This window comes from Mesoplodon densirostris, chromosome 18 (genome assembly GCF_025265405.1).
Source record: "Mesoplodon densirostris isolate mMesDen1 chromosome 18, mMesDen1 primary haplotype, whole genome shotgun sequence".
Taxonomy (NCBI): domain Eukaryota; kingdom Metazoa; phylum Chordata; class Mammalia; order Artiodactyla; family Ziphiidae; genus Mesoplodon; species Mesoplodon densirostris.
The window spans coordinates 4,401,320-4,511,798 of NC_082678.1; the positions used below are offsets into that span (position 1 = coordinate 4,401,320).

The 110,479-nt window shown below is 51.0% G+C and overlaps 5 protein-coding genes and 1 non-coding gene across 15 annotated transcripts; 2 read left to right on the forward strand and 4 right to left on the reverse strand.

Moving 5' to 3' along the window:
• Positions 1–251: 251 nt before the first annotated feature.
• Positions 252–26,234, forward strand: LOC132478094 (protein AF-17). 9 transcript variants are annotated; one of them, XM_060080893.1, is made up of 22 exons: positions 258–591; positions 1,807–1,886; positions 2,374–2,428; positions 2,679–2,788; positions 3,779–3,882; positions 4,130–4,223; positions 6,437–6,592; positions 7,245–7,343; positions 9,862–10,081; positions 10,620–11,234; positions 11,692–11,873; positions 12,107–12,215; positions 13,428–13,494; positions 13,700–13,839; positions 14,330–14,527; positions 14,632–14,720; positions 15,846–16,195; positions 16,627–16,717; positions 17,749–18,105; positions 23,651–23,686; positions 24,256–24,375; positions 25,881–26,234. In XM_060080893.1, the coding sequence occupies exons 1-22, from the start codon at positions 483–485 to the stop codon at positions 26,058–26,060; spliced, it is 3,561 nt and encodes a 1,186-aa protein (XP_059936876.1). In that variant the 5' UTR covers positions 258–482; the 3' UTR covers positions 26,061–26,234. The 9 variants fall into 9 exon arrangements, with proteins under 9 accessions (XP_059936882.1, XP_059936880.1, XP_059936883.1 ...); XM_060080895.1 differs by having other exon boundaries at positions 9,862–10,000; XM_060080894.1 differs by having other exon boundaries at positions 6,440–6,592.
• A 1,333-nt stretch (positions 26,235–27,567) lies between these two features.
• Positions 27,568–38,125, reverse strand: PCGF2 (polycomb group ring finger 2). Its single transcript, XM_060082244.1, has 10 exons — positions 37,953–38,125; positions 31,790–31,940; positions 31,193–31,289; positions 30,841–30,896; positions 30,702–30,752; positions 30,398–30,506; positions 30,171–30,225; positions 29,987–30,082; positions 28,660–28,740; positions 27,568–28,143 (listed from the first exon to the last, which is right to left on the reverse strand). The coding sequence occupies exons 2-10, from the start codon at positions 31,899–31,901 to the stop codon at positions 27,766–27,768; spliced, it is 1,035 nt and encodes a 344-aa protein (XP_059938227.1). The 5' UTR covers positions 31,902–31,940; positions 37,953–38,125; the 3' UTR covers positions 27,568–27,765.
• Positions 38,126–41,620: 3,495 nt separating this feature from the next.
• TRNAN-GUU (transfer RNA asparagine (anticodon GUU)) lies at positions 41,621–41,694 on the reverse strand. The gene has a single exon. It is a non-coding gene; the product is annotated as a tRNA-Asn (tRNA).
• Positions 41,695–42,528: 834 nt separating this feature from the next.
• On the forward strand, positions 42,529–52,503 carry PSMB3 (proteasome 20S subunit beta 3). The gene is made up of 6 exons (XM_060082386.1): positions 42,529–42,631; positions 42,954–43,138; positions 45,241–45,348; positions 49,006–49,183; positions 51,376–51,470; positions 52,391–52,503. Exons 1-6 carry the CDS (start codon positions 42,629–42,631, stop codon positions 52,437–52,439), a joined length of 618 nt encoding a protein of 205 aa, XP_059938369.1. The 5' UTR covers positions 42,529–42,628; the 3' UTR covers positions 52,440–52,503.
• Positions 52,504–53,310: 807 nt separating this feature from the next.
• PIP4K2B (phosphatidylinositol-5-phosphate 4-kinase type 2 beta) lies at positions 53,311–80,473 on the reverse strand. Its single transcript, XM_060081395.1, has 10 exons — positions 80,200–80,473; positions 70,407–70,504; positions 67,242–67,338; positions 64,956–65,108; positions 63,904–64,050; positions 62,810–62,848; positions 62,158–62,271; positions 59,023–59,281; positions 58,469–58,572; positions 53,311–57,862 (listed from the first exon to the last, which is right to left on the reverse strand). Exons 1-10 carry the CDS (start codon positions 80,356–80,358, stop codon positions 57,782–57,784), a joined length of 1,251 nt encoding a protein of 416 aa, XP_059937378.1. The 5' UTR covers positions 80,359–80,473; the 3' UTR covers positions 53,311–57,781.
• A 944-nt stretch (positions 80,474–81,417) lies between these two features.
• On the reverse strand, positions 81,418–108,267 carry CWC25 (CWC25 spliceosome associated protein homolog). Of its 2 annotated transcripts, XM_060081222.1 has the most exons (10): positions 108,089–108,267; positions 105,662–105,834; positions 97,919–98,155; positions 94,857–94,926; positions 94,034–94,161; positions 93,311–93,374; positions 92,477–92,688; positions 91,999–92,097; positions 83,354–83,515; positions 81,418–82,871 (listed from the first exon to the last, which is right to left on the reverse strand). In XM_060081222.1, exons 1-10 carry the CDS (start codon positions 108,104–108,106, stop codon positions 82,757–82,759), a joined length of 1,278 nt encoding a protein of 425 aa, XP_059937205.1. In that variant the 5' UTR covers positions 108,107–108,267; the 3' UTR covers positions 81,418–82,756. The 2 variants fall into 2 exon arrangements, with proteins under 2 accessions (XP_059937205.1, XP_059937206.1); XM_060081223.1 differs by lacking the exon at positions 91,999–92,097.
• Positions 108,268–110,479: the final 2,212 nt, after the last annotated feature.

The window sequence follows — 110,479 nt, forward strand, 5'->3', positions numbered from 1 at the left end:
GCGGCGGGCGGGCCGGGAGCGAGCGAGCGGAGGCGCGCGGCCATGGCTGCCGCGGCCGGGCAGGGGGGCCGGGGAGGCGGCGCGTGAGCGGGCGGCGCGGGGCGGGCGGGCGCCCGCGATGTGCCACTCGGCACCTCCCCCGCCGGGCCCGGGCTGCGCGGCGGCCGGGCGGCCCTGGTAGCTGGGCGTGCGGCGCGGAGGGGGCGAGCCCGGCGCGCGGGTCTCATTGTTGGGGGGGGGCCCGTCGGGGCATGAGGGCGAGAGCACGGCGTGGGGGGCGGCCAGACAGAGCGAGCGAGGAGGAGGAGGAGGAGGACGCCGAGGAGGAGGAAGGAGGAGGCAAAGAAAAGAAGCGGCGGCGGCGGAGGAGGAGGAGGAGGGAGCGAGGAGGCGCGCGGCCCCCCGCTCCCTCCCTCCCCCCCTGACCCCCGACCCCCGCCGGCCGGCCCCCCGCCCCAGCCCCGGAGGGAGCTCATGGGAGTATGAAGGAGATGGTAGGAGGCTGCTGCGTATGTTCGGACGAGAGGGGCTGGGCCGAGAATCCGCTGGTCTACTGTGATGGGCACGCGTGCAGCGTGGCTGTCCACCAAGGTATGGGGGTGGCCCGCGAGGGGGCGGAGGGACCCAGGGGGCGGCGTGGGCAGGGAGCCCCCGGCCGCGCCCTCTGGAGACCTCCCGGGGCTCGGGCGCCCCTCCCCCACCCCACCTGAAGAGAAGGGAGGAGTCGGGGGGCTGCCCCCGCCCGGTCCTGGAGGACCGGGTCAGGCATTGTTTTCTTGCCTATTGTTCCAGTCCCGCGCCCCCCACCCCAAGTTGAGGGAGTTTGGGGACAGTCTAGGGGCCAATGAGTGCACTCTCCGCGCCCCACACCGCCAGTGTCGGGGCTGCTTGGAGAATGTTTACCTGCGAGGTGTCCCCTCCCGCCCGGTTATTTTGGTCCCGGCTCTCGGAGGGAGAGGTCAAGGGGGGGCGGTCATCCTCCCCTCCTGCTTCCGGATACTTGGAGGAGCGGAATTGGGAAGGGAGGAGAAGGGTCCCAGGGGAGAGGGGACTCCTAAAATCCTCCGGGGAAGAGTTGCGGATAGGAGAGAGGTTGCGCAGGGGGCCGGGAATCGGAGAAGAGGGAGGTTTGGAGTTTCCCCCAGCAGCACATGGTTCGGGAGTTAACTCCTTGAGGAATCTTGCCGAGGGCGCAGACTGGCATCTCCCGCCTGTCTGGCACAGCCAGCTGCCCCCCCCCCTTCCTGGGACAGCCCTTAATCCTGTCGCTGTCGGGTCTTCCCGCCACTCTCCTATTGGTTACCTGCACTGCACCTGCTCTCGGCCTTGACTTTTGAGCTGTACCTATTATAGTTAGTGGCAGAAGATGAGCTCCCTAGACCCCCGACTTCCCCGCCTCTTCCATTACTGGCCCTTTAAGAAATGCCCCCCCCCAATAACAACAAAACGCGTTTGTCTATCGTAAATGTTGTTCCGCTGATTTTCTCTTCCTGATGAGGAGGACTGGTCCTGGCAGGAGCTGGGAAACAGAAAGCTGGGTACAGAAAGGGCATGAGGGGAGGATCTTCTAGAAGTTTAAGGCCAAGGACTCAGACTTCCCACCTCTGCTGGGAGGACTTGGTTGTGTGGTTGAAAGCTGGCTGCGTGCTGTTGGGCATTCCTTGTGGTCCTGCTGTCTAGTGAGTGCCCCCCAGGCTGGCAACAGCCCCCTGGCCTAGTTCCTTAGAGTCACCCCCTTCCCCCAGTTATTCTGGGAACAGCCACTGGTGACAGATTTGCTTGGTGATTCTCCTCCCTCATCCCCAGCTTGCTATGGCATCGTCCAGGTGCCAACAGGACCCTGGTTCTGCAGGAAATGTGAATCTCAGGAGCGAGCAGCCAGGGTGGTGAGTTTGAGACTCCGCTCTCCCCTCCTGTACACCTGAGCATCCCCCCCCTCCCCACCGAGCTAGGGGACTCTGAGGCTGAAGCTGGGGTGGGACTGTCACACAGGATTTCCTGTTTCCTGCACACCTATCACCAACCCCATCTCTCCCTCAGCTTATCCCTCCCTCTGCGTCACCTCAGGCACAGGGCCTTTTATTTTTGTTTGCTTGTTTGTTTGAGCTTTTTATTATGGAAAGTTTCCAACCTGTACAGAAGTAGAGGGAATGCTGTAATGAACCTCATGTTGATGTGGATCACCCGTCTTCAACAATGATCACTCGTGGTCAATCCTGTTTTCTCTGTACCCCCACCAGTTCCTCCTGAGACATCTTATCATGACATCCTGGGGCCCTCTGAATGTGTTCAGGGAGGGCCCAGCTCAGCAGATCCCCCACCCCCTTTGGGAAAGCCCACCCCCCAAACCCCTGTGCCCCCTTTTATTGGCAGAGGTGTGAGCTGTGCCCACACAAAGATGGGGCATTGAAGAGGACTGACAATGGAGGTGAGGGGGTTGCTGAGCCCCGGGGCTCATCTGCTGAGGCCAGCAAGGCCCCCTGAGTGGGGTCTGGGAAGGCAGGAGTGGTCTGTGGGTGGGGGTGGGATGCAGAGGCTGGTTTCCCTTCCCTTCCCTGCCTGGCAGTGGAGACTGATGGGGAGGCCATGGAGGAGGGGACCATCTGCAGTATGGGGTTGTGAGAGGTGGGGGTCTTGGGCTCGCCATCGCAGCTGAGGCCAGCCCCACACTGCCCCAGGCTGGGCCCACGTGGTGTGTGCCCTCTACATCCCTGAGGTGCAGTTTGCCAACGTGCTCACCATGGAGCCCATCGTGCTGCAGTACGTGCCTCATGATCGCTTCAACAAGGTCAGCGGCCCCTACCATGCCCCGTACCAGTCCCTTCCCTAGCCAACCATTCTTGGGTCCGTTCCTCCAGCCCTTTCTTCATCCAGTGTAATTTGATTCTGTCCAACCTACCCTTTCGGGGAACTCAGGAGGTGGGTAGGCACCCTCCAGTGATAGATTCAAGCTCGTGCTCTGGAACTCAAGTGAAATAGTAGGCTCCCTTGCAGAAGTACTGCCTGAAGGTAGACCTTAGCGAGCAGTTCACTTATTCATTCACTGAGTACATTTTACTGAGTGCCTGCTACGTGCCAAAACTGGGGCAAGATGCTAGACACACAGTGTTTAGTTTGATCAAGACAGGTGTGCTCCCTGCCCCACGGAACTCACACTTCTGTGTGGGAAGACTATAGATATCAATAAACAGGCAAATAAAGTAAATGCAACTTGTGTTAAGTGCTGTAAAGAAAACAAACAAGGTACTGAAATAAAGGATACCCTGCGGGGGGCGGGGGGGGCTTACTTTAGATAAAGTAGTCAAGGAAAGAGACATTTTGGTTGAGACCTGGGAGATGAGAAGGAGCCATCCTTGATGAGGGGGGAGAGTTCCAGGTACCAGGCAGAAGGAATAGCATGTGCAAAGGCCCAGAGGTGGGGATGAGCTCACCGGTGAGGAAGGCAGACACAGTCCCTGGCCTTATAGGGCTCACCGTCCAAGGACTGCACTGTCCAGTACAGTAGCCACTGGCCACATGTGGTTATGTAAATTAATTAAAATTAAATAGAATTTAAAATTCAGTTCCTCAGTCACACTAGCCACATTTCCAGCGCTCAGTAGCCTGTGCGGTTCGTGACTGCTGTATCAGATAGTGCAGTATAGAACAGTTCCATCATCCCCAAAAGTGCTATTGGAGAGCCCTGACTTAGGATCATGGGGAGAGGATGGAATTGAGGGGGGACCAAAGGATCCCTCGGGTGGAAAGGAGGAGGGCATGATTGTACTGTGTCCTGCAGACATGTTACATCTGTGAGGAGCAGGGCCGGGAGAGCAAGGCAGCCTCAGGAGCTTGCATGACCTGTAACCGCCACGGATGTCGACAAGCTTTCCATGTCACCTGGTGAGAGCCCCAGCCTGCGCTGCACCCACCCCGAAGAGTTCTCTAGCCAGCTGTACCAACCCCCTCTGAGGTTTGCCACGGGTGGCTGCCAAATAGGTTCATCCTAGCTGCTGTGTCTTTGGAGATGATGGCAGTGCTTTCCTTGGGTGGTCTTGGCTTCACCCCAGCAGGGACCTAGGAGGGTGCAAGGGAGGTGGCGGGTCTGGTTTGTGGCCACACCCTTCTCAGGCTGACCTCTCTTGGTTAGTGCCCAAATGGCAGGCCTGCTGTGTGAGGAGGAAGTGCTGGAGGTCGACAATGTCAAGTACTGTGGCTATTGCAAATACCACTTCAGCAAAATGGTGAGTTTCATCTGGGCATGAGTGGGTCAGTCAGCTGTGGTTTAGAGGGTATGGGCTGCAGGGCAGGCCAGTGCCTGGTGCTGGGAGGACAGACGTGGAAGGAACTATGTCCCTGCCCTTGAGGAGCTCACCACTGGATGAGGAATAATTGAAGCACAGTTGAGGGGTGTGAATCAGAGCCGAACCAGCCTCCATCCAGAGGACGGAGCTCAGGCCCTGCCTGTCAGAGTCTGGGAGGCTTCAAGGAAGAGGCAGCATTTAAGCTGAGCCAACATCTGTGGGGCTTGCTGTGTCCCAGCCTCTGTACTAATCTCTTTATGTGTGTTTTTTTGTGTGATCTTCCCCAAAACCCTAAGAACTAGGTGTACTGCATTTCCCCGTTTTTATGGATGAGTAAGCTAAGACGCACCAAGATTATGTTATTTATCTCACAGCTGGTGTGTGGGATTCAAAACAGACAGTCTGAAGCTCCTCAGGAGCCTGCTAAGCAAAGACAGAGAGAAAGGAATCCCAGGCAGAGGGACTGGCGTGGATAAAGTCCCGAGATGAGAAAGAGCATTCATAAGCAGCAGAACAGGGTGTGTGGTAGGGACAGGGCAGGAGATGAGGTGAAAACACTCAAGCAGGGCCAGAGCTGGACTTGCTTCTGCCCCGGGTTCAGGGGCCCAAGGAGAGGTGGGAGAAGGGGTGCTAATCCATGTTTGTGGAGAGGCATGCATTTCCAGAAGCTGTGGGGTGTCCTGGAGAGGTATGCTGTGGCCTGACTGGGAAGGCAGCTTGGACCTCACCCCCAGGCCACAGGCTTGTAACGCTGCTTGAAAGCAAGAGGGTAACATGATCAGATTTGTGTTTTAGGAAGATTACCCTGGCAGCCACTGTGAAGCCAGATTTGAAGGGCCAGGACGGCTGCTGGGAGACAGCTGCGAGAAGCAGGGGGGATGGAGGGATGGAGCTGGGTTCTAGAACCATTTCTAGATAGACTCGCCTACATGTCGGGGTAGCTGAGAAGGAGGAGTTGAGGGTGGCACGTAGGATCCAGGCTCTCAGTGCTGGGTGGATGGGGCTTGAGCACCTGAGGGTACTGTGAACAGGTGGTGCAGTACGCTTCTGTAGGGCTAGCATATGTCCTGGTCTGCCCCAGAGAGTCCCAGTGCCTCTTGCCCTGGTATAATTATTAATAGCTCCCCCTTTCATTTTCAGAAGTGTCCTCCTTTGGGTCATAAGTCATAGGGTCATCTAGGTGCAGGGTTTGATATCCACTTAAGACAAGGTAGGGCGCTCGGTTTGGTTCATAGGAGGTGCCAAGTGGGGATGTTCAGATTTGGTGGCTGTGAGGCCCCCGTGCAGGGTGGTGGTAGCAGATCCAGGTATATAAGCCTGGGGCCGGAATCCCCGGGTGCCCATCGGGTAGGGGGCTCAGGTGTGAAGAGAACCATGAGGTGGGGAGTTTAGGGCTCAACAGAGCAGGAGCAGTGCCCACCGCTGGGGAGGGATGGGGTCAGACAAGGCCTGAAATTGGTCCTTGCATTTGACAGTTGGGAGGTAGTGGGTGGCCTTAGAGGGAACAGCTATAAGTCTAGGACAGGTGAAGCCATCAGCCCAGGCAGTGGGGAGCCCAGGGCCCTGGCTGGGGGGAATGGCAGCACAAGGGTTGTTTGGGGTTTTCTTGTGGATGTTTACTCCACCCCGCTTCTTAAGGGCAGCAGGTCCTTTGGGACAAAAGGAACCACTGTGTTTGGTGGAGGGCCGGGAACAAAGGAGAAGGGGTGATGGCTGGAGCAAAGTGTCTGGAGGAGAGGATGGGGCATGGAGTACAGGGGACCAGGGGCTCCCATGAGGGCTGTCCTGTGTGTCCTCCACCCCAGGGAAGGAGGTGGTGGTGGGCCGTGGCCCAGGGCCTGAGAGGGGCCAGGAGGGCACCATGAAAAGAGGTGGGCGGAGAGTGAGAGGCCTACCTCCGTCTGTGCCTTGCTGGGCCGAGATGCCCCACCTCTTCTGGGCCTCCGTTGCTGCTGAATCTTGTGCACTGGACAAGCAGGCGGGGGAACTCGGATTCCAGGCTAGGGAACGCGCTTCCATTGAGCAGGGTATCATTAAGGACACAGGGTCCTCTTAGTGACAGGCAGGGTGGGGGTGGGGTCCCTGATCTTCAGGAACCTTTCCCTGGGCTAGTGAGAGGAGGGTATGGCAGTTCCTCTCGGTTCTCTCCCCAGAAGACATCCCGGCACACGAGCGGGGGAGGCAGCGGAGGAGGGGGAGGCACAGGGGGAGGCGGGAGCGGCTTCATCGCGGGCCGGAGGAGCAGGTCGGCCTCACCATCCACGCAGCAGGAGAAGCACCCTTCCCACCACGAGCGGGGCCAGAAGAAGGTAAAAGTCTTCTCCCTGTACCCCTCCTGCCCACTCACAAACACCTGTTTCTTTCACGAAGCCACCACAGGTATCCGGAGGCCCTAGGGCCTAACCCCTTCCTTCCTCTGAGGCCACTGAGGGCAGAGAGGGGACTGAGGAAGTGACATGTGAGGGTCACGGAGGGTGAGGTGAAGGCTTGGCTTCCCTGGGGCTCTTTGTACCTGTGTGGTTCCTCCGGGTCCTCCCCATGACACGACAGTGTCCCCAACATTTGCACACACGCCACAGTCTAGCCACGTGTCGGTCCAGTTTGTAAGTGCACATGCCTGCGTCCCAGCCACACGTCACAGTGTGCCTGGCTCCCGTCCCTCCGCTCAGCTCCGTGTCCCGGGTGTGTGCTCACATGAGTGGTGCTCTGTGTCACTGGCATGATAATGGGACAGGCTATTTTTAGCAGGCAGTGAGGAGGAGGGGGAAGGGCTGTCGGCTCTCAGAGGAACCTGCCTGGGCCACTCCTGTCCCGCCAAAGTCCCCCAGTCCCTCCGTAGGGGGAGATGGTGCCCACAAAGTCTCGTCCTTGAGAGGACCCCAGTCCCCACATGCATGTGCTGTGTTTATCCTGACCCCGACTGTTCCCCAGCATCAGTTCCGGTCCCTTCTCCCTCCCCAGAGTCGAAAGGACAAAGAACGCCTTAAACAGAAGCACAAGAAGCGGCCTGAGTCACCCCCCAGCATCCTCACCCCACCTGTGGTCCCCACTGCTGACAAGGTACTGCTGCCTGCACCCAGGAGGGACGGCCACAGCAGCGGGAGGGAGGCACAGGGGGAGGGGTCAGGGTGAGCACCCCGGGCACCTCCGCAGCTTCAGGTTAATACGCCTCTGCCCCCGCCCCCGCCCCCCTCTACCCCTGTTCTAGCCCAGGAGGGGCCTCGGCTCCTCAGCCCCACCACTCACTGACCAACCAGGAGAGTAGGGGTGGGGTGGGGGGCACCACCCTGCCTGCTGGCTGCCAGATGTTCACATCTGCCTCTGTCCAGACAGAGGGCTTCAGCACTGGGCTCCTGTCTGCAGGTACAGTACTCACGGGGTTTCTCTGATTTTCTGGGGCCCATTTTCCCAAAGAGAGGCAGGGAGGACCCCTTCACTCTCATCCCTCCTCCACATCAGGAGGCTGCCCAGAGCCTCTCGCCTAACCAAAAGCCCGCTCCATGCAAGCCGCAGGGACTGAAAGTGTGGCCCTTGATGGCTTGCGAGGCAGGCCTGTGGACCACACCCTGAAACCCCCACTGATCCCACCTTCCCGGTAGGGGCATGGCATGTCAGGCCTGACTCCAGAAACTGGCAACATCTGGATAAGCAACCAGCAGGCCCTACCCGAGGCCAGGGAATGGCTAATCCGAGCCAGAGCAGCACCCCCCCCCCGCCCCTCCTTCCAGCCCGTCCTCCCCGTGGAGGGAGAACCGGGGCCTGGAGACGCTGCCTCCTCCTGTCACCATTATTGCCCCATTCACCTCCACTGGCCTCAGGAGGTTGGCAGAGCTCTGGGCATCTTAGCAGGAGGCTCAGGTATCAGGTTTCCAGGGTGATGTTGCTGTGGCAACTGTCCCAGTAACGCTCTCCCCTCCCTGCTGCCCAGGGCTCACCTGGAAAAGCTTGATGTCTGCGCCCTCTGGTCTTTCCCTGGGGTTTGCAGGCAGGGGGAAAGAGAGGGCCAGAGATCTAGGAGTTATCCCAGTGGCCGGGCATCCCTTTGGATGTGTTGGAGCGGCCTGCCCCTCCCCCTCCACCCACCCCAGCATTTCAGCCACCCCTCCCCCTGGGCCCTCTCCTCCCTTGCTCTCATAACCACATCTGGCTCCCTTCAGAACTCCAGCTGTTGAAAAGAACAAAGAAAAAGACAAGAGACCAGGGCTCCGCCCAGGAAGGGACAGCACAGGGTGGCTCTCACTCTCCCATCCGTCCTCCCTCTGGCATTTGTTCATTTACTGAGTACCTGGTCTCCACGAGGAGGAAGAGCCATCCCTGGTAGTAATACAAAGCCCTGACTCACTCACCACATGCCAGGCTCCCTTCTGGAACAGGGGGATGGAGGGGATGCCTGGGGGATTTGCTCATTTAATCCTCAAAATAATCCAATGAAGTAGGTATTTTATTAACCCCATTTAATAAATGAAGAAACTGAGGCACAGAGAAGTTAAGTAATTTGCCTAAAAGCACACAGCTAGGGAGTGGTGGAGTCAAGATTTGAACCCGGGCAGTCGGGCTTGAAGGCCTGTTCTCTTCACCACCACAGGACACTGTTTCTGCAGTGTATCACTGGCAGCCATGCCATCAGAATCATCATCATTATCGGCCCCATACTATGTACCTGGCATTGTGGTCCTCGTAATCCTCCCAACAGGCATAATTAGCCCCATAAGGACACTGAGGCTCGGTGAGGTTGAGAGACCACACAGCGTAACACGGTGGTAAACGGCAGAGCCCACCAGGCTCACAGACCCCAGAGAGCCCGCTCTTCCAGCCACTGCTGCCGCCCTCAGACATGGGGGACCGTATCTTGCAGTAGTGGGGGACCTGATGGCTGATGTGGGTGGGTACACGATACCCGGGAAATAAGAGGACAGAAAGATTTGTTCCACCCCAGGTAGCTATAGGGTGACTTCACGGAAGAGGGGTCTCCCGAGCTGGATTTGGAAGGAGAAGATGTTTCCCGGGAAGAGGAAGGCTAGGCTCTGCGGGCAGAGGGCTGGGCATGGAAGCTCAGGTTGTCTAGGAAGGGCGTGGAGTGGCCAGGGAGCGGGCTGTCGGCCAGGTGGCTGCATCTGGGGGTGAGCATGGAGGAAGTGGTGGGGACTGGAGGGCCCAGGAATGGGGCCAGGGCAGCCCATTCTCCTTGGAGTTCCTCTTCCCTGCGTACACCACTTGCCAACACAAGTCCAGCCCTCTTAGGCCTAAGTATTTCTTAAATGAGTGACTAAGAAGGTACGTGCATCAGTACAGGCTCTGGGACTGTTTTCATCTCTCGCCTGCCCGAGGTGAAGGACAGACAGTCTCTTGGGTTCAGAGCTCCCAACCCTTCACACCCAGAAGTTACAGAACTGCCTCCCCATCTCCCTGGCCTAGGAGCTCCTGCCACTATCCATCTGCTTGCCCGAAAACCCTTCCTGAAGCTGACTCTGGGCTCCCCCAGTGGAGCCCTAGGTCCTGTGTCCTGCTCCGCTCCCAAGCCAGGGTGAGCCCAGACCCCAGGAGCCGGCCTCCAGCCTTCCTCTCCTCCTCCCCTCAGGTCTCCTCCTCAGCTTCCTCCTCCTCCCACCACGAGGCCAGCACTCAGGAGACTTCTGAAAGCAGCAGGGACTCAAAGGGGAAAAAGTCTTCCAGCCATGGCCTGAGTCACAAGGGGAAGAAGCTGAGCAGTGGGAAAGGTGTGAGCAGCTTTACCTCCGCCTCCTCCTCCTCTTCTTCCTCCTCTTCCTCCTCCTCTGGGGGGCCCTTCCAGCCTGCAGGTGAGTGTGGGCGTCCCGGAGGAGGCTGGGAGCGGGACAGTCTTTGGCCCTGAGCTTTTCTACCAGGGGCCTTTTTATGTTGGTTTGCGTCTCATTTGCTTCCTAAAGTGGTCGGGGTGGGGGGGATCCCCACCAAGTGACTCCTGTCCACACCCTCCCCTCAGCCCTCTCCTCTCGAGGTGGAACTCCCCTCCGGTCTCCCTCAGGGCCCACCTCTCCAACCCCCATAACCATATTCATTATCCCCTGCGCTTATGCTGTCAGGTACCATTTTTAAAGCACCAGCTCTAATCTCCTGTAATCTCTGTAGTCGTCAGTGAGCTCACTAGGGTGGGAGTTCTCCTCCTCCTACTTTATCACAGGTGGGAAAGCTGGTGGGTGGGGACACTCGTCCCAGGACACAGAGACAGTGGCAGAGCTGGGACAGGAAACTCAGCTTCCCCGTCCCCTGACCAGAGCTCGCTCTCCTAGTGCACGCTGAGCGGGAGGCGGGCAGGGGATCTGGGGTCCAGCTGTAATTCCGTTTCCCCCTCTGCAGTTTCGTCCCTGCAGAGCTCCCCTGACTTCTCTGCATTCCCCAAGTTGGAGCAGCCAGAGGAGGACAAGTACTCCAAGCCCGCAGCGCGCCCCCCTTCAGCTCCTCCCTCTCCCTCAGCCCCCGAGCCCCCCAAGGCTGACCTCTTTGAGCAGAAGGTGGTCTTCTCTGGCTTTGGGCCCATCATGCGCTTCTCCACCACCACCTCCAGCTCGGGCCGGGCCCGGGCCCCGTCCCCCGGGGACTATAAGTCACCCCACGTCTCGGGGTCCGGGGCCTCAGCAGGCACCCACAAGCGGATGCCCACACTGAGCGCCGCCCCTGTGCCTGCTGAGGAGGCCCCTGAGACAGGCCTGAAGGAGAAGAAGCACAAAGCCAGCAAGAGGAGCCGACACGGGCCAGGCCGTCCCAAGGGCAGCCGCAGCAAGGAGGGCACCGGGGGCCCGGCCCTTCCCCCCCTGCCCGGTGCCCAGCGGGCTGGCTTCACCGCCACTGCTGCCTCACCCTTCTCCGGAGGTTCCCTTGTCAGCTCTGGCCTGGGAGGTCTGGCCTCCCGTACCTTTGGGCCTTCCGGGAGCCTGCCCAGCCTGAGCCTGGAGTCCCCACTGCTGGGGGCAGGTTAGTGACCCTTGGGGATGGAGGGTATCTCAGGGCCCAGCCAGTCTAGTGAGGGGACAAAGGCACACACATGCAGTTAGAAGGAAATGCGATAGAAACTGCTCCAGAAGACAAAGGATGCAGATGACGGTCACCTCTGAGACACTCCCCCAGACCCATTTTCTGCATGGTTGTAGCGGGAGAGATTGCCAACAGGACTTAACCAAGTTTGGGTTGGGGAATTAGAAAAACTGGGAATCCTCCAGGCTTTAGCAGGGCAGTGGAATAAGCAGGCATGGCAAGCAGATGTCACCCGAGCAAGAAGTGACATCTTTGCAGCAAGAGGGTGAGACGGGTGTGTGGCCAGATCCAGGGGGGTGTTCTCCTTGGGGAGAGGCTGCTCCAGCCACCTGACTAAGGTGGGGCGTGGGGGAGTGGTGACTCTAAGCTTCCCTCTGTGTCTGTCCTGTGCCTGTAGGCATCTACACCAGTAATAAGGACCCCATCTCCCACGGTGGTGGAATGCTGCGGGCTGTCTGCAGCACCCCCCTCTCCTCCAGCCTTCTGGGGCCCCCAGGGACCTCGGCCTTGCCCCGCCTCAGCCGCTCCCCATTCACCAGCACCCTCCCTTCCTCCTCTGCTTCTATCTCCACCACTCAGGTGAGGCCTTACTCCTGGGCTCCGCCATCCCTGGGCAGGTGGGGGACAGCCTGCTGAGGACCCCAGCTTTCCATGGGAATTTGAGAGATTGGGCTTGATCACCACCAGAACTTCTCCCTCTCTCTGGTCCTCTCTCCTCCCCAGCACACCTGGTCCCCTCCACCCCGGTGCACACAGTTGTGCTCTAGATCCGAGAATAACCACCAGGCTGGACTGTACCTCCTTTCCCTCAGGTGTTTTCTCTGGCTGGCTCCACCTTTAGTCTCCCTTCTACCCACATCTTTGGAACCCCCATGGGTGCCGTTAACCCCCTCCTCACCCAAGCCGAGAGCAGCCACACAGGTATGTGAGCCTCTGACCCCATTCCCCTTTCTTCCCAAAGGCCTGAGGGGCACCTGTCACCTGCTTGTCACCCCAGAAAGGATGGGAGGGCTTTCTGGCGGCCCCCACACTCTGGCCATTGCCCACCCTGCAAAAAAACATTCCACACACAACAAACCTACACTTTCACATTAAAACCCCCGTGAAGAGGCGGGACAGGACAGGGCAGAATAAATACTGCTCCATCTTACAAAAGAAAAAGGCAGAGAGATGAATGACTTGCTCAAGGCGGTTGGGGTAGGGAAAGGCAGAGCAGCAGCTGAAATTCTGGTACCCTGGCTCCAAGCCTAGTTCTCCTCCTACCGCTGTAGCCTAGCTCCCTGCTGGCCTCTTAGTGAGTTCTTGGGATCAGAGTTTACAGAGATCCCACCAGCTGGACAACAGCCTCTCTGGGTATTTAGGAGTTAAGGGGGCGGATCACAAGTGCCCCTCCCTCTCCCTGGAGAGTCAACCCAGCCCCAGAGAGCTGATTGGTGCAGAGGTACCACCTGGCTGGCTGGGGGGCGGGGCTTACCAGTTCAGGTAAGCCTTAAGGGGGCCGAATCTGATTCCAGAACTAAGAACCCTACAGAGTAGCTGACTGTATTTTTCCAAAACGCAAAGTGGAATTCAGTGGTCCAACAGAGTGTTTTGACGTCTAATTTTTTAGTTTATTAATATAAAAGTCATATAAAACTGATTATAATAGCTACAATAATTAAGGCCTTGTTGCATGGCAGCTAAACCGTTCAGATTAACGCTTCACATTTACTACCTTATTTTAATCCTCGTAACAATCACTTCAGAGAGGTTAGTTTCAAACACAGCAAGTAAGTATCATATCCAAGTTCAACTCAGGACTGTGTAGGCCCCAAGTTTCTATGACTCTGAAGTTGTAAGTTTTCCAGGAAAAAAATTAGGAGGTGGATCTGAAAGTAGCCAGGCTGCAGGAGCCTTTCTGCCTAGAGAAGGAGGAAGGGACGAGACCTCATGGCTTTGCCTCCCACGACGCTGGGTTTCCAAGCCAGGGCTCCCAGCGCCTTAAGAACTAGGACTGGCTATCTGGGGTTGGGAGAGCCTGGGGGAAAGGGGTCTGCGGTAAGGTCCCAGATCCCGCACCCACTTCCCAGGCGGGGACTGTGAGGCCGACGGCACCTCTTCCTCGCTGATCCCCGCCCCCCTTCTCCTTCCAAGAGCCAGACCTGGAGGACTGCAGCTTCCGATGTCGGGGGACCTCCCCCCAGGAGAGTCTGTCTTCCATGTGAGGGAGAGAGTGGCGGCTTGGGGGAGGGGCTGGGAGCGGGGTGGAGGGACTGTCAGGGAGGAGAGGGCGGAGAGGCGGGCGCGGGGAAGAGGGTGGGATCCAGAGGGGATGACTGAAGCCCCTGAGGCGGGAGGAGGAGGGCAGGGAGACTGGAGTGGGGGAGTGAGGTAAGCCTGAGCTCGGTTCTCCCTTCTGACCCCAGGTCCCCCATCAGCAGTCTCCCGGCACTCTTCGACCAGACAGCACCCTGCGGGGGCGGCCAGTTGGACCCAGCGGCCCCCGGAACGACTAACATGGAGCAGCTGCTGGAGAAGCAGGGCGATGGCGAGGCCGGAGTCAACAGTGAGAAGGGGTGACGTCGGGCTGGGTGACCTGTCCTAGGACACCCCCAGACTCGGTCACCTTTCTCTCCCAGGTCCCCAAACGTCTTTAAGGTTCCGCCTGCGGCCCCGCCCCTGCCTTAACTCTGGCCAACCGCGGGCCTTGCCTTTAACCCTCGCTGGGTCCTGCTCCTGGGCCCGCCCCCTCTTCGCAGGGCTTTTGGCCCTCACGACCTCCTGGCCCTTATTTTACTAAGCCCCAACTTCCGCCCGCCCCTTCCCTCCCAAGCACTTGGCCTCCACCCCAAGCCTCAGGCCCCACCCGTGGTCCTCACACCTCCGGCTCCCCAGGACTCACCTGAGTCCCTCGCTAGCCGGCGCCGTCTCTGCTAGGTCTCAGTCCGATTTCCTCCGCCAGGCCCCGCCCTTCCAGCCCCGCCCCCGGTCACCTGGCCCCGCCCCCAGCCTTTCCAGGCCCGCGGGGCTCAGGCGCTCTCGCCTTCTGTCTGCAGTCGTGGAGATGCTGAAGGCGCTGCATGCACTGCAGAAGGAAAACCAGAGGCTTCAGGAGCAGATCCTGAGCCTTACTGCCAAGAAGGAGCGACTGCAGATTCTCAACGTGCAGCTCTCTGTGCCCTTTGCCGCCCTGCCTGCCGCCCTGCCTGCCACCAACGGCCCTGTCCCTGGGCCCTATGGCCTGCCTCCCCAAGGTAAGGGGAGTCCCACCCAGCCCGGGGATGGGGGCCTCTGCTGTGCGGTCGGAACTGGCCCTGACTCCAACCCCTGACCTCCTTCCGTGATCCCCCTCCATCAGCCGGCAGCAGCGATTCCTTGAGCACCAGCAAGAGCCCTCCGGGGAAGAACAGTCTGGGCCTGGACAACTCGCTGTCCACGTCTTCCGAGGTGGGCGCCACGGGGAGGGGCACCAGGGACGGGCAGGAGTGGGGAGGTGCAAGGGCCCTCTAGTTGCATCTCTACCTTGCGGCTATTGGAGGCTGGACAATGGAGTGATTGGCTGAGTAACTGGTTGACTGACCCATTCATTCCTTCGTTAAATAAGTAATAATTATGAGGTGCTTACTTAGCTCCAGGCACTGGCTAAGCAATGAGTGAGCAAATCGGACAGTCTTGCTCCTGGAGACAGGCTCGATCCAAGAAAATCAATAATTACAAATCAGGAAAAGTGCGAAGATGGAAATAATTTGAGGGCTATGAGAAAGAATGGAGGGTGGGATTCTTCTCTGAATATAAGGGTGGTTAGGGAGGGCCTCTTTGAGAAGTGTTTGTGAAGAGTTTATTAGAGTTTGTTGTAGCTGCACACAAAATAATCCCCGTGTAATTGCTGGCGGTTGGGGGAGCCGTTGCTATTGTTCCATTGTGGTGGTTCTGGAAATCAAACAAAGTGGGTTCTTGTTCTCCCTGCTACTTTGTAAATGTGTGACTTGGGCAACAATAGTCATAATAGTAACCGACATTAATTGCATACTTGCTCTTTGTCATGTCCTGTGCTGAGACTTTTAAAGGCTTTGTGTGTTTCGTCTTTACAATAGTTTTATAGAATAGGTTCTTCTCTTACCCCCATGTTATGAGTGAGGAAACCAAAACAGAGAAGCCACTCAAGCCATTAAATTGTGGACATGGGATGTGAGCCTGAATCTTTCACTCCAGCTGCCTGCAGAGTTGTTTAGCCTGTCTAAGAATCAGTGGTTTCACCCATAAAAAGGCAGTAACGAGTTAGTACAGGTCAGGCACTGAATCCTGGGTCTGGTTCACCAGGTGGTCACTACCGTCATCACTGTTCAGTGTTAAACAAGCATCATGAGGGGTGCTGGACCCCTAGGAAGTGACTTGTGAAGACTGGATTCTTATCCTTTATCCCGGGCCTTGCTTCTTCCTGGGTGGCTCTGCCTGGGGGAAGTGGGGGGTGGCTGTGCTCTGTGAGAATGCTGGTGGGTGCCGGGCCGGGGGCCAGAAAGGTCATGCTGGCCCCCTGCCCCTCTGACCCCTCCCTTCCCCCTCCCTCCCCAGGACCCACACTCAGGCTGCCCAAGCCGCAGCAGCTCGTCGCTGTCCTTCCACAGCACGCCCCCACCGCTGCCCCTGCTCCAGCAGAGCCCTGCTACTCTGCCCCTGGCCCTGCCTGGGGGCCCTGCCCCGCTCCCGCCCCAGCCACAGAATGGGCTAGGCCGGGCACCCGGGGCAGCGGGGCTGGGGGCTATGCCCCTGGCTGAGGGGCTGCTGGGGGGGCTGGCGGGCAGCGGGGCCCTGCCCCTCAATGGGCTCCTGGGGGGGTTGAATGGGGCTGCCGCCCCCAACCCCGCGGGCTTGAGCCAGGCTGGCGGGGCCCCTGCGCTGCAGCTGCCAGGTTGTCTCAACAGGTGAGGGAGAGCTCAGTCTGGGGAAGGGAAGGGGGAGGCTGGCTCTGGGAGGGAATCCCCCCAAACACCCACCGTTCCTCAGAAGGAAAGCTGTCCTCTGATCTTACAGGGTCTAGAATCTAGTCACCCCAGGTTCTCCTTAGATGTTAGATGTGAGAGCCCTCTGGATGGTAGCTCTCCAGGGACAAAGTCGTCTGTGTATGCCTTGTACCCTAGCTAGCCTAGGTTTTCCTTCTGGGAAAGTTCTTCCCTCTGATGTGCCTCCCTCCCACTGTCCTCTCTGAGCTCAGTCCGTTTCGCTCTAGTCCTCTAATATCGCACATCCCTGCCTCTCCCCACCTGGGTCTGAGGGAGTCTGGGAAGTTAGGGGAGCAGGCGAGGAGGGTTCCGCTGTCCCTTCCCATGGTCTGTGATTTGTCCCCCTGCCTCAGCCTCACCGAGCAGCAGCGACACCTCCTGCAGCAGCAAGAGCAGCAGCTCCAGCAGCTCCAGCAGCTCCTGGCGTCCCCACAGCTGACCCCGGTAATGCCCCTCCCTTCCTGGGCCACCTCCCCTCCCCCAGCTCTGCTGGAAGGGCCCTCTCAGAGGGTCTGGGCCAGCCCAGGGAGGGCAGCCAGCCCAGGCTGGGTGGAGAGTGCCCCTAAGGGTCATGTGGGGTCAGAGGGCATAAGGATTCCTCTCGGGGCGGGGGGGCCCTGGGTACTGGGGAAGGGACGCTGTAGTGGCCCCAGATCACATCCTAGCGAGAGGATCTGGAGGGTGGCGAGTCCTCAGTTACTGAGCGTTTCTAATTCCAGCCCCAAGGCTCTTCAGTGGGGAACTTCAGGGTCTGCGTAGAGCGGTGGCCGAGCAGGTGACAGACACCGCTTCAACCAGAGCAGCCCGTTTTAGGTCTTTCTTGTGTGTTGAGTTCTGCTAAGAATTCCTTTGGAGGAAAGGAATTCTTCCTTTTAAAAAGGAGGCAGTTGAAAAAATAGAAAACTATTCCTTTTCATGTAAAGAAACATGAGAAAGATACATAAGAAACCAATTCAGTTGGTTATCTACAGAGGCCACATGGCGGCAGGGGTGAAAGCAAGGTTTCTGGAGACAAGCCATGATAAATCACCTCGGGTTTTGGAACACTGAAAATGCTTTGCCTACTCGAAGCAAAAATAAATGACTCTTAAGGGAAAAAACAAATGAAAAAGAGGGGAGTTGAAAACTATTGGCCTCATTCAGTGTTTCTCAACTTGGGGTCATACCATCCCTGGGGACATTTGTGGTTGTCATAGTAACTGAGGAATTGATTTAGTGAGGGGGTGGTGGGGCCAGGGATGTTAAACCCCCTGCACTTGGCCGGTAGTGCCCCGGCTGACAAATGCTGACAGTGTGCAACCACTTTCTTGTCTGGATGCGGAGACTGAGGCCCAGAGGAGGGAGTTAGGCGGAACGTTGACTGTCTCCCAGGTCTTTTGCCTCACGGTCCTAGTGGGATAGGATGGGGCCCAGGCCAATGAGGGCAAGATGACCCTGGGGACCACTGGCCAGTAAGCAGTCTGGCCCCCTTGCAGGAACACCAGACTGTTGTCTACCAGATGATCCAGCAGATCCAGCAGAAGCGGGAGCTGCAGCGGCTGCAGATGGCCGGGGGCTCCCAGTTGCCCATGGCCAGCCTGCTGGCCGGGAGCTCCACCCCGCTGCTGTCCGCGGGCACTCCTGGCCTGCTGCCCACAGCATCTGCCCCACCTCTGCTGCCCGCCGGAGCCCTGGTGGCTCCCTCGCTCGGCAACAACACAAGTCTCATGGCCGCAGCAGCTGCGGCCGCAGCAGTAGCAGCAGCAGGCGGACCTCCAGTCCTCACTGCCCAGACCAACCCCTTCCTCAGCCTGTCGGGGGCGGATGGCAGTGGCAGTGGCCCCAAAGGAGGGGTAAGTAAGGGGTCCGGCTTGGGGGAGGGGCCGGGAGTTGGGCAGAGGGACCGTCCTGTCTCCCTTCTCCTGGATGGGCAGCGAGGGAGCATCAGAAGGTACATCATCAGATGCGTCATCAGAAGGAGGAAGGAAGCGACCCCTAGGGCAGCAGAGTGCCCTGCTCTAGACCCCAGGGCCTCTGCCAGCACATGGGTGCCCTCCTGCAGATCCAAGAAAGGTACACTTTGCACATGGGCTAATAGCGCAAGGACCAATTAGGAAACGGCGTTCCTCTGGGGAGGCCCATTAGGAAAGGCTGTTTCCTCTCTGATTGGACCATTTAGAAGAAGATGCTGCTCTGGGTGGGCCATTTCAAGAAAGGCCCTCCCTTCTTCTGAGGGCAAAGGGCCAGAGCCCGTGTGCTGCCCTCAGCTGGCACATGCCTGCTTAGCTGGGTGCCCTATGCAGGGCAACCCCCCCAAACACACACACAAGGTGACGCTGGTATGCAACCGCCAAAGCCCAGACCCTTACTGCACCCAACATCAGCTTTCCTGACCCAGGACGCTCTTCTCAACCGGGTGTTAGGACCAGACACCTCCCAAAGCCCCAGTCTTCCTCCCTCTTTTTCCAGACTGCTGACAAAGGAGCCTCAGCCAACCAGGAAAAAGGCTAAATCCACCCGTGCTCCTGCTGACCCCCCAAGTGGAGGGGCAGATCCTGGTCTGAGGGGTCCCAGCCTGGAGCGGGCACCTGCACCCAGACACTGGAGAGCCCCGTCCCAGAGCACGTGCTGAGGCCCGGGGAGTGGGGGGCGCTTCTGGTGCCGAGGACTGAGACCGAGAGGGGAGCCCCTTCCATCTGGCCCCCCTCCCCCTCTGCACTGGCCCCTTTGTGAGGGGCTCAGAAGGAGGACAGGCTCCAAGCCCGCCTAGGAGCCCCTACTCTCAGCGAATGTTTTGAGGTTCCCCAGAGAGCAAAGTGGGCCATGGCATAGGTGGGGGGTTCGTTGAACCCCCCACGTAAAATGGATTAGCACTTGAGTGGGATACGTGGGGGGCTAGGCCCTGGGCCTGCCCCTGTGCGGAAGTCTTTTATGGAAGAAGGCGTGGCCCTACTTGACCTGCAGTTTCTTCCCACCTTGGGCAGATGGCAAGAGGGCTTCCTTGGACTGTTTCTCGCTGGGCCCCTTCCCCTGCCCCCGACAAGGGTCACAAGCTGAGCTTGTAAAAGCCCACAGACTAGGGGGCCGAAGGAGGGGTAGGCTGGCATCAAATTTGGCCCAAGCCTCCCTCCCTCTGGGGGGTGGGCCCCAGTGATGGGCTGGGGGAAGGCAGGGGGTGGGCGGCCCAGCCCCCTCGATCCCCTGCCCCTTGTTTGCACTATTGGATTTAGGAGTGCCGAGGGTGGGGAGATGGAGCTGCCTGACTCAGAGAGCGTGTATGCGTGTGCGTGTGTCTGTCCGTCTGTCTGTCTGTCTACCGCTGGAGCCCGAGCAGCTGAGGGCAGGGACAGGAGCAGCGCTCTGATGAGGCGGTATCACAGGGGCGCTCCCAGCTCTTGTTTGCACCCTCTCACCTCACCAACTTTGGTCTCTCTCTGGGGCCCGAATGGTTAACAGAAACCAGAACCTTACTCCGATATTGGAGAGTAACTGGGGGCTGGGGGCTTTGAATCAGGGTAATATCCTGCCTTTCCTCCCCCAGACTCCACATGGTCTCCGTGCCCCCTCAGCGCTCCCGTTCCCCCACTGATACTTGGTCCTGCTTGCCTGGCAAAGGGGAGCCCCAGGGATTGGGGGACGAGGCAAGGGGGGTAAAGTGCCACTTCTTTCAGTGAAACCTTCCTCCCAGGATTAGCCAGCCTGCCTTCCCGCACCCCACCCCCACCCACCAGGGGAGACTTAAGCTTACGCTGACCTACAACTGTCCCTTCACCCACCAGCTATTTCCCCGGGGTGTAGTGGGCAATTCTCACCTTAAAGAGTCCCCACCTGCCCAGAGCCTTTGGTGGCCGAGGTTGAGGGCCGGTGGGACAGCCAGGAGAGGGGCGAGGTTGAAGCCTGTGTCTGTGTCGGGTGCACTGGGGTCGGAGCCAGGAGGAGCGTGGCCAGCTTCCCTGATGACCACGTCTAGTCAGTCTCTTTGCATGTGTGGGTTTGTGTGTGTGTGTGTGTGTGTGTGTGTGTGTGTTTCTGTTTGGGTTTTTGTTGTTGCTGGTTTGGTTTTGTTTTTTAAATAAAGAAAAGAAGATGTGTATATTTTTGGCAATGACAGAAACGTAGTGCAGATATATTTTTGCCTGTGCTGCTCAACTGGTTTTTTTCTGATACTGAAAATAATATTAATATTCCTGTTGATAAGACTTTGTAAGATGTTAGGGAGCTGATAATGGAGGGGGTGGGTGGGATCCTTCAGAGGCAACTTCTTAGGCACTTGCAAGGGCTTGGGGGGGAGGGGGGAGGCAGTTGTGATGACCTCAGAGATACTCACTTTTTATTAACGCTAAATATCAGTTAGAAAGAAATGATAGAATTCAGCATTTTATTCATCTTCATCTATTAAGCTGTCTAACTCCCTGCCCCCAAACCACTGAAAAGAAAAATAACCTTCAGAGATTCTTAGAAGAGTTGCTCATTCACACCCACACCCTTGCCCAAGGCCGGCCCACTTAACAGCCAAAGTCAGCTTCTGTTCTGGACAGTGAGGGAAGTCAGTCCACCCCAAGGCCGCTGTGGCAGAGGGTGAGAGGTCCACATGACTTAGTGCACTGGAACCAAGCCCTCCCCTTACCTCCAGCACTCGAGAGTCTGGGGTTCTCATCTCCAAGAGTCTCTGTTTTCTGACTTTCCCCAGGCTGGGGTGCAGTGGCAGGTCGGCAGGTTAGGTTTGAAGAAGGGACCCAGGCTGGGTATGGATTGGTGCTGTGCCTCAGTTGGGGGCAGGGGGACGTGAGAGCGGTGGTGCATTTCCTCTTTCGAGGGAGCTTTATAATAAGAAAGGTCTGGAGCGCTTCAGGACAGAGTGGGGTCCCAGTGCAAGGGGTAGGGCTACCGAGACAACCCCCCCACGCCGCCCCTGCTCCCAGCCTCGGTCCCTTTTTCTAGGATGAATTTGGATGGGGAGTAGAAAGGGATGCAGATTTATATATGGCTCTGTCTACGGGAGGGGAAGGATGTGGTTTGCAGGGCGGAAGTGGAGTTTGAAGATGCAGGGTGGCGCTTAGTGTGTCATCCCCCTCAGCGCAGAGGTGTGATTGCAGTGTGCATGCAGAGCCGCTGTCTGGCCTTGAGGTCACAACTAGTGCACGAATGTCAGAGCTGGAAGGGACCTGTCTTGAGGTGTCTTTTGAGCCAGCTCCTTGCTTCACAGGTGATAGCTCCAAGCCTAGGAGGGGCAGGGGCTCAGGGGCAGAGCCGGGACCAGCCCTCAGGACCTTGGCCTCCCTCCCGGTCCTCGGCTCTCCTGTCCCACCGCACTGCCTCCTTGTGGCTGTCCGTCTGTCCCTGTGTGTGTGACGCGTGGTGTGAGTGCAGGGCTGCGCCGGGGTGGGGGCTATCTGTGAAGCGCCGACTGTCTTAGCTCAGAGCTGATGGATCCTCTCCAGAGACGATGACGCTTTCAAGGTTGCCTTTTCTTCTCTAAGTTTTTCCGATTTGTTCAGACTCCTAGGTCTCTTGCTGCCTCCAGGTGCCCTGCCCTTGAGGCCGGCGGGAGCACCCCTGCCCACTCCTGTCCTGAGTTCTAGGGAAGTACTCCTAGGAAGGGAGCCAGAGCCTGGGAAAGAGAAGGAGCCAGCTCCGAGAAAGGGTGACCTTCTCCACACTGCCCTTTCCCAAACTGGAAATGCAGACAAGTTGTCAAAGGCACAGGCTCCCCCTGCCAGCTTCCAGCACCTTCCTTGGTGTGCGGTGGGCCAGAGTTAAGGGTAGGCAGCTTGCTTCCAGTTCTCCTTTATCCCAATTTATTTCCTGGGGAGAGGTGCCTGGAGGGATTAAGGTCACTTCAGTTGGGAATTTGCAGGAAAGCGGGGCATAGTACCCTGGCTCCCTCCGGTCACATCAAACCAGATTAAAAGTGTGTCTGGCTCCCAACCACTTTGACTTGACCTACTGAAAAGTTGGGGACTGAGGGGGTGCCTTCATTGTCCTTCGGTCACGTCCTTCAGCCCAACTTGGGACTTAGGTGGTGGGACTGGAGACCCAGACCCTGGCTCCTCGCCTGTCCCCCCCTTTCCGCCCCAGCCTCTCTCAATGTAGCAGACCCTTCCTCGGGGAGCAGGGAGGGGAAGCTACAGTTTGCAAACCCAGGGGCTCCTTTTTCATTGTTTCTAAAGCCTCCTTTATATCCTCAACCCAAAAGGCAATGCCCCTCCCCTGCCACCTCCAAGCCTGGAATTGTGCATAACTCGGATCTTGTATCTTTGTATAACGGAGGTTATTTGTACGAAGGGCAGTTCGTAAACAGCACTTGTTCTTTTAATAAAAGAATGTTTTACAAAAAAAAAAAAAAAAAATCCAAAGAGACCCTGCTTTGTCTGGCTTTACCGAAGGGAAAGGGAGAGGGAGTGCCATCCGTGGGAGCCTTGGGAAGGGATGGGGGTGGGGGGATGGTCAATGAACATTTCTTTAAGCACTTGGAATAGTAGTTCACAGACCAAAATGCACAACATACCCGAAATACCCTGCATATTGAAAACGCAGATACCTGTGCCCCACCCATAAGAATGTAATGTGTAGGCCTGGGCCAGGCGCGAATCCGATTAAAAAAACAAGCTCCCTAGGCGATGAGATGTGTCCGCACCGCGCTTCTAGAAGCTCTGCCCTAAGGCTCCGCAAGAGAAAACGGTTCCGGTCAGGGTCCCCGCTCGCAAGTGGGAGGCCCGGGAGGCGCAGGCAAGGAAATGAGCGGCGATGCTCCGCGCGGGTCATTCGCAGACACGCGGAAACGAAAGGGGGCGCCGGAGAGCCCTCCACACCCCGGGGCCCCCTAGGCGGCTGCGGGTCGGCTCTTCGGCCCGACTTCCGGCGGCCGGGGCTGGTCGGCTTGCGCAGGCCCGCGGCCCGCACCGCGCAAACCCCGCAGCGTCTTCCGGGCCGAGGCGGGGCCGGGCCGGGCCGGTGGGAGGCGGGGAAGCGAGAAGGTGACCGGGGCGCGAGGCGGAGCCGGCGCGGTGGCGGCAGCGGGGCCGGCATGGCCGGCTCGGGGGCGCTCCTGAGACCGGCGGCCCTGGTGAGCAGCCGCGGCCCCGCCGTCCGGCCCGCCCCCCGCAACTCCCCTCCCGAGCCCGCCCCGCCCGCCCCTCGGTTGAGCGTCCCTCAAGCCCCTACGTCGCCTGGGCCTTTGCAGCCCTCCCTGGGCGCCCGCTGGGTGCCAGCGCCTCCCCCAGCAACTCCCGCTCCTCTCTTGGGACCCCTTATTCTTACCCTCGTATTTCTCCCACGCGCCTAAGCCCTGTGGTCTCCTCCCTCCCGGATGACTTCCCTCTGGAAGTCTTCCGCTTTCCGTTGACTTTATTTTTCTGTTTCCAAACCACCGTCTTGCGATGCCTGCTTGCCTTGCAGAAGCCGAACCAGAGACGGGACATCACCTCCTGGCTGGTAAGTACTACCCACCAATACCCCGTTTCCACTTCTCTGTGCCCTAGTCCCCCCAGGCCCAGAGACCCCAAGGGTAGAGACCAGAGGAGGGAACCAGAATGGGTCAGCCCTGCTTTGTCGATTTCAGCCTGAGACTGCCTTGTCCATAGCTACCTTCCCGATGGCTCAGGGGAGATAGAGTGACCAGAGGGCACAGGGCAGGGAGCAGGCTTCTGCCCTGAGAACAGCGGTGCCTGATAAACCCAGTCCTAAGTGCACTTAGCCCCGCCTAGGCTGGCAGGATCCTGGGCCTCCCCTCCCTCGCACCCAGGTGAGAGCCAGGGTTTGAAAGGAGGGCCTGGACCCCGAAACCTATGTGCTTGCATGGCCTTGAAACCTCTTCTCTGTCTGGAGCTCTGGGGCCTTATGGTGTCCTGGGGGGAGTGTCCTTGCAGGGTGGCATCACATCAGCCTCCTGCAGAGGAAGCCTGTCACCAGCCAAGGCTCTTGGGAAACTGGACAAGGCCACAGGCAAGAAAGTGCTTCCAGGCCATGAGCTGACCCTCACTCCCTCATCTTCTCTGCCACAGGCCCGATGGTTTCCCCAAACCCCAGCCAAGTCCGTGGTGGCCCTAAAAACACCCATCAAGGTGGAGCTGGTGGCTGGGAAAACCTACAGGTGGTGTGTGTGTGGCCACAGCAAGAAGCAGGTGAGGGACCTGGTCCCCCTTCCCGTTGATCTATGACAGCTGTGGTTGGGGACGCTACATGTTGCCCAGGAACTCCCACCCAAGACGTTCCTCTTTTTCCCACACATACCTGAGGGGCAACAAGGGAGACTGGGGGGCGAGGGATAGTCTCGGGCCAGCGCCACTCACAGCCCTGAGCTCGCCGTTCTCTGCATCCCCCCTTCAGGATGCAGCCAGAGACAGCAACTCAGTCCCGGGGCCAGTCGGGTGGAGCCAGGGTTCAGTCCTCCGCTTCCAATGCCCCCTCCTCCTTGGAGGCTCTGGGCTCTGCCCTGTCTCTCTGTCCCCTCTCTCCTTCTTCCTCCTACGAAGCATCCGGGTCAAAGGTTCCCAGGTCTCGGACGCCAACATTGGGAAGACTCTGCACAGCCTCTCTGGCCCCGTGTGCCCCTTCCTGGCATCTGCTCCTGAAAACCCTGCCTCAGTTTCTGTGACTTTCCTGGCTTCTTGCTGTCTTGTCAGCCTGGCTGCCTGCTCCCAGCTCCTTCTCTCTTCTGCTCCAGGAGCCTTTCATCCAGCAGGAACCTGCCCCATATTCTTAGCCTCCTGGGTCCCTTTCCTTCTTGAGCTGGCTCTGAACTGTGTTCCTCCAAGCGGCATGGCGTGGTGTCAGCAGCCCAGGGCCCCGAGTCCCGCTTTGCCACTGATTTGCTGTGCACTTTGAGCAGGTCCTCGTGAGGGTGGCGCTGTGCCGCCCACTGGTGAGGCCTAGCACAGGAGGGCCCTCTGTGCCTCTGTGCCTCTTGCCCTCTGGGACAGGTTGCTGATTTTTATCTGCACACTTCTCCCATCCATTGTCCTATCCCACCCTGACTCCAAGGCCAAGAGGCCTTGGGTCCAGCTCTGCCACTAACTAACTAGCTAACCACCTCTCTGGGCCTGTTGCCATTACCCAGGAACACCTTCCGGGATGGAAGGGCATAGATGCTCACACCAGGCAGCCAGTTTGCTGTGGGACATCCCCTTCCCCCCTTCCCAGTTATTTCCTGGAGCCAAACAAAATTGATACCCCAGTCTTAAAGCCCACCCAGAGAAGTTTTTACCCCAAGAATATGGAGAAGGAAATGAATTTCATGAACCAACGGAGACTCAGAGCCATTAAAAAAAAACGAAACAAAACCACACCTATCAGCGTAAACATGGCTGATACCTAAGGGCCCATTTCGCCTTGAAAATTCTGTTCCTGTGCCCTGGTCCTCTGGGGCCCCAGAAACTACTCCTGTAAAGACTCATACTTACTGAACACTTTCTACTGGCAAAGTACATGATAACCATTATGTATTTTATTTTCTTGGGATGACGCCACTCTTTTTACTGTCACAGTACAGATGAGACGGGTGTGGTAGCGAACACAGGCAGCATCACTTAGGAGTCTGGGCCCTGAGCCCTGTGTGCTGCTTCTCCCAGCCCTGCCCGGCCTCAGCAGGTGGAGTTGGGTCTCTAACTTTCTTTCTTTCCCTCACCAGCCCTTCTGTGATGGCTCCCACTTCTTCAAACGCACTGGCCTATCCCCACTCAAGTTCAAGGCCCAGGAGACCCGCATGGTGGCGCTCTGTACCTGCAAGGCCACCCAGAAGCCCCCATACTGCGATGGCACCCACAGGAGTGAGCGGGTGCAGAAGGCAGAAGTGGGCTCCCCACTCTGAGGGGGCGGCTGCTGACCGGCCCAAGAAGGGATCACCCCAGGGACCCCAGTACCCGTAGCTGGCTTGTGAAGGACTTGCTCCCGTAACCCGAGGTCTCCAATCTGGAGCAGCTGGAACTGGCCCCTGCCCCAATGCCTGCTGGCAAAGATGGCATTAAATAGGCGTGCCGGCCCAGAGTGGCGTTCTTGTGGTCACTGGTGTGAGGGACATGACCGGTCCCCCTTCAGGATCTTCACATGGGCTGGGGACACCTGACTGGCCACGGCGGGGGGGGGGGGGGGCAGTTCAGGTTCACTCCATATAGGGTCCCCCAAGGCAGGCCGAGCCCAGAGACATGAGGAGGCCAGGGCACCCAGCCACCCTTTCCCTGTCCCCTCTATCCCAAAGAACTACAGGCTCTGGAGAGTATGCAGCATTTATTACAAAGCCAGGAGATACAGATGTCCCAGGAGAAGGATACAGCCACAGCACCTCAGACACAGGACGAGGTGTGAACACAGACAAACCCACTGGGGGACACCTGACCCCAGACACAGAGGCTGTGATAGTCTTGCCTCCTCCCCTCGTCCCGATCTGACCTATGTCCATTGGAGGAAGAACCGGTGGGCGGGGGTCTGTTGGGGTCTGCCCCTCAGGGGGCAGACCACTTGACTTCTTGGGATGGAGCCGAGGTCAGATCTCACACGTTCTGTCTTCTTGTGCTTTTAGATGCTTGTTGCTCTTTCCTGACTTGGCCTCAGCTGCGGGTGGGGAGGGCACTGGAGGACTGTTTGCCTTTGGCAAAATCTGGGGTCTGTGCTTATCTGAGGTCAACGCCCCCCCTTCCACCTCTCCACTACAGGCCCCGAGGTGAGACTTCCCCATCCGCCTTGCTACTGCGGGCTCCTGGGTGGGGGGCGTGGGAGAAGGGGGTGAAGCGGTTCACAATGCTGACACCACAGTGGACGTTCAAGGGCTGAGGCCTTCTGTGGCCTCAGTCTTCTTTTCCACAAGATAAATGATGCAAAGGCCACACACACAGGGGGAAAAAAAAGGCAGAACTATCTATTACACAAAGTTTCTACTGCAAGGGGAGGAGGTAAGGGAGATGCCCTCTCCACTGCCCACTTGCTCCTCAGAACCAGGGGATAGGCTGCATTTGTAAAAGGCACTGTCTTAGCAATTCTCTGGACATTCAACAATGGTGGGGGGGGGTACTGGTCAGGGTCAGGGCAGGACAGCAGCCAGGATGGGGAGAGAAGCAGGGTGGACCTCATACACAGCCAGTTCGAGTCGTGCCTAAAGCTCTGGGGGTTGTTGGGGGCCCCTCCAACACCGCACATGCCTTGGGAAACAGAAGGAGGGTGGGGCAGGGCTTCACCGAGCCTCAAGTGGCCCCACCAGTCCGCCTCTAGGCACCCCCAAAAACAGCAGAGCAAATTACACAAGACCGCCTAAAACGGGGCACCCCACCCCCCACGCACACACACACACACATCAAGTCTGTTTCCTGTGGCATTTAAATTAATCTGGTTGGTCCATAGAAAATAAGTATGTATATTTGGTTTTTCCTATGTACATATATATATAGATTTATTTATAAAACCCATCCCCGACCCCTAAGGTGGGGGGAGCTGGGGAAAGTAGAAGAGGTGGAAAAGGGGGCCCAGAAAAAGTGGAGGGGTGGAGAGGCATAGCTGGAAAAGGAGGGAGAGGGTCCCTTTCCTCAAGTTAAGGGGGGCACGGGAGCTCCGTTGACAGTCATCTTGCGCCCCCTGCTGGTGGAAGGCGGTGTCTGCAGGCAGTTCGAGGTGCCCCCGTTGGCAGCTGTGGTGGCCCCACCGGCTGTGGCGGGGGGCGTCGGGGAGGTCGGGTGGGGGGCCGAGGGGCCATGGGAGCTGGGAGAGCCATGGGAGGGGGTGGCTGGGCTGGGCAGGGAGGAGGAGGTGGCCGGCAGGGTGGCAGGGCTGGGAGCCTTGTCGCTGACTGACTCACACTCAGACGCCCCGCTGGTATTGGTGCCCTCGGAGGGGGTGGGCGCTGTGGGCAAGGTGAGCCGCTTGCAGGCTGGCTGGACGCGATACTTGAGGGGGAGAGGGCCATTCTGCAGGGAGAGGGGAGGGGAGGGGAGGGCGTCAGGAGAAAGAGGCTAATGGGGCAGCCACCCACCTTCACCCCACGGCACCCAAACAGGGAGAAGGGAAGGTCCAGGCCTTGGAGAGGAGAAAGACTGGGTAGAGAGGAAGAGACACGCGACGTGGGACTGACCAAGCAAGGCCGGAGAGACGGGGGCACACAGAGACCCAGAGAGGAAGAGGGCGCACGTGAGACCAGAGACAGAAAAAGGAGAGAGGGAGGCCGAAGAGCGGAAGGCAAAGCTCACTCCTCCACACCCTAACTGGGGCACGCGGTCTGCCCAGGGACCCTTTTCTCCTTCGGAGTGTGGGAAGTCATCCGTGAGAGAGCGCCCGGAGGCGGACCTGGTGTGTGGCAGGCCACCCTGGACATGTCCAGCTCATGAGACGAGGGATAAACTGTGATTAGAGCAGCGTGGCCCACGTGATGGCCCAGTGTCCCCTTTCGGCCCTGTCCCCTTGCTGGCACCACCCCACCCACTCACCCGCCGCCAGGGGTAGATGTAGGCGATGTCCATGAGGGTGTAGTATTCCTTCAGCGGCTCGTCCTCATAGAGAACCTCAACCTGGAGGAGGAAAGGGAGGACACGGCTCAAGCCTCCAGCTGTTTGGCAAAGAGGCTCCAAGCAGGTGGCCCCTCATTACTCCGGGGTTTCATGCTGGATTCGACTTCCCTATCAGAGTTGTTCCCACATAACTCCTGACCAGCAGGTGGGAAGGGATCCAAAGAAGATACCCACATCATCAACAGCCCCAGCCCCGGCAATCCACACGGCGGTCTGGGTCCCCTTCTATCTCTGGCACGTTCTCCAGAGGAGCTAACAGACAAAGAAAAGGCCCAGGTGAGAAGGAACTTGTGGAGCAATGACTCTCGCCCAGGCTGCACAGTGGAATCACACCAATGCTTGGATCTCACTCCCAGAGATTGGTTTTTTTTTTTTTTTTTGCGGTACGTGGGCCTCTCACTGTTGTGGCCTCTCCCGTTGTGGAGAACAGGCTCCAGACACACAGGCTCAGCGGCCATGGCTCACAGGCCCAGCCGCTCCACGGCATGTGGGATCCTCCCAGACCGGGGCACGAACCTGTGTCCCCTGCATCGGCAGGCGTACTCTCAACCACTGCGCCACCAGGGAAGCCCCCAGAGATTGTTTTAACTGGTATGACATGAATCGAGTTTTAATCTCGATAGGCAACCCCTCACGTAATTCTGACGTGTGGCAAGGTTTGGGATCCACTGTCCTAGAGCCTCAATAGTCCATGGACCAGCAGCACCGGAAGCACCTGGGAGCTTGCCAGAAATGCAAAATCTACTCAGTCAGAATCTGTATTTGGGGACTTCCCTGGCGGTCCAGTGGTTAGGACTCCGCATGCCTCTAGGCGAGGCAAAAAAAAAAAAAAAAAAGAACCTGCATCTGCATTTTAACAAGATCTCTAGGGGATCATATACATATTCAAATTTGAGAAGCAAAGTCCTAAAGCTCCTTGGCAATTTCAGACTAGCATTCCCACAGCCAGCTGGCCCCAGGTAAGGCCCTGCATTTTTACACACACACCTCTGCCATAGTTCTAAACGTGCAAGCATGTACACACACACACACAATCTTGGTCTCCTGCACCTCTGCACACTGGCTTCAGCAGACGCAGACGGCCCCACCCCAATCTAGTTTTCAGTTACCCTTCTACACGGACTCAATTACACAACCGTGCAGGCCCTTGGTGACACCCAGCCGGCCCTGAACAATGGCTGAGGTGCACAGATTGTCAGATACACCCACACACGGACACGTTTTTCAAAAGGGCCCAGGGACTCACCTTGTACTTGCTGGGCACATCCATCTTGTTGCGGAGAAACTTGGCGAGATGCATGACAGTCATGGCTGCTGGGCATCGCAGGAAGCGCACCCCTGTCTGGTGGGGGAGAGGCACCCAAGGGCTGGGGTCCACCCCGGCACTCTCCCAGCCCACACCCCGCTCCTGGGCAGGCCCCCGCACTCACTTTCTCCTTGTCACCATCCCCATTTTCCAGGGGGCCCTTCTTCTCTTCCCGGTCCCTGCAGAAGGAGAAGGAATGAAGCAAGGGAGACCCTGGAGCAGGCAGCATCTAACTGCACACATCCGGAAGGCCCTCCCGGAAGCACCCTTTCCTCCCAGAGGAATGGGGATGGCATGGGAGAAGGGACCCAGCCTAGGACCCCAAAAGGACCAGGCATGGGCCAGACTTGCCTGACGCCTTCGTAGAACTCGATGGAGAGGCTGACAATCTCGTCGTCGCTCAGAGCCCCCTTCTCCTGCTCCAGGACCTCACCACGGTCCTCGTTGGAGCCATTGGGAACTGCGGAAGGAGAGAGCTCTGAGGCGTCGGCCTAGGAGGGGGGACAGGAGCCCCACCAAGGACCCAGGGATCTCAGAGCTCAGTGCGGTGAGCCCAGCCACCCCTGGGCTGGGGAGGCCGTGTGTGGTGCCCACCGGCCCTCCATGCATCTTATACCTGGGGCAGCGCCACGCGCACACGCGTGAACACACCCACCTTCTGTCAGGGGGTAGGCTGCGTAGAAATCCCGCCTCCGTTTCATCTCATCTAGAAGACAGGGGGCAGGCTGAGGCGGGGAGCAACACGCTGGGCAGTGGGGGAGGGGGGGTGGCAGGATGATGAAGGGTGTAGGTACCTTTAAAAAGCCCAGGGACCAGTTTGTAGACGATGTCTTGAAGGGTTTTGTCAGATCTGGAAAGAAGCACACAGGGGCCTGTTGGCAACCACGTCCCCCCGACTCTCTAGCGTGGGGTCCCACCTCCCTTCCTGAGACCCAGGGCCCAGGCATGGGGGTCCCTAGGGGCCTCGTCTCTACCTCCCTAGAATTTCTCAGCTGGATACACCCCTGAGGGAAGAAAGGGGATTCGGTCCACGCCTGGTGCTTCTCCTTCACCTGCCACCCCGGCTTCAGGAAGCAAGGAGGGCTGGGGGACGGAGGGCGGCTGCCCCAGAGGGTGGGCGGGGACAGGAGGAAGTGCTGGGCCCACCTGATGCTCAGCAGCGGCCGGGTTTTGTGCACCTGTACGTCGCACATGGGGCAGTACTTGTTGGTCTCCAGGTAGCGCACGATGCAGGTTTTGCAGACTTGGGGGGTTGTGGAGAGAGGAGGAAGAGTCAGCGTCCCCTTCATCACCCAGGACCCACCCCCACGCCCCCTGCTCGGGTTCAGGTATCCCCTCTTCTCCACCTTGTTCCCACAGCTCAGGCCTGTTCAAGGACCCAACACAGTCCTGTCTCGCACAGATGGCAACTGCCCCTTATCATCCATCCTTGGGGGAGGACAGATTGTGTGTGTGTGGCCAACCTATTAGACACCTCCCAGGGTCCTTGACCCCCAGCCACAAGCCCGTGGTGCACACCAGGGCACTTGCATCTTCAGGGAGTGCCATTTCGGCCACAGAGATTCAAGGAGAGAACTGAGATTTCAGGTAAAAGTTCCCCAAATGAACTTCTGAGCTGAACCTTCCAGTATCCCCTCCAAGGCAGCCTCTCAGGGACCTGGGACCCTCACCAGACACACGGACATATTTGCTCTTCAGGGCAGAGGCCACCCACCCGAGGAGCAGCCCCTCGACCCAACTCACAGGAATGCAAGCACTCCACGATGGTAGTGGCATCGATGAAGTACCCCCCGCAGAGGGCACACATGAGGTGAGGGTTCAGCTCCGTGATTTTAATCCGTGTGGTCCGATGCATGATGCCGGGGTGGGGGGCAGGGGACTGGGGAGCGTCACCCTGGGAAATAAACATGGAATCAGGAACCCACAGAGCCAAGAGCCCCTCCCACACTCTACGCCACCTGCCCCACAAGCGACATCGCTCCTGGGCCCAAGGCCCTTCCTTTCACTTTAAGGCCGGACAGGGTGCACGTGCGGGGATGGTTCTTTCTGACCCCCTGTGAGTGTTCACTGGGTGCCAGGGGCTCTGGAGATTGCATGACCTTGAGCAACGAGGTGAGGTTCTATCTCAGGACAGCAGAAAGACTGAGGTTAGACCACAGGAAGTACTACTCAACTCTCCAGAGGATGTGGGGAGGCAGGAAAATGGAAGAGAACGGAGTTTTAGAAAATCTCCCTGATCCCAATCCATATTCACGCAAGTGAACTCACCAGGAACTATAAGGAAACTGAGACTCCTGACTGGGTCTCTCTACCGCATCCTACCCTCCTTCCATCCCATCACTCCTTCTCCAGGAAGCGTTCCCTGGAAACACTGGGGGCACATCCGCCCTAAAGCTGAAGGGGGCACCCCATAACTTGTCCTTGCACGGCTGCATCCAGCCCCAGCCCCGGAGCAGCTCCCTGGAAATGCACCATATGCTGACCATGCAGGTTCTAGGCCTGGTGCTCAAGCAGGAAATACTGAGGCTGGTCCTTATGTGCCCAAAGTTGGGAACACGCAGCTCCAGCCCGCCCCCCCGGCCCAGCCCTGGCCTCTGCAGGTTAACTGCAAAGTCTGGGCAAAAAGACTGCCACTGCCTCTGCCACAGGAAGGCCACCATGTGCCCCGACAAAGAGCCTGCTCACGTTGCCCCTCCCAGGCACACGCAGGAATCTCCCCATGTGGGCACTGCTACCCACCCACCGTATCCTGTCTGCAACCTGGCCACAAGCTGCCCAGTGACAGACCACAGGGTCTCAGAGATGCCTGCCAAAGCTATGCTATGCAGAAAGTTCTCCCCACAGCCCACCAAGTGCCCAGCCAGGCCCTGGCAGGGTCCGGGGAGGAAAGGCAAAGCCCAGGTCTGGACTGGCTGATGTGCTTACTTCTTGGTATAGAATTCCAACCTGCGCCCAGAAGCGATGGCACCTCCCTCCCCTTTCCCAGAGTGGAAGCCCGAGGGGCAGGGCTTGGGAGGGCGGCCAAGTCCCGACAGCTCTTTTACAGCATACATCCTTCTCTCCTTTCCAGAAAGATTTCTAAAGCCAACACGTTGGGTTTTCTAGGACCCAAAATTCACAGCTGGGAATCAGCAGTTTCTATAGAGACCCCAGAATGAGTTTGGCCAGGACCCAAACAGCCAACAGAGGCTGGCCAGAGACCGAACGAGATGGAGAGACACAAAGGCCACATGTGAGAGAGACACCAAGTCGCAGGGCAGACAGAGAGGAACAAGCAAGCCCAGAGCCAGTGGAGACGCAGCGGCCAAGACCTGCAGACATGGCCCGAGGAAGGAAAGGGGTTCCCGCCTCCCCTCAGCCAGCTCTCCCTGCATGGGTTCCCTCTTCATAATTATGTAGAAGCCTTGCTGGCTACTACACTGTTTGGTCGTTCCCATAGTAACCCCTGGCAAGATGCCCAAATATTATTACAACCATCCAGAGGAGGGAACAAACTCCAAGTGGCTGACTCGCCGAGCGTGTGTAATATCCATCGGATGCGTACATGCTGCTGGACCTCCAAAGGTACTTCATGTGACTACTTGCCCCATGTGTGTGCCTTGTCCAAATGAATCTCAGTGTGTGTGTGCACAGCCAGAAACAAAACATTTTGGGGTCTGATAATGTATGAGGGTCCTGGTTGCTGTTGGCATATCTCATGCCTTCTTGTCTCTGTCTCTCACACACACTTACACACACACACACACACACACACAGGCGCTTCACACTGCCTTAGCCACCTCATTCACATACTCACTGTGTTTTCAAAACAGACACTTGCTTTTAAGAACTCCCGTGCAGTTCCTTCCAGGCCAACGGTGGCCTCAACATGCAAGAGCTCCTAAGCAAATGGCCGTGACCCTCACCCTCTCACTTCTGCAAGCACTGAGACCAAGACTACCCCTCAAGCTCTGTTCTGGATGCACGGGTGAAGGTAAGAGCCGTGGTGCTTTTACTGGATGAAATGTTCCTCCTTCTCCCTTTAAGAAATGAGCCCCGGGCTTCCATGGTGGCGCAGTGGTTGAGAGTCTGCCTGCCGATGCAGGGGACACGGGTTCGTGCCCTGGTCCGGGAAGATCCCACATGCCGCGGAGCGGCTGGGCCCGTGAGCCATGGCCGCTGAGCCTGCGCGTCCGGAGCCTGTGCACCCCAACGGGAGAGGCCACGGTGGTGGGAGGCCCGTGTACCGCAAAAAAAAAAAAAAAGCCCCCTTGCCACACTCCCTGCTCCCCCCCCACCGACCCCATCCCCAGGGGCCTCAGACCTCTGGGGCTGGGGGTGGGGAGAAGCACTGATTGGTTCCTCACCTGATTGCCATGGTTACCTGCAGGGCCCTGCCAGCAGGTATGGAGAACAACTGTAAACAGGAGCTCTGTTCCCTCACCCACTCACCATCTCTCTCCCCCCATGCGGCCCCAGGGCCCCACACCTCATACCCAGCTCCTCCCCAGCTGCAACTGGCTGGACCTCCAGCTCCCATCACCTTCGGGAAGAGCCTGAGGGTGAAGGAGAGGGAGAGACAAGTCCCAAGAAGCAGAAAAAGGGAGACTAAGGGCCATGTAGAAGTGGCCCTGTGGAGCTCTGGAGGCTTTCACAGGTCAGTACTGACCACATCCCCACAGTGGACCTGAGCACTGTCTCCCACCCACAATACCTCCCCCAACCGGGGGTGAAGTCCTTCAATATCTTCTATCCCCAAACCACTGTCTTTGCAAGGGCATCATGGTGGAACAGCCCTTGCTCCTGGCCCCTGGTGCCCCGGGTTTCAGCTATAGTGGCAGGAAAGGAGCTTGATCAGCACCCAGCACCCAACCCCAACTCCTCCTTGCCATCCAAGCCTGGCATGTGTCCTTCCCCATCCTCAAAGCCCCCTCCTTATAGAGATCACCCCCCATCTCTCCATTCTTACCAGTCCTTCTCTGGAAGCTCCCCCGTAATCTAGACTTCTCCCAGTGTCAGTTATTTTTTCTTTTTCCCCTGCAGAAATAGCCAATCTCTGATGACCCAGAGGTTCCCTTCTGCTCCTTCTGATGCCCAGCTACAGAAGTCTTTGCTCTGCTTTCCCTCCACATGAAATTCACCCAACTCCCTCGCTAGAAAATCTCCAAGTCTTGGGAAGAGTCACTGAAGGTCACATCCAGACATCTAGAATTGCAGAGGTGGAAGGGATCTTATGAGAAAGCATCTTGTCCAGTCCTTTCGTTTTACAGATGAAGAAACTCAGAAAGAAGTGACTTGTCTCAGGTCATGCAGTCACTCGGTGGCAGTTCTAGGACTAGACGCGGCCTGACTCCCGTTCCAGTGCTCCTTCCACACTGGCACCCAGGCCGGGCTTCCTACTCATCTAAGGAACCAGTAAGCCTGGCCTGACTCCATCCAGGCAGGCGGAAGGTAGAAGGACTCCAGGTTCCACAGAAGACCCTTCAGTGAGCCATCTGGGCCAGAACGTAACCAACAGCACACATTCTCGCTTTGAAGTAGGAAGCGGGGGCAGAGGCGACTGGCCTCACCCAACTCTCCGGATACAGATATGGAAGCAGGCTCTGTGGAAGCTCAGTGAGCCAGACTGCACTGGGTCCCAGGAGTTCGGGTTCAGCTGTGCAAGCCTGTGTATTTGTGTGTGTGTAAGGAGAGTAGCGGGTGGAGGTCTGTCTGGGACACCGTCAAACTCTCAATGTTCCCTGATCCTTGCCCTTGGGTGGAGGATCTGCGCCTCCCACCAGCAGCATCAAAAAAGTCCTCTAGTCTCCTGGAGACAGAATCACTCTACCTCCCTCCCTTTCCCACCTCTCGGCTTCCTAAGATCAGACAAAGACAAAAATCCAGAATATACACAGATACACACTGCCAGATACACACACACATATGCACACACAGCCAGACACACCCCCTCCATTTCTCTCTCACATTCACAACACACAAGGCCAGACACTTGGCCAGACACACACACAGACACACCCCATCACACATACAGCCAGACCAGAGCCAGGCCCACGCTTGCCAGATGTACAAACCGCCCCCACCCACCCCAGGAGCACACAGTCCGACATCCCTGCCTGAAACGAGAGCTGCAAACACACACCACCCTTCTGTGCATCCCTGGTCTACCGAGGGCAAATTATAACATAAGTCTTCCAGCAACAAAGGCAGTGCAGCTCCCAGCCTCGCTCTGGGGGCCAGAGGCTGGAGGAGTGGGGTGGGCATCCAACCTGCACGAAGATGTCACCTCTTCCTGTTCAGGCTCTCTCCATTCCCATGGCAACAGCTCCATCAACCAAGATCTCCCAGGGAAGACCAGAAGCAGGAGAGAGCACCCCCCACAAAGACTTCAACTTGAACCCCACCCAGCTACACTCTGGATCCCAAGTCCCAAGTCTCACCTCAGGCCTGTTTCCTGCCTCTTTCCAAAGACAGCTCTAAGACCTCAACCCCAACTCCAAACCAGGAAACCCCGGGGAAAACCTCCCCACCGAAAAGCTATAACAGAGCTGCCTTTATGCTCCTTCTCCAAGTACTAGCACCTTGGAACAGAGTGGAGAGGGGGAGGAAGAGAAATTATAGAGTTTCAGGAACAGATGCGAACTGCAAGAGGCCCAGAGAAGGAGGCTTAAGAACGGAGTGGGAGACAACCAGGAGACCCACCCCGCCGCCCCCAGCGACAGGGAGCCCTGGAGACTGAGGCAGCGCGGCGGGGGGGGCGCTCTCTGAGAGACAAAGACCAGGGGGAAGCGCGGGGCAACGCTTCCACAATATTTACAGGCAAATTCACCATTCCCAGGCCTCCTCCCTCGCCACCTCAAGCCATCCGGAGCAATTCTGGGCAGACGGGGGCAGTGGGGGAGGGAGAGAGGCATGCCTGGGCCCCCCGTGGAGACAGGAGGGTCAGGGGTGTCTGCTCGCCGAGGGGTCCCATCCCCTCAGAAATAGAAGCAGGAGGACCTAGGAAAGGAGGGGGCAGCCGGGCTCCCCAGTGGGAGACCGGCCAGTCCGCCAGCCCCCTCCTGCATCTGCGGGCGATAGGAAATATCGCGATAAATCTTCCCATCTCCATTCTACTCCCTCCACCCCGGCATCCCCAGGAACCTGGGTCAGAAGATCAGAGACCCCAGTTACCGGGTGGCCGCTCCTACCTTCCCTAGAGCCAAACTTTCGGCGGGGCCCGATGAGGGGTGTTCCGGAGAAAGAGGCTCTGCCGAGGTGGCTCGGGGAGGGGAGGGGGCGGGGCGCCCAGTCCCGGGATGGCGGGGGGAAAGGGACCGACTGGGGGAGGTGCCCGAGACGACCGGTCCCAGCAGGGAAGAGCGCCCTCCCCCGGCCCCGCAGCAATCGAAAAGCTCGTCCCCTTCCTCCCAGCCTCAAGTCCTCGCGCGTCCACGACGCCCCAGTGCCCAACGAAGAAACCGAGAGCGACCCCTCCCCAAACCGAAAGGAGTAGTGGGAGAGGTCCAGGAGCTGAGCTGGCTCGTGGGGAGGGCTAGGGGGGCAGAGATCCGCCCCAGCGCGGAGCCCCAAAGCCCTTGTGGCTGCCTCGGGCCCTCCCCCTCGCTACCTCGGGAGCAGGGTCTATGGGGGCTGAGGCACAAAGAGGTGGTGGTCGAGGGAGACGCCAAATCGCTAAAAGGGGAATGCACTTCGGCCATCTTGGAAGGGAGGAAAAGGAAAAGGAGAGAGAAAAAAGGGAGAAAGAAAGGCGGACGGGGCGAGCTAGGACAGGGGCCGGCGGGGGTGGGGCGGAGACGCGAGAAGGCCCGGCTCAGAGCCTACCCCCACAGGGGTTTGTAAAGAAGGATGTACCGGCTCCCAGTCCCAGTCCCCAGATGGTTACGGGGTAGGAGAAGGAGGGAGAGGGGAGTCCGCGTCCGCTTACCTGGGTTCGGGGTCCGGTGGGTCTCGGGGAGGGGGGGATGGGAGGGAGGGAGGGAAGGGAGGGGAGGGGGGCCGCAGCCGTGTCGCTCGCTCGGGCGGCGAGAGGGGAGAAACCTACGGTAAGAAAGGAGTTTGTGAAAGCGGTTTGGGGTGGGAGGGAGAGAGGGGAGGGGAGGGGACGGAGGGGGGAGGGGAGGGACCAGAGTTCGGAGGCGGGGGGGAGACAAAATGGCTTTTTTCCTCCAGACAAGAGTAGGTCCCGCCCACCACTCACCCACGTGACCTCATTCCTTCAGGGTGTTTGCGGAGAGGGGAAGAGGAGGAGGGGGAGAGGCTAACAAGGCTGCGCCCCCAACCGGGTGCCGGCCCCCCCAAAACTAGACCACGATCTCACCCTTCCTCAACTAACCCCTGCCCCCAAAATATGTGTGCGCCCCTCCATCCCCTGACCCTGCGATCCTCGACCCTAGCTGGAGCGCCTGGAAAATGGTGAGATGCGGACTGGGCTGAAATGTGGCTCGCTCTGCAGCCCTCCACCCCTCGGCCTCGATGGCAATGTGCTCAGGCGGGGGGACGCGACGCTTCTGGCCACGAGTCCGGGTTATTTTCATTCACTTAAGTGACACTCCCTTGAAATTAATAACTGCATGGGTGAGAGCGAGCGTCTCCTCCCCACTCCCCTTGCCCTCTCGGCGGCCCGATCGGCGGCTCTGAAACGCTGCGCCGGAGACCCGGCCCGGGCGCTTCGAGGGAGCAAACCGCCGGGAGGACGGAGGCAGAGGCCTGGAGGGACGTCTCGCGGCGAGGGCTCGGTTTGCTGTGGTGGAGGCTGGCGCCTCCGGTGTGCTTGGTCAAGATCGGAACACAACCTGGGCCGGGAGGCAAGCTGAAGACGTCAGCTCAGGCTCCGGGCCCGGGACACAGTAACCCGGCCTAACGCGAGAAGCCCGAATGCACTCGAAAACAAGGCGCCGGGACTCGGAAGTGGGCCCGCGCTTTTTTCCTGCCGGGCACTTACTTATTCCCGCATTTTTCGCCCGCGCGCCGATTGCGCCCCGACCTCTGCAAGGTTGGTGCGCCTCGCTCGCCCAGGCGGCGGGAGGAGTCCGGCGAGCGCAAAGGCGGCTGGCGCCCGCCTACTCCGATCGTTGCTCCGGGCTCCGGTACCCAGTGGCTCCCGCCGGGAGGAGAAAACTAGGAGGGAGCTTGGAAAAGCTTGGAGCAGCAGCTGAGGCCGGCGCCGGGGAAGCCGATGGATACTACGTTATGGAGACTACCGTGGGCCCGCCTCATTAGATTAGGACGGTCTATTCGCGTATTCGTTATTCAGGATTTATTAGGGATGATCATTATGTCAGTCGCTCCAAAGAGCTCGATTAGCCGGCCAGAAGCGCCATTAAGCGCACTGGCGGTGGGTGGCTCAAGTTAGGAAATTAGGAAACGAATCTTCAGCAGGCATCCGACCGCCTTCCTCTTCCTCCTTCCCTCCTCTTTCGCAGCCCAGGCAGACCCGAAGCTGAGGCCCCCAGGCTGAATGCTTTCACCCTTTGGCTGGCGACAAGAAGACCTGCGGACACTGGCCGCCAAGTGACCCCAGCTTCAGTCTTTGGCGCACACCCACCGAGTGGGGGCGGGGAGGAAGAGGAAGGGCTGGAGAGATTTCCGCCCAGAGGGGGTGGTCCCCGCGGGAGCTGGGCCGGGGAGGATTCGGTCACCTGCTCTCCCTTCCCTCCTTGTGCGGGGAGACCGGGAGTTCGCCGCCCTTCACGGAAAGGGGGCTCTTGGCGTGGACACGCCCACTGTCCCTGGGGCAAGTGTGTTGCCGGCATCCTGGACTCTGCCCGGGAAGGCTAGCGCATCCTCTACGGTCCTCCAGTCACCCTGCGGGGAGGGGAGTGCAGCAGGGACTCCTGGTCTGCCACTCCTTTCGGGCTAGAAGATCCCGGGCAAGAGAAACCTGTAGGGGTTTCGCTAAGGTCTCGGTCTCACCCATGATCCACAGGGGGCACCCAGGGGCTGTCTTGGATGAAGGTGGGAGGATATCTGCTACTGGGAAGAAGGCTGACGTCCCTCTGAGTCCCCACTGCAGCCCTTTAATCCTGGAGTGCTGCCCGAGGGGACGACCGTGCTCACTGGGAATCCGTTCATTTGTTCCTCAGTTATTAAGCGCCAATCACGAGCAAAAACACAAGACAGAAGACCCCACGACCCACGAAAGCTTCATTTTAATCACTTCCATCACTTTCCAGTCCCCATATCCCTGGCCCTTCTGGCTTTATCAGGAGAACCTCTGACCAAACCTTTCTCACTTCTGAAGTTCCCAGGTTTCCCGAAAAGAAGTACCTGTCCTGTGCCATTGTCAAAGACTACACTAAACACAGGGGATATAAAGCTGATGAGCCGGGCTTTTGCCCCACAGGGTGCTCACAGGCCGGCGGGGGCAAGCAGGAGGGTTACGCAGCCTGTCCCGTTAGCTTTTATGGGCACTGTGTATCCTTCCGTTTGCCGCTTACCACCCCCCACCCCCGCCCCTGTAAGCTCGAGGTAAGGGTGGGTGAGCACTGGGGAAGGCTTTCAGAGAGGCTTCCTCTGAGCCCAGTCTTGAGGAGACACCAAATGTGGAAGGGAACTGCTTGAGAGAGTCCTTAGCTTAGCTCCTCTTAAAAGCGGAGGCTCCCACTCCCAGCCCAGGGAGGCACCTCTGGCGGACATGAGATGCCAAAGCTTCCCCTCCATTGTGTTAGTTGTAGTATTTCAGGAGGTCACCTAGCTGACAAACTCTTCATCAGAAGAGTCACTGTGTGTATCATAGACTAGAAGTTTCCAGAGGGCAGGAACTCGGGAATCTAGGTAATTATTTCCAGCACATATACGAAGAGATACTGCGAGGATAAGATCTCCTGGAAGAGGATGACAATGGTAGGAGAGGGCAGCTCCTCTAGGGATATTAGGACTATCTTTACCTGTGTTCTTTACTCCTTCACTCTCCCCAAAACAATGTCCTTTGTCAGATTCTGCTCCTATTTCCCCATCCTCTTCCCCGCGTCTCTGTATTTCTAGAAAAAAAAACCTGTTTTTTTTTGTTGATTTATTTTTTCTCATGCTTCTCATATTAACTGCTTCTCTTTCCCCTCTCTCCATTTTTTCCGGGTCTTCCTTCCACCCACCCGCCTATTTCTCTGTCGTGTCCCCTCTTTCTGTCTCTCTCCGTACATCACAGCTGTGTTCTCCCTTTCTCACCTTTCTCTTCATCCCTCAATTGGTCGCTGCCTTTGTCTCTCGCACTACTTTATTCCTTTCCGAATGTAATATTTCGAGATTGTAACATTGATTGAAGCAGACAATGTAAAACTGTTCAACCTCCACTGCAAATTCATTCTTAATCCTACGAAAAATGCAACGTTAAACGTATTGCATGGTGAGACAAAAACCTGTCTTTGCCTTTCCTGCAATCCAGCTTGGGGGCGGGGTGGGAGGTAGGCGGAGGAGGGAAGTGCTGGAGACATTATCCCGTCATTAACGGAACAACGAATTTTCAGTCACAACGACCCTCTGATTAGCTATACAAAAAGTGTTGTCCGCTATTTCAATACAAAATTTGGCTTTACAGCGGTTGGGAGAATAATGCCTTTAGGTTTTCCTTTTCAGGGTGGGAAAAAAAGCAGGTAGCGTCCCTGGGTGGGCTCGAACCACCAACCTTTCGGTTAACAGCCGAACGCGCTAACCGATTGCGCCACAGAGACGGTGATAACTACCCGTGTCGCAGTGAGCCGAGTCAATGGGAGTGAGCCTGCGACAGCGCAGGACTCGGAAATTCCATAACCGGACGAAAGAAGTCAGACCCAAAGAAGGGTCCGGATCTGGGGAGGGGAGCAGGCAGGACGTGCTCGCCTCCGCTCCATTGGCTCGGGGGTGGCGGAAATCGTCGCCAGCCTCCTCTGGATCTTAAAGTTGGGGGAGCCCTGATGTCCCTCTTTAGGGTGATCTGAGATTGGGGATACGTGAAGTCGACCTGCTGAGAGTCCGTATAAGCAGAACCACCTTCGGCTTCCAAACGTCCCCTTTGCAGCCCAACCCCTACAGCCGCAGAATACCCGCGACACCCTCCCTGTGCCCCTCCCCCCTCGCAAGAGTAAATACGTACTTTACGGGCACCTCTTAAATACTAGGCACAGCTCTAGTCCAGTGCATGTCCAGAGCCTAGCATGGTGCCTGGCATACAACAGATGTAAGGATTTCTGGAATGAATAAATGAAACAAACTTCATGAGTAATATGCCCGACCCACACAGCGTGCTCTTAACCAACCCCGTGGCCCTTCACTGGAGCCAAAGGCCCTTATCTCGGGTTTCACTAGCCCACGTGGGCGCAGGTTCCGGCCGGCGTCTCCTGCGCCCAGAGACTGAGTCCACCGCTATACCAGCTTGCACCGCGACGCCGGGCTCTTCCGCACTGAGAGTGACTTTTCACTTTGCGCTTTCCTCCCCTTGGTTTTGGCTTCTCAACCAAACTCCTGTCTGATGACTGACAAAGATTTACAGCCAATAGGAAGCCAAAATGTCCCGGAAGGGTCGGCCTCCCAGCCAATAGAGAGAAAGCAGCGAGAGTGGTTGCGCAGTGAGGCCCATAGGAGGTTTGCTGGAGTTGTGGCTATTGGAGGTCCTAATACGCCGCAAACATGGTGAGGTGGGGAGCAAGGAGAAGGGACACGGGGTAGGGATTGAGGAATGGGGAGGGGTGTCATGGGGAGTTTGGGAGGCGGAGAGGCCTGGTGGTCGATTGAAGGAAGCGGCTCCAGTTTGAAGGGGGAGCGGACCGCGGTGAGGACCGAGGCAGGGAATGGGGCTCCTCGCGGCCTCACAGCACTAATCTCAGAGCTGGAGTTCAGGGCGTCCAGGCGCCTCCAGAGTGGAGGACGATGCGTACAGGAGCCTCCGAATCAGGGGCTGCGCCGGGCCGCGTTTGGCCCCTCGCGCTGAGCCCTTCCGCTCTGTCTGCTTCAGTCTATTATGTCCTATAACGGAGGGGCCGTCATGGCCATGAAGGGGAAGAACTGTGTGGCCATCGCTGCCGACAGGCGCTTCGGGATCCAGGCCCAGATGGTGACCACGGACTTCCAGAAGATCTTTCCCATGGGCGACCGGCTGTACATCGGCCTGGCCGGGCTCGCCACCGACGTCCAGACAGTGTAAGTGTCAGGGGTCCCCACCTACACCCAGGCTTCTTCTTGGACCATTCTTGCCTAGCGGCTTGAGTGGCGTGGGTGTTAGTCATCTACTAAACAACATCAGTGAATCTGAGACTTTGCCGAACACCGTAAGCGATAGAGTGGTATCCTAGCCAACTTAGCAGCATTTACTCTGTGCCAGACACTGTGGAAAGCACCTTACATCCATGGACTTTAATCCTCTTAACCACGTTACCATGTTGTTGTCCCATTTTGCAGATGAGGAAACTGAGGGTCACAGAGAGTGTATTGCCCAAGATGTAAGCTAATGAATGACCCCCAGGATCCCAATCTCTGAGGCCAAAGCCCATGCTCAGCCCCTAAAGAACTTCAGGTCTAGTTGGGAGAAAAGGCAGGCATACAGAAAGATAACTAACCCATAATGAGCTGGTGCATATTAACTGCTAGAGTAGTTAGTCACCTAGTTGATAGTGGTTCTGTGAGAGAAGGGAGAGTCTGGGAGATGAAATAGGTGGCTCTTGTGATGGTCCGGGTGTGAAGGTTGTAGTTCTGATGGGGTGGTGAGGTGGGAAAGGAAAGGAAGGCATTTCTGAGGGTTGTTGCTGACCAACCTTAGTGGCTACTTGGTTATTGTGAGGCCAAAGAGTTAACCATTGAAGTCGGGGTTTGTGTCTTTTTTATTTGTTATTAGTATCTATTCTGGTACTTGGCATGTAGACAATCCAGAAGTGTTTTAAAGATGATTTCTGTTTGGAGCATGTTGACTGAAATATGGGAATTGGGAAGACTGGTTTTAGGGGAAAGGTGATGACTTTGATTTTGATACCAATTTTAAAGGGACAAGGCAAGCCAAGTAGAAACATCTTCTGAGCAGTTGGGGTCTTGAGATTATATCTCAGGGCTGGATAGGCATTGGTGATTTGTTAAATCTATGGGAACAGATTCTGGAGAGACGGAATACACCAAGGGAAAACATAAGCTGCAGCTCCAGAGCTGAACTGTGTGTTCAGCAGTTGGGGAAGAAGAGAGGCCAGTGGAAAAGAGGGTGAGCGTTTCAGGAGGGAAGATGTGGTCACAGGTGGCCTAAGGAGCAGCAGTTCCTGGACTTAGTTCTTAGAAGATTGATAGTTCACTAAGGTGGGTGGGAGCTTGTCAGAAAATTTTCTGTCTCTTTTCCCTTAAACCTCTCTCAAGTCTCAAGAACGTATATTTTGGAAACTCTTCCTGAAATCTAACCAAACCAGCCCTTTTTTTCCATTGTTGGTGGAATCAGAGAATGATAGCTTAGCATTCCTGTCAGTATGAAGGCCCCCACCAGCCTTCCTCTCTCCAGTCACTGCTGTTCCCTTCACACTATTTCCTCTTCTTCAGGAGCCTCTCCTCACCGAGTTGGCATGTTTGTGGGCAGTAATTGCCAACTTTGCTGGGCCTCCGTTTCCTCAGCTGTATGATGAAGCCTTCGTTCTGGTGTCCTGTTCCTCATTGCTCTGCTTCCAGCATGGATGTCACTGGTCTGTTCCCTGCAGGGCCTATCCCTGGGCTCTGAGATGGGACTGGAGGAGGTGTGGCCTACTTTCTTGGGCGCCTTTCACTCCATTAGTGCAGCAGCTGCTGCTTATTAGCACCCATACATTATCTCACAAAATAAGGTGACTTATTTTGTCCCTATCTTAGGGACGGAAAAATTAAGTGGTAAGATGAAGGCTTAGCCCAGGTCAGCTCTCTCAGTTCACTGCTCTTTCTACTGTAAGCTGCCATCACTATGTCTGCAGGCAGACTCCTGCCCAGCGTGTACTGTATAAACTATTCCTCAAAAAAGTGGGGGGAGAATCCACTTCTTAACTCCCCTTTTCTCACCCTAAAAAAAAAGTATGAGAAAAAAGGTTAGCAGAGTGGCATGTTTGTGGGTAGAAGTGTTGGACCAGACTGAAAAGCGGATGTGGGGCTGGACTTCTGGTAAGAAAATCACTGGCAGATGGGGAGGAGTCTCTTGGCAGGGGCTGGGATTGTGTGTCTCCTTAGGCACCTCCCAACCTCCGTGAGGCGGGCACCGGGGACAGTCAGCAGTGACTGACTAACTCACTTTTCTCCTTTCACCACAGTGCCCAACGCCTCAAGTTCCGGCTGAACCTGTATGAGCTGAAGGAAGGCCGGCAGATCAAGCCTTACACCCTCATGAGCATGGTGGCCAACCTCTTGTACGAGAAACGGTGAGTAGAAATGTAGCCTGGGACTCGGGGAATGCAGAAACCTTTGATTGGGCAAGTAGTATGGAGGGGGCACCCAGGAAGGAGATTCCTCCTCGTTGACTCATTTCTTATTTGCTAGATAGTATCCTTATTTTCTGGGTCTTTTCTGTGGACCTAACAACCAAATAGGAAAGAAAGGGCTACTTCAGAAGAAGGCAGGGAATGCAAACAGCAAGTGAAGTTGCTCCCAGGAAACAAAATGAACGCTACCAAAGTGTGTCCTGGCGTCTCCCAGCCAGGAGCCACCCTTACCCAAGAGCTTATTCTGTTGTCATCTTATTATGTTGAGCATCTTATTAGATGCTCTGGAATACACGGAACCTAGGAATTGGGTATGTTAACTTTTGACATTTGAGGACTTTATGATGAGAAAAGAAGGGGCCCCTAACTGTAGAATTCAGTGCAGAAGCTGGGATGAAATTGAAGGGAGAACCCTGTAGGTACTTTCCCCACCCACCTCTGCGCAGAACTGGGTGGCAAATGGGAATGTAAATTGATACAGCCACTATGGAGAAGAGTATGGAGGTTCCTTAGAAAACTAAAAATGAAATTACCATATGAACCAGCAATCCCACTCCTGGGCATATACGTGGAGAAAACCATAATTCAAAAGATACATGCACCCCAGTGTTCACTACAGTGCTATTTACAATAGCCAGGACATGGAAGTAACCTAAATGTCCATCAACAGAGGAATGGATAAAGAAGATGTGGTACATATATAAAATGGAATATTACTCAGCCATAAGAAGGAACAAAACTGTGCCATTTGCAGAGACGTGGATGGACCTAGAGACTGTCACACAGAGTGAAGTAAGTCAGAAAGAGAAAAAGAAATATCGTATATTAAAGCATATATGTGGAATCTACAAAAATAGTACAGTTGAACCTATTTGTAGGCAGAAATAGAGACACAGATGTAGAGAACAAACGTATGGACACCAAATGGGGAAAGGAGGGATGGGATGAATTGGGAGATTAGGATTGACATATATATACTACTATGTATAAAACAGATAACTAATGAGAGCCTACTGTATAGCACAGGGAACTCTACTTAATGCTCTGTGGTGACCTAAATGTGAAGGAAATCCAAAAAGGAGGGGATATATGTATACATATAGCTGATTCATTTCATTGTACAGCAGAAACTAACGCAACATTGTAAAGCAACTATATTCCAATAAGAAAAAAAAAATGGCCATAAAAAAAAAAAAGACTGGGTGGCAAGAAGACAGGTTAAGCTTTTTTTCTTTCCTTTTTTTTTTTTAACTTTTTATTTTGAAATAATTTTAGATTTTATAGAAAAGTTGCAAAAGTACTCTTTAGCTTTCAAAACTAAGTTTTTGCCATTTCCATACCTGGAGCAATATTATTGTCTTTTTACTATTAAAAAATAAACAAAACAAATGGTTACCTTTTTTTTAGGTTTATGTTAATATCCTCAACTATGAATTGTCTGCCATATGTAGTAACCATGTTTATCAAAATCCCAAATTGAGAAAGGCTTAACAAAAGATTTTTTTTTTTTTTTTTGCGGTACGCGGGCCTCTCACTGTTGTGGCCTCTCCCATTGTGGAGCACAGGCTCCGGACATGCAGGCTTAGCGGCCATGGCTCACGGGCCCAGCCGCTCCGCGGCATGTGGCATCCTCCCAGACCGGGGCACGAACCTGTGTCCCCTGCATCGGCAGGCGGACTCTCAACCACTGTGCCACCAGGAAAGCCCCAAAAGATTTTTTAAAACTGGTTCATGGGGGTGGGGGGAGAGGTCTTTCTTTTTCTTTTTTTTTTTTTTTAATTTAGGTGTAATTGATTTACAATATCATATTAGTTTCAGATATAGGGAGGAAGTCTTACAAAGTTGTACAGATGAACTCATATTTAGGTATATATTTAATGGCTCATGTTTACTCATAATAAAAATACAGAACATTGAAGCTGACCTGGAAAATTCTAGATTCTTAGCTACTGTAACCAGGAGCTTTCTCTACAAGCCCAACTGAAATCATTGATTTTCCAGCAGGATAGGCTAATGCAGTGATTTGCAAAATTGAGCCATGTACAGACACTTTTTAAAGTAAATAACTTCTCATGGACCCCAGAGGATCCACCCAAGCACCTCTGTGAAACACTGCCAGTAAAAAGTAAACAGTGACCTTTAGGTGGTACCGTGACATCGACATGACTGGAAGTACAAACGCAGGCCCTGAGCCATGTTGTATTTAGTTTTAAGGTTGTTACCCAGATAATACAGGACATTCTTATGTTAACTTTGTTTTCAGTTTATTGAGAGGAAAATACAAAATTTAAGATGTTAGAGAAATTTGATACCTAGGGATCTGTTTGAGAAATTCCAGATCAAAGCACGCTACTCCAACCTCTTCCTCCACCTTACAATTATTATTTTTTTATTTAGAATTATTTTTTACAGAGTTGTAACTTAAGATCATGCCCATAGAAATTACTGAGAGCTGATATAAGACATGGAAAATGTCTGTTTACTTACTGTTTCTACTGAGGATAATGGCCATTACTTTTTGAGTATTTTCTATTTTCTATCTAAATGTCCCTAAGATTGATTCTTTTCAAAGCTCAGGGTCTAGAACAAGTTTCTGATAAGCTGTAACTTCCTAATGGCAAACAATGAAAATAACCCAGCTCACTGAGTATCCTTCTTTGCTTTGTCTGCTGGGAGACTCAGAACAAAACTTTGTGTTTTGTCTGAGTGTCTTGTATTCTTGATTTTGGGGTTGGTTTTTTTTTTAGCTGGTGCATAGGAAGAACTCTTTTTTTTTTAATTAATTGAAGTTGATTTACAATGTTGTGTTAGTTTCTGGTACAGCAAAGTGATTCGGTTATACATATATATGCATATTGTTTTTCATATTCTTTTCCATTATGGTTTATTACAGGATATTGAATATAGTTCCCTGTGCTATATAGTAGGGCCTTGTTTATCTCTTTTATATATAGTAGTGTGTATCTGCTAATCCTAAACTCTTAATTTATCCCTCCCCACTCCCTTTCCCCTTTGGTAACCTAAGTTTGTTTTCTATGTCTGTGAGTCTGTTTCTGTTTCATAAATAAGTTCATTTGTGTCATATTTTAGATTCCACATAAGTGATATCATATGGTATTTGTCTATCTTTTTCTGACTTACTTCACTTAGTATGGTAATCTCTAGGTCCATCCATGTTGCTGCAAGTGGCATTGTTTTAGCGGTTTGGTTTTATTTTTCAGTGTTTTTTCTACAAACTGCTTCAAATCCTTTTTTGAAAGGAGTAAAGGTATAGGTGTATAAATAGAAGATTGAATGGTGATAGGACCTGGATGAGGATAGGGAGAGTAGGTTAAAAAAAACACAACAACAGAATTCCCAAAGAAAGGAAGAGGAAGAGAGGGTCAGGGTGAGGAGGATATGAAGGTAAGTGTCAGAGAAAAGAAGAAAAAGTCTTAGAGCATTGCTAGATGCCAGGAGAGGGGGAAAGGGGATTGTCCCAAACGGGCCCTCCACTTTCCTCCCTGGGTCTGGGCCGGGGCCTTGTCTGAACAGGCCTGAACAGGAAAGTGAATGTTCTTGAGCTCCACTTTCTCTCTCTGCTCCTGGCCCCCACAGGTTTGGACCCTACTACACTGAGCCGGTCATTGCTGGATTGGACCCGAAGACCTTTAAGCCCTTCATTTGCTCTCTAGACCTTATCGGCTGCCCCATGGTGACTGATGACTTTGTAGTCAGTGGTACCTGCACTGAACAAATGTACGGGATGTGCGAGTCCCTCTGGGAGCCCAACATGGTGAGTTGGTGGCATATGGAGCGGGGCTGGGTTCTGAGGTGCCCACCCCTTGGCCATCAGGGGAAAATGTGTTTACCTGGCAGGTAATGGGAAGAATGGTGCAGGTAGGAGAGAAAGTCACAGCTGCTGAGCCTTGGAAGAGTGTCCAGAAACTCCATCTGCCAGGGCCTTGGCTCCCAGAGAGAGCACCTTCCATGAAGAGACCTGTCAGATATTTGCTACAACAAATAATCCCCACGTTGGGTTTACAGGGTTCTCCTATCCATTCATTGGACACACATTTAACAAGGTGTAGGGTTAGGGGCAGCTCAGAAGAATGGGCTGTGGAGTCCAGTCTGTGGTTGGAAACCCAGATCCACCTACCATCTCATTAGTTATGTTCAGGGTGAGTCACTTTACTTCTCTGTGCCTCCACTTCCTCAGCTGTAAGATGGGGATAATAATAGAATCTGTTTTATGAGTGGTGGTGTGAGGAAATCACCTGGGAAGATTGGAACAGGACCTGCCAGGGTTGGCTGTTGTGCTAGCTCTGCCAGGCTCCGGGGAACCCAGATAGTCTGTCTTCAAGGGCTTACTGCAGTCTAATGAAATGAGACAGACCCACAGATACCTGTGGAAATGACGTTTGCCAGGAACAGGAGGAAAGAAAGGGCCTGGTTGGCAGAAGGAGCAGCCTGTGCAAAGGTCAGAAGTACAGAAGGGGCTCAATGTGTTTAGGGACTGGGGAGAGCTTGCTGTGGCTGCTGGAGTGCAGGCAGAATGGGGGGCGAGAGGAAGGAGGAGAGTGAAATCAGGATGAGACGTGGAAATGCCTTGGATGCCACGCCAAGCAGTTGGAACTTTTTTTTTTTGAATTTTTGAATTTTATTTTTTATATAGCAGGTTCTTATCAGTTATCCATTTTATACATATTAGTGTCTACATGTCAATCCCAATCTCCCAATTCATCATCCCTCACCCCCTGCCGCTTTCCCCCCTTGGTGTCCATACGTTTGTTCTTTACATCTGTGTCTCTATTTCTGCCCTGCAAACCGGTTCATCTGGACCATTTTTCTAGGTTCCACATACATGCGTTAATATACGATATTTGTTTTTCTCTTTCTGACTTCACTCTATATGACAGTCTCTAGATCCATCCATGTCTCTACAGATGACCCAGTTTCGTTCCTTTTTATGGCTGATTAATATTCCATTGTATATATGTACCACATCTTCTTTATCCATTTGTCTGTCGATGGGCGTTTAGGTTGCTTCTGTGACCTACCTGGCTATTGTAAATAGTGCTGCAATGAACATTGGGGTACATGTGTCTTTTTGAATTATGGTCTTCTCTGGGTACATGCACAGTAGTGGGATTGCTGGGGAGTATGGGAGTTCTATTTGTAGTTTTTTAAGGAACCTCCATACTGTCCTCCATAGTGGCTGTATTAATTTACATTCCCACCAACAGTGCAAGAGGGTTCCCTTTTCTCCACACCCTCTCCAGCATTTGTTGTTTGTAGATTTTATGGTGATGCCCATTCTAACTGGTGAGAGGTGATACCTCACTGGAACTTTTTCTTCTGACATGGTGTCAAAGGCAGTAAGAGACCTGAGGAACCAGAGGCCTGCAGGTCGGTGCGGCGCTGAGGTCCTGAGCAAAGAGAGTGGCAGTGGGGGAGCGGGGCAGCCAGAGTCTAGAGTACTTGGTCACTTAAAACAGAAGTGAGGGAGGTGGACATGCTGAGGACACCTGAGTTTTCTAGCTAAGCCAACCAAGATAGAGGATGTGCTGGATGCAGCAGGTTTGGGGGGAAATGGGTTCATGGTTGGACAGGTTGAGCTGTGCAATACCTCTGAGCCACCCCGGAGGAGAGTCCATGAGATAGCTGGTAAAGCACATAGGAGCCACGGGGATTCTTCCCCCATTTTACAGAAGAGGAATTGAGGCTTAGTGGAGGGTCATTGACTTGCTCAAGGTCACACTGCTGGTTAGCGGAGGAAGTGCAGGGCTTGAACTATATCTTATGTCACCTTGCTGCTTTCTGAGAAGGAGCTGAGGGGGCTTCTCGCATCCAGGGAACCATCCCTCACTCCAGACACGGGAGGGGCCAGAGCTGGGCACCTTGAGCCTAGAGAAGAGAGAGTTAAGGGGCCACATCAAGTGAGGGTCCAAGGCTCTGGGGATTGAAAGGTTTCTGCTCTGTCGGCAGGATCCAGAACACCTGTTTGAAACCATCTCACAAGCCATGCTGAATGCTGTGGACAGGGACGCAGTGTCAGGCATGGGAGTCGTTGTCCACATCATGTAAGTATGCATTGGGAGAAGTCTAGAAGCTCTGCAGACATGTGCCTCTCCCCTCCTGCACAAACACCCCATCTTCCCAGCCCCCTAGTCAGGTGTGAAATAAGGTGCTTGCAGCAGGCCCGGGATAGCAGAAATCCATGCTTCCTAAGGGTGGCAGCTAAGGTGGGAACCTACCCAGATTCCCCTGGCCTCCGTCTGGTGAGGCTCCATGTCCCCGGGTCTCCTCCCTTGCTCACAATAGACATTTCTTTCCTTCCTGAACACTGTCCCCGAAGTCTCAGGGACCTCTGTGGGGATGAGCCACAGCAGAGCTACTGCAGATCGATCGGAATAAATCCTGGGTGGTTCCTCTCCTCTCCCGGCTCACACCAGCATGGAACCCACAACTGTGTGGTGTACTGAGCCCTGGCAATGTTTTCCAACCCCCCAGCCAGATGCCTGCCACCCTGTTTCCCTCTGACTTGTTTGGGGCTGTCACCAGGAACCTGGTATCCTCCCAACAGCTTTCCCTGGGAACCTCCCAGAACAAGCATTTGGACCCTTTTGTTATGGGGTAACCTGCTTAATTACCGTGAAAAACAGGTTGGGGCTAATACAGAGAACTTACCACCCCAAGGATCTTTTCCCTCCACTGGAGTGAAACACCTCACACCTCCTTCCTGAGTTACTTGTTCTCTAGGCCTGGGGAGCTCCTTCCCTGCTTCGGAGCGCTTCCCACTCCAGTCCTGAATCATCCCAACTCTTGATGGCTCCACCTATGGAAATGTCTCCATTCTCCCCTTCCTCACCACAGGCCAGGAAAACAGGCTAACATTAGTGTAACATGGGCAAAACAGTTAACCCCAGAGTTAGGACAGCTGTTCTAGTTTGTTCTGCGTCTAGAATGGGTGTAGATGTTCTGTGACTTTCTCCCTCCGCAGTGAGAAGGACAAAATCACCACGAGGACACTGAAGGCCCGAATGGACTAACTCTGTTCTTCCCAGAGCCCACTTTTTTTTTTTTTTTTAAATAAAAGATTTTCTTTCACTCCTGCTTCTTTGTCTTAAGAGTGTTTTACCACAGATCTCTGTCCCCAGTTGGGCAGTTACAAATAGCTACTTGGGGTATAGCTCAGCCCTCAGGTTTTCTTGACTTGCAGCGTGCTCCACTGGTCCACCAGTGGGGATAGTATCTACAAATCACTGGTTGGGTACCTGCTATGTGCTAGGCCCTGCACAAAGTGCTTTACACATTCTAGAATTTAATCGTCATATTGACTCAAGGTAATATACATTAATTATCCTTGTTTAATGACAGTTAAATAACTTGCCCAGGGCCACTCTGTGGTAGGGCAAAGATGTCAACCCACATTCGACTCCAAAGCCTAGCATCCTTTTTACTTAACTCTTGGAAAACGCTTAAATCTTTTTTGTTTCAGGTAGAAATTTGGCCAATATCCATAAGTAATATCCTTGCACATCAGTGTTTCTTTTTTGTGTGTGTTTTTTTTATTTTTTATTTTTGGCTGCGCGGTGTCTTCGTTGCTGCGCGTGGGCTTTCTCTCTAGTTGCGGTGAGCGGGAGCGGGGGCTCCTCTTCGTTGCGGTGCATGGGCTTCTCATTGCGGTGGCTTCTCTTGTTGCAGAGCACGGGCTCTAGCCGCGCAGGCTTCAGTAGTGTGGCATACAGGCTCGGTAGTTGTGGCTCACGGGCTCTAGAGCACAGGCTCAGTAGTTGTGGCGCACGGGCTCAGTTGCTCCGCGGCATGTGGGATCTTCCCAGACCAGGGCTCGAACCCGTGTCCCCTGCATTGGCAGGCAGATTCTCAACCACTGCGCCACCAGGGAAGCCCGAGAACCACTAGATTTTAAGCTAAAAGTTTAGATGGAGAACCGGAGGCACACAGAGGTGACTTGTTAAGTCAGCAACATAGCTAGTCAAGGGAGAGCTAGGACAGGTGTGTCGCGTGTGTGGCTCCCAACAAGTGTTGGTTCTCCGCGCCTGGAGAAGTGAGGGGCTGTTGGTCCATTCCTCAGCGAGTGTGGTAATGGCAGCTGACAGGCAGATGCTCCAGTGCCTGTGCTCTTAACCGCTGCTTATTAACTGCATCTGAGAGTGGGTGACCAAAGTCATTGACTGTTCTTTCCCCAAACTCAAGCCATACCCTGATGTAGCCCAAGCAGCCCCTAAAACTGGGACTAAAACCTTTTAATTATGAAAAAGATAGATAAAAGGCTCATTTCCAAAGGACTCATACATAACAGGTGTGTACACAAACCTTTTTTGAATTTTATTTTTTTCCTCGGGTTGGAGATTCATCTTAACATGCATGCATCTTAAAACAGTTAACAGGGTCTCGAATTGTTCCGAGCAGACATTAGACAAGCACAGGGGGTTGAAAATTCCTATTTAAAAAAAAATGGAAATTGCAGTGGGAAATTGAGAAGTCACACACATATGGTGGGGTGGTAGTTTATCCTGCTCCCCCAAAAGCTGAGTCTAAACTTCATTCACATTTTTTAATTACAGTGGCCTTGACCTGATGCTTGGGTGTGCTGAGCCGCACCAGGCCTTCCCCCAAAGGTTGTTGGTTCCCACTTCCTCCCAAAATGGCTCTGAGTAAGGGGAAGGAGCTCCTCTGGAAGTTTCCTCCCCAGCCTCCAAAGGATTGCCCGCCGGGGACAGCCGATTCTCCTCGTCCCTCTGGAGACATTCTTCATAAGTGGCACATTTCAGAAGAAGGCTAGGGCTGTGTCACAAAGCCGCCTGCAGATGGCTGGTAGATTTGGGGGCAGTTTGAATGTTTTCCCTTTGATTCCTGTGCTCAGGCTGGAGCCTCCTCCCCACATTTCTGCCAGAAAAAAGTGAGGTCTCTGGAACTGGGGGAGCCACAGGTCTAAGGCCAGAGCTTTCTAAGGGTTGTGTTAAACACACTGTCCCTTCTGGCCCCTAACACTTGAGTAGCTCAAATGCTGGGGATTGCTGAAATTTCTTCTCTCTCCCAACCTGAATTGGTAAACAGACAATTAGGAGGGTGGGACTGGCTACTGAGAAAAGTCCTGGGTCTTTGATCCACCTCCCTGGGGCAGGCCCTGGCAGACTGTGAAGAGGGGAAAGTTAGTAGGGCAGGAGTATGTAGTCCCAAGCCCTGAGCGCTACCAGGGTACCTGTTTGAGGCCTAAAGCACAGGCGAGAGAAACAGAAGTAGGAAGAGGGAGAAGGGATGACGAGCTGCCTGTGGAGGGAACCTAGGGAGTGCCACTGAGCGCAGCCACAGGGGCGACTCACAGCACGTCCCGCAGACCAGTAACCCCTGAGCTAGGTAAGGAGACATCGAGCATCGCCTCAGGCTGTGCTGCTGGAACTGCTGGCTTCCTGGCCTGCCCCATAACCCCCAAACTGCAGGGCACTAGGGGACAAAGACTCAGTGGTTCATTAATAGGAACAAGGGCCAGAGGCCGCCTTCTAGTGGTCTAGGTGGAGTTTTCAGAGAACCCCTTACTTTGGTGGGGAGACTTGGGATACTAGAGTTTTCTCAGCCCATAGACTTTCAGAAGAGGGGCAGGACGGGAGAAGCTGTGACTAGTTAAATGGCAGAGGGAGAGAATGGAGAAGAATCCTGCCCTATCCCCATCCAGGCCTCACCCAGTCAGCCATGTTCTATTCTTATGCCTTTGTTATTGGGAGACCCCGAATTATTCTGGGATGCCATGAGACCACTCAGCTTTTCTTCACGGCTCTAAAGAGTGACGGTGAGGGTAATCACTGCCCCTCAGACACCTGCCCAGAGAGGGACATGGTGGGACTTGGAGAAAAAACACAAAGGTTTGGGGATCACTTCACTTTCTCTACATTCAGACTGCAAACCAAATTTAACATCTTCATCGTTACAAAAAGAAGAGAAAAAACTTGTATAAAACAAGATAAATAGCTTTTAAACATTTGAATGCCAAAGGAGTTAAAGGACCAAACCCAAGGTTTTGAAGATAGCACAGAGAATGAGCTCTAAACAAAATTTAAAATCCACCAAACCACAGCTTAAATGTTTTGACCCAGTCAACAATACTGTCAGAAAAACAAAAAGAGCATTTAAAACAGAATGCTACCTCTCAAAATGTAAACAATATACAAAACAAAAACAAAAGCCCACAAAAACTCGATGTTAAAAGAAGTTAGATACCTGGTAGCTCACCTTCAACTGATAACGACTGGTTACACTTTTCGTACACATGATGGCGACACGATCAGCAGACCAAATGCAGGAAGCCGAGGGAGCCCAAGGTTGCGGAGGCTGCGAGAGGACAGCCTGAAAAGCTTTTGGGAGATGCTGGGCTCGACTAGGAGCAGATCCAAGTTTTCACTCTTGATTAGGAGGTGGGGAAATCGAGTCCAAACATTCTTCCTACTAATCCCTTCCTAAGTCGAATTTGTTTTCTCCACGAGCCACTTGGTTCCAAGTTCTTCTCCAGGTCACGTCGCGGTCTTGCTGCTGACGTTCAGAGCTACCTACAGCCCCTTCCTGGGGCCAGGGCAGTTGTTTGGCCCCTGTCTGCCTCTTCCAGAAGGGTTCCGACAGCCCCAGTAGAGTCCAAGAATGCGGTCTCCATTCCTCCCTGACCTAAATACCGTGGGTTGGGCACAGAGATGGTGCTTGTTCCTGCTCCAGAAGCTGAGCTTGGCCAGGTTTGCAGGGAGCCAAGGAAACCAATCCATTCATTCAAAATGGTTCCACACACTTTCTTTCCATTTGCGGAGTTATCTACAAGTTTTACCGTGTCTCATCCCAAGACCCCAGTTCCTGGTGAGATGGTGAGAAGACGCAGGAATGTACCTCCCCCAACACAGGGCTCTTTTCTCTCCTAGCCAGACCAGACTGCTCTGATGGCATTGCAGAAGGACACAATTCTGAGGCTTAGGTAGCCGGCTCAGAAGGTGGGTAGAGATCCTGAAGGAAGCTGCAGGATGCCACTCCTGAGGAGGCTTGTGGGTGGCAGATCTGCAAAAAGTCTAGAGGGGCCATCGAGGAAAAAGAGATCCAAGGTTGGGGCCAGGTTGAATCGCACATCAAGCCTCCAAATTGGATTCCCAGGTCAGATCCTCAAGTGGCTCAGAAGCAACCTCAGGCTTGGGTGCCACGCTCCAAGGTGGGGGGCACCACTCCCTGCTGGCCACAACCATCCAGGTGACAAACCACAGGGAGTCAGATTACCTACATGGTAGCCCTGGGGGTTGAAGAGGTATCTCTGCAAGGAGCACCCCAGGCACATGGAGATCTGCCCCCAGCTAAAAGCTCACCTACAAATGAGAGTGCCTGGGAGAAGGTCAGAAGGAAGTAAATGGATGGAGGGCACAAGATCTCATTCGATACTCATCAGCTTTTCTGGGCTTTCCCAAGGGGAAATAACCATTTAAGCACGAGGGTCCTGTTATATCCAAAGGTGTTTCTAGTTCCTCTTGACTCAGTGGGAGGCTTTATAGAGAAGACATCTGAACTCCAGAGGCCGAGAGAGCCCAGGAGCTTGGGTGATGATCATGGGGTTCTCTGAGAACCAGCTGTCCGAGAGCCCAGCAGCCCCCGACCCCTTACCATCCCATGAGGATGAACTCACTCCCCTCTGAGATCTTTGATTCTGATCCAAGATGCCTGATGTTGATCTGGAGTGTTCCTTCGGGAAGAACAGCATTTAGATGGAGGAATCATGTAACATTTCACTTGGAGCTGAGGCTGAAAAAGTGGAGGAAGCTGTGCACAATACTCCATGAAGTTGAAGGTTAATCTAGACAAGATCAAATGCAGCAGGGAGGGCAGAGGTGTCTAACCTCCTCTCCTGTGGCACCAGAGCGCTTTGCTCTGAGAGGACCCTTCGCTGGGTCTATGGGTGCTTCTCTAATCGAAGGGAAGTGAGAGCAGGTCAGGGTGGGTGGGGGGGTGGACAGGGTGTCGACATACATCGTTATAAATAGCAAATCTGGAGCAACGAAATTTCAGAAACAAAACCCAAATAAACCCACCAAGTCATCTCTAGCCCCAGGGTATCTTAAAAAGTTACAGGGTAACAAAAGGGAAACCCCTTTTTAACCTGGGTCAAATGGGGGGGAAATCAAGGGCAAGCAGGTGAGGTTACCTCCTGTGAGCACGCGCACACACAGCACACCCCCTCCTCTCCAGCTAGTCTCTTCCAGTGTCACAGGCTGCAGTCGCATTGCTAAAGCCCTCCCCGACCCGCCACTCTGTTCCCCACCCTCCCATCCAGCCCAAAGAACGCCCTCTCCCTCTTCCAATCCCCGACCCCACATCCAGCACTCTGGCTCTGGCTGAAGGTAGAGGGTAACTACGTCAGGATGTTGGACATGAACTCGTTGAAGCGTTTGGAGTACTGCTCAGGGTTCACAGTTGAGATCTCCGCTCCCGCCTGTAATACACAGAGGTCCTAATCAGGAGGCTGTACCTAGGAGGGGCCTGGGTATTCAGGAGCCCCTGGCTCCACATTAGAATTGAATACTACCCCCCGCCCCCAACTGGGCAGGCCACCTTGAGAAATGGTTCCCATGTCTCCGAAGTGCCCTGGCCCCACTCCTCTGATTCACAATCCCAGGGCTGCTCCCACTGAAGCAGGAACAAGGCAATGGGGAGGCGGCAGAGGGGCCCCAGAGCTCTGGGGGGCCCCTGTTTAGGGAACAGTAGCTTGAAGCCCATGGGGAAACAGGCCTCTGGCGAGCAGTGTGGGCATGTAAACAAAGCCATTCCTGGCGGTCAACAAGACGCATGACGTGCCCAGCAGCCCTGGGGGAAGGAGCCAGAGAACTAGGGGAAAAGCAAGTTGGGCCTATCAGCCAGCTGCAGGGAGGGGATGGGACGTAGATGGCGGAGAAAGAACACGAGGCAACCAGGCAGGCTGCTCTTCCTGGTCCCCGTCCTGGGAGAAGGGGCCACGAGAGCATCTCCTTCGAGCAGGAAGCCTCCCTGGGGGTCTGAGGCCCCACCCGCCCCGGCCTGGATGGAGACACGAAGAACTCACCCCATGTTTCACTGTTTTGGCAGCATGTGCAGCTTTCTTCTTAGCATCATATGGCGTGAGGATATCGATGATGGCCATGAAATAAACCTCCTTCTTGGGGGCACCTGAAGGGGGAGGGAAAGCAGGAAAGGAGGAAGAGGCGGGGAGGAGAGCAGAAAGCAGCGGGGTCCATAACCCTCAGATACGACGTCCAGATCCATCCCTGTCATTTGGAATGTGAGGACAGGAATGACCCGTGGAGTTCTTAGAAGCCTTCATAGCTCTTATCTTACCAACCCCCGTGGGGATGAGGTGACACTGTTTAGGAGGCTTTGTCCGTCCCACGAACCGGAGCCAAACCAGGCCTCAGCACCCAGGACAAGCAAAGAGGTGAAGGAAGCCCTGACAGAGAAGGACCCCAGCGCCCCAGAAGACAGAGTTACTGCTGGTGACCCAGGATGGAGGCAGAAAGGGGCCAACACCAGCAGTTACTAAGATGGAGGCCCACTGAAGTGGGGGAGGGCGGGTAGGATGAGGGCTGGGGACGGGGCAGGCAGGCAGAGGCTCCTACTTACTGTCATGGCTTTTCATGGCATAGACATCAACAGAGGGATCAAATTCCCCAGGACCGAAGAACCGGGGAAGGCTGAGGAGGTTGCCGGGGCTGTCCGGAGGGGTGCCGTAGGAGCAGGGCAGGCTGCCCCCTGCCCCGCCGTTCTCACACTCCTCATCCTCCGCCCGCTCCTCCACCTCCACCTCCTCCTGCTCTGCCCGGTCCACGTCGTGGATGCCCACCAGCAGGCTGTAGTCCATGATCTTCAGCTGGGCCAGGAACTAGGGAGGTGGCGGGAGGAGAGATGGAAGGAAGGGGTTACAAGGGACATCTGGAGAGGCAAAGTGGCATCTGGAGAGGGGAGAAAAGGCATTCCTTTCAACTTAATTCTCCCATTCCGAAATACAGCAGAGAGTAAGACATCAGAGCCTCTGCCCTCAACGAGCTCACTGTCTAATGGAGAAGACAGTCACTCCCCAAGGGCGAGGAGCTGCAGGAGTCGACAGCAGCGGGGGGAGGGCCTCCCTGAGGAAGGGCGTTGAGCCTGGCCCAATGAACGAAGAGAAGTCAGGCAGGCAGAGGCTGCGGGAGTACAAGCAGAAGGAGCACTGCAGGAAGGAGGAAGAGCCAATTCTGTCTGGGATCAAGAGAGGCCACCGTGAGGTGGAGGAAAGAAATAATGGAACGCTGCACTGCGCATTTCTCATCCATATAACGAGTGCTGGGAGCAGGATGGTATCTGAGTCTCCTGAGCTAGGACTCAATGACTTGGAGAAGAACAAAGAGCGTGGGAACGATACAGGACGGAAATGGCCAACTGGCATTCCAGTTTAACTAATGTGACGCCACCATCACTGGTCCAAGTCCTCTGTGAACTAGCCAGCAGCCACCATCAGCCATGTGCCAGGCGTCCTGCCACGGTCACAAATGAACCTGCAGCACGGCAGGAAACTGTCTGACTGACCAGACGGAGAATCATAACAGGACCAGAGGGGCTCCACGCACAGGCCCAGAAGACAACGAAAAGCATAAGAAGCCCCAGTGGTAGGAGATCAGCAGAATCTCCTCAGGAAAGAAAGGTGAGGGGCACCACTGCAAGCACCTCTGGACAATGCCCTCTGAAGGCCGAAGGAGAAGGGACCACGGTCCCAGAAAAGAGAGACTGTGAGCCGCACCCCGTCCCGTCCATCTGCAAACATTTATAAAGTAACATGCAAGTGACAATAAATGAACTGTGTTAACTGCCTTAAATTCTTCTTGAAGGCAGAGTAGGGAGAAAAGGAGGAAAAGGAGGAGAAAGACTCTGGACAAACCGAATGTCAGAATAAAAGCACAAACATAGGAGGGGGTGGTTAAGGTAAAGCTTACTAACAAACAGAAGTCTGTTAAACCCATGTTCCCAGGAGCATTATTCACAACGAAGCAATCCAAGTGTGAGCGTTGATTTTATGTGTCAACTTGACTGGGCTACTGGGTGCCCAGAAATTGGGTCAAATATTATTCTGGATATGTCTGTGAGGGTGTTTATGGATGAGCTTAACATTTGAATTGGTAAACTGAGTAAAGCAGATTGCTCTCCCTAAAGTAGGTGGGCCTCGTCCAATCAGTTGAAGGGCTGAGAAGAACGAAGAGGCTGACTCTCCTGTGAGTAAAAGGGAAACTCCTCCTGCCCAACTGCCTCTGAGCTGGGACATCAGTTCTTTCCTGCCTTCAGATGCAGACAAACATCAGTTCTTCCTGGGCCTCAAGCCTGCTGGCCTCTGGACTAAAACTACACCATCAGGTCTCCTGGGTCTCTAGCTGGTCAACTGCAGACCTTGGGATGTGTCAACCTACATAATCATGTGAGCCAATTCCTTATAATAAACATCTATCTATCTATCTAAACCCTATTCTGTTTCTCTGGAGACTAGAAACTAGATTAATTAGTTAACCTTAACTAGTGACCAAGTGTCCATCAATGGATGAACAGGTAAACAAAACGTAGTATATACATACAATGGAATATTACTCAGCCTCAAAAAGGAAGGACATTCTGACACATAGCACAACATGGATGATCCTTGAAGACATTACGGTAAGTGAAAATAAGCCAGACACAAAGGACAAACACTGTATGATCTACTTATATGAGATTCCTAGAGCAGTCAGTTTCACAGAGACACAAAGTAGAATGGTGGTTGCCAGGGGCAAGGGAGAAGGGGGAATGGGGAATTAGCATTTCTTGGGTACAGAGTTTTCATTTGAAAAGATGAAAAAGTTCTGGAGATAGATGGTGGGGATGGTTGCACAACCATGTGAGTGTACTTAATGCCACTCAACTTCAAAATGGTTAAGATAGTAAATTTTATGTTATGCATATTTTACCACAATAAAAAAAATAAAACATTTTCTAAAGTTTATAGAATTTGGTTTTAATGAACAGGCTTCCAATTTATTAAAATAGGAGACACTGGGACTTCCCTGGCAGTCCAGTGGCTAAGACTCTGTGCTCCCAATGCAGGGGGCCCGGTTTCTCTCCCTGGTCAGGGAACTAGATGCCACATGCCGCAACTAAAGATCCCGTACGCAGCAATGAAGCTCCGCGTGCTGCAACTAAGACCTGGCACAGCCAAATAAATATTAAAAAAAAAAAAAAGGAGAAATTGAGTTATCAGATATCACATTCATTATTTACCACCTGTCCTCCCCAAAGGAACTTCTCCACAGGAAGTCCCATTCCAACCAGAATGCTGCTAGGTAAGTGAAGAATCAGAGCCAGAGAAAGGCACGGTTGGTGGATCTTAATAGCTGGTTTCCTGTCACTCTGACAGCTGGATGCCCGCCCCCCTCCACTATGGGGACACCACCAGAAAGGAAGCTTGAAGAGGAGTCTGAAAAAGTGGTTGGAACAGAGTAGAGAAGAGATGAGGGAAAGCACTCTGAACTGAGTTACACAGGTTCTGCTGGCACAAATTGTGTGCCCCCAAATGGAATGTACATTTGCACTAGCTTTAGATGCAAATAACTACCTACATGGCTCAAATCACCACCCGTCCTCTTGTCCACACTCCTGGGAAGTGGTGAATTCAATTTTTCTTAAGATGAAAGAGGTTCCTGCTCTGGGGACAAGAGGAGGTCCTGCTCAACCGGAGTGAAAACGAGGGTAAATGCATACCTCTACATCCCGTTTCAGTTTTTCCAGGAAGTTCTTTTTACTCTCTTCTCCCACGTGCAACTTCTGCCCTTCATTGAGGAAGTCGTTGTCTTTGAAGGTTGGCAAGTCCTTGGCCTGAGAGAGCAATAGCAGTGTTAGGCTGGTGGCCTGATTTGCTCGCCCCAAGGAGTCCTCTGCTGGGGGCAATGGTACAGGAAAGGAAAAGGTCCTCAGCACAAAGGTGGCCAAGCTGCCAAATCAATAGCTCAGTCCAGGAGTCTACAGTCCCAGCTTCGGGCAGGCAGGGATGGCAAATATGTAGCACGAATCAGACAATGAGGACTGACCAAAGGACTTCCTGCTGAGCCCTGAGACTACCTCAGGGCTCAAGCAGCCAGCCCCCCACGGATTCAGGCTGGACTGAGATGGAAACTGCCAGCCCTCCAGGACTATGAAGAACCCAGCAAGGGCAAAGGAAAAGGCCGGGGACCAAGGTCTAGGCCAAGGATGAGGACAGACACAAGCTTAGTGACGCAGCGTTTCACATCAACAGACCGCATGTCTGGGAACTAGGCTGGGGCGGCAGCAGAGGAAGGGACAGGATGGCCAACAGAAGGTGTTTTTGATTCCCAGCGACCCGTTCCACAAGTGATCAGCACAGGCCCCAGCATACCTTCTCCTTGTCACTCGCTTCTCTGGCAACAGTAGAACCCTGAAAGGATAAGAGCCGTCAGGAGAGGTCCAGCTGAAGCAAATTCCGTTGATCGAAAACACATGCACCGGTCTTTAGGGAGAGGCGGCGGGAGACCTCAGGCAGGCGGGTTAGACGCCTAGAGGGGCCAGGAGGCAGCCACTCGTCCACTTCCCCGTCACGGACCGCTGACAGAGCTCTGACCACACACCAGACACGTGCTCAGGGTATCGGGCCGAACGGAGAGACTCAGTCCCTGCCCGTAAGGAACTCTCCTTCTAACAGGCGAGACAGGCAGTAAGCAGGAGGTACAAGACTAATTGACCCATTAATTACAATGGTGCTCAGTGGTACAGGGGAGAAGGCAGGACTCTCCGAGAGCACGTAGTACAGGGGCAGGGTCCAGAGTGGGGAGAGGCGGTGGCCAAAGCCTGCTTCCTAGAAGAACTGATATTTGAGCCGAGCTTGGAAGGTTAAGTAGGAAGTAATTAGGTGGGGGAAGGTGGAGGTGGAGAAAAGGGCAGGGAGAGAAAAGACCACAGGCAGCCTGTGTGAGATCTGGGGAGGCGGAGAGCACGGGCACTGCAGGAACGGAAAGGAAACCAGTGCAGCTGCAGCAGAGAGAGGGAGAGTGGTGTGAGGAGACAGGAGCCAGGAGGCCAGGTTCAAGAACAACGGAGCGCTGTGCTTCACAGGCACACGTGCGTTTCTGTCCGTGTCTAGAAATGTGCTTGTGCTGTCGGTCCATGGGGCCTGGACAGCGGCCAGGGTGCCTGTGTCGGCACAGCCTGTCCCCACACTGCTGCCCTCTGTGTGCACATCCTCCTGACAGGAGTTGAAAAACATCAATTGTTACATAAATATGGAACATTGGGGGCTTCAATAACCTCTGGTCACTGTCACCTGGGCTTGAGACAGCCTTTGGCTCATAAGAATTAGGCACATCCACTCCAGAGCCACTTGCCCATGCGAAAACATACACTCCGGCTTTCCCATTATGTGGAAATTGGAGTCGTGGCCCCTCCAAGCCTCAGGGAGAGGGAGGCCACAGAGCTGGGAAACACAGGGCCCCTTACCTTGAGGTCATACTTGCGGTGTACAGTGAGCCGATGGCTGAACACATTCCTGGTGACCACCATGTAGGTTTCCACGCCGTCCACAGTCAGGCGGTACATGCCCAGGAACTGTGGCAGAAGGGTATTGCCGTGACACTCCACTATGAACTAGAAAGGAAGGCAGGGAAGGAACAGGTGAAGGTGCCAGGATGGATGGGGCTCTTCCTGGGCTAACACGCTCCCTGGGATTCTAGCCTCTAGACCAGTGGTTTCCAAACTGGATTCTAGGAAGTCACGGGGGTTCCTCAGACCCCCGTGACTTTACAACAGGTATAAGCCGCCACCACCCCTAACTGGCAAGGCAGAGTGAGAGGCTGAGCAGGCAGTGCAGAGCCCCCTTGGTTTCATCCGATTGGGATTCTGCAGGAAAACCACTGATCTAGGACTTGCGTCTTCTCTGCCAGCCTGACATGGGAAAGCCGAAGCGCAGAGAGAGGACGCCGAGGCAGGGCGGTGAGGCGGCCGCCTGGGAAAGCTGAACGGCTTCGTACCCAAAGCTCTCGCCCACGCCAGGACCCAGGGTTTTCTGCTGTAACTCCCGAAACACCAGAAGTCCCTTTCACCACCTCTCAGGTGGCCAGAGAGAAGCCAGCTTTCCCTGAAGACCCAGGCAGGCTTCGGACAGGCACTTCCTGCTTTTCTCATGGGCAAGTTCCAGATGAGAGGAGAATGGGAGCGGGGAAAGCAGCAGCCCTGCTGAGCCGACAGGACCTCTTTTAGAAGAAGTGAGGCAGGTGCCAGAGTGTGAAAACTTTCCAACTCTGACGAGAAACAGCTGTTCGACTGGGACTGGGACTGCATCCATAACATGCCTTCATTTCTTTTCTCTTTTTCTCAAGTAGGCATTTCACCCCACAGAAACACGGCCCTGGGGGAGGGCAAGTGCTTGGTTATCAGGAGGTACCTGCCGTTACCAAAGAGGACCAAGCCCCCCCCCAAGAAGCTCTACCGGGGGCTCCTCTCCCTCTTCGACCAACCCATCCTCTGCCGCTGAGGCTCTTGACTCACCATACCTGGTGGTATTTCTTTAAGATGTTGTGCATCTCAGCCACATCCTCACTTGACACGGTCTTGATCACAAAGCGCCGGTCATAGGTAGTGAGAAAACGGGTGCCGCATCGGCCCTGGCTGTCGCTGTTGACAGGGGCACTGCGCGTCACTGAATTCTGATGGACCGAGACAAAAGCTGGTCTTGGGAGGGGAAGGAAGACTCTGACTTGTGTCCTGAGTCTTCTCTTATGGGTCAGACTGCTCTACGGCCAACAACACTGAGACAGATGGGCCCTTAATCCACCCCCTTTCTCATGGGAAATTCACCTCTTTCCCATAAAGTCTTCCACAAGAGAGACAAGAGCTGTTCCTTACCACCTGCTCCTAATCCTTGACTGGGATGGGAAGAGGACTGACTGAAATATTTCTTTTCATTCTGATCCTAGAGAGCCTGCTCTAGAAACTAAAACTCGGCCTCAGATGTGAGGGCCCTGGGTTCTAATCCTGGTGCTCACGTGTAATATGACCTTGGGTGAGCCACCGAACTTCTCTACTCTTGAGTTTCCTCACCTGGAACATGAAATGATTTTCCCAGTCTCTTGGGGGTGACGGAGACAAAGCTTAGGAAATATTCAAGAAGTCAAGCATAAAGAAGGAGTGGACGCAGTCATCTTTATTTCCTGTATGTACCCTCAGGCTGGAAAACCCTTCCCAAAGCAGGAAGCTGGTCCTCACCACTGTGCCCAACACCTCTCCCCTGACCTCAAACTCCTGTTTGTCTTTGCAGAGCTACGAGGCAGATCCGGGAGGCAAATCCGACAGATTTCTACCTGTCCCTGCTCCTTCTCGGAGCCCCGTTCCCATTAGGATCAGAAGGCGGGAGAAGCCTCAAGCGGGGAGGGAGTAGGGGAAGGTGTGAGTCAACCAAAGAGATGTGTTCACCAAGCAGATGCTGGGAAAAGACCTTCGGGAGGTCACAAGACAGGGGGTTGACAAGCGATAACTCGACCCCTGCTTCATTTCCACGCAGCATTTCCTGTCTCTCTAAGTCACGGGTAGTCTAAGAGCAGAGAGTCCCCTCCCTGAACACCATCTTCCCTGCCCCTATTTCAGTCTTGAGCACAATTATTTGCCCAAAAGTCTATTAGAGAAAAAATACAGGATGTGGCTAGATGGCCAAGGGGAAGGGAAAGAGCTACCGTGGAAGGAAGGTGCCCGACAGCCTTGCCAAGAACGGCAAGAAGTTCTCCAAAAGCCTCAAGCTCCAATCAGGGAGCTTGGTCCCCTGACCTAGTTCAGGGCTTGGTCCCAACAGGAGGGGCTGGAGGACCTCGCAGCACCTCTTGGACATGGCTGGTCCTGACTGTTCAAGTCCCTGGCATCTCTTCCTCCTCTCACGTTCCCTCACCCTCCTCTTCAGGAGGCCCCCTGGAGTGGAGGACAGGGGGAAGGAGACCCTGCTTCTCAGGATCTACTCTGTGAAAGACTTCCTGGGAGTGGGATGGGAGGAATGACACTATCTTACAAGATGTGAACATCCATTTTAGATTTCACTAGGCTGTACACTCCTTTTTTCCCCCAACAGACAACTGAAAATCAGCTGTATTTCTTACCGCTGCACAAGTGAAGTGGAAAATTCTCCCACCTTCACCACCAGGCTGTCTGCCAGGGGAAGAAGTCCAAGGAAGGTGCTAGGTGGAGAAGTAATAGAAGCTCCAGACAATGAGTCAGGCTAGAGTGTCCCTGATATTGGGATTGATTCCTCCCAATAGGCCAAAGGCCTCTGTGACATGATCACCCCCTGAAGGGGACAGCTGCCCTGCCATGCCTAGCCCCCCTCCCAACGTTAGGACAGGGGAGCTTAGGAGGTGGCACTCATACCTGGCAAGAAGTTACACTACCCTTGAAGCCTTCCTTTTATAATCTGTCTTATCAGCTTTAAGAGGCCTCATCTCCCGCTGGCAATAATTCTCTCTTTTAAGTCAAACTACAAAGGAGAAGGGTTCTTCAGCCTAGACTGGGAATGTCACACTCAAATGAAGCAGCTTCCGTAGACCCCTCTCCCTCCCACTGTGCTCCCTCCCAGGGAGAGGAGCCTGAGCCTGCGAGGCATCATGAGAAGCACTTCTAAGCCCCTCACCCCTCCAAGAGCCCACCAACACTGGAGAAAGACTGCCTGGGCTGGAGTGAGACATGACAGGACGACGCAGCACGAGAACAGTAGACACGTTTGCTTCCCTACTTGTCCTGTGGCTTCCTGACCCCCCTCCACTCCCTAACCCCTCCGATTATTCAAAGACACCCCATACCTGGTAATCCTGATCATCAATCCCAAACCTCTCCCGGAGATTTCGGAACACCATGGGGCAGTACTCCTTAAACTTAAAGCGGCTGGGGAGGTTCTCTCTGGGGAAAAGCAGAGACATGTTTTTGTGAACTTCTTATTCCTCTAACTCATACACCAGGACTTCTCAAAGTGTGGTCCACAGGTCACCTGGATCGGAACAATCTGCAGCACTTAAAATGTAGGCTGCTAAGCCCTCAGCATTCTGGAGGTCAGTCTAGAAATCTGCATTTTTAACACACACTCCAGGTGATTCTGAGCACGTAAAAGTTTAAAAACTTCACATACCTTGTATATACTTTGTAAAAATTAATCTAGCTGTATTCTTATGATTTGGGTACTTTTTCTGAGTACATGCTATCTTTCAATAAAATTTACATTAAAGGGAAAAAAAACCTTACCTGCAGAGAAGTGAGACTGCATGTTGGCCCTACTTCACAAGTGCTGTGTTTGCTGCAGGTAGGTGGCCACATGTGAAGAGCTGCTGTGAGGTAAATGTCAGTCTGACTGCTAAAGGGAGAGGCTTTTCTCATCAAAGGACCCCCCTCCTCTGGGGATGCTCCTATCAATACATCCTGAAGATGGTTACACCCAGGGAGTCTTGCCCTTGGCTTCCATCGGGATGGAAGGAGAGGGTGCTTTAGATTGAAGAGGTCCTCAGTCAACTGACTGGGATCCCATCTTTTCATGAAGCCTCGTTTGCTGGCTCCTGGCACCAGTCTATGCCCTCCCCACTCCTTAGTCAATCCACAGACTCCCAGGAGGAAGGAGAATCACCTTGAAGGGATGCCTCCTCCAAATCCTCCATCTTGACAATAGTCAACCTGCTCGGGAACTCCCTTTCAGAAATATGGCCCTCTGTTCTCATCACAAGGAAAACAATTTTTTTTTCTATTTCTTTAATTCTGTATCTATAAGAGAGGATGGCTATTCACTAAACTTATTGTGACAATCATTTCATGATGTATGTAAGTCAAATCATTATGCTGGACACCTTAAACTTACACAGTGCTGTATGTCAATTCTATCTCAATAAAACTGAGGGAGAAAAAAAAAAGAAATATGTCCCTCTGACTACTCCAGGATGGTAGACTTCAAGGAAATAAAAACCAGTGGCCTCTCATGAAGGCAGGGGCCTGATCTTCTAGTAAATAGCACTGCAGTCTAATAACTAGCACGTAAACAGTTGTTGAAAAGACAAAATGAATCAAGAAGGATGAAAAAACAAATAAAGATACTGGATGTCCACTTTAGGCCACGATGTCGGTGTGGTGGACACCATGGACCCTGGTACAATGGCCACACCTGAGCCCTGACCTCTGGCACAGAACAACCCCCTTTCCTGCCCCACAGGGTAGCGCTGCCTCTCCTTCCTTAGGTGGTGTCACATTGGATATAATAACACATATATATTTAGTCTTTGTCCTTGTTTCTGGCACGGAGCTCCTAAAATCTTTGGAATTTCCTAAGTGGTAAGAGTCATCAAGGCGTCTTTGGTTATTTGTAACAAACCCCCTTCAATCACACCTAAATTTATGTTAACGCGGTGACGTTTGTTAAGCCTCTAAGGATGGGTGCTCTTTGCCAGGGGAACCAACCAGGACTAGAGGGTTGGAACTTTCAGTCCCACACCCCTGACCTCCAGGGAGGGGAGAGGGGCTAGAGGCTGTATCAATCACCAGTGGCCAGTGACGTAATCAATCATGCTGTCATAAAAAAGTCCCCATAAAAATCCAAAAGGACTGGGTTCGAGAGCTTCCAGGTTGGTGAACACGTGGAGGTTTGGGGCAGGTCGTGTGCCTGGAGAGGGCATGGAAGCTCCCTGCCCATTCCCACATACCTTGCCTTATGCCTCTCTTCCATCTGGCTGTTCCTGAGTTGTATCCTTTTATAATAAACCAGTAATCTAGTACGTAAACTGTTTTCCTGAGTTCTGTGAGCTGCTCAAGCAAATTAATCCAACCCAAGGGGGAGGGTCATGGGAACCTCTGATCTACAGCAAATGGGTCAGAAGCACAGGTGACAACCTGGACTTGAGACTGGCGTCTGAAGCGGGGTGGAGGGGCAGTCCTGTGGGACTCAGCCCTTAACCTGTGAGACCTGATGCTAACTCCAGGTCGAGAGTGTCAGAACTGAACTGAATTGTAGGACACCTAGTTAGTGTCCTACAGAATTGCTTGATGTGTGGGAAACACACACATTTGGTATCAGAAGTGAGGAGTGATGTGAGGGTAGAGGAGAAACACAGTTTTTCTTCTATACAGGTGGCCACTTAGCAAGTAGCAGCTAGGAAGACAGACAGCTTCTAGAATATGATGTCGTTACTGACTATGGCAGAGAGAGGCCACTAATGGATGTTTTCAAATCAAGCTTCTCCTCTGGGCTAACAGTCTGGGAGTGGTGGGGTGACAGAGCCCAGCTGGTGAGGTGGTGGAGACGGTGAGACAATGGAGAGGGGAACCAGGATTCCAAGGCAGAAAGGAAGAGAGTGTGAGCTGCAAGTATTTCCTTGGGTGACCCACAGGAGGATGAAAAAGCAAGGCCTCTAAAGGGCTTACAGCAGGCCCCAAGCTGTGCCAGGTGAGGCGGCTGCTCCATCAAAGTCTGAGACAAAGACTCCAGTGTTAATCCAAGGAGCCACAATGAGCAAAGATGGGAAGAACGATTTTAGATAGCGGCCCTGGGCACCATGCTCAGCCTGTTGTTCACACACTAGTTGGAAAGAAAGAAGCTTGGCTGCATCCCAGGCCAGGAACATGCCTGGCAGCTCCTTGCCTCAGACTAAGATCAAGATAGGCCCACTGCTGTCAGCCTCGTACTAGACACCTCAGCTCCCGAGCAGCTCACCGTTAAGTGAACTGGCCCTAGATGAATCACCCTGGGCCGAGCCACAAGCCCTGAGGGACACTGGAGGTAGGCTGATAAAGGACTGCGACGACAGGACTGCACACCGCGGGGAGGCACGTGATGAATGCATTTTCCCAGCCGGTTGTTCAGCTCTGTGAGCCAAGCGCTGCTGACACACCCTGCTAGCTGCTGGCCTGTCCTCACCACGTGAGGTGTGGGAGGCTCTCTGCCTTGAGGGGAAGAACTGCCCACAAACCCTGAGCCCACTCCGCAGGCAACTTACTTATTGAAGAGATGATTGTCCACCTTGATCTTGCTGTATGCTTTGAAGTCATCTGGCATCAGCATAACAGGGACAGGGACATTGCTCAGCTCATTGATCTGCAAAGCAAGGGGAAAGTGAGGTTCTCAGCCAAGCCACCTGCCTCAGAGAGACAATGTGCTACACCGTGGATGCCACCATCTCACCAAACACACGTCCGTGGATTCCCTCCTTGTCTTTATTTCTGTCCTTTTCTTCAAATAAGTTCCCAACTTCATCTCTACCTACTGAAATTCTCCCCACCTGATAAGGTCCAGCTCAAAAGGCACCTCCCCTACGAAGCCTTCCATGATTCTCTAGACCATAAATGTTCTTTCCTGTCTCGGAATTCCTGAAGCATTGTTTGTGTCCATCTTTTGGCCATCTCACAGCCTCCCTCCCATCGCAGTTAATGCTTACAAACCTCACAAGCCTGCTTGACTATAAGCTAGGCAAGATCCTATCACTGATCTTTGTAAGCAAAGATCATCTAACTGACCTTGGAGGCTCCACACATGGTACCTGGCACCACGATTTGCATATGGCAGGTACTATATACGTATTTATCAAATGCAATAATAAATGGATCTATGAATAAATATCACCCAACCTATGTGAGTGTTGATTGAGGGCTTTGAACATCTTCATTACAATTGGGGGCCACTCAAGAAATCAGCCTGGGGCAAGAAAAAAGCTGGATGGGTTTATGTGGGTATGTAACTCTTATCTCCAAAGTAAAGGATTAAATTTAAAGTGAGCAGAAGAGGTAGACATCTGGCCACTGGTTCGTTCTTACTCTCCTAATTAAAGCAGGGCCAGTCCCTAAAGCCATGTCCTCTCTTGTGCTGAACTGGGGGAGATGCGGGAGGGTGCCTTGCCCCCACTGCAAACACACCTTCTCATTGTCCTTCATCCCCCCTTCAGGGCGCTGGAGGCTGCACAGGGAACTGGCTTCCCATTGGTGCAGAGCTGAGAGGGCAGCTCCTGCCCTTCCCCATCCCCAGTTTAGCCAATTAGTGGTCTAATTAGCCGCAGATGTCCTCTCCCATCACAGCAGAGTATTTGACATTTGACCCTCAACCCGGTTGCCACTAATGCATTCAGGATTTAGAGAGGAAACCTTAGTCCCGACTTAATGGATAGGGGGCAGGGGGAGCACAGTCTTGTGTCTCCTGGATACTTTCCTTGCAAATCCTATTATCTCAATGAGGCCCCATGTGGCAGTGAGGGAATAACCTAGTCATTAGGACTCCTCCAGGAGCATAAATGGGGGGAAATACCATGTAATTTGATGTTCCTTTCATGTTCCAAACCTTTTTTATTTAGAAATGTCAGAGGATGGAGGAAGTTCAAGTTAATGTAGTAACTGGGCTGGGAAAAACATACCTTCCTAGAATTGGTGAAAAACCCAAGTTACTCATGGGGAAATGAAGGAAGGCATATGAGTGTATGTGTATGGGGAGGGGCCGTAGGGTAGCAGTGTAAGTTGGCAGTGGGGCAGAGACAATAAACTGCTGGCATAACTGACTGGCATAAATGTAAAAGTACAGCCTGTATGATTCCATTTATACGAAATTCTATAATCTATAGTGACAGAAATCCAGTAAGAGGCTGCCTGCGTTGTGGGGATGTGGATGATTATAAAGGGATGTAAGAGGCGCAAGTCTAGGCTATTAGAAACGTTCTATATGTTGTTTAGGATGATGACTACATGAGTACATCATTTGTCGAAAGTCCTCAAATCGTACACTTAAAATTCCCAGCATCCAGGTCTGAGATGCCCACCACTGGCTCAACAGCCACAGAAAAAAGTTCGGCCAGTTACCATTCCAGGGGGTGCTCACAAGGCAAGCTGGTTGTTTAGTGAGTGCCTAGAGAGGAAACCATTTCGCATCATTTTTCTGCCAACAGAAACAATTCATTGTAGCTGTCCCACTTCCTTTTTCCTGGCATATTAAGCCTGGCTCTGAGATTTAAAAAAAGTTAAGTTCTGCCTTTTCTAGCTTATTCCGCCATGCTAGAAAGAACATATTACTGGCTCAAAGAATATGGTTTTATACCAAAAGGTTCTAGTATCTGCTACTGATTGATTTGGGTTAGTCTCAAAATCCAGACTCTGTGCCATGGCCAGGGCTTGTTACTCGGAGAACTAGGAAAGACTAAAACACTTGCTTGCGAGGGGTCAATTGCCCCTTAGCCAGGATGAATTATTCTAATAAGAGCTATTCAGGGATGTTCCATTCGTTAATTCTCTGTGTAACTCTAAGTGCAGCATAGTTTGAAGAGTTGTTAAGTTGGTCAGTTTTTAGTTCTCAATTCATCTCTATTCTCAACTATACAATCCAACAGCAGGACATTTCTAACAGATAATATATTGCTGAACAATCCATATAGCTGAACTACGTAAACTCACCCTCATTTCCACTGGGCCACATGTAGATGATTCACTCTAGGGATTAGCTGTACTATTTTTTTTTTCGTTGTGCTAAATTTTACATCCCCAGAGAATTCTATTCAATTTCAGATGAACAAGCACGTACTGAAATACCTACTACATGCTTCATTTTATGTTAGGGAGAAGGGGGTGTGCGGCAAGGGAAGCGTTGTGTGCACTGTGCACACAAAAGTGGGAGGCTTATCCTTTCATCCGGGAGATGACACAAACCCATGGTACGGTCAAGCTTGAAGTCAAGGAGCATTTAAGTAAGTGAGAACCCAGGGACGGTGAACAGAACAGCCATGTCAGAGGAGGGTGAGGTTAATATGGTCAGTCAGACTCCCAGCCCTTACACATCAGGCTAGAAACGGAACCTAATGCCCCTCCTGGTATTGCCAAGAGCACTTGACACTGGAAGAACCACAACAAGATCACGTTACACCCTGCTTAAAAATCTTCCATGGCTCCTCACCAACCTCGGGGTAAAGTTTTAACTCCTTCAGCCTAGCAATTAAGGTCTTTCCTGATCTGGCTCAGACTCTGCCAAACTTCTATTCAGTTAGCTTCTACTCAGCGTAGCCTTACTATGCGCCAGTACTGTGCCAGAAGCTGGGGATACAAAAATGAAAAGATATGGTCTCTGTTTACCTGGGAAGACAGATAACAAATAACAAATACAACGTGATGAGTGCTATAGAGTTATGAATAAAGGTAGACGGAAGAGTAGCTTAAGAAATGATTGATGCTGCCTGGGCATGGGAGAGCTGGTGGCTAGAGGAAGCTATAGAGAAATACCTGTGAGCAAGGCCTAGGAGGGTAGTTCTCCAAAAAAAAAAAAAAAGGAACAAAACACAAAACCCGAGGAAGGGAATCCCAGCTGTGGGAACAGTCAGAAACAAGCCTCAGAGCTGTAAAAGTATACTGCCCATTTTAGGTAGGGGGGCGGGGGGAGAGTGGCAGGGTAGGACAGAGGTAGTAAGTAGTGGAGGGAGACAGTACAGGAAAGACAGGTGAGCAGCCTCACGTATTATCAATATTAGTAAATAACAGCTGCTTCTATTTATGGAAGGTCTGTAAGTGGCCAGTGCTTTATATTATACTATATATCATATATCTCACATATATATCCCATTCTATATTTCTAATACTTAATAGTCACATGAATTATTATTAATCTGATTTTGCCTTTTGCAAAAGGTTCAAGGCACCTCGCTCAAGGTCTACACAGACAATATGTGTAGAGTCAGGATTTGCTCCCAGGTCTGCTGGTGCCAAAGCCTGAGCTCTTTACACTGTGCTGTGCAGTCCTTCTTATGGGCTAAGACTACCTTGGGTAAGGTAGTGTTTTCCATTCCTTTCCTCTGTTCTAATAATCTGCAAGGAATCTGTTATGCGAATTTTATAGAAAAGGAAAATGAAGCTCAGAGAGAAAAATTACTACTCCAAAGCTATACTAAGGGACATAGCCTGAATCTGAACTTAGTTTGTCCACTATATGATAAATTTGGACTTAACTATGCAGGCAATGGGAAGTCCTCTCAGGTTTAAGTCTGATCAGGTTTAAGTCTGGGAATTCACACGATCAGATGGGTGATATAGAAAGGTAATTCTGGAATCAAAATCAAGTAAGGATTGGACAGGGCAAAGATAAGAAGCAGCAAGACCATTTATGGGGCTATTACAATAGTTCAGGTAATAGACTATGGCAGCAAGAACAGAAGAAGGAATAAAGCTAAGAGAATCATCCAAGATCTGACTAAATAACACTTCTGTGAAAGCTCCCCTGTCTCCCCAGGTTGAACTAGTTACTCATTCCCCTGTGCATCTTTATATCGTAAATATCCCATTCGCTTGGGTAATTGTTTGCTGACATGTTTCATTTCTCCACTAGACTGTGAGCCCCTGAAAGAAGAGACTACCTTACCCATTTTTATGTCCCTAGCAGAATGGCTGGCACACATTAGTTACACAATAAATGTTGGTTGGAGGGGTGGATGGCTAGAAAAGGGGGACTGAAAGATGGCTAACACTAGGATAAAAAGAAAAAGAGACAGCAAAGCTGGTGTGACCATGCTGAAGGTTCATGGCTTGGAGGATGGGAAAGATGATTAAGGTTAGCTACTGAGGCTATGACCAGAATGTAAAGAGTCTTAAATGCCAGGGAGAGGAGAACAAAGGAGAGTGACCAAAAGCTTTGAAGCACGAAAGGTTGTGACTAAAGCAATGTTTCAGGAAGACGTGCCTTTCCTTTACTATCTAGCACATTTCTCGGCCAACCTCTTTCACCTTCAGCAGAAGTGTGCTTGCGGAAGGTAAACTCATTTGAGTAGCACGATAAACAGAACATATTAGGATGGTGAGTCTGTTGTATCTCACATCATGTAAGTGGTTTTTGGATTATCCACAATATTGACTCTATGAGCCATCAGCATAAATAATGAGGAGGCTAAACAAGCTGAGTGAGAAACAACTTAGAAGCAGAGAGTTTACTCTGTGCTGATCCTACTGGACATGAGAATTCAGTCACTAGTTCTAGTCTGGTGAACTTCTGATTCCAGAAGCCTCCACCTCCCTCTGTGACCTTCATAGGAATTGCTACCCAGGAGGCGTGCGTTGGGCATGCAGGCTTCCTGACATGTCCCAGGGTTCCGTGGGTGGCTCCTCAATGGGCTAGCCACCACTGACAATCATTTGTTACCTGCCACCATCAGAAAACATGACGTGCGGGGAACACATTCCCGAGACCAAGGAGGTCCAAGCGAGATGTGAAACTCCAGAAAGGAAAGGGGCAAGAACAGAGAGCTACAGGTGCCAACAAATCCACCCCTGGCTTTATTCCTCCTTTTTACACCTTGGTTTTTCTTTTCCTGTTTGAGTCCCAGTATTCTCTGTGAGGTGGGAAGGTGTGCTGAAGGACAAATTCATCCAAAGGCTTCACTAGAGCAGGAATATTTACTCAAGATTTTTTTTTTTTGGCCACGCTGCACGGCACATGGGATCTTAGTTCCCAGAGATCAAACCCATGCCCCCTGCATTGGAAGCGCGGAGTCTTAACCACTGGACTGCCAGGGAAGTCCCTATTTACTAAAGATTTTTAAAGTAGCAGGAAAAGAGAAAAAGGCAGGGAAAGGAGGTTCTGGGTCTGCATCAGGCAAAGAAAATGTGTGGACAGAATGGGGGTAGAATGTGGGAGAGAGCGGAGCAGACTTAGGGATAAATCTGTTCCTCACACCATTCACAAAAATTAACTCCAAATGGATTACAGATCTAAATGTAGGAGCTAAAACGAAAAGAGTTTTTCTTAGAAAACGCTGAGCTTTTCTTAGAAGGAAATATAGGAGTAAATCTTCACGATCTTGGGTTAAGCAAACCCTTCTTAGATATGACACCAAAAGGACAAACAACCAGAGGAAAATAGATAAATTGGACTTCATCAGAATTAAAAACTTGAGCTTCAAAACATACCATCAAGAAAGTAAGACAGGGCTTCCCTGGTGGCACAGTGGTTAAGAATCCTCCTGCCAATGCAGGCAACACAGGTTCAAGCCCTGGTCCGGGAAGATCCCACATGCCGCGGAGCAACTAAGCCCGTGCGCCACAACTACTGAACCTGTGCTCTGGAGCCCGCGAGCCACAACTACTGAGCCCGCACACTGCAACTACTGAAGCCCACGTGCCTAGAGCCCGTGCTCCACAGCAAGAGAAGCCACCGCGATGAGAAGCCCACGCACTGCAACGAAGAGTAGCCCCCACTCGCTGCAACTAGAGAAAGCCCGCGCACAGCAACAAAGACCCAACGCAGCCAAAAATTAATTAATTAATTAATTAATTTAAAAAGAAAGTAAAAAAGATAACCCAAAGAATGGGATAAAATATTTGCAAATCATGTGTCTGATAAGGGACTTGTATCTACAATATATAAAGAACTCTTACAAATCAATAATAAAAAGACAAATAGCCCAATTTAAAAATGGGCAAAAAGTAATTGGCAAAGGATCTTAATAGATATGTCTCCAGTGAAAATATACAACTGGCCAATAAGCACATGAAAAGATGTTCAACATTGTTAGTTATCTAGGAAATGCAAATCAAAATCACAATGAGATACCATTTCAAATCCACTAGGGTGGCTATAATGAAAAAGACAGACAATAACAAGTGTTGACAGGATGTGGAGAAATTAGAAGCCACGCACACTGCCAGTGGAAATGTAAAATGGTGCAGTCACTTTGAAGAACCAGTCAGGCAGCTTCCCAAATAGTTAAACATAGTTACCATCAACCTCCCCTATTCCTTCTGATCACTGGGGTGAGGCTTCATACATACGCGGTTCCTGAAATGGCCAACAGGTTATCAAGCCAGGTCTGCCTCCTCTGGTCTCCACACCCCTATCCCAGGCCACCTCTTCCCTAACTCCAGACCCTCTGGGCTGTATTTCATTCACTAAAACTCTGGTTTTCTCTCTTTATTAGTTCTCCCCTGACAGATCCAAAGTCTTCTGATTTTTTTCTCCCTGTTTCCTACACAGTCTTCCTCTGCAAAGTCCAGGGGCTGCATCTCTTGTCCACAAGAGGAGCTCCTATTACATCACTGAGTTCAAGGGCCTCTTTTTCCACCCAGAAGTAAACTAACCACCTCATGAGAGAGTATGTAACTGACTTGTACTACAGATAAAGACATATCCATCCTTCATGTCTCATACCCCATCAACCATAGACCATCACAGCCTAAACGCTTAAATGGGTGAGAAACTAAAGAATCAAAGAAAAGGTGATATCGGAAAACTTAGACTGCAAAAAGTTGCAACGGTGGGCTTCTGAAGGAAGGTGACCTCCAAGAAAGGCTATCAATCCACCAAAACAATGTGGTCCTGACCCCCTTGAGAACTGCAAGATTTTACAGTCTTCTTGGGAGATGCTCCATTTCCCATGGGGACCCACGAAGTCCTAGACCTTATTGCAGGCTAAGCAAAAGCAAGAAAACTTTTGACTAACTGAGCTCCAAAGCTCGGCCTGTCCAGGGCAGTGGTGCACAGTGCATTTCCCCTGAGGTGTTCGCTCATTACGTCCAGAGGCTTGGGTCTTGCTTAAAGTCAATGCCTTCCCAGCTAGCTCTCAAACAAACTTTCTTAAAGTTAGCAAAACTAGAGGGTGACTAGGAATCACAGATGCCTCTTTATCTGCCAGAGACTCATTGCCTGCCTATCAGAAAACCAAGCACCACATACACTCCTGGGAACTGGCAGGCACAGGCACACACACCTGACCGTAACATTCAGGTTCTCTAACAAGACCGTGATTCCTATCTGTCCTGGCACTTGGATGAGAGGCAGGACAAGGAAAAGGAGGCAAAGAAAACGAGACCGCCTATTCAAGCACCACCATCGGCCAACACAGCCCACAGTACTGGACAACGAGCTGCGTCTTTTGTTGTGACCACAGGCGACCTAATCCTCCGTCCAGGGCCTCCATTTCTTCATGTATAAAATAAGGGACCCGGGCCTCCCTGGTGGCGCAGTGGTTGAGAGTCCGCCTGCCGATGCAGGGGATACGGGTTCGTGCCCCGATCTGGGAGGATCCCATATGCCGCGGAGCGGCTGGGCCCGTGAGCCATGGCCGCTGGGCCTGCGCGTCCGGAGCCTGTGCTCCGCAACGGGAGAGGCCACGACAGTGAGAGGCCCGCATACCGCAAAAAGAAAAAAAAAAAAAATAAGGGACCCAAAGTCCCTTACACCTAGCTGTAACATTCCTGACTCTCAGACCTCTACCAATTCTCCATACAGACAGGATGCTTTCTAGCGAGAAACAAGCTGCACCACAAAATCAAGGATTGATTTCAAGGCAGGGACACAGGGTTCACATTGTGATGACCCAGTTTCCCTTGCAATGTTGTCAGATGACCCCTGAAGCAGCAGGAAGCAGTGGCAACAAATGTTGCTGGACTACTGAATCAAGCAGCTCCCAGAGGTCTAGGCATTAAACCAGCGGTTCTCCCTACCCTGGCCAGGACATCCACCTCAGTGAGGTTACTGAAAACACGAACCTGCCCAAGACCCCCACGTGCACTTCTGTATTAGCGGTAAGGATCTAAAACCCCGGCTCAGACTACGGTTCATCAGTCTCCAGCCAGAGGCTCTTCTAGAAAAGCAAAGCAAAAGGTCCCGCTGGCCCTGCGCCCCTCTGTCATCATTTGGTCTTGTGGGCAATTTCAAGTGCTCAGAAAAGTCAGGGAGCCTAAAGAACTGATATTCACGGGAAACTCAAGCCATTAACTTCATTTTTCTCATTCCAAACTTTTAGTTGGTGAAGCTGGCATTTCAGGTCCTTTTACTTCCTCTTCTCATTTCCGGTGTAGGGACTCAATGAAATGGTCAGAATGCAAAGAGCAAGTGGCTGGAAGAGAAAGAAGACGCCAAACAAATAGGACACAAACGAAGTCCTCCAGATCAAATACTGTGCGGGGCTCCAACTTCCTAACAGGAGCTGTTGGCCAATCTCAAAACACCCTAAGGATCCAGGGAACCTCTCTCTCATCTTAATCACTGTCCATTATCACATCCTCATGACCATACAATAGAAAGCTCAATAACTGAGAAGTCAACATCTTTGACATGAACACCACAGGATTCAGGAAGACACATCATCTCTACTATGAGTGGTCCTCATAAGCAGGCCTCACCTTCTCTCAAATGGTTACATTCTCCCTTCTCCCTAACCCAGGAAGACCCTGCTAACGTGTCTGTGGTCCAAGGAAGCCTGTGCTTCTCCAGTTGATACCTCTCGTTCAAGAAGAAAAAAAGGAAACTCAAGGAGGATTTCCAGTCAGTGGCCAGGAGGTCTGGAGGATGGGGAAACTCTGAGCAGCCACACCAACCAAACGACCAGAAATAGAGGAATACTCAGGCAGGCCAATGCCACTTGCCCTGTCAACTGGACAGTGAGCTAGGCAGCCAATTATAAGGAACATGGGGGAAAACAAATGCAACAAACGGGGTGAGGCGAGAAGAGAGAAAGAAGGGATGAAAGCCATTCCACCCCACCCAGGCCTTCCCTCTGCGCTCCAGGAGCTGCAAGAAGCCAGACGCAGGAAGCTTGAGGGACTGGAGAGAAGGGAAGGACGCGACGGCATACCACCGACGGTGACACCAGGCCTCGCGTGGCGCGCGGGGAGGCACACCCGGCCGGGACGGCGTGCAAGGGTGGGGTGGGCGTGCAACTGGCTTGGCAAGGGGTTGCAGGCGTCACTGGCGGGGCCCGCCGGGCAAAGGCCCGGGACTGCGGGGGGCGTGAGCACGCGCGGGGCCGCGCTCGGAGGGGCGCGCGCCGGGGAGCTGGTTACCGTGTGGTTCACCCCCCACATCAGGACGCTGAGGATCGGCTCGCTGGCCCGAAATAGCTTCACTTTCTGGCACACGAAATGCTTCTTCTTGGTCTTGGTCTTGCTGGCGCTGAGCGGCGCCACCGCCACCGCCGTGGTGCTGGTGCAGTTGGACGACATGCCCGGGGCGGCGGCGGCGGCAGCGAAAGGGGGGGCGTCCGAGACGGCGCACAAGCCAGCGGTCCCAGGCCTCCCCCGGACCGATCCCCACCCCCGCTCCCTCACCGCGCCATGGTCGCGCCCGTCCCGTTACCTCCCCACCCCGCCCCGATGGTTCCGTCCGCCCCACGCTCCGCCCTTCCCGCCCCGCCCCAGGGAGCCGACCGGCCCGCTCTGCACCCCGCCCCCGGGCGGTGCAGCAGCCCCGCAGTCACCAGGCCCTTTCCTCCCCGCCTGGGTGGTATCGCCCGTTTAGGGGAGGCAGCGGCCGCTAGGCCCGCTCCTCCTCCCCGGGCCTGACAGGAACCGAGCCGGCCTCCGCGCGCCTCAGAGCCCCGCAGCCGAGCGGGGAGGGGAGGAGGGCTGGGTAGGTCTCGCTGTCTACCGCGGAGTGTCTCCCTGTTCGGGGCCCCCAAATTTAGCGTTTGGCTCTTTCCTCAACCTGACGTGCCAAGATGGCGGCGGCGCCACTGCTCCGGAGGGGAGGAGGGGCGGAGGGGCGGGAATGCGAGGAGGGTGGGACGTACCATCCCCACCCCGGGGGAGAGAGGAGCACCACAGCGAGGGGTAAAGTCCTGCCGGGAAAGGAAAGAAACGCCCCCTCGCTGCACCCAGGCGTGGATCTTCCCACTCCCCTGGGCCTCGGGGCTCGCTCCACCCGCAGGACACGCCTCTTCCCCCCAGGGCCAATGAGAGGAGCCAGCCAGGAGCCCTGGGTTTTATGAATGGGTCCCGCTCCCACCCACTGGCTGCCGACCTCCTCCCGCCAAAGGGTCCAGTTAAGGGACAGGCCGGCACCGTTAAGACACCTATCCTTCGGTAGAGAATTATAATCGTCTTACTCTCTGGCTCACTCGATGAAATCTTTGAGTAAACTGTCCACGGTTTGTTACATAATTCCTCTCAGACTAAGGCTCTCCATTTTATACTGGACACAAATTGCGGATCAATATTGTTCTGTATGGGAATTCGTTACTCAGCACAGGTGGCTTTTTGCACAGTTACAAAAATAAATGTAGCCTTTATTACCAATTAATAAGATAAAAGACATAATTAACCCTAGTATAGGGAAGCAGGATAAGGTGATTAAATGCATAACAAGTGAATGTTACTTTCTCTCTGGGGAAAGACTGGGTTTTAAGCATAACAGTGTCTGTTATCATAAGTGCTCAAAAATATAAATCCAAATTCATTTTAAGCAGAGTTAGGAATTAGCAGAACAAGGAACTGGCCCAGCTAATGTGTGGGTCAAGAGTGCCTAGGACTTCCTGGGTCAAATGAGGGCTTCTGATAAAAGAGAAGGGAAAGGGGTAAAGACAAGGAGATGGATCCCATGAGTCTGGGTGTTTTGTTTTGTTTTGTTTTAATACCTGACTAAAAAATAATAGCAAACTCCTGAAAATCTAGAATTGTAATAAGATTACTACATGATAAAAGGGAAGCCATGAAATAAACAGCTCCCATTATATTTTCTTTTAAGAGCCAGGGAGTTTGGGCCTGACTACTAAAATAATTTGACTTCAACACTGCACACTGCCCACATCAGAGACTGTAAGCAGTGTAAATGGACGGATACCCTAGATCCTATCAATAAACCCAGGCCCCTCTACAACTAGTCAGATTCCAAGAGGAAAGAAAAGCTGACTTGCCTTACTGTGTTACTGGATAACAAGATACAATGTGGTTCTATTACATAGTAAAGTCACTTACCAAACAAGATATTCTAACAAAGCTAAATACTTTTTTAAAAGCATGTAAAAATTATACATTTGTACATATACACAATATACTTTACAGTTTGAAAGACAGTCCAAATAGTCCAACAGTTCATTTAGGGGTTTTTTTTGCATCGTTTTCCCTTCCAGATTCTTTGTCACTCCCTTGGCTCTGTCCTAATCTGACATCATCTGTCACATTATCTACTAAATCAAGTAAATGTTCGTTTACCCCGGTAAGCACAAACTATCTGGGTGACTCTGGGGAGAGAGGTTTCTGAAAGGTCCAGTCTATTCTGAGGTGGTAGAATAGGTTTGTTCACACAGGTGGAGGGAAGAGGCATAAGGGAGCCTCCTTCCAGAGCAAGATGAATGCTCACACCTTGATGTTCCAGGGCCCACCCATTTAAAAACAGTTAAGACCTGCTCCGCACCCAGCAAGTTACTTAGGGTCCCACAGAGCAAGTCACACTGGTTCTCAAAAGAAGTGGGCTGTTTTTGGAATCCATGGAGGAGAGTCACTTTGAACAGTGGTGGCTTGACATCTGTGGAAGAAGCCATTTGAACTCTTATAAAGAGAAGTTTTAAAGGATCAGCAGCCTCCCTGGAAATTTCAGGAACACCAGCAAGAGGGGGGATGGCTTTCATCTTTTCATAAAGTTCTTCTCCAGAGCTACTGAGGTTCTTTGTAGAGAGTAAATATTCCGCTTCACCCGATCTTCCAGAGACGAGGTAGATGCACTCTCTAGCTTCATGCGGCTGGGAAGAGAAGACAGGTGAAAGGTAAGTAACGGGCATCTGTCAGCTGGTCAACTGTCTGGCAGAATAAGGAGGAACAGGTTGCTAGCCATAAAGCAGCTGTAGAGGCACAAGCTCTCTTAAGCCCATGTAGATAACTTTCGAGTGACTCCATCTGGAACTCAGTTTTTTATAAATGTATAAGGGAAATGTATCTGTTTTGGAAAACAAGTCCAAGCTTCATTTGAAAAAGGCCTCCTGAGCCATGAATTCTTAGGAGAAGGCCAAGGAGATTCAGTGAAAATACCATTCACTTCTCCTCCCCTCAGATGAAAACCGTCCCACTGTCTGGCCAGAAGCTGGGAGTCGTAACAATGGTGTCTGGGGGCTGAGCTCCGCACAGACACAGAAACACTGGGAACACAGTGAACGAACCAGTTGCCCAACTGCCCCCTTGGGACCATCGCCGTGAGAGCTGACAGGCAGGAAAATGCTGCACTCACTGGATAAACTTCCCATCCCGGGAGTCTAGCTTCTCCAGCCTCTGCTCCCGTTCGTCGTCCTTAGCGTGCCTCTTGAGGATGTTCAGCCTCTCTTCCTCCCGCCACTTGGCGTTTTCCATCATCTCTTGCCGTTTTCGCTCTAGCTCCTCTGATGAGAGCTTTCTGTTGAACACAAAAATCACCCTAAGGTCTACTTCTCTCCCAGCAACAACAACAACAAAAAGAGAAACACCACAGGGAGAAGAGAACCCAGGTAGGACCCCAGGTTCTCCAGCCCATGGCTCTCTTCCCTCGGAAATGCCCAGCCCAGTGCCACACTCAGCATGAGTTTCCTTCCTTCCAAATATCTTATTCAGGTGGTTGCACTCAAATTTCAAAGACTTTTAGTGAAGGATTCCATACTCTCACTCAATAATCTCTGGAGTAATTACTCTGAAACAATAAATACAAAAAATAAATTGAGAACTAATCAGGAGCCTCAGGCTATGGCAACTATATTCCAGTTGTTTGCTCAACAACTTATAAAACAGGGGACTAAGTTCATCCATGTAAGGGTTAACATCTACCACCTACCCACTAGAGGTGCTTAGAAATTCATGGACGTAGTGCACGAGTATACCACTTTAGGACTAAGCTAGAAGCAAGATGCCTGAAGAATTCAACTTAGCCTCAGACACTAATAGGTAGGTCTTTCCTGGCACTCACTGCAAATGAAGAGCAAGAAGAGGAGGTGATGAACCAGCTCGATCACTATTTACCAATGTCAGACATCCAAGTCCATTGCTTCTCAAATTGGTGTGATGTACTGATCCCCCTTTAAAAGGAAAAATAATTATCGGAGTCCCATAAGGGAGTGGGAGCCCAATTTTGAGAAAATTAAGATACTAAAATCTGACATTTAGTTATCTATAGCGAAATGAAAAGCCTCCCCTTCAAAAACCCCACTAACTAAAATACATAAAAGCACAAGAAGATGGAAATAACACTAGGTAAGAGATGTGCACAAATTGTCAAGAAGATGGAAGTGGATGAAGGAGTAGTAACCACTTTAACAGATAAGAGGAAACTGAATCCTAAGTGCCTGATACTGATCAGAAGCAAGATATTCACACTGCAAAACCCAGGAAAGGTTCAGGGACTGCAGGAACCAAGCACTTTGGAGGGTGGTGCACAGGGTTGAAAACAAAGGGACTAATTTAAAGTCTGTATAAGGAGCAATTAAGACCTTCTGGGATCCTCATGCCTGACTCGGGGAAGCCAGTGGCTACTCTCCCAAACATCTACAGGAGACCCTCCAGAGGGTAGACCCTCCAGTAGTTTCTGAGAAATTGAACCACACAGGAGAATGACACCAGACAGCTACATGTAAAAGAATGAAATTAGAACATTTTCTCACATCACATACAAAAATCAACTCAAAATGGATTAAAGACCTAAATGTAAGACTGGAAACCATAAAACTCCTACAAGAAATATGGCAGAGAGATTCAAGATGGCAGAGGAGTAAGTGGACGTGGAGTTCATCTCTCCCCACAGATGCATGAGGAACACATCTATAGATACAGCAATTCTCACAGAACACTGGCTGAAAACTAGCAGAAGACCTTGGACACCGGGAAGGACTATAAAGATCCCTGCATAACTGGGTAGGACGGAAAAAAAAGAAGGGAGAAGGAGGAGGAAAGGAAGCGGATGGGACCTGCACCCTGGGGCGGGGGAGCTGACGCAGAGGAGAGAGTCCTGAATTCGGGGAAACCCCCTCTCCGACGGGAAAATCGATTGGGACAGAAGGGAAGCATCTGAGGCTGTTGGAAGAGGGTGAAGTGGCCGATCTGTGGCAGACGGGACAGAGAGAGAAATACACAGATGGTCCATACCACGGGCCTGCGGGCCCCGGACTGGGATGTGTGTTCACAGGTGTGCAAGGGGGCTGGGAGCTGGTGCATGGGGATTGGACAACAGGCCCAGAGTGAGAACCGCTGTTGGATGTGGGAAGATGAACTGAGGGGACGAGAGGGAGGAAATCTGCAGCAGGAAATGCCTACGCAGGAAGACCGGACTGCCATGGAAGCAGGCGCTACTGCTGAGTCACATGCATGGGGAGGAGCCACTACGGTAACCACTCTCTCCCCACACGCCGGTGCCTGCCAACGACAATAAAAGAAGCCCGCTAAGGGCTGGCCCTCACACGCCTGCTGCCGGATGCCAGAAAAACCCCGGCCAGGGCTGGCCCTCACGTGCCTTATGCCGGGCGCCAGAAAAGGCCCTCACTAGGGCCATATCTCTTGCACTCGTGGCTGCCGGCTTCCCTGCGCATTTGGCATGGCACGGGCTCCCACGATCCAAGCAGTCAGATGACCTCTGCACCCCATCCTCACAGGGGCAGACCCAAGAGCTCCAAGGCAGCCTCGGGACCAGACTCCTGTGGGTAGACCACACACAGAGGTGGGGATAAAACCAAAGCTGAAGCCCAGGGACAGGGTAACTAAGGAAGAAGATTGAAAATCTTTCCATCAGCTATACAAACTGCAGATTAAATCCCCAGGATCAGCTAGGTAGACCCTGCGTCTATGGAATATCTGAGTAGACAATGAGTGTTTCCCACAAATGAAAACGGTCTAGCTCTGGCAGCTGTGGACACTGGGGGCAAGCACACACAGGAACTGGGCCAGATCACAGTCTGAGTGGGGCTCACAGGGCCCACAGCAGGTCCAGAGACCAGCCCAGAGGCAGAGGAGCCTCTTGGGGAGGCAGAGGTGGGCTGTGGCTCATGGCGTGTGCAAGGACACTTACAGCAGAGACCCCAGGGAAACATAATTATTACTATTAATTTTATTGTTTTGATTCATTCTGTTGTTGGTTCTAGCTTTTTTTTGGTTTCTTTTTCTTTTTTTGTTTGTTGTTGCTTTAGTTTTTTTTTTTTCAGTCTTTTGGGATCTCCATGTTTTATTACATATTTTTATGTTTATTTTTATTTTTTAAACAATTCTATTTTTACTTTGCTCTTCTGTTCTTCTGTGTTCTTTTCCCTTATTTTTTTCTTCCTCATTTTTTCTTTTTTGAATCTTTTCATTTCTACTTTGTTTTTCTGTCATCCTGTGATTTTTCCCTTTTTATTTTCTTTCATTATTATTATTTTTTTAATAATTTTTATCGGTTTGTTCTGTTTCCTTGGTTTACTCTTCAGTTGGCACACTGCTTTGGTTTTGTTTTTAGATTATGTGTTTTTGTTACTTTTAATCCTCATTGTTTGATTTCCTTTTTGAGTTCTTCTATTTGTTTGGTTCTCTTGCTTTTTGTTTTATTTGGCTCTGTTTTTATTTCTTTTACATGAGTGTGTGTTTCCTTGTTTCTGCTTTTGTTTGTTTGATTTTGTTTTTACCATTTCTCCAGGGTTTTGTCTTTTTCTTTTTCTTTAATATATTTTCTATTTTTTTTTTATATTTCTGTTTCTATGTTGCTATTCTGTTGTTCTGTCTTCTTTCCCCTTTCTCTCTCTTTTTTTAATATCATTTTTTGTCGGTGTTTTGTTTCTTTGCTTCATTCTTCAGTTGGTACTCTGCTTTGGTTTTGTTTTTTGGTTTGGGGTTTTTGTCAGCTTTCTTCTTAATTGTTTGATTTCGTTCTTGGGTTCTTTTGTTTGGTTGTTCCCTTGCTATTTGATTTATTTGGTTCTGTTCTTGTTTCTTTTGTGTGTGTGCGTGTGTCCTTGTTTCTGTTTGTTTGACTGTTTACCATTCGTCTGGGGTTTTGTTAGTCTTTTTTTTTTTAATCCCCTTTATTGCTGGGATGAGCAACTTGCGGGGTCTCGGTCCCTCAACCACAAGTCGGGCCTGGGATTCTGGAGTGGGAGCACCAAGTCCAGGATGCTGGACCAATAGAGAATTCCTGGCCCCAGGGAAGGTTAATCACCGAAAGCTCTCACGGAGGCCTCTATATGAATCCAAGACCTGGCTCCACCCAACTGCCAGCTGCTCCCAGTGCTGGATGCATCACACCAAACAACAAACAAGACAGGAACAAAACCCCACCCATTAGCACAGAGACTACCTAAAGTCATACTAAGCTCACAGACACCCCAAAACACACCACCTGACACGGCCCTGCTCCGCAGAGGGAAAAGACTCAGCTCCACCCACCAGAACGCAGGCACCAGACCCTCCCATCAGGAGGCCTACACAAGACACTGGACCAACCCCACCACTGGGGGCAGAGAACAGAAGCAAGAGGAACTACGACCCTGCAGCCTAGAGAAAGTAGACCTCAAATACTGTAAATTGGACAAAATGAGAAGACAGAGAAATATCTTACAGACAAAGGAGCAAGATAAAAACCCACAAGACCAAATAAATGAAGAGGAAATAGGCAAACTACCCGAAAAAGAATTCAGAGTAATGATAGTAAAGATGATCCAAAATCTTGGAAATAGAATAGAGGAAATATAAGAAACCTTTAACAAGGACCTAGAAGAACTAAAGAGCAAACAAACAGTCATGAACAACACATTAACTGAAATTAAAAATACTCTAGAAGGAATCAATAGCAGAATAACTGAGGCAGAAGAACGGATACGTGAGCTGGAAGATAGAATGGTGGAAATAACTGCCACACAGCAGAATAAAGAAAAAAGAATGAAAATAATGGAGGCCAGTCTCAGAGATCTCTGGGGCAACATTAAGTGCACCAACATTCGAATTATAGGCATCCCAGAAAAAAGAGAAAAAAAGAAAGGGTCTGATTAAAACTTCCCCAACATGGGAAAGGAAATAGTCAGTCAAGTCCAGGAAGCACAGAGTCCCACACAGGATAAAGCCAAGGAGAAACATGCCAAGACACATATTAATCAAACTAACAAAAACTAAAAACACAAAGAAAAAATATTAAAAGCAGCAAGGGAAAAGCAACAAATAACATACAAGGGAATCCCCATAAGGTTAACAGCTGATCTTTCAGCAGAAACTCTACAGGCCAGAAGGGAGTGGCAAGATAGATTTAAAGTGATGAAAGGGAAAAACCCACAACCAAGATTACTCCACCCAGGCAAGGATCTCACTCAGATTTGATGGAGAAATCAAAAGCTTTACAGAGAAGCAAAAGTTGAGAGAATTCAGCACCACCAAACCAGCTTTACAACAAATGCTAAAGGAACTTCTCTAGGCAGGAAACACAAGAGAAGGAAAAGACCTACAATAACAAACCCAAACAATTAAGAAAATGGTAATAGGAACATACATATCAATAACTAGCTTAAATGTAAATGGATTAAATGCTCCAACCAAAAGACATAGACTGGCTGAATGGATACAAAAACAAGACCCATATATATGCTGTCTACAAGAGACCCACTTCAGACCTAGGGACACATACAGACCGAAAGTGAGGGGATGGAGAAACATAGTGCATGCAAATGGAAATCAAAAGAAAGCTGGAGTAGCAATACTCATATAAGACAAAATAGACTTTAAAATAAAGACTATTACAAGAGACAAGGAAGGACACTATATAATCATCAAGGGATCACTCTAAAAAGAAGATATAACAATTGTAAATATCTATGGACCCAACATAGGAGCACGTCAATAAATAAGGCAAATGCTAACAGCCATAAAAGGGGAACTCAAGAGCAACACAATAATAGTAGGTGACTTTAACACCCCACTTACACCAAAGGACAGATATTCCAAACAGAAAATAAATAAGGAAACACAAGCTTTAAATGACACATTAGACCAGATGGACTTAATTGATATTTATAGGACATTCCATCCAAAAACAACAGAATACACTTTCTTCTCAAGGGCACACATAATATTCTCCAGGACAGATCACATCTTGGGTCACAAATCAAGCCTCGGTAAATTTAAGAAAACTGAAATCATATCAAGCATTTTTTCCGACCACAATGCTATGAGACTAGATATCAATTACAGGATAAAAAACTGTAAAAAATACAAACACATGGAGGTTAAACAATATGCTACTAAGCAACCAACAGATCACTGAAGAAATCAAAGAGGAAATCAAAAAATACCTACAAACAAATGACAATGAAAACAAAACAACCCAAAACCTATGGGCTGCAGCAAAAGCAGTTCTAAGAGGGAAGTTTATAGCAATACAATCCTACTGCAAAAAACAAGAAACATCTCAAATAAACAACCTAACCTTACACCTAAAGCAATTAGAGAAAGAGCAAAAAACCTCCAAAGTTAGCAGAAGGAAAGAAATCATAAAGATAAGAAATAAATGAAAACGAAATAAGGGAAACAATAGCAAAGATCAATAAAACTAAAAGCTGGTTCTTTGAGAAGATAAACAAAATTGATAAACCATTAGCCAAACTCATCAGGAAAAAAAGGGAGAAGACTCAAATCAACAGAATTAGAAATGAAAAAGGAGAAATAACAACTGACACCGCAGAAATACAAAGGATCATGAGAGACTACTACAATCAATTATATGCCAATAAAATGGACAACCTGGAAGAAATGGACAAATTCTTAGAAAAGTACAACCTTCCAAGACTGAACCAGGAAGAAACAGAAAACATGAACAGACCAATCACAAGCACTGAAATTAAGACTGTGATTAAAAACCTTCCAACAGGGGCTTCCCTGGTGGTGCAGTGGATAAGAATCTGCCTGCCAATGCAGGGGACACGGGTTCGATCCCTGGTCTGGGAAGATCTCACATGCTGCGGAGCAACTAACCCCATGCACCACAACTACTGAGCCTGAGCTCTGGAGCCCGTGAGCCACAACTACTGAAGCCCACATTCCTAAAGCCCGTGCTCCACAAGAGAAGCCACCACAATGAGAAGTCTGTACACCGCAACAAAGAGTAGCCCCTGCTAGCTGCAACTAGAGAAAGCCCGCACGCAGCATGGAAGACCCAACGCAGCCAAAAATAATTAATAAATTTTTAAAAAAACTTTATTGAAGTATTGGTCTATTGGTCCTATACAGTAGGACCTTGTTGTTTATTCTAACTCATTTTATTTTATTTTATTTATTTATTTTTTAAAATTTATTTATTTATTTGTTCATTTTTGGCTGCGTTGGGTCTTAGTTGCTGCACGCGGGCTTTCTCTGGTTGTGGCGAGCGGGGGCTACTCTTTGTTGCGGTGCACGGGCTTCTCATTGCGGTGGCTTCTCTTGTTGCGGAGCACAGGCTCTAGGTGCGCGGGCTTCAGTACTTGTGGCACACAGCCTCAGTAGTTGTGGCTCGCAGGCTCTAGAGCGCAGGCTCAGTAGTTGTGACGCACGGGCTTAGTTGCTCTGCGGCATGTGGGATCTTCCCGGACCAGGGCACGAACCCGTGTCCCCTGCATTGGCAGGCGGATTCTTAACCACCACGCCACCAGGGAAGTCCCTCTAACTCATTTTAAATCACAAAATTCAACAAAGATTCTAAGGGCGATAAGAAAGGCTGACAAAGTGAGACAAATTTAAGTGATGGCAGATGGCAAAAGAGACAGAAAAACAAAGCGGGATCTGAAAAAGCAGACCTTGTGCTGACCAAGAGCCTTAAAATACATTAAAAAAAATATACACTCATGAGCATCCATCCCTAAGAACAGCATGAATTACAGCACAGCTGAAGAACTGACCCAGTGTCACCAATAAAAGATTAAATTATGCATAATATACCCTCCCTCTCTGGGAAGGCAGGGAAATATGTACCTGGGTATTTTGGAAAGTTGCCAGTGAAAATGAAACCTTAAACTTAGGGCATCAGGCAATTAAAAGTTAAAAGGGACTTTAGGGTTTGCCTCTCTTCTAACAGCATAGTGAATAAAAGAGGTTGTTATGAACTCTCAGTGGTTCTCAGTGCTGGTTGTGCACTGGAACTACTGGGATGCTTTAAAAATACTGATGTCTGGGCCCATCCCCAGAGATGATGATGTAATAGGGCTGGGGGTGCAGCAAGGGATTGATTGGGATTTTGGTTTTTCTTTAAGCTTTCCAGGTGATTCTAATGTGCAGCCAATTGGGGGAGGCAGTTAAAGGAAGTACACAAAAGTTGCCCAAGTCAACTAAACTTTTTTTTTTTTGTGGGATCTTCGTTCCTTGACCAGGGATTGAACTGGAGCCCACGGCAGTGAGAGTGCCGAGTCCTAACCACTGGACTGCGAGGGAATTCCCTCAACCAAACTTCTAAGAGCAATCGAGACCCCTAGGGACAGCCTTTCATGGGCACAGCCAACTCCCCTCAGGTCCCATGACTGCACACCCATGTTCTGTCTGACCCACACCACACCCAACTCAAACACAGAGTATCTTAGGGTGTCTGCCCTCAAGGAGACCACCTTCCTGCTTCCCTTTCAGCTGATGCCTCAAGAAAGGAGCACAGTCTTAAGAAAAGCTTCCTGTAGAAATCTCTGTGAGAATAACATGTTTACAGGTGTTGAGAGACAATCACTTAGTGAACTGGTCATTAGTTCAATAGTTCAAAATTATTTACTTTGTCCTTTCAATGTGACTCGCATGGGGTGGGGGGCAGGGCAGATGGTTAAAAGTTGACCAAGATGAACAAAAGAGGGGTGGGCAAAAAAGGTGATATAGATTATGCACTTGCCCTGGTCTGAGCCATTCCAAGACTCAGGCCTGAAAGTCTAAAGTTAACCTACTGGGCTCTTGACTCACCTGGTGTACCCATAAGCAGGCCGCCTTTGGTAGATGTCTTTTTTAGGGGATAGGCTCTTACTTCGGCCTCTTTCTCTCCTATTTACCTTAGAGTTGTGCCTGTAACAGACACAGAGGGCAGAGGGGAGAAGAGCTTTTTCAATACAGTGGCTTTTATCATGTCCCTCAAATGATGGAAGAAAAGCTAACAAATTTAGAACTATAATCCAAATTGAAGAGAACAGAGGGAAGAAGTGGAAGAAAAACAAAGGCATAAGGATACATAAGATTTGATATTAATCTCACTCTAGAGATTCCACATATATAAATATGTAGTTCTAGGGGTCTGAGCTTTACATTAAAAAAAAAAAAAAGTAAAGATAATAACAAAGCAAAGACATTTGGAAGAGTTGATGAACAGACATCGCTAAAAGCAAATACCAGCTGTAACCAGGCCTCTACATTCACAGGTTATTTCCTGCTGAATTCCCATACTCACGGTTTGCTTGGCCTTGGGGACCGTGACCTTCTGCCCGGGGATCGAGACCTCCTGTCCCGAGACCCTGCTTCTCTGGTGCTCTTCTTGCTGGCATGTCTGGGAGGTGAGGGAGAGGAGCTTCTGGACCTGGAGTATTTCTTCAACCCACGCACTCGCTTTTGCTCAGCTGTCAGAGGACCCTGCAGTCCCTGGCTATGGTCAGAGTTCCTGACCTATATCATCAAGGAAAGGAAGAAAAGCTATTCATAGGAAAATCTAGCAGCTCAGGAGAAGATGCAGTGAAACAAGAAAATGAATAAGCACTGAGGTTCTGTAAGGAGCCAACTGGGTATACCAATCCCATCACACAGTTATCACTGAGAGCTGTATAAACTTAGGAAAGTCATCCTCAGAATGCCCTAAAAGGATGTATCACCCAACCACCTAAATTGGCTTGGCTCTTTGCTACAGCCTAAGGAGGAGCAGGAGGCAGCATATGGAGGACAGGACCTCAGGTTAAACATACTCAGGGGAAAAAAGGAATCCAGAGGGATGCACATTTATCAAAAAGTCATCAACCCTGAAAATGTACGCGTTTCATGTAAGTTATATGCAGAGGGATGGAGGGAATGCCTAAATGCCCGCTGGTAGTTTAGTCTCTCTGCTCAGAGGGCCCTCAGCCATAGTCAGAGGCTCAGGGATAAGGAATGGGCCTGTTCTCCAGTCTGCGCTGCCCGAACTCCCTTCTTTCCGCATGTCTGATTGGCTGCTAAATATGCTCTGTGTTCAAAGAGGCAGCCAGGTTGGCACGTTCCAGTCCCACAGTCACTCCCTTTGAGAAGCCCATATCCTTACCTGTAAGCCATATCCAGGGACTTTGGACAAAACAGGGGAAGAATTTGCCATCTTCTTTTGAGATCTAAGAGATGAAAACACATACTCACTGAAAAAGAAAATGCCTAAAGGTCCAGTTTACAGCTCTTGTGCTGAGACGTGCTTCCTGTTTCAAACGTGGCCTTTCCCACCTCCCGGCTCTCACATGGGAGTGCGTTTCTCTATCTTTGCTGGAAGACGCATCAGCACAGTCATGTTTCTCCTGAGAAAAACCGTGGGCCTTGCTTTTCAGCCCGAGCGCCCGAGCACATTCTCCTCTCACCTCGTGCCGCTATTCTAGGGACTACGAGTGAGTCAGCAGAGACGGCGCTGGCGGCTCCCGCACAGAAGACACACAGAACAGGTCCAGATGGGCCCATTAATGCATTTGGAAAAAAAAAAAAAAAGCCTCCATAAAACCCACTTAAGTCTTGCAGGAATCAAGAGCTGAGATGAAAGTCATATCCAGGACGTCTGACCTAAGACTGACACAGCTACAGCCAGCTCCCCTGGGGGTTTCGCCAACTCCTCCGGGAACTCAAGTGCTAGCCGGCCAGCTCTGGGGGCAGAGGGCCGGTGTGCAAGTGTTCTCCACTGAACCCCCAGAACCTGGTGGCTCCTGGCCCGGAGCAGGTATTCAGTTCGTATCTGTGGAACGAATGAGTGAGTCAATCAACGGGGCACGACGCCGTTCCACACGCTCACCTCTCCCGGCCGTGCTCATCCTCGCTGCTGCAACGATCGCTGCCTGAGCCTCTGTGCTTATGTTTCTTGTGCTTCTTTTTCTTCTCCTTCTTTTTCTTCTTCTCCTTTTTTTCCAGACTCATTTGCAACTAGAAAATGCCCAAAACATAACCGCGCAAGATTACTGGGACCCCTGTCAGTCCCTCTGAGGGGACGGGGTCATGTGTAAACTACCTGCCTCCAGGCCTCAGGGTCTACAGGGGTCCAGGACATGATCAGACGTCCCCTGTCGACAAGAGTGGAGGGTCTGGACCCTGGTTGCGCACAAATGCCCCTAGACTACTGAATGGACTCTCTGGTGGGTGGGGCTGGGAATCTGTGTTTTGAAACAGTCCCCAGAACCACTGCCTAGGAATTCCCATTTGTCAAAAGACTGCAACTCTGCTGACAGTAATCAGGGACCACAAGATCAATCTTTAAATTTTCCTTACCAACTATTCCAAGAAACAATCACATAATATGTTACATGAGTGATGAACGGGCCCTAAAGGCTTGATACCACCTGATCTGAACACACTGCACGATCTTGCTTTCCACAGGCATATCCCAATACCCCTCTTTTTCTGGAAGAATGATATACCATGCTGTTTTTCCAACCAAAAGACATAAAAGAGAAAATCAAGCATAATTATGCTTTATATGTTAAGATTGCACAAAATCACCAGGAGAAGGTCTCTAAAAGACAGAAATGTTTAAAGCCATGCTGCTTTCCCTCTTGTAAGAGTAAATGGAGAGGAGTTTTCATGTTAAGTAGCTCTTGATGCTTATTTGAAGTACTACTTACCAATTCTTTGATTTTCTTCATTTTCACAGGATTATTCAATACCTCTCTTTTTTTCTCTTCTTCTTTCTTCCTAAAGAGAAGTTATAAAAATCATGATTCTTTCTTTCAGAAAAGGGGATTAAACCATTCATTCTACTCTCCATAATTCTATACAGCAATCTTTTTTCTCAACGCAGGCAGACAGGCCCCATGGTGCAATCTGCATGATTGTGTGGAAGCCAGAAATCTTTCCCAAATCTGCATAAGGGATTGAACATTGTGGGGAAAGTTCACACTGGTTCCCTGTTGTGCAAGAAAGTGAGTTTGGTCTGTGGCTTGTTAAGCTTCATGCTCAGGGCTTCCCAACTGGTCAAGTAAATGTATGTCATCTTGTGTATCAAACATATGCAACATTTCAATACTACCTCCACTGTTTAGCATGATAACCCCTGGGAAATAAACAGAATGGACTCCTCTTTCAAGAAGTCTTACTCTCACATAGTGTTCATAGGAGGGTAAACTGGTCAACCTTCCCGGAGGACAATTCGGCAACATTTATCACAGCCTGTACATACTCACAAACCCTTTAATCTTACAAATGCTTCCTCAAGAATTTGTTACTGAAAGGATATAATCAAGGAAGGTCACTAAAAAGGTGTTCATGTTATAACAATGAAAACTTGGAAACAAGTTAGGGATCCAACAGGAGAATATTAATAAATTATGGTAGAGACTTCCCCGGTGGGCCAGTGGTTAAGAATCCGCCTTCCAATGCAAGGGATGCAGGTTCAACCACTGGTCAGGGAACTAAGATCCCACATGCTGGGGCAACTAAGCCCACACACCACAGCTAGAGAGCCCGCGTGCCACAATGAAAGATCCTGCGTGTCGCAACTAAGACCTAACGCAACCAAAAATAAATAAATAAAAATTTAAAAAAACAAAACAAAAAGAAGAAAGAGGTGTCAAAAAATGTTTAAAAATAAATTATGGTATATCCATACAATATAGATATTAAAAATGATGTGATAGAAGCATAGTCAGCAACATAGAAAAATGTCCCATATATATGATTAGGTGATAAAAAGGAGTTTATAAAATAATATGCACAATATTTGTACACCAATGCTCATAGTAGCATTATTGACAACAACCAAAAGGTGGAAATAACCCAAATGTGCACGATAGATGAATGGATTAAAAAATGTGGTATACACATGCAATGGAATATTATTCAGCCTTAAAAAGGAAGGAAATTTTGATACATGCTACAATATGGATGAACCTTGAAGACATTATGCTAAGTAAAATAAGCCAGTCACAAAAAAACAAATATTAAATGATTTCAACTTTTATGAGGTTCAGAATAGTCCAACTCATAGAAATGAAAAGTACAATAGTTGTTCCAGAGGCTGGGGGGAAAAGGAAATGAAGAGTTGTTGCTTAATGGATACAGATTTTCGGTTATGCATGATGAAAAACTTCTGGAAGTTGGTTGCACAACAATTTGGATACCCTTACTACTGAACTACATATATACTTAAAATGGTTAAAATGGTAAATTTTATGTCATGTGTATTTTACCACATTTTTAAAAAGAAGAAAATTCTGACACATGCTGTAATACAAATGAACCTTGATGACATTATGCTGAGTGAAATAGGTCAGTCACAAAAGGACAAATACCATATGATTCCACTTATATGGGTAACTACAGTAGTTACATTCATAGAGACAGAAAGTAGAAGTGGTTGCCAGGAGCTGGGAAGAGGAGAGAATGGGGACTTACTGTTTAATGGGTATAAGGTTTCAGTTGCGAAGATGAAAAAGTTCCGGAGAAGGATAGGTAGTGGTGATGGTTGCACAATGATGTGAATATACTTACTGCCACTGAAATGTACACTTAAAAATAGTTAAGATGGGACTTCCGTGGTGGCGCAGTGGTTAAGAATCCGCCTGCCAATGCAGGTGACACGGGTTCGAGCCCTGGTCCAGGAAGATGCCACATGCCGCGGAGCAACTAAGCCTATGCACCACAACTACTGAGCCTGTGTTCTAGACCCCAGGAGCCACAACTACTGAGCCCACGCGGCACAACTACTGAAGCCCACGCGCTCTAGGGCCTGTGCTTTGAAACAAAAGAAGCAATGAGAAGCACGCGCACCGCAATGAAGAGTAGCCCCCGCTCGCCACAACTAGAGAAAGCCCGTGTGTAGCAGCAAAGACCCAATGCAGCCAAAAATAAATAAATAAAATAAATAAATTTATTAAAAAACAAACAAACATGTACTCATGATACAATGTGAGGGTGGGAAGAGTGCCTGCTCACATCTGTATGCTGGTGAGTTTGAGGAACTTTAAAAAAAAAAAAGAAAAAATAATGTTAAGATGGTAAATTTTATGTTATGTATATTTTACCACAATTAATTAATTAAGATGCTAACAAAATGGGAGAAAATATTTACATATAAATATATATCTGTAATACATAGATAACTTTAAAAGAATTTTCAAAAGGAATGTAAGTAAGAAACATTTTTTAATGTTCAACCTTACACACTTGAAATAAAATAATGAAAATTAAAAACAAAAAAAACGCACCACATGATTTCACTTAACACCCAAAATGCAGCTCTACTTTGATCTGTTACATATTAGGGTTAAATAAAATTCTAAAGTTTCTTTTCAAAGGGTTCTGCTGCAAAAAACAAACAACAGGGAGGGGTAGAAGGGAGGGGAAAAGGCCTATTCATCCCCCCCAGCCAACTCTACACATAGCCCCCAATTTCTAAGAAGCTGCCAGTCTTTCTCACCTTGCTCCTACCTCTTATTTTTGTTTAAGGGCCAAAGGTAAACGAATAAATTTGGTCTGGTCTGGTACATTTACCAATCTCTTCCCAAACAGCCTAGTTCAGGCACCCTTAATAGAGCCTCCTTCTCAACATCAGAAGCCCAAATGGAGACAAATCCTTTTACAGGGCAGACAAAAGCCAACAGGAAACCAACTGCAAAGCAAGAGGTGAGATAACATCTCGGCTAAGCATCTCTGTAATAAAACCCCCTTCTCAGCCGCTCATCAGTACCTGATGATGAAGAGTGGATCCTCCCGGATTTTGCTGGCCATGTCAAGAAGGGAATTGGCACCTGATGGGGCAAAGATAGAGCCTGGGAGGAGTCCTGTCTCAGAAGAACAGCCTGCCTCCTTCTCCTCCATCTTCTCAAAAACGTATTTGTCAATGGGACGCCCCAGCAAGTACTCATCACGGTTCACCATCCCACCAGGACCCTGGTACATCCAGTCCAATTTTTCTTCCTTTTTCCTAGTTCAAGAAAAAAAAAAATACAGTCAAAGAAAATGTAGACTTCTCAAACCTACACACAAAACCTGAACATGAAGGATAGATAAGCACAGCTGGGGGAATCCCCTGGCGGCACAGTGGTTAGGACTCCACGCTCTCACTGCCAAGGGTGCAGGTTTGATCATCGCTGGTCAGGGAACAAGGATCCCGCAGGCCGCAAGGCATGGCCAAACTTAAAAAAAAAAAAAAAAAAAAAAGGGCACAGCTGGTCAGAACTGGACTCATTCTACAGGCTCCTTAGCAAGGGCTAAACACCACACTCCATGGGGCACTTGGAAAGAAACGGTACTTGCTGTCATGGAGTTTACATTTTAAGAGATCATTTCCACACACCTAAAGCAATTTATGAGGAAAAAAAAGTTCCTCAGCCTGGGGCATGGATCTTTTGCTCAGGGTTTCTCAAGTCTCCTTTACAAAGTTTTATGTTGTGCTTTCATTTCGAGGATAATCTGAAAGAGCTAACATGCATGTTCTGCATCAGAAAAGCTGGGAAATTGGCACCACCAGGTGGGCTGCAAATAGGGAATTTTGGTGAAAGTCTATATAAGGAGCAGTTAAGATTCTTAATCTCTATCCCCAGTCCCAAGGATGAAAGATCTGTTGGGGAGACTGAACCTGTGAGACCCCTCCACTTCCAACTGGGTGGCCAAGGGCTTTCAGAATGGCTGTAGGGATTAAGCGAAAGTCTGGTTATTGAAAAATGGCGTCACTAATTCCCTTCCTTCTCCTTGTTCTACTCCCCAGGCAGGAGATCTCAGAATTTTTCTATGGAGAAATCAAATGACTCAAGGAATAGGGGCATGGTGATCCACAGATATAGACATTTGGAAGTTGCCAGATGAAAAGGCTGGCTCACCGTTGGACTCCCCACAAGGAAATCCATCAGTCAGCAAGCCCTACTGAAGAATACAGAGCTTCCAATGGCCTTTACCCTATGGAGTGCCAGTTATTTGGTGAATACTCTCAACACAATAATCTAAAACCAAAGGAAACAGCAGCAAAAAGGACACTGAGGAAAAATAGACAATACTTGGAGAAGAATACTTCAGAAACAATCATAATTTTAAAGAAACCAGAGAATAACCTGTATCCATAAAACTAGAACAGAATGTAATAGCAAAGGAGCAGTTGGAACTATGAGAAAACTGAAATCAAAAAGCTAACAAAGGGCTTCCCTGGTGGCGCAGTGGTTGAGAGTCCGCCTGCCGATGCAGGGGACACGGGTTCGTGCCCCGGTCCGGGAAGATCCCACATGCTGCAGAGCGGCTAGGCCCGTGAGCCATGGCCACTGAGCCTGCGCTGAGCCTGCGCGTCCGGAGCCTGTGCTCCGCAACGGGAGAGGCCACAACAGTGAGAGACCCACGTACCGCAAAAAACAAACAAACAAACAAAAAAAAAAACCAGGCCTCCACAGTTGGGAGGTGGCTTTGCAGTTTGGGGAGGCCTGTTTTCCATGATTCTCTGCTGGATGGTGCCTGTTAGAAAGACCTCTGGAATTCCGTCACAAGTGCAGCCTTCACAGGAGTCACGCTGGCAGCCAAAAGGGACCAGTGGCCACAGTTGTTGGGTCAGCTGTGACTGGTGGCATTTTCCTAGGGTTAATTGGAGGAGCTGGTATCTTACTGACAAGATCTGCCTCTGTGTCGTTTCCCAATGGTCCTCGGTTTGCTGAAGATCCCTCCCAGGTGCCTTCAACTCAGTTACCACCCTCACCTTTTGGAGACTATCAACAGTATCAATGACTTCTTTCCCAGAATTTCTTTAACAGAATAAGCTGTAATTCAAGAAGGATTTTGGAAGATCAAGACGTACAGTGTATTTTTAAATCACAGGTCAGACAACTATGGCCAAATAGGCTACTAAGAGATATTGAGCACTTTTTTCTATTTAAAGGAACACGGGTGGGCTTCTCTGGTAGCGCGGTGGTCGAGAGTTCGCCTGCCGATGCAGGGGACACGGGTTCGTGCCCCGGTCCGGGAAGATCCCACATGCCGTGGAGTGGCTGGGCCCGTGAGCCATGGCCGCTGAGCCTGCGCGTCCGGAGCCTGTGCTCCGCAACGGGAGGGGCCACAACAGTGAGAGGCCCACGTACCGCAAAAAAAAAAAAAAAAAAAAAGAACATGGGGATGGGTGTAAAAAGACAATACAGTTATTTATTCACAGTTGGACTGTATTTATAATCAAAATACATGTCTAACAGCATTAAAAGAAACTGTAATAAGTGCTTAGAAGATGAAGAACCAAGGGACAAATAACAGTGAAACACAGCCATCATTTCCTTGGAGACTTCTCTGCCTGGTTTTGTGTGTTCTGTTATTCAAACAATAAAAAACTCCTGGGGGTTGGAGGGAATTGACTGTGAAAGGCAGACTACATAAGAGCTTAAAGAGGTCTGAGCAAGAAGATCAGTGGTGACTAGAATATTCTGGCAAGCTCATTTTCCTGAAAGGCAGTATAACATAATGGTTAAGAAGAGCACAAGCTCTGGAGTCAGGCAACATGGATTTGAATTCCCGCTCTAAAGCCAAGCAACTCATCTGAGCACTGGTGTCCTCACCTGTAAAATGGGGATAAAAGAGTAACTGCCTCATAGGGTTGTTGGGGATTAAATAAGTCAATGAATTTTTTTTTTTTTTTTTTTTGCGGTACGCAGGCCTCTCACTGTTGTGGCCTCTCCCGTTGTGGAGCACAGGCTCCGGACGCGCAGGCCCAGTGGCCATGGCTCACGGACCCAGCCGCTCCGCAGCATGTGGGATCTTCCCGGACCGGGGCACGAACCAGCGTTCCCTGCACCGGCAGGTGGACTCTCAACCACTGCGCCACCAGGGAAGCCCAAGTCAATGAATTTTTAAGGTGTTCAGAAGAGTGCATGGCACAGAGTAAGTACTAAATAAACACTAGCTAGTCTGTTTTGTTTTGTTTTGTTTTTGTTTTACTTCAAGGGCAACTCATCAACTGGCAGAAGAAACAAGAATGTATTAAGAGATAAAATATGTACTTCATAATTTCTTTGCCCCTCCTGTCCCATAACCTACCTTGTAGTTCTGTCATGTCTTCTTACCCTGGGGATAAGCACTGATGTTCCCACGAGCTAGTCTTTTTATTCTCTATGTATGTGTTTTGTATCTCCCACCAGGTTTTTTAAAACTCCTAGATGGCTGGAATGAATCCCAGACAGTTGCCTAATATGTTCAGTGTTTGACAATTCATGGGCAAGGGGTCTGGAGCTGGCAGTACTTTTTGAATGAAAAGCAGGTCTCAGTGATCGAGGTGGGGGGGATCCTAAAAGGACTTGTCAAAGAGGACTCAAGGGATCGTGCCTATGCATGCCTGACACGAACGCAGATGGGGAAACTGGAAATAAATATTTGTTTATTCACTTGTAAACACTGACTCAGCACACTTCCTATGTGCCAGGCAGAGGAAGAAGGTCAGAAGGATGACAAAGATTCAGGCAGCTGAGTTGCTCACAGGCTACCAGACGAGGCACAGAGGTCAACAAATTACTGAACAGTGCTGCTGAGAGCTAAGTATGTGATGGGTAACTGTGGGACACTTGAAGCAGAACTGCCTGAATAAAAAAAAAAAAAAAAAAGAACTGCCTGAATATACAGAGATACAAGAGTTTGTGTGGGATAAACGTGGGAGTCGTCAGCATGAAGCAGACACTGGTACCACAGGAATGACGGGAGAAGAACAGTGAGTCTTGGGAAGCAGGAACAGTTACTGGATGGGGGAAAAGAAGCTAAGCAAGTGAATAAAAGAGAAGAGATGGTATGAAGAGGTAGGAGGGCCAGGAATATGCAGGCAAAGAAGCAAGACATATCCAGAAGAAAGGATAGGAAAAATGAAGACAGATACTTCTATAAAGTAGTATTTTCAGGGCTACAGCTAGTCTTAAAAGGACTCAACTAGTATCAGTCCTGCTCAGGCCATCCAGTAAGAGAACATGTTGTATCGCTGAGATCCAGTGCCACTGGACTTGACCTGGTTCCGCCACTACCCATCTGGGTAAACGTGCAAGTTACTTCTGTGCACTTCCATATCCTCACGTCTAAAATGGAGCTAGTAACTGCCATCTCTCATCATTTTTAAAGTGAGACCCTCTCTCTGAGTTTTTAAATGAGAGAAGATTTGGGGTAAAAGTCATATAAAAACGAAATGATGTATAGATTTTTGCTGTTGCTATCACTAAGGATATAGAACAGGTTCTCAATTGAAGCCGCCCATGAGGATCACCCGGGGAGTTCTTAAAAGTATCCAGATGCCCTTGCCCCAGACACCCTCTGCTATTCTTAGAGAGTCTGCTTGGGTGGGAATCACTCCCATCATCATTTATCTAATCTTCCAAGGACACCCTAAAGTGCAAGCGTTGAAAAATGCTGGTAAAGAAAAACACAATTTTCTAATATTATCAGTAAATACTTAAACAACATTCTATTGCAAAGAGGGATTTGGATGGAGATCAAGGATAATGTGCATATTGAGGTTTTTTCTTTGTTCTAAGAGAGCTGTATAAAAAACACAGAAAAGATTATCTGAACCATACAAGTGAATTGTTAAATAGCAAAGGGTTGTACTGCATAAATGAAAAGCACGACACTATGCAAAGAACTACACAAACCAGTCAGTTGGACAAGCAGATCGTCTAAATACATCTGCAAGTAAAGACCAAAAAAAGGGACCTATGTGCTAACCTTTGAGTTTCATAACAATGGAGAATAGGTGAGGAGGAAAAAAAATCAAAAGAATATAAAATCACCTTCCTCCCATTCACAACAGACAAGAGGGCATGAGGGTCAGCAATGGGATATACACTGACTCCCAGCTCTGAAGCTGCTCATCTATACTCTGACCTCATCAATTAGACTCTGCAAAGCCCAAATTTCTGACGTATCAGGCACAGAATATGTAATGCTTGGCTGAATACAAATTTCAAAATAATTTTTTACTTTTGGTTAGTGGGAAAGTAAACTCTTATAACTAATGGGTATTCCGTCTAAAATTGACATTTGTTTTAAAATCAAGGATTCACAAAATCTCAAACCTCACATATAAAAATGTCATATAAGTTGCCCAGGAATTAATTCAAATGTATGAAATTTATTTAGTTTAAATTATAAAGAATATAATTTATACAAAGTGTATAAGATAAAATAATTTAATGTGTATCTATGGTTAAAAAAAACTTATAAAATTTCATTCTTTTACCTCACTTTATATATTAATGCCCTAAATATATTGTGCTGTACTTTAAAAACTCCAAAACTCCATTTATTTTAAAATATTTCAGATTTTATACTTAAGTCAGAATGGCCTTCTGCCAATCCTGAAAGAACGTATACATATATACAATGGAATATTACTCAGCCATAAAAGGGAACGAAAATGGGTCATTTGTAGAGATGTGGATGGATATAGAGACTGTCATACAGAGTGAAGTAAAAGCAAGTCAGAAAGAGAAAAACAAATATCATATATTAACACATATATATGGAATCTAGAAAAATGGTACAGATGAACCAGTTTGCAAGGCAGAAATAGAGACACAGTTGTAGAGAACAAACGTATGGACACCAAGGGGGGGAAGTGGAGGGGGGTGAACTGGGAGATCAGGATTGACATGTATACAACTAATATGTATAAAATAGGTAACTAATAAGAACCTGCTATATAAAAAATAAACCAAAAAAAAAAAAAAACAAAGAAAGAATGTAATTGTTATCCTGCCTAAATTCCATAATGCCATTTCCACGAACTGAAACTAAGTCTCTCTCTCCCACACACAGACACATGCCTCTGAATGTCACAAATCCTCCTGTCATGAAATTACTAAGGAAAAGCCCTGTATATCCAACAGGGGAAGTATGTCACATGTCACCCTGCAGACTTGCCCACTAGGATATGAACAAGGGATAGTACAGATAAGTCAATTTTAGTCTATCTGGAGTTTTTATTCAATTCTGATTTAGGAATGCACTGCATATATATTTTTTTAATTTAAAAATACCGATTTATTGGTGATCGTTCCAGTGAAGAAGTGGGTTTTCTCGGATTTGTTTTTTTCATACAGAATACAGTTTGTTGTTATTATATGCACATTTTACTCAAACTTAATCAGGAAGTCAAACAAGAAAGCAATAGCTCTTACCAGAAACAAAATTCCAAGTATATTAAAATAAGTCAGAGATTATAAATATCTTTAGTATATTCACTACTCATTGCTTTTCACTGTTTTAAAAAAACAAATTCCCAAAGAATAATTTTACATTTGATTTTAAAGCAGGTGATTTTTAACTATATTTTCTTACATTTAAGATTTACAAAAAATATGTATGTACAGATTGTTTTATGTTCTTGGGATAAAAAAAAACATATTGATGACTCCCAATTTCCACTGAATACTACCTGTACTCTCAAACATGACATTTGAAGACCTTCACTTTTCATTAGCTGCAGAAAAAGTACATTGAATATTTAGAAACAAGAAAGAGTAAAGAAAATAGAGATGGAAATTTGGATCGGCTTTAAAAAAAACAAAAACTGAGGCGCTCTCACAACACCTAGCTTCTATCCAGTGCTAACTCCATTTGCGCCACCATGGACCACCTCCCTGGCTCTAGAAACCTCCCTCTGAGAACAAGTTAGAGACTTTGCTTTTGCCCTCCCTGGGCTGCGGAACTTCCGCTTGAGAGCGCCCTCCCCACTGCGCGGCCACTTTCCAGCCAAGAGCCCCGGCTGGACCTGGAGCTGATCTCGCCTTTTTAAATTACAGAAATCGGTAAAGAACATTCCCACTGTCTATCCTCACACCCCAGATTAGAATCCCAGGAAACCTGCACTGCATATTTTATGCTTTTAATTTTTCTCAGAACACATTTACTCCTATCCCATTTTATGAGATGGGTAGAGTAATTATTGTCTGTTACTCCTATCCTATACTGTACAAGAGGAAACTGAAGTCAGGGAAAATCGAATGAGACTGTCCACATTCACACAGCTTTTACTGACAGACACACCATCTACCTCCTTCCATGGGACCTCTCTGCCTCCCTAAAATGAGCCTGCAATCCCTAAATAAACAAAAGCAGGACTGAGGCCTCAACACATACTGAGAAGCAGGGTATAGGCAATCATCCTCAGCCACAGTTGTTTGGCAATCATCTACCATGAACTTGGTCTACACTAAGCCCTTTGTATGTCATCTCATTTGATCCTCAACAAACCTTAGGAGTTGGGTACTCCCATTCCCCCCGTTCTACGGAGGTAACCAAGGCTCCCAAACTTGCTCCCAGTTACACAGCTAGGCTAGTCCATGCCAGCCTCAGAACCCAGGCCAGTCTGATTCCAAACTCACGCTCTTAACCAGCTATTATGCAACAACTGGACGACGCACCTGCAGGCAGTTCTGCAGTTCCCCACACACCAGGACACCCCCAGGCCAAATCGCCCCAGCTCCTCACGTACTTGACAGCGCCAACGTCCTCCGCGTAGCGCTGCATCTCCTCCCGGGCCCTCTCCTCCCGCAGCTCGCGCTGAAGCTCCTCAATCTTTTTCCGCTCAGCCTCATGCTTCTGCTCAGCTTTCCACACTTTCTCCACATTGCGGAGGGTCTGCGGGTGCCAGCTCTTCTTCAGATTCTGTGGTAAATGAAAGGAGGGAGAAAACAATGCGGGCAGTGGGTGGGTGGTGAGCGTAACTGCCCCTCCCTTTCCCACCCCTATATTCATGCCAAGGCAGCCACGTAAGGGCAAGACGTCTTTAACAATGGCAAGGTTGGCACCCAAAAATCTCACACATGGGGGGGGGGCGGGAGAGAGGCTGTTCAAGTACATAAAGCTTCAGGATAAAACAGGCCCCTCCGAGATTCCCTTCAAATACTTCTATCCTGAAATGTGTGAGTCTGACTTCCACTGGCCATGCCTGAAGTGAGGGTTGGTGATGACAATACAGGAGGAATGGGGTAGAGAAGCAGGAAAGTATAGACTCTGAAAGGCAAAAGAATTCAAGTGCCTTTGGCACTGGACGTTCATTCTTATGAACGCAGCCTTCTTTTCCTTGAGTCCACTTAACGTGCCTTAAACTTGCATGGTTTACAACCCCACCTAGTACCTCTTTCAACCTTCCTTCCCAAGGATCTCCCCCTGGTTCTGATCTTCCTCCTCACCCTCAAGGAATGCTTCTCCTCTCCCTCCTCCCCATGAGCCATTGCTTTGGTTCAGCTTCCCAACCAGGGAAGGTTTCCTGGAGGAAGTGACAGCTAAGGATCATTATAAATGAGCCCAGTGACGTAGGAAGCGGGAAGCAGTGGGGTAGATTTCCACACAGAGGTAACAGCACGCACAACTGCAGGCCCAGTGGTGAGAAAGAACGAACAATTCAGCATGGCTGGGGATACGAGAGCAAACTGATGGCAAGGGGCTCAGGATGAAGCCGACTAAGAAAGCAACAGGTTAAGGGCCTTATAAGCCATGTTAAGGGATTGGATTTTATCCTGTTGACAGCAGAAAACACTAAGCATTCATATGCAGGTGGGAGGCATGACCAGCCTAGCATGTAAAGAATGGATTGGAGAGGATCAGGATCGAAAACCAGGAGACCAGTTAAGAAACCTAAATGAGGGAGTTGCCTGGCGGTCCAGTGGTTAGGACTCCGTGCTCCCACTGTAGGGGGCAGGGTTCAATGCCTGGTCAGGGAACTAAGATCCTACATGCTGCTCAGTGTGGCCAAAATAAATTTTATTTTTTCAATGAGGGCTTCCTTTTCTCTCTCTCTTCTTGCACTCCCTTTCCCCTCATCAGGCTGTTCAGTCCTTCCTCCCTTCCTCCCCAACCCTCCACCTTGTCCTAATGGTCCTCCCCTCTCGCCTTCAATATGGGTGATTCTGCCTCCCAGGGAACATTTGGCAATGTCTGTAGACAGTTTTGGCTGTCACAACTGAAGGAGAAAGGTGCTACTGGCTAGAGGCCAGGGATGCTGCTACATGCACAGGACCACACACACAACAAAGAATTATCCAGCCCAAAATGTCAATAGCACTGAGGCTGAGAAACTCTGGATTAGAGCTTTCCTGTCCCTAAATGCAGCTACTTGAAGACACTAAGTCAGAAGAACCTTGATGGTATCTTGGAACTCATTCTAACTGATAACACCTGACAAACTCTAATATAGCTACTGGACAGGTAGCTAAACGAATCTATTTGCTGATTCAATTAGCTACACTTTCAGAAGATTAGCATTTTTCTGATCTTGCACCATGCTCTTATGGGTACATTTGCCCAATTCGGAGGCTTAGCCCCCTACAAATGAACTATACAGTTTAAGGGAAATAGCCACATAACTTATTAAGTGCTATGAATTCAGAAGAAAGCTCTGCCACTACAGATCAGAATGCAGCACTGAAGAAGGAGTGGAAGTCAGAAAGGTGAACATGAGGAAGCTCTTCCGTGACCCCAGGACATGGCTCGGGGACGAGGAGAACGGGGGCACAAATCATCCCTACTACAGCCCAGGACATGACTGAACTCCTAGCTGAGGAAAGGAGATGCATCCCAAGACAAGATATACAAAACTAAGTGACACGTCCTCCATACCTGCCTCCTTTCCTAGCCACGGTTCCAACCGCCCCCGAGGCTTCCCAGAATTTCCAGCCAGAAGGGCTCCCTGTCAACAAACACCATCTCCCCTCCTTGGCGACCCACCTCACATACCTTCCCAAGTCTCCACCCGGTCCCTCATGGCCTTAGTTATCCGTCCCCTGTCCAGGGCTACAGCTCCCTGTCCCCAACGGCTGCGTTGCCAAGAATACCCACTGCCACCCCCACCAATTTCCGTCCCCAGCCTCAGTCGGTCTCCGGCCTCAGTCTTCCCCCAGCCCTGGGCTCCCTCACTTACCAGGTCTCCGCCCCCCATGATGGTGGAGACGTTTCCTCACTACGCGGACCTGGAAGACTCAGGAAGGATCGAGGAGAAACGCAGAGAGTTCAGCTACGACCTCCGGAGATCTAATCCCGGGGACAACTGGCTACCATCTTCACTGCCCGATCCAGAGACCACTTCCGGGAGAGCGTTCTATTACAGCGACGGCGTCGCGGTACCATGACGTTTAATACTCGCTGTCGCGCTGCGTGGCGGTAGCGTCACATGCAGTTTCGCAGGTTGCGGCCATGATATCGCGGGATCTGTGGTTTCACTTTGGTCGCCTCGGGCTGGCTCCTCCCCCTGATCTCTGGAGTGGTGAGTTAAAACGCTACTGCTGTTTCGGGTTACAACTGGTCCTGGGCCTGGCCCGGCGGCTCAGTTGCCATGGCGACGCACCGCGGCGTCCCCCTCGGAGCTCCACTCGGGGCCTCCCTAGCGAGGCCCCAGCGTGGACCAGCCTAGGCCGCCCGGAATTTCTAAACGGCTTTTCAAATCCGCAGTCTCCTCAAACCTCGACTCACAGCCAACCCCCTTACTCCGGGCGTATTTTACGGAGTTAAATAGAAACCATCGAACTGAAATTCCATCAGCTTCCCTGCACCAAACCTTTAGAATCTGCCAGCTTTCCCCTTTCCTTTCCCTTCGTTAACGATGGAAGAAGCATCCCTCCTAATCTAAGGCATGGCGGTTCATCTGCTCGGATCCCACCCCTCGCATCTCGTATTACTCAATTCCTCCCTCTCTCCTCTATCTCCCTAGGTATTGGTTCTTTGTCATCATCATTTTAGATACGCTCAGTTGATCCTTAAAAAAGAAAAAAGCTCATGTCTTTCCCCCAGCTGCTGCACTCTCCTCTCCGTCTTTAGCGAGCTTGAAACAAGTTGTCTCCACTTCGGAGACAAGATGCTTCCGCTTCATCTTCTGCTTAACGTAAACCCTCCGCTCAACTATTCTTCCCGTGATCTTCAGTAATTACGCCTGTATTTAAATCAAGTAACACACTTCATCCTCATCTGGACTACCCCTAGCCTTTGGTATTGAGGACCACTCTCCTTATCGAAACACTTTGCACTTGACTTCTTCCCACCACTCTCCAAATTTTCCTAATCTAGATCCTTCTCAGGGAACATTTTCTTTTTTTCTTCCTCCTCCGTTCTGTCTTAGGTCCTTTCACAGTAGGTGCTCTCCTTGGGTGATCTCATCTACTCACAGGGTTTCAGTTACCATCTATAGGCTAATGAATCCCAAATTCATTATCTCCAGTCACAGCCCTCTTTCAAGCTCCAGGGTTTTAAGCCTGGCTATTAGTCATTTCCAATTGGACATCTGGAAGTCGCTTAAACTAAATGCATTATCTCACCTATACCTACTCCCCCAATCCCTTACTACCACCACTTCTCCATCCGGATGTCATTCTTAGATCTCTCCCTCATCTCCAACATCCAATCAACAAGATTCTAACTGCTCAACATCTCTCAAATCTGTCCACCTCACCATGACATTCACCACCTGCCTGGTTCAGGTCGTCATCATCCCTCACCCGGTAGAAGTCCACTTCCCCGTTTTCAGTTTTATCCCTTATAGATCTATGCACTCTTTTTATAGCTAAGAGTGATCTCTCTAAAATGCAGATATGATTGTATCAACCCACCGCTTTAAAACGTTTCATAGCTCCCCATTATTCATACTATAGAGCCCGCGTTTAAAAAATGTGAAGTCCTGGGAATTCCCTGGCGGTCCAGTGGTTAGGACTCTGCACTTTCACTGCTGAGGGCCCGGGTTCAATCCCTGGTTGGGGAACTAATATCCCATAAGCCGGGCTGTGTGGCCATGTCGAGTTCTTTCATGATCTGACTCTTCTTACCTCTCCAGCTTCATTAAGACTCCCTACCTCTCACTCACTGTGCTAGAGCTAAACTTTTATTTCCCTAGCCAAACACTCTTAACAACAACAACAAAAAAAAACATTTTTTAGTGGGTAATACATTGTAAATATGTTTTAAAAGATACAAAAGTCAACACAGTAGGGAGTTCCCTGGCGGTCCAGTGGTTAAGAATCCACGCTTCCACTGCAGGAGTCCTTGGTTTGATACCCGATCAGGAAACTAAGATCCTGCTGCTGTGTGGTGAGGCCAAAAAAAAGTCAATGCAGTAGAAGCCTCCCACCATCCTTATACCCTCCTCAACCAGTGGTCATTTATCCCATGTTTCCTTTATGTACCTTTATAATTTTATATTACATATTTAAGTCTTTGATCCATTTGGAATTTTTTTTTTTTGGTCTTTCTAGTTGATACACATTCACCTCAACACCTCTACAGAATAATCTTATATTTTCCCTACTGGTGTGAAATACATACATAT

Excerpts from the sequence above, each read along its gene's own strand:
- LOC132478094 (XM_060080893.1), top strand. The coding sequence starts at position 483 with ATGAAGGAGATGGTAGGAGGCTGCTGCGTATGTTCGGACGAGAGGGGC. Across the intron at positions 592-1,806 it reads CAGCGTGGCTGTCCACCAAG|CTTGCTATGGCATCGTCCAG; the intron begins GTATGGGGGTGG and ends CCTCATCCCCAG. Across the intron at positions 14,721-15,845 it reads CGCTGTCCACGTCTTCCGAG|GACCCACACTCAGGCTGCCC; the intron begins GTGGGCGCCACG and ends CTCCCTCCCCAG.
- PCGF2 (XM_060082244.1), bottom strand. The coding sequence starts at position 31,901 with ATGCATCGGACCACACGGATTAAAATCACGGAGCTGAACCCTCACCTC. Across the intron at positions 30,753-30,840 it reads GGTCCCTGGGCTTTTTAAAG|ATGAGATGAAACGGAGGCGG; the intron begins GTACCTACACCC and ends CCTGTCTTCTAG. Across the intron at positions 30,507-30,701 it reads AGCCTACCCCCTGACAGAAG|TTCCCAATGGCTCCAACGAG; the intron begins GTGGGTGTGTTC and ends CTCCTTCCGCAG.
- PSMB3 (XM_060082386.1), top strand. Across the intron at positions 43,139-45,240 it reads GCCACCGACGTCCAGACAGT|TGCCCAACGCCTCAAGTTCC; the intron begins GTAAGTGTCAGG and ends CTTTCACCACAG. Across the intron at positions 49,184-51,375 it reads CCCTCTGGGAGCCCAACATG|GATCCAGAACACCTGTTTGA; the intron begins GTGAGTTGGTGG and ends CTCTGTCGGCAG.
- PIP4K2B (XM_060081395.1), bottom strand. The coding sequence starts at position 80,358 with ATGTCGTCCAACTGCACCAGCACCACGGCGGTGGCGGTGGCGCCGCTC. Across the intron at positions 64,051-64,955 it reads TCTTAAAGAAATACCACCAG|TTCATAGTGGAGTGTCACGG; the intron begins GTATGGTGAGTC and ends CTTCCTTTCTAG. Across the intron at positions 58,573-59,022 it reads TGCCATGAAAAGCCATGACA|GTGCCCCCAAGAAGGAGGTT; the intron begins GTAAGTAGGAGC and ends CTCCCCCTTCAG.
- CWC25 (XM_060081222.1), bottom strand. Across the intron at positions 94,927-97,918 it reads GATCCACTCTTCATCATCAG|GAAGAAAGAAGAAGAGAAAA; the intron begins GTACTGATGAGC and ends ACTTCTCTTTAG. Across the intron at positions 94,162-94,856 it reads TGAAGAAAATCAAAGAATTG|TTGCAAATGAGTCTGGAAAA; the intron begins GTAAGTAGTACT and ends GGCATTTTCTAG.